This window comes from Phascolarctos cinereus, unplaced genomic scaffold (assembly GCF_003287225.1).
Source record: "Phascolarctos cinereus isolate Bilbo 61053 unplaced genomic scaffold, phaCin_HiC Scaffold_5;HRSCAF=322, whole genome shotgun sequence".
In the NCBI taxonomy this organism is placed as follows: domain Eukaryota; kingdom Metazoa; phylum Chordata; class Mammalia; order Diprotodontia; family Phascolarctidae; genus Phascolarctos; species Phascolarctos cinereus.
In genome coordinates, this window is record NW_027555958.1 from 355075637 (window position 1) to 355219815 (window position 144179).

At 37.9% G+C, this 144179-nt stretch overlaps 1 protein-coding gene and 1 long non-coding RNA gene across 3 annotated transcripts; both read left to right on the top strand.

The window, feature by feature from the left end:
• Positions 1-13705: 13705 nt before the first annotated feature.
• Positions 13706-119142, top strand: NVL (nuclear VCP like). 2 transcript variants are annotated; one of them, XM_078156295.1, is made up of 23 exons: positions 13706-13815; positions 19523-19596; positions 29167-29219; positions 29302-29401; positions 31173-31230; positions 36321-36578; positions 42264-42390; positions 42665-42741; positions 43268-43402; positions 44244-44345; positions 50381-50498; positions 55964-56108; positions 65391-65655; positions 72103-72321; positions 73055-73159; positions 76942-77004; positions 81981-82100; positions 87847-87946; positions 95728-95834; positions 98146-98222; positions 100508-100596; positions 103644-103714; positions 117913-119142. In XM_078156295.1, the coding sequence occupies exons 1-23, from the start codon at positions 13759-13761 to the stop codon at positions 117916-117918; spliced, it is 2526 nt and encodes an 841-aa protein (XP_078012421.1). In that variant the 5' UTR covers positions 13706-13758; the 3' UTR covers positions 117919-119142. The 2 variants fall into 2 exon arrangements, with proteins under 2 accessions (XP_078012421.1, XP_020837839.1); XM_020982180.1 differs by lacking the exon at positions 117913-119142 and adding an exon at positions 110965-112219.
• Positions 119143-124790: 5648 nt separating this feature from the next.
• On the top strand, positions 124791-143272 carry LOC144457791 (uncharacterized). Its single transcript, XR_013487297.1, has 3 exons — positions 124791-125553; positions 139539-140009; positions 140193-143272. It is a non-coding gene; the product is annotated as an uncharacterized LOC144457791 (long non-coding RNA).
• Positions 143273-144179: the final 907 nt, after the last annotated feature.

A 144179-nucleotide genomic window follows, 5' to 3' on the forward strand; every position in this document is an offset into this window, starting at 1 on the left:
CCTCATCCTTCTTGACCTTTCTTCAGCATTGGACATTTAAAAGTACCCCTCTTCCTGGATACTCTCTTCTCTCTGGTTTTTGTGGCGTTGCTCTCTCTTGGTTCTCCTTATACTTGGATAAAATGCAGTTCTGACCAAGTCACTCCTCTTTCCAATAAATTCCAGTGGCTCCTTATTACCTCTAGCATCAAGTGTAAATTCCTCTGTTTTTTCATTTAAAATTCTTTACAACCTAGTCCTAGAGGTGAGTCATAACCTACTTTTGCTAGAACTCAACTAGTATTCTTGCTGGTTCTCACATAAGTCACTCCTTCTGCCATCATGTTTTTGCACTGGCCATCCCTGATGCTTGTTATCTCTTAAAATCTTTTGTCTCTGTTCAAGGGCCATTTTCTACAGGAAACCTTTTCTGATGTCCCCCCCCCCCAGCTGCTAATGCCTTTCTCTCAAAGTCGTCTTGTATATATTTTGCATATACCTCTATATCGAAATGTTATCTTTATTAGTTACACTGTAATTCCTTCAGGGCAGGTACTGTTCCACTTTTGTCTTTCTATCATCAGATTCTGAGGATTCTAACACAGAGCCTAGATCCTTATAAGAGGCTAATAAATGATTGTTGATTGATTGAAATGCTTTTGGTGAGCATATCTCCCTGGCTTATGCCTTGCCCAATATTAATAACCAGCAGGTTGTTGGACAAGGTTCTCTCTGCCAGTATATCTTTCCAGAAATACTGAATATTTAGGACACCTGTAACCCCTAGAGGCCTGAAGTCAGGAACATCTTCCTGAGTTCAAATCTGGCCTCAGACACTTACTCGATGTGTGACCCAGGGCAAGTCACTTAACCCTGTCTGCCTCAGTTCCCCATCTGTAAATGAGCAAGAAAAGGAAATGGCAAACCATTCCAGTATCTTTGCCAAGAAAACCCCAAACGGGGTCACTAAGAGTTGGGCACAACTGAAATGACTGAATAACAATAGCAGCCAATATAGACTTTGAGGGTCTTTATTCCAAATTCCACTTGTATTAGAGAATTGGTTCCCCAAAGCAAGCCTGAGTATAGTTCCCTTAGGGGCACCTCTCAAAGGTCAAGGGGGTATCATTCAAATATTAATAGCTTGAAGGGGCAGCTAGGTGGGGCAGTGGATAGAGCACCAGCCCTGAAGTCAGGAGGACCTGAGTTCAAATCCGGCCTCAGACCAAACATTGACACTTACTAGCTGTGTGACCCTGGGTAAGTCACTTAACCCCAATTGCCATATATATACATATATATATTAATAGCTCAAGCTTTCAATCCTGTGTACTGTCCTTAATATCTATGCCAGTTACAACTAGTAACTTCCTTATGTCACTGACCTAGTGATTGGTACCCACTTTCATTAAATCAATTAGCTTTGACAAAATGATAGATTTACTGAGAAGATATTGAACAAGAATTGAAGTGTCAAACACAATGTATTAACTTAGGGCCACACTTTCCCCCACACCATCTTGGTCCCTGAGGACAGTAGGCCAAAACTTAAAGTAGTTGCTACAAAACATTTGCCCGACCAAACTAATTTCTAAATGCTGTATGGCTGATAGACAAACTCACTCCCTTGACTGCAGAAACCAGGGTCTTCACCATGGGTTAAGTGGATAATAAACAATCAGAGAATACTTGTGCATGTTCTAAAGTCCATGTAGGGGCCTCACAATTCACTTCTCATGTTCATAATGACTTAGCTCTCATTGACCTTGTTAGAGAAGAGCCTTAATTTTAAGGTGGGCTTTTGTTCTGCCAAATCACATCAACCAGTAAGCATTTATTAAAAAATAATAAAAGCTAACTTTTTTTGTCACTTTAAGGTTTGCAAAGTGAAATATATATATATATATATATATATATATATATATATGATAGAGACACATCATATTAAGTGTGTATACATACATATAAATACATATCTACAGATACCATAGTATGTGAATATACATACATACATACACGTGTGTACATATATGTGTATGTGTATGTGTGTGTGTATGATCTCATTTGATTCTTAAAACACTCCTGTGAAGTAGGTGCTATTATGTACTGCTACTAAGTGCCACACACCTCGATAGGCACTAGAGATACAAAGACAAAAGTGAAAAACTTCCTGCCTTCAAGGAGCTTACATTCTACCAGGGGAAACAACATGCTCATATACTAGCATATATACAAAATAGATACAAGATGATGGTGGTGTTTACTAGGAGCTATGGGGATTAGTAAAGGCTTAATTTCGAAGGTAGAGTTTGGGCTGAGTCTTGAAGGAAACTGGTGGTTCCAGAAGTTGAAGGTGGAGGTGGGGCGGGGGACTTGTGTCCCAGGCTTGAGGCATGCGGGATGGTCAGTGAAAAGCAACAGAGATGGGAGATGAAATGGTGTATATGAGGAACAGTAAGAAGGTCAGAATGACCTAATTGGAGATTGCATGAAGGAGAACAGTATGAAATAAGACAGGAAAGATAGGTTTAGGTTTTGCTGTAAAGGGCTTTAAATGTCAGAGAAGTTGCCCTATGTCAAAGAAGCCCCTAGAGTAAGTAAACAAACAAATAAAATATATACTGGTATTTTGTATTTTCTTTTTATTTTTTTTAATTCTAAACTTAAATTCCATATAGACAATTCCATATATATAACAGAATAGAAAATGACAACAGAACTAATCCTCTCTTTCATTTCCCATTTTCCAAGATTAACAACTGGTTAAAACAGGTCACATTGGGATTGTTTTCACTGCATACCTTATCTCTTTCTCATTTTTAACTTTTTTCTGGATTTGTATTAATTTTTATCTAGTTAGTCAATAGTCTGACCATACACATGAATTCCTAGAGGTAGCTGGGTGGCTCAGTGGATGGAATGCTGTGCCTGGAATCAAGAAGACTTGAGTTCAAATGTGGCCTCAGATAGTTAGCTGTATGACCCTAGGCAAGTCACTTAACCTCTGTTTGCTTTAATCCACTGAAGAAGGAAATTATAAATCACTCCAGTATTTTTGCCAAGAAAACCTCATGGACAGTATAGTCCACAAAGAGTTGGACATGATTGAATCAACTGAACAGCAACAAACAACACATGGATTCAAGAATTCAGATGATTCAGAAATGATACATCAATAACAAATCATTTCCTTTCTGTTAAAAATAGATTCAATTTCATTCTTTGTGGTATTATTTCATATTAGCCATATCCAGTCATTCCCAAGCCTTTTCTCAAAGAAAGTATTCACTATGTAGGGGCCTGAGGTTTCTGTGTGTTCTGCAAGTCTTTGGCTCCTCTCCTTCCTTATTCCTAATCCATATTTTCCAAGATACTTCTTGCCATCCTCACTTATTATCATTTTTCCTCTTAAGTCACTGAGTATTAGAGTGTATGTTTATTTAGTTTGGAATGTGTTCTCAAGGTTGTCATAGAATTTCCCTATGTCTCTGTAACAGATATTGACACATAAGCTTCAATTACTTCCATAGTGGTCTTTTGCAAACATTCATCATCAACACTTCATTGGTGTGTTCGAATGTCCTTCACTTCTTGCAAATTCATCAGCAAATAGAGAAATCAAAAAGCAGTGGCCTGTTGAGCCCAAGTGGAATGCTACCAATCCCCATAATTTTTCCAAATGATCTGTCCCTATCCTTGCTATGACTTTGTAGCAATGCTTACTCCTTATCAGAATTGGCAATACTTGCTAAACTTGAAGGTAGATTTCTATACTTATATTTATAAATAGCTACCTCCGGAATAGCTCTTCTCCTTGAGTCCATGAAAAAAGGAATGAAGGTGAAATTTAATTACTTCATTGACAGACTAACTAGCCCAAACAGTCAATGCCAAGAATCTGACAAGGCAATTGGAAAAACAAAATAGCTACTTAGAGATAAGAGCCCCTTTTTTCCTTCTTCCATCACCTATCATCTATCATAAAAGAGGAAATATTCACTAAAAAACTGTAGTGCAGAATCCCCATTATAATATATATATAACACATATCATTCATGTATTTTCTTTAATGTCATTCCATTAATAAAACCATTTTGATTTTTGATGTTGACTCATTTGATAGGTGCACGACTTTGGTGGCAAGAACTTTACTTCCAGGAGGTGGGGGCTATAGCACCTGCAGAGGGAATTGACAAATTATGTCTCCAAAAAAGATTATATGGCATCTGGGGTCAGGTTAAAAGCTTGGATTTGGGAGTGGTATGCTGCCATTCTTTGTCTTTCTTTTTTTAAAATTATATATATATTTAAATTTTCCCCAGTGCTGCTGTTCTAAGGACTCTTGGGCTTGCCTGCCCATCCATGGCAGTCTGTTGGCAGTTGGTATTGACAGTGGTAGAGATGGTAGGTTTGTTTTCATGAGGACTCATCCCTTGAATGACAGCTGCCTAGGCTAGGTTAGAAGCAGAGCCAGTGATCTAGCAGATACTGCTATTTTTGAGGCTCTAAGTTTTATCATCTCATTGGCAACAATTGGCCAGTAGGTGATTGGTATAAGTGGATACAAGCCCCCCTTTCCACAGGGGTTGCTTCTTTTAATGATGGCTTTGGGGTGCAAGCTGGAAGGAAGGCTAGTGGTGTGGGAGGCATTGCATAGCATAGTCTGAACAACAGATATTCTTCAACCATTTGATTTTTCCTTTGTGAATAGTTGGGCAAAATGCTTTTGAGAATTATGGATTTCATCCAAGAAGTACTTCAGTGTTCTAGGTCATGATGCTACCAGCACAATGTACTTTTCTTTTTCTTTTCTTTGCTAGGCAATGGGTTAAGTGACTTGCCCAGGGTCACACAGCTAATAAGTGTTATGTGTCTGAGGCCAGATTTGAACTGAGGTCCTCCTGAATCCAGAGCTGGTGCCCTATCCACTGTGCCACCTAGCTGCCCCGCCCCCACCCATAAAGCTTAAAGGTAATTGCTTGCTTGCTCCTCTAATTTTGTTTTTGATGCCATTTTTTATGTCTAAGTCATGTATCCGTTTGTTGTGAGGTATTGGTCTCTTCCCATGAAGGGAAAGTTTTGTGAGGTAGCAGAGCTGAAGAATGGAAGCTAAAATATGCCACTGCCACTAGATGGAGGTGTTCACTTGAAGACTGATGGAGGTCTCTGAAATTACTGGAAATTAAACATTACTCTAGTTTAGTTTCAGTTTTGCCTGCATTCTGGCAACTGCTTTGTCACTGGTCTCCTTGCCTCCATTTTTCCACCTCCAATCCATCTTTCTCACTGCTGGTAGGTTAACATTTTAAGACATAAGTGTCATTTCCTTGGTCAGATACCCAAAATAACTTCCCATCATCTACCAAAGTCCATGTTTCTTCTTGGTAATCACAGCTTTCTTTGCTATTTTCTCAATCTACCTGTTGAGCCTTATTATCCACACTCTCCTTACAGTTTCCCTTACCTTCAGAATAATCTGAATTCACTGGTCTTCACACATGCTCAATGCTCTCCTTCCTCTGCACGTGCTTTTTCACATGCCTATAATATCTCTCCAGTTGCCCCAAATCAAACCACTCTTCAAAGCACATTTGAAGTATCAGCTCCTTTATGAAATCCTATCTAATGTCTCTCCTTTGAACCCTCAGTGTATATCTCCTGTGTCAATTATATCTTATTTTACAATGTAATCATTAATCACAATACTAACATCTTCTTCCCAGCAAGACTGTGACTTCTTGTAAGTCAAGGAACATATGTCATGCTTACCTCTTCTACTTCCCAAAACATGCTGAACTAGTCAGTCAGATAGCTATATGTCTAAGTTTCTTAGATAGATATCATAGATAAGCTCAATCCCTGGACTGGCTTGCCAGAGACATGGACTTTCATGGAAATGTTTAGACAGTGCAGAGCCAAAATGAAGTTGAAGGTACCAATTCAGCACTCCCATAAAATGCCTAATATTTTTACTGTTAAAGTATCAATCTCTAGGGAGAACATATTAATTATAAATTACTGCTTTATGGTTAATTTTTTTGTTAATTATAAATTACTTTTTCATTTTTTTGTCAGTTTGTGTTTGTGAGTCTTTTATGTGTTAAATATTTCTTTTGAATGATGGAAATAAATAGCTGTCCTATATCTGATTTGCAATGTATGTTGAGTAGTCTTCTCCCCTCTTTTGAGGCAGACTGTAGACATTAGCCGAATCTAAGCTATAAGTGATTTTTCCTGGAGCAGTAGTATAAAAAAAAACAGAGTGTGAGGGGAAAAAAGAAACTGATTTCTTTCTTTAGGGGACAAGCTTTCTAGGACTGAACCCAGACTGCATGTATAGGTTCAGGGTTCAGAGGATGTCCTTGGTGGAGAGTAATTGTAAGTGCCTCTATCCCTTGCTTGGTTAAGAATACATCTGCTTATAGCTATGAAGACATGTAAACCATTTCTCTTCTAACTTGTTTATGTTGTAATCTTTAGTAATCAAATCTCGTAAGAGATAGCTATCTTTTTGTATCTCTTTACCTATGTTTATCCTTGGTATGTCTGCTTCTGTTTCCAGGCACAAACTCTTCTTTCTTTGGTGCATATCTGTTTGCTCTTGGTGTGTCTCTCTGCTTTTTAGGCAAATGCCTCATCTCCTACTGATCCTGTCTCTCCAGTGACATGACATGGGTGTGTGTGTGTGTGTGTGTGTGTGTGTGTGTGTGTGTGTGTGTGTGTGTGTGTGTGTGAGAGAGAGAGAGAGAGAGAGAGAGAGAGAGAGAGAGAGAAAGAGAGAGAGAGAATTCCTCTCCCACACCAACCCCCCTAGTTCCCTCTGAACCTGGGATCCCTCAAAGCTACTTTGGTCTGCTACTTGATTAGTTAACTGCTAGAATTTCTCTATTTAGTCTTCAGAGTTATGATTAGGTTGTTTAGTTAGCCAATCATTTTGTTAACTTTTTTGCCCAATTAAAGAGGCAGTCATGTCTCCTCTTTAAAAGGAGTTCATAGGGTATAGAAATCTTATTTGTACATCTCAAAAACCTAATCACATCTGCTGATTGAAACAGGGGTGTAGAACTCCCTAACTTATAACAGCATGAGAGCTTTTATTAAATACTTTGTTAAAATCTAAGCCAACTATATTTACAACATTCCCCTGATCTAGTAACCCTATCAAAAAAATTTTTTTAATGAGATTAGTATGACATAATCTGTTCTTGACGAAGCCACACTGGCTCTTTGTGAGTACCACTTCTTTAACTAACCATTTATTTAAAATGTGCTTTAGAATTTTGCCAGGAATAGAAAATCAATTTAACTGTCCTATAGTTTACATATTCTCTTCTCTTCTCTTTTTAAATACTTGGAACAATCTTTACCCTTCTACCTTTCTGTAGTACTTCTCTTGTTCTCCCAAATCCTTCAAAGATAGGGGCTCAGCAATCACATCTGCTAAATTAATGTCCCAGGAGGTAGTTAATCTAGATCTGATGAATTCCTATCAGCAAGAGCAGCTATGTAGTCTCCATATCTCCTTACTAGGACAGCAATATTAATTATCTAGGATAATAAATTCCTTATTAGTAATTTTTGTTCTGAACTTTCAAATCCAAATATCATCTTGCTTGACAGAGAAAACAACAGCAAAATAAGAAATGAACAGCTCTACCTACTTTCTCTATCATTTGTTATCATAGTCCCATTTCACCACCTCCCCTCGCCTACCAGCATCAACTATTCTTTATTTGATCCTCCTCTTTCTCTCCCACCACCCATCTGTTTTTGTCATCCTTAACTTTTCTTACTAGCCTCAGTTCCTTTTGAGCTTTAATACAATTGACTATTCTTATAGAACTGTGCCACGCTTTTGGATTCCTCTTATTGGTCCTTAGTTCTATCTTCTGTACATATCTTATAAAATTCTAATTTGGTACTGAGCTCCCTGAACGTCCCTTTAGACAACTCCCCCTTTTCCATCTTATATCTCTTTTTCTTCAGATTGCCTTCCTGAGAGGTTCCCATCTCTCTGGACTGCCTTTTCCCTTTAGAATTTTAGTACATGTGATCCCCCTGAATGCTACGAAACCTGCCCTTCTAAAAGTTAGGGTATAGAAAATTACCAGTTTTCCTTTCCTCCATCCCAAATTCCAAGATGGAATAGTATTTTCACCTTAAGGTTTCTATAACTTCTACCCCAGAAACGAATTCCTCCCTGTTGATGAGAATCAGAACTAATATAGAACTTTTCCTTGTTGGCTCTGCAAAACCTTTTGAAGAATGAAATTATCATTAAGGTAACCTGAGACATTATTAGCTGCTCTACTTGAGGTAGTAAAAGTGAACTATAGCAAGCATACTTAATCAGGTTCTTATTAGCCATTTTTGTTGTTCCTATTCAATCAGAAGGTAATAGTCCTTGTCTGACAAAAACCAACAGCCTACTCCAGTCCTTTTCATAGGCTGATGAAAGGAGCTAGAGGAAGTCACACAGTTAAGATGACTAGGTTCACTATAAATTTTTTATCTAATCTCAGAAAGGCATTACAGCATTTATTCTTCTCTAATTGACTCCCTAATCTATTCCCTACAGAGGTTATTCCAAACCTTTTCTTCTCTCCTCAAATATCTCTGTCTCTGTCTCTTTTTCTGTCTCAGCTCTGTCTTTCTCTCCGTCTCTGTCACACACATAGATGCGCGCGCGCACACACACACACACACACACACACACACACACACACACACACACACATACATACATCCTTCCTACCTCTAAACTCAAGGCCTCGAATCTTAACTAATCTAGAATACAGGCCAAAAGCAATTTCTGCTGGGACTCAAGGTACCTAGCCCTTCCTACTCTAAACACAGCCATGCATTTATGTACTGGGTTCATTGCTCTGCGGTTGCCTGACTTCTCAATAGGAGATATAGACCAAGATCAGGGGTGGGGAACCTGGGGCCTCAAGGTCATGTGTGGCCCTTTAGGTCTTCAAGTACGGCCCTTTGACTGAATCCAAACTTCACACAACAAGTCCCCTTAATAAAAAGATTTGTTCTGTAAAACTTGGACTCAATTAAAAGGCCGCACTGAAGGACCTAGAAGACCAAATGTGGCCTTGAAGCTGCAGGTTCCCCATCCCTGGACCACGTAGTTTATTCCCGCAGAGAGTTTATTGCCTTTCTCCACTTTCCACCTGCAGCTCTGCTTGCTTTTAACTCCACTGAACAGCTGGTACCCCCTGCATGTTCTCTCCTCTCTCCCCACCCCTCCCATTGCTTTCCAGCTTCCTTTTGGGTCTTGTCTTCCCCCATTTGATTGTTAGCTCTTTCAGAGCAAGGACTGTCTTTCTGCATAGTGCCTGGCACTTAGTAAGCACTTAATAAATGTTTATTGAATTGAATTGAAAAGAGAAAGACAAACAATAAAGCAATCAATATTCATAGACTAATTAGGGCAAAATCCAGTAATATCACTTAATCCAATCAGTTGGGAGGCTAATACTTAAGCCTTATTGGAACACCGGGTTTGCAAGGCTGCTAATTAGCCATTCTACATTTCCCTCCCTGACACTTTCTACTCTCTGGTTGTTTATATCACTGTTGGGTTCTCCTCCCACCTGAATGACTGCCCCTTTTGAGTATTCTTTGCTAGATCATTTTCTATATCAAACCCTCTAACTGTGGTTGCATCCCTAAGACTGTCCCAGGACATCCTTTCTTCTTTCTCTACAGTCTCTCACTTGGTAACTTCATCATTTCCCAATTAATTATCATCTCTACGTAGATAACATTCATATATTTATATCCAGTCCCAGTATCTCTCCTAAGATCCAGTGCCACAAAACCAAATGTCTATTGAATATTTCAAACTGAATGTCTTGTACAATCATCTCAAGCTCAACATATTCAAAATAGAATTCATTATCTTTTCCCTGAAACCCTCCCCTTGTCCAACCTATCCTATTTCTTTAGAAGGAACCATCATTCTTTCAATTTCCAAGGTTTGTAAATTCGGCATCATTTTTTAACTCCTTACTTTCCCTTATCCCAGCCCCCTATGCAATCAGTTGCCAAATCTTACTGTTTCTACCCCTACAACACCTCTCATATCCATTCCCTTCCCTCTGTTCACACAACCACCACCTTAGCTCAGGCCTCTCATCACCTTTTTGCATAGTACAGAGCCTGGCATATAGTGGGCAATTGCGTGGAGGACAGACTTCAAATCATAAAGACCCGAGTTCAAATCCTTCCTGAGACACACACTAATTGTGTGACCTTAGACAAGTCATTTAATTTCTCTCAGCCTTAGTTCCCTCATTCATAAAATGGGAGAATATATAGCACCTATTTCACTAGGTTATGAGAATCAAATAAAAAGATACATGGAAGGTGCTTTGCAAACTTTAAAGCAATATGTGAATGTTGGCTGTTATTATAAAGGCAGGGAGACCAATTAAAAAGTAACTCAAGTCCATAGGAGTGTAGTTCAGTGAGAAATTACAAGATCACTGTACTGGATACTTTCCTTAAATGAAGACTTTGAGAGGAACTCTTCACTCCATTCTCCAATCAGAGGGGCAGAGAATCCTGAGAATTTCATCATCTCAGTGATGAAACATTGAGAAGCAAGGCTGGTAGTCTTGCAGGATAATAAGATTCCTGTGTGTGTGTGTGTGTCTGTGTGTGTGTGTGTGTGTGCGCGCGCACTTTAGATTGCTTCTTAGACAATTCATAGAATGGATGAACAAATTATGATTTATTAATGTAGTGGAATATTATTGGTAGCCTAAAAGAGAAATCCAAAGGAGTGAAGCCAGGTTGGGTTTATGAATATAGTAGAATATTACTGAACTATAATAAATGAAGAGGTTATAGATGATATGAGAAAATCCTGGGTAGTATGAACTGTTGCAGAACAAAATGAGTAGAACTAGAACAATTTATACAAGAAAAATAACATTGTAAAGAAAACAACTTTGAAAAAATTAAGAACTCTGATCAATGTAATGAGCAACTTTATGTCTCCAGAGGTGCTATGATGAAGCATGTTACTCACCTCCTGACACAGAGGAGATAGATAGAAAGATAAGAAGGAAATATACATTTTAGGACCTGACTAGTGACTATGCTTATTTGTTATAAGGGTTCCCCCCTCCCCATCTTGGTTTTTTAATGGACTGGAGGGAGAGGGAGAATTAGCAATAGTGATTTTTTTAAAAGGGCCTTTTAAATACTTTTTAAATACAGAGGACAGAAAGAAGTCCAGAAGGAACAAAGAACATGAGAATTTTGGAAGTAAATGTGAATTCATTTTATTGAATCGGTCAAAAAACATTTAATCACTGTTGTTCTTCATTCTCAAAGAAGACCAAAATGACATCACTTTAAGAGTCAAGTTACAGTGTGCCTGACTGTGGCTGATCAGACCAATACAAGCTGGGCATGTTCTACCACAGGTGAGGCACAAATAGTCAATGTGAACATTTGGGGTGAATCCTGTAAATTTGTACATCTCAAGTTTCATTTGAGCTACTTCAGTTCTTCTTTGCTTATAGAGCACAGCACCTTCTCTGATGAGGGTATGCCATGATGGGCAGTCCTGTGCCAGTGTCTCCCATGTCACAAAATCAATTCCAAAGTTCTAAAGAGAGACCTTGAGAGTGTCCTTGTACCACTCCTTCTGACCTCTGTGTGAGTGATCATCTAGTGAGTTCTCCATAAAATAGTCTTCTAGGCAAACATGAGTTTGGCATTCAGGCCACGTGGCTAGGCCATTGGAATTGTGCTCTCTGCAGTAGCGTTTGAATAAGTGACAGCTTAGCTCAAGAAAGGATGTCAGTGTCTGGTATCTTATCCTGTCAAGTGATATTCAGAATTTTCCTAAGACAATTCAAATGGAAACAATTCAGTTTCCTGGCATGATGCTGGTATACTGTCCAGGTTTCACAGTCATATAACAACAAGGGCATATTATATGCCTGACACCATTCTAAACATTGAGCATACGAAGAAAGTGAAAACAGGGTCCCTTCCCAGGAGTTCACACTCTGAATGGGGAGACAACATGTAAACTACTATATATAACACAATATATACAATGTAAAAAGAAGATAATTTCAGAGGACAGCACTGTGTGTGGAGTGGAATTGGGCGGGGGGGGGGCGCGGGGTAGAGATCAGAAAATGCCTCAGAAAAGGTGGGATTTGAGCTAAATTCTGAAAGCCAAAGGGAAGCCAGGAGGTGAAAAGTACATAATAACATTCCAGACATGGAGGGCAGCCAGTGAAAAGAAAGAACTAAGAAATAGACAGTGATATAGAATACTCTTTCGTGATCTGTTGTATATGTGGGAATACTCCTTTGTTTTGGCATTTAAGTTCACAACAAAAAAAAAATTTAAACAATATGCCAGTGGAGACCACATGCCCAGCAGCTTTTGTAGGACTACAAAGGACCTATGGAGTAAATGCCACAGCCAGATAAGCATAGGCCTAGTGAGAAAAGTATGATAGCATTTTTAGAAGCTATTAGTAGCTTTGCCACATTAAATTTGTCCCTTCATGTGTTTCCCATATGTGTCCTTTATTTGTATTCTCTATGTGTTCTTACTGTGCCTCCTAACAGAATGTATATTGATGGAAGGCTATGCCATAGATTTGTGAGGGAATGTTCTGTCAATTTTATTACTATCCTATTTCATTTAAAACTTTTCTTTCGGTCTAATTGTGTTCTCTGGATGACTAAAGAAAAAGTAAATATAGGGTGAAGCACCTGAGTTGTTAGTGGATGGAAATTTCCTGAGTACCCTGAACCTGGTATAGCTGTTCTGGAGTGGAAGAGTGCATTATATTAATTAAGTGATATATTAATACCACCAAGTTAGTATTCTGTGCTAGGGGACAAGGACCTGACTCAGGATTTCTTTGGTAAAAGGAACTCTCAAGTAAGGAAACTCCCTCAAACAATTTAGCTCTGCATCTAAAAAACTGCTTAGGGTGGCTAAATTACTTCCTTAGGGTCACAAAGTCAGTATTGTGCCAGGTGACATGAACTCAGATCTTCCTCATTTCCAGACCAGTTCTTTATGCAGTAGGCTCCAGCTACTCACTTAACAAAAAGAAACAAAGAATTGGATGTTCTCAATAAATCTCCTTTTTTTCCCCAAGCTAATAAATGGAGGGGAAGAGGAAAGAGGAGAAAAATCACCCTTGTGGTCTCAACAATCTAAATAATAAAGGAAAAAAGCAAGGGTTTTTTTTGTTTGATTATCTGATTAAATTGCCTTAAATCTGTATCTTGTTTGCGAAATGTCCGTGATTGAAGTACGGCTATAAATAACGAAAACGTAAAATACAAACTAACATCAACGCACCACTCAGAAAAGCAAAGTCAGGCTACAGGTAACCAAACAAAGTATGCGAAGAATCTCAGGTCCCCACGTTTCTTTCAGAACAGTAAACTTCCGGTTTTGCTACCAATTTTTCAACCAATAGGCTTAAGCCGTTCCCAAGGGTCCTTAGGTTCGGGGTGTTCTGGCAAAAGCCTTACGGGAAAAAAATTAGAAACTATGACTATACGGTGTTATATTTACTCTCCTTCCTTGAGAATTTCATTTTTATTCTTCTCATTATAAAAACACATTATGAAGAAGACTGTCACAGGTAAGTGGGGTCCATCATGTCTAGCAGCCCGACAAGTGGATCAGGCTTTCTCTAGGGCAGTTCCAGCGGCGAGGTCCCCAACTTCCTGTTGGAGACCTCGGCGTCTCAGTCTGGAGATTATTCGGACATGAAACCTCGAGTCGTGACTTACGTGGACCGAAAGCTGAAAAGGCGCATCGAACAGGTATGACCCGTCGGCCTTCGCTTCCGAGCAGCCCCGCGCTTCTCCCTTCCTCCTGCGACCCTTCTGTTCAGGCACCTTGGGCCCCCTGGTCTCTCCGCACACCCCCCGTCCTCTCTCTCCTGAGGAAAGCCCTCGCTTTCTTCTTTTTTTTTTTCCTACTAGACTTATCCCCGTGTGGCGGGGTGAGAAGGAGAAGCAAGACCATGTGGGGAGGGTCTATAAGGCAGCACCCCACCCCACACGGGGTTAGTGTACGGACAGGGACGGAACCGGACCCAGAAATGGGAGCAGCCGGGCTTGTGCGCGCTCAAGTCGGGTAGTGCCCCAACGTACTTAGGGTCATGCTGGGGTGAGGAGGAAGAGCAATAGATTAGGGGTCAGGAAACCGGGGTCTGAGTCCCCGTGCCATCACGGACCACAGGCAAGTCAGTGAACCCTTCTGACACCTCGTATCATCCAATGTAGAAGGGGGGACGTCCAGAACTTAACACGTTAGTTTTTCTTTTCTAAGATATATTTCTGTCCTTGAGAATACCTCCTGCAGGAGATGAGCTCCAGTTCCTTTACTCTCCTTTTTTAAACTCTGATGTCTGGCTCCGCCTCGTTTTTCCAACTGAAACTGCTCTTTTTTCAGTCTTGATCCTTTTTGACCTTTCTCCAAATTTTAACACTGTTTACTTTCTTCTTGATACCCCTCTTCTCTAGGCTTTTCGTGCCACCGATCTCTTCTTCCTGATTCTCTTCTGTTCTTTGTCCATATCCTTTGTTAGATTTTCAGGGTGAGGCCTGCTCTCTGTGGGTGTCTCCCAGGGGTCTGTCCTGAGCCCTCTTCTCCCTCCACATCTGTGACCTCCCTTGGTGGTTTCATGAGCTCCTGTGGGTTCAGTTATCATCTGCATGCTAATGATTCTTTGCCATCTCTAACTGCCTGTTGGTCATCTTGGACTAGGTATCCCATAGATATCTTAATCTTAACTTGTCCAAAACTGAACTCATTTTTTCCCCCAGACTCTCCTCTCTTTCTAATTTCTCTGTTACCGTACTATTAGCACCACCATTTTCCCCAGTCACCCCGGCTCATAACTTAGGTGTCATCCTCAGTCCTTAACGTCTTCCACCCACGCCCCATATCCCATCTGTTTCCAAGGCCCGTGGATTTCACCTTTTCTACATCTCTTGAATAAGCCACCTTGTTTCCGATACTGCCACTGCTTTGGTTTAGGCCTCTCCTTTGAGTGTCACCTTGTCTGTATTTATAGTTTAATTCAGACACTGTCCTCAAAACATCTTCCTTTCTTCCTCAGTGAGTTCTGTGGGCACAGACTCGCATAGTCTTTTTCTCTGTTGCAGCTTTTGTCCTTATTCTAAGCAACGTCAGCAGGCAACATCAGCATGTGTATTGATACTTCCTTGTTAATTTTTCAGTCTTATCAATTTCAATTAATTGTTTCATATCTCACCAAAAAAATTGACTGTTTTCCAGAAGTTCCCTCTACTGTTCTTCTTATCCTCTCAAATTACTCCCAACATCTCCCACTATTTCTTTCTGGACCTTTGTCTGGTGAAGAAGTGTCTTTTCTCTTGACGAGGTAAACCTCTCTGAATACACCCTTCATCCCATCCCCTCCTGACCTCTCTGGCATATTATCCCCATTCATTCTCCAATCTTCAATCTCTCTCTGTGTCAGTTCCTTCCCTGTTGCCTATAGATAATCCCATGCCTGCTCCCGCCTTTAAAAAAAAAAACAACTCGTAGTCCTACAGTCTTGCTTTGTCTTAGTCTTCTCTTCCACTTCTCAGCTGAACTTTAGAAAGCCATGCAGCAGTAGGTGCCTCTACTTCCTTTTCTCTCACTGACTTTTTAAAAAAAAATTTTTTTAGGCAGTTGGGGTTAAGCCCAGGGTCACACAGCTAGTACGTGTCAAGTGTTTGGTCTGAGGCCAGATTTGAACTCAGGTCCTCCTGATTTCAGGGCCAGTGCTCTATCTACTGTGCCACCCAGCTGCCCCCTCTCACCGATTTCTAAACCCTCTGATGTCTGACTCTCAACCTCATCAAATGAAACTGCCTTCTCCAGAGTTAGCAAGTACTGAATCCAAGTCTTATCCTTTTTGCCCTCTTTTTATAGCCTTTGACAAAGTATCATCATATCCTTCTGGATATTCTCTTCTTTAAAGGTTTTCATGACATTGCTGTCTCCTGGTTCCTGGACCCTTCCTACCTATTTGACTTCTCCATGTCAGTCTTCTTTCAGGTTATACCTGTTATCTGTGGATGTTTCCCAAGGCTCTGACCTGAGCCAACTACTCTTCTCCCTTTATGCTATTTTGCTTGGTGATCTCATAGATTCAACTGTTATCTCTATGCAGATAATTCCAGACTTATATATTCAGCCCTAATCTCTCTCCTGAGCTCTAATCCCATATCACCAACTGTCTTTTGTACATTTCGTATTGGATCTCAAACCCAATAAATTAAAATCAAAATTAATTATCTTCCCTTCATTCTTACTCCGCCTCTAAACTTCCCTTTTATTTGTGTTAGTATTCTCCTTGTCACCCACGCTAGTAACCTCTGTATTACCAGTAACTTATCACATGCATTCAGTGGGTATAGGCATTCTATTGTCAAATCTTGTCATTTCTACCTTTATGACTTTTGTATGCCTCCCCTTCTCTCCACTCACATAGTACCTATCCTAGTTATAATAGTAACTACTCCAGTAGCCTTCTTGTTGTCTCCCTTACCTCATCTCTCTCCTTTCCAATTTATCTTCCATTCAGCTGCCAAAATGGTTTTCCCAAAGTATAGATCTGATGATGTTTTTCTCGTACTCAGTAAACCCCAGTAGCTCCCTATTACATCTCTAGGATTGAATATAAATCTGTTTGGCACTTAAAGCCTTTTGCAATCGGGGTCCTTCACACCTTTTCAGTTCTCATGTGTTTTAGTCCTCTTCATTTACTCTTTAATCTAACCACGGTGACCTGTTCAGTCTCACACATGACACAGCAATCTCCTCATGCCTTGTCTTCTGAATTCCTTTTTCATATTCAATGCCTGGGAAATCCTCCACTTTTCTACTTCCTGACTTCCTGTTGTAAGACTCAGCTGAAATCTTACCTTCTCTAGGGGCTCTTTTCTGCCCTACCCCCACTAGTGTCTTCCTTTTGAGATTCTTTTTACATAGTGTATATTTTGTGTGTGTGTGTGTGTGTGTGTGTGTGTGTGTGTGTATAGTTATTTGCATATTGTCTCTCCAGTTAGAATGTGAGCTCCTTGAGGTTAAGAACCATGTTTTTGCCTTTCTTTGTATCCCCAGTACTTCTTACAGTATCTGGCACATAGTGCTAAATAAATGCCTTTTGACCTGCAAAAGTAAACAGCTGATTGGATAAAGGATTGAGTTACTGTTGTGAACTTGTGCAACTGGAAGAGTGTAATTGCCTTGACAGAAATGGGGAAATTCAGATGTGTGTTTAGAGTAGGACAGGTAACATCTGAAAAAAAAGAATTAATTTCAAGAGACAGAAATGAGAAGAGTGTATTCCAGGAATATGACCAGTCTGAATGCATGATGAGTGGAGGGCAGGATTACAGAATCTCATAGTTGGAAAGTACCTTAGGAGTGACCTGAATAAGAATTCCTCCTACAGCATATTCATTGTGGTCATCCAATCTTTGTTGAAAACCTAGAGAGGTTATGTAGAGAGAACTGAGGAACTCTGAGTTCAGATTTTTTTTTCACTTTATTTTTACATAGAACCTACAGCTTCCAGAGGCTCTATTTTCATTAGTTTTGATTACCTAATTTTAAGCCTGCTAAACCTTTGCCTTTGCTACTTCTATATTTTGCTACTTGTTCTGTTTTATGGCATAAAGTAGAATAAGTTTAATCTCTCTTTGACTTGACAGCCCTTCAAGTACTTGATGACGGATGTCAGGGCTCTTTTAAGTCTTCTCTGGTCTCTAAACATCTAACTCCTTTAATTCATTACATGAGATAAAACCAGTTGTTCTTTCTGGTGAAATATAAAGTATATTAAATGAAGTTGTAAAGGCAGATTGGAGCTGGATTGTTGATATCCTTAAATGCCTCACTAGGGAGTAGAATGTAAGCTTGAGGACAGAGACTATCCCTATTTTGAGTTTGTATCTCTATATTTGGTGCAGTGCCAGGCTTGGCATAGAGGAGGTGATTAGTAAATGCTTGTTATTTATCTCCTCCTTGATTCCCTCAACTGAAAAAGATTTTTCCCTCCTCAAACACCATCTCTTTTGGTGAGGGAAGTATCATGAGAACCTGTGGAAGAGATAGTATCTAGAAGGTAAAAGTTTCATTATTTGCAGAGAGGTTAGAAAAGAGAGGATAAAAAAAAGCCATTGAATTTAACAGTACATAAAAGGCCATTCATGATCTTTGGTGAGAGCCATTTCAGTTGAGTGGTGGGGAAGTAAGCCAGATTACAAGGGGTGAAAAATGCATTTGAGATGGGAATGGGGAGACAAGGAGTATAGGCAACCTTTTCTTTGTATTTTGTTGTGAAGGAGGGACAACAAATAGGACAGTTGCTTGAGGAGATAGCAGAGACAAGTGAAAGTTTTTTAATGGTTGGGAGAAATATGGATATATTTGTAGGGAAAGATAAGGAGAGCTTGAAAATTATTAATAATAATAATAATACCTAAAATTTGTATAGTGTTTATATGTGACAAGCACTGTGCTAAGCACTTTACAATTATCATCTCATTTGATCCTGACAACAATCCTGGGAGGGTAGGTGCTATTAGTATGCCCATTTTACTGATGAGGAAACTGAGGCAAGCAGGTTAAGTGACTTGCCCAAATACACACAGCTACTAAGTATCTGAGGCTGAATTTGAACTCAAGTCTTTCTGATTCTAGGTCTGGCATTTTCATTGCAGAGGTCATGCACCATGGCACTGTGGGTATGGAATATGGTGTATATTATCAGAAACTTCTAATATGTTAGTTTTGCTTTTTAAGGAAAAGTCTTTGCTAAAAGGAATCATTGGGTAAAGGAATGGGAAGGGATATGTTGGGAAATGAATGTGTTGTAAAAACAAAAAGTATTAGTAAGAAAAAAGACAAGACAATTCAGTGAGAGAAATGATCAAAGGAGCAAGCTGCTAGAGGAGACAGGATGAGATTCCAAGGAGAGGGTTTGCTATTGGCAAGGAGAAAGACCAGAGAATAGAAGGAGAGAATTAGTTATTAAAGTTGTTTAGAGAGAGAGCTCTTGAGTTTGTATTGAAGCTTTTTTTTTTTCCACTTTATTTTACTCGCTTGTTTTGGCAACGTGGTTATTGTGGAGCTATGTTTTGAATGACTTCGCATGTATAATGGGTGTCATATTGCTTGCCCTCTCAGTGGGTAGAGAAGGGGCTAGAGGGAGAGAATATTGAACAGATTATATGTATATCTTTAGTTGAAAGGGGCCTTAAAAGTTAGGTAGTGTAAGCTATGAATTTTACAAATGAAGAAAGTGTTACCCAGGAAAATTAAGGGGAAAAAAGAAAAATTGGCCTAACCAAGTCACACCAATAGGTGAGTCTTTCAATTCCAGATAAGATACTCTTTATACTATGCCATATTGTGATCATGATCCCATATAACCAGTTTGTGAATTTTAATCATTGAAGAAGGAAGATCACATGTTTATATTTTTCAAATTTTATGTTTTAGTACCTGAGCAGTAATGAATGTGGAAAATACATGGACATTGGCACCTTAGCATCCGATTTGCAAGACATGTATAGGTAAGCAATAAGCAGCTTAGCATGGGAAGGAGGGAGTAAGCATTTATATAGCACCTACTGTGTGCCAGACACTGCTGGGTAATAATACTCATTTGATCTTCACAACAGTCTTGTGAGGGAGATGCTATTATTAGCCCCCATTTTACCATTGAGGAAACTGAGACGAGCAGAGGTTAAGTGACTTTCCCAAGGTCTCATTAAACTGGTAAGTGTCTCAGGCTGGATTTGAACTCAGGTCTTCCTGATTCCAGGTCCAGTCCACTATCCATTGCACCACCTAGCTGCCTTAGTTATCATTCCATCTGCTCTCCATCTTTCCAACAAAATTATAGTTGGTAGCAGCACTCACTGTCCTTAGCAGCCTCTCTATCTTAGAAACTCAGTCATTCTTTTTTTCTTGAGTAATTTTATCCTGTCTGAACTTGACAAACACCAGCAAACTGACCATTTTAATATACAAAGAACAATAAAAAAGATTAGATGTGAAATTGAAATATTTTTGTGAAATTCTTAGCACAGCTCTTGGCATATAGTATGAACTATATACATGTTAGTTGTTGTTACCATCATCATTATTACATATAGCTTTGAAGTATGTAATAAATTCAGTTAGTTTCAAAGCTGCCATGCTTGTTGGTCTTGCTGGACCGTCTTCTGTTCTCATTTATGCATTAGAAAATGCTTCTATGACCCTTCTTTCTTTCTTTTCTTTTTTTGGTATCATTATTGGTAGTCTCTCTTTCTCTCTGAAATTTCTCCCACCCTTTTAATTAAACAAACAAATAACACTTATAACAAATAAAATAAGCAAGCAAAACAAATTGACACTTAGGCTATGTCTGAATTTTTTTTTTTTTGGTGAGGCAGTTGGGGTTAAGTGACTTGCCCAAAGTCACACAGCTAGCAAGTGTTATGTGTCTGAGGCTGGATTTGAACTTAGATCTTCCTAACTCCAGGGCTGGTGCTCTATCCACTGAGCCACCTAGCTGCCCCTATGTCTGAAAATATTATCAAGGCCATCACCTCTCTGTCAACTCCAGGGTCATTGAATAGCTGTGTAACTTGGGACAAGTCAAATTTAACCTATCTTACTCAGTTTTCCTAGTCTGTAAAGTCAGGATAATAATAACACCTACTTCCTAGATTTATTGTGAAAATAATATGAGATAATATTTATAAAATGTTTTCTAAATCTTAAAATTAAAGGTCACGATATTCATCAGAGTTCTTCATTCATTCTTGAGTTTTTTGTGGTCTTAATCCCTACGTCTTATTCATGCTGCTGCTTTTTTTAAGAGCCCTGAATCTAGTTATATCTTTTTCCACAATCACAGCCAAAGACTGTGCCTTAGTCATCTTCTACTTGAACAAATACAGGTATAAGATGATTCCTTCCCAAATTCACTGTCTCCAACCTTTTGTCTTACCAACTTAACCTTTTTAGTTAAAGTAAAAATTCTAGCCTGTGATACACTTCTTCCTTTTATCTATATTTCAGATCTTTTCATCCTTCAAAACTTTGGTGCCAACTTCCTTGATCCCCCAAGATAAAAATCTCTTCAAACCTTTCTAGAATAGCACTTTGGATTTTTCCTTTGTCCTCAACCTCCTTGTGTCATATTTACTCATGTACATGTCATATCTGTCTCTTCCTCTACACCTGACAACACTCTCATAAACACCTTGAAGACAGCCATCAGAACACACACACACACACACACACACACAAACTCAACTTTGTAACGTTTGTGCCTTAATACCTCACATAGTTGGCATTTAATATATGTTAAATTGAATTGAATAGTGTTAGCAAGCCTTTTTTTCGTAAGTTTTTATTGATGTTTTCTATTTTTTATATCATCATAGTTATCCCCAGTATTCCTCCCCTCCAACAGAGCTATCCCATGTTACAAGTAGCATTTTTTCAAAGAGGAAAGAAAAAAATTGGTATATTCAATTGATACATTGAAAAAGTCCTAAAACATACATAGTATGTAACACCTGTTGACCTTTCATCTCCACCAAGCAATAGAGTCTTTTCATTCATATCGTGCTTGATCTCTTTCTGTTACATTTACTTTTGGTTTTTTGTGTATGCAGTTCTTTCCATTTGCATTGTTATAGTTTTTGTGTTTATCTGCTTCACTCTGCGTCAGTTCATGTAGATCTTTCCATGCTTCTCTGTATCACACATCATTTTTTACAACACAGTTATATTCTATTACATTCATGTACTACAATTTATTTAGCCATTCCCCAATTGCCAGGGCATGTACCAGTGGGCTTCCAAATCTTTGCAATCACAAAAAATACTGCTGTAAATATTTTGTTGTTTTGGGGACTTTCCTCTTATCCATGACTTCTTTGGTATATAAGCCCAGTGATGGAATCTCTAGGTCAAAAGGTAAGGATGTTTTAGTCACTTTTTTTTGCATAATTCCAAATAACTTTCCAAAATGCACATACTATTTCACAGTTTCATCAACAATGTATTAATGTGCCTATCATCCCACAGCCCTTCAGATATTTACTGTTGTCATTTTTTGTCATCTTTGCCAATTTGCAGGGTGTGAAGTGAAAATTTAGAGTTGTTTTGATTTGCATTTCTCTTATCAATAGTGATTTGGAGCATTCTTTCATGTGGTTGTGAATACTTTACAGTTCTTTTGAGAACTTTTTATTCATATCCTTTGACTACTTATCAGTTGGGGAATAGGTATGAGTCTAAATATATGTTAATTATTTATATGTCTTGGTACCAAGTTAAATCTTTAAAGAACAAATCTCTTTACATTATCAATGAAATAGTAGTATTAGAAATCCAGCAGTTATTGGGTATTAGGACTTCGAGTGTATATGCTCACTTAATAATGGATGTCGTAGTGGTCAGATTTTACAGAGTGCTCTCTATACATTATTTCATTTGATCTTCACAACAGCCTTGTGAGGTAGGTGCTGTTATTCTTATTTTACCAATGAGTAAATTGATGTTCAGAGAGTTTAAGTCACAGGCCTGTTGCTGCACAGTTTTTAAGTGTAGAGGTAGGATTTGAATTCTGAACTCAGTAATTCCCAGTCCGGCACTACTAATTTTCCCTTCCTAGTACCATTCTTGTATGGAGATAAGGTGCTACTTAAACAATAGCATATTTCCTCGTACCTTCAAGAACTATATTTTTAAAATGAAATTTGACCACTGGTCTTCAAACAATGCAGCTGCTCTTATTGCTCTCTGATGTAGAATTATAGGATCTTAGGGTCAGGAGGAACCTTTGAAATTATGGAGTCCAATCCACTGCTTCTCTACATTACTGACAGATATTTATCCAGCCAGTGCCAATAGATTTCCAGTAACAATTTTGCTCAATAAGCAAGAGTACCTTCTGTTTTTGGGGGGCTTTTTATAGGGTCTTGATTTTTAGAGAAGTATCTCTACTTAGAGAAGTGGTTTGCTAAGTCAATACATCATCTTGAGAACTCATATCTAACACCTAGGAAGTAGAGATTGTTATGGCTATGGATCCTGGGAAGAAAACTCTAAGAAAGGATAACAAAAAATCCACTTTACACACACTGAAATTCACCTTCCTTACAGTAATTAAGTCACACTGTTGATTAATATGTATTTTTTTATTTTTATTTTTTATTTATTTTTTGGTTTTTTTGTGTTGTTTTTTTTTTTAGGCAATTGGGGTTTAAGTGACTTGCCCAGGGTCACATAGCTAGTCAGTGTCAAGTGTTTGGTCTGAGGCTGGATTTGAACTCAGGTCCTCCTGACTTCAGGGCTGTTGCTCTATCCATTGCGCCACCTAGGTACCCTTATGTTGATTAATATTTAGCTTACAGTCAACTGGTCTTTTTGACCCAGACTGTTCTCATTTCACCCCTAATCTTGGGCTTCTGTTTACTTTTTTTTTTTTTGGCCTAACTTAGAACTTCACATCTTTTTCTGTTTGGACAGATTGAAAAGAAGAGACTTAAAAGGTTTTCCCACTGTCAAGCCAAGAAGAAGAAATATGTAATGGTTTCATAAACCTATCATATCTTGCCATGAACGTGTGATTTTGTTATGATAATTATCAAATTATTATCAGAACACCTTTTGGAAGTCTTCTATGCTGAAGGCAGAGAGTAAATGAAAAGTTCTTATAGGATTTAGCCCTGGAAGAGATCTTAGAGCTCATGTAGTCCTATACTGTCAAACTCAAATGAAAACAGACCATAGCTTTAGAGCTGAAAGGGACTCAACCCCCCCCCCCAGCTAGTTCATCTGGTCATCTCATTTAATAGATAAAAATATTGAAGCTAAAGCCCTGAATGGTTAAGTGACTTTGCCAAGTTCAGAAAGGGAGTAAGGGAAAAAATTTAGACCCGAACACAGGTCTTTTGACCTTTGCAGTTGAATTATTTTTACTCCAAATTTAGCTCTCTTTCTGTAGTACCAGAATGCTACTTAGGAAAATGATATTTCAGATTTTGAGCCTGAGTGACTAAGGTAATAGTGCTGCCATCAACAGAAATAGAAAGTTTGGAAGTGGGGAAGGTAGTTCAGTTTTAGAGAGGTTGCATTGTGAGCTGGTGATGTCTGTGTCTGATTCCCAACATGCAGTTGGAAATGCAAGGGGAAGTGTGGACCTTAGAAGTAACCCAGTTGAGGATCACTCAGATGATAATTGAGATCCTTAGAGTGGATGAGTTCACTAGTTGGGAGAACAGAAAGAGAGGAGGGAAAAGGACCAAGGACAAATTCAGGGAAGGCAGAATGAAGAGAAACCGCCAAGGAAGACAGAGAAGGAACTCTTGGAAATACAGAAAGAAGACTAGAAGAAATATCTTCCTAGCAAAATGAGAGAATAAAGGGAAATACACAATTAATATTTAAAACTGGATGTGAATGATAGGTACTCATAAAATGGAAGAGGATAGAATGAACTGGAAAGCAAACTCTGATAACATTATTTACAAGAAACACTTGAAACACAAAGATTCACAAAGTTAAAATGAAGGACTGGAGCCAAATCTATTACCTTTTGGCAGTACTTAAATAAGGAGGCATAACCTGCTTAAATGATGCATCAACATCATTACTTCTCTCTCTCTCTCTCTCTCTCTCTCTCTCTCTCTCTCTCTCTCTCTCTCACTCTCACACACACACACACACACACACACACACATACTCTAATAACAAAGCATATAAATACTTGAAAATTTGATTGAATTGTAGGGAGAAATAGATAGCAAAACTTTAATAGTAAAGGTCCTTAATGTACTCCCTTTTATCTTTACACAAATGTAACTAAAAGATAAACAAGAAATAAGCAAGCAACGTGAATTGAACTTCAGAAAAGTTAGAGATGGTAGGTCCCTGAGAATTACTGAATGGAAATAGAAAGAAATTTATATTCTCCTAAGCTATTTGGAAACTTTGCAGAAATTGACCATATTATAGGGACTTAAAGACCTCCCACCAAAAGATGTTGAGAAGCAAAAATACTAAACATATTTACTGATCACAAAGAAAGAAAATTTAATGAATTTTAAAATAGTTGGAGGTTAACATAATTCTAAAAACTGCAGATCAAAGAACAAATTATAAAAACAATTTAAAAATTACATAAAAGAACATGGCAATAAGAAGACAATGTACCAAGATTTAAGTATTACAGCCAAAGCAGTTCTAAGGGAAAATTTTTAATTTTGCATTACTTTCATCAACCAAGTAAAGAGCAAATCAGTGAATTGGGCATTCAATTTAAAAAAAAAATCTGAACAACACATAAAAATTCTCCAATTAAGTAACAAAGTAGAAATTCTGAAGATTAAGGAAGAGATTAATGAAATTGAAAGTAAAACACCATTAAGTTGATATATAAAATTAGGTGGTTCTTGTTTTTTGAACAAATAGCCTATCTGATTTAGAAAGAGAGGCAAACTAATTTTTCTCACATCAACAATGAAAAAAACAAGCAAGGAAATATGAGACTAAGATTAAAAGATATGAATAGGCAGTTTTGCAAAAAAGAAATCCAAACTGTCAACAACCATATGGAAACAGCGTTCCAAATCACTAATAGAGAAATGCAAATTAAAGCATCTTGGAAGTTCTACTCATCACACTGTACGATGATTTAAAAAAAAAAGAAAATGACAAGTGATGGAGGGGCAGTGGGAAAATAGGTATGGTAGTGTACTTTTAGTTGTGCTGTTAATTGGTTTAGTCCGTAGTTCCCAAAGTGGACAATAACGTCCCCTGGGGTGCTGAAACTGTTGGGGGTGGGGGGAGACTAGTAGCCTTGGATGCTGTTGAGGGGCCTTGAATGAAAATAAGGGTTAACCTAACCTAATCCCAGGGGGGCACTGAGTAATTTTTTTTTTTGAAAAGGGGCTATAGGCCAAATGAGTTTGGGAACCTCTGGTTTAGTTATTCTAGAAAACAAATTAGAATTATTCCGCTGAAGTTACTAAACTGTGTATATGTACCCTGTGACCCATCTGTTCCACTATAATAGGTCTATACCCCAAAAAAAAACCAAAGGGAAAAGGCACGTATAAAAATATTTATAGCAGCTCTTTTTTTGTGGTAGCCAAACATTGGAAACTCAGGGAGTGTCCTCCAGTTGGGAATGGCTAAGCAAACTGCGGTGTATAAGTGTAAAGGAATATTATTACTCCACAAGAAATGATGAAACGTACAGTTTTTGAGGAAACTGTGAAGTCCTATAATATGCTATGGAGTGAATTATGCAGAGTTAAGAGAACAATTTGCGCAACAATAATATAGAGAAAAAGAACTTTGAAAGATTTTAGATCTTTCAAATCTGTGCGATGAGATGCCACAAGTCCAAAGGACTGATGATGAAACATGCCACTTTTAGAGAACTGAAATTGCAGAGACAGGCACACTTTTTTGGACAGTCAATTTGCTTTATTGGGCCATGCGGTTAGGTGTTCAGGGCGTTTTCTTCAGCTCTCCTTTTTGTTTTCCTGAGGGTAGGGAGAGTGGTTAGTGTAAAACAAAGTAAAACAATAAAATAAAAGAATAAACCTGAATAAGCAACAATAACAAAAAAAGAAAATCTGGAAGGATTATCAAGAAATAGAAGTTTCATGTTAATTTCTGAAGAACAGGTGAAATGGATAATCTTTGAACCTAGGCCAGTAGATTTGGGAATTAGGAGGCTGTTGATTACCTGATCTCCCCTAAGATGTTAGTCCTTTCCTCTTTCCAGTTACCTTGTATTTATTTTGAATGTACAATGCCTGGTTCACGGCATGGGACATAGTAGGTGCCTGATAAATGATTACTTCATCGATATTACTGAAGTCTAGCATTCTGAAGTACTTTTTGAATCATAAGACACTGAAATTCAGTGCGTCTTATTCAGTATAATATAGTGGAAAGTGCTGGATTTGGAGTTAGGTGTTATGGTTTCTGTTGTCTATGCAACCTTGGGCAAAAGGCTTATTTTCTTTGGGCTTCAGTTTCCTCATCTATAAGACGAGAGGTTTAGACTCTGAGGTCCCTCCCAGATCTAAATCTGTGATCTTACTTAGGGTTGAGCAAATTCTTCCTGAACATACTGAAATTTACTGTTTTTATTTTAGGTTGCACTACCTTTGTCCTTAGATTTTAAGCTTGTTGGGGCTGGTCTCTGATTTCAGTGCTTTCCTTAGCGCTTTTGCTACTTGATCCTGAAATAATAGAGTTGGAAGAGATCTTAGAAGTTATTTAATCCAACTATCATAGTATTATGTGATTTGTGTGTGCGTAGCGTTTCATGAACAAACAGTACACTGGGCTAAAAAGATAGTGATCTTTTTATTTATCGTAGTGTGATTTTATACTTAAAAGTTAGCAAAACGGATTGTTCCTACTATAAACTTTGTTCCAAACCCTGACTTTGCCTGAGGCAAGAAAAGACTAGATTATCCAAGTCACCTTTTAATAATGGCCAAGTCAGATTGTTGAATTGGTCAGGGAAGTTAACTTTGGACTCCTTCTCTAGCCCTTGAAAGTTAAACCTAACAACTGTTGAATAGTGTAGACATGACCTGTTTCAACTTCGGAATGATATGCAGGAGAAGTAGCTGATTTCTGTTGTGCTCAGGATCTAACCAGGAATCTTAATTTCCACAGCAAGATTTGGATCTAGTAGCTAAAACAAATCTGAGAATGGAATTCTTTGTTTTTTGTTTGTGTTTTTTTTGTTGTTGTCATTTTAGGCAATTGGAGTTAAGTGACTTACTTGCCCAGGGTCACACAGCTAGTGTCAAGTGTTTGGTCTGAGGTCGGATTTGAGCTCAGCTCCTCCTGACTTCAGAGCCGGTGGTCTATTCGCTGCGCCACCTAGCTGCCCCTCAAGAATGGAGTTCTATAAAGCTGCAGCTAAGGCCTGCATGAAACTCTTTAGAGATTTGTTTTTGATTTTTGCATTGTATTAAATGAATTGAGTAAAAAAGTAACAGGGCTAACCTAATGTGATTTTAGTTAGTTTAGGCGCTATTTCACCCAAAGCACTGAGAGGACCTTTAACTGGTAAATTGAGCCACTGAACTTTATCAGTTAAAGTTGAGCTAGACATTTGAAAGATTTAACTTCAGTCGTTTTTGCTGCTACCATTTGCTGAAGAAACTATTACAGTAATCATTTAGATTCCTTGGCTTAGTTTTCAAGCAGGGTCAGATTTTTTGGTGGGAAGGAAATAAGCTTCTCTTCAGTTTGTTTCTAGTGAATGGGCTTTGGGCGTTGCAGAATACAAACCGTGGTGGAACAAAACCCTTGCCTGGAACTTCTTATTCTTTAAGATGTACTCTGTCCTAACTAAGGATTATAGTTATTGGTGTAGCTTATTGCCCTCATAGATTGTAAGCATAGCCAGTCCAGAATGACCTTCTTTATGTAAATTTTGAACCTCTTCAATACCCTGTAAGATGAAAGCTTCTTAAAGGCACTTGTTTGTATATCATAGCATAATATCTAGCATGTATTAGGTGCTTAGTAAATGTTTTAATTTTAATTAATAAATGTGGAATTGAGTTATCACTCTAAAATCCCTTTGGTCAGTCTCTTGGATATGGTCTTGATATTTGGAAAGAGGCTTCATTCCTCTACAGGTTGCACTACTGAGTCATTTCCCCAGAACTTTGTTTATCTTGTCAGCGAAGACCCGGAAGCTCATTTCACCTCTGGACTACTTCTTGTGTTAGAAGTCCCTCTACCCCTGCAGCTTCTCCCTTTGATTGACTGGTTCATGTCAGAACTTCCATTTTAAGGAGGCCCAGACCATACATGTCTTCATTCCTCTTCAGGCTGTAGTCCTGACTCTTCTGTACCATACCTTTCTGATGAGTACTTTAATCCCTACCACCTCAACCTTCCCAGTTTTTCAGCTACTTGTTTTTATGTATGGTCTTACTTCTTTAGATTGGCAGGCTCTTGGAAGCAGAGACTGACTGTCTTTCTGCTTATATCTGTATTCCTAGCACTTAGCACATAGTAATCCTGGCACATATTAAGAATTTAAAAATGCTTGTTGACTGACTGCTAAACTTATTTGTATTGTCTTTCAGTGTCGATTATGGCCGGAGGAAGAGAAATGCTTTTAGAATTCAGGTAGAAAAAGGTGAGTTTCCTGATATGTGTTGAACTACTAACAACAGTTGTAGAAGACATTTCTTATTTAATGGAAACTTGTTTTGTTCTAGTTTTTAGCATAATCAAGAGAGAGAAAGAACTTGAAGACTTAACTGAATTAGAAGATGAACCCCTGGCAAAAAGAGCAAGAAAAAGTCAAGAGTTTAATGAGTGAGTGTTAGAAGAGAGGTGGTTTTATTTATTAATTTTTTATTTTTAATTTAGAGATCATTTTCACGTTCACAGCAGAACAGAAAAAGTTGATTATATTTTTAAAAAATTAATCTTTTCATAATACTTGCCTTTTTAAAAAAAAATGCGTAGGCTTTATTTTAAGTGTCCTTGAAAAAATAAAGTCCCTAATATTGAAGTCAGGGGAGCCCAGACTGTTTGCCCTTTCCATAAAGCCTCCTGAGTTGACCCGTGAATAGAAAAATAGCATTACTTCTACATTTTAAATTAGTTCCCAGTCCCCAGATTATCTCCAGTGGAATATTTAGAACTCTTCACTTAGTTGAGACACAGTGCAAAGATTGGAAAGAAGATAATATAGACTGGCTTTTTCTTAACACTTAGAAGCCTGGGCAGGTTCCTTTGTCTTTGCCTTGGCGAGGAAGACAATAGCTGTGGTTTGCCCTTGAGTTATTTGCACTATTTCCAACTCTGACAAAATGATTTTTGAGGTGAAAGGTTCACCACCAGGACCAAGGCTAGATTATAGAAGCAAGATGGTGAAGCAGATCAGCATACAAGATAGCTTACAAGCCAACAATCTCGCTCAGCCTGAGCTGACTTGCTTACACAGTTTCTGCTTATGGACTCATTAGCTACTGCTCTAGGTTGAGGCAGGAAACAAGTTCTATGTAGAACCAGTTTTTGGAAATAAAAGCCCTCATGACTCTTCCTTTTACGCTAATTATCCGATTTCACTGTCCATTGGTGTGCTTGCCTCTTTAAAAAAGTATATAATAATTTTACATTGTTTCAAAAACTGTTCTGCTTACACGTGCTTTCTTCTAAACTTCCTGCTGTTTCCCTTTGTGCATTTTTTAAAAAATGTTTTGATAGTCCTCTTCTATTTGTACCACAATTGGTAACCCAAACTGCTTCTCCCTCCTCAATTAAAAACTGAGGGGAAAAAACCTGGTAACACATAAAGCAGTGTCAGTCAAAGTTAATCATATAAGTGTCTTGTCCAGATTCAGTGTTTCTTTCTGCACCTTGTGTCCATTAGCTCTGTGGTCTATTGGCAAGTAATGTTATTTATAGTGATGTACGTTTATGCTTATCCTTCAGTGGTCTTGTAAAGGTTTGGTTGGTCATTGCATTGATCAGAGTTAGGCTTTTTAGAGTTGTTTTTTTCTTTACAGTGTTGTTGTATTTGTATAAATTGTTCTCCTGGTTATGCTGATTTCATTTTTCATCAGTTTATAATACCCAAGATTCTTGGAAGTGAGGATGATGATGATAGCTAACATTTAAATAGCACCTACTGTGTGCCAAGCACTGTGCTGAGTGCTTTTGCAAATATTATCTCACTTGAACCTCATAGTAATTGTGGGAGGTAGATGCTGTTATTATCCCCATTTGTAAAATGGGGATTTGTTTTAAAACAGAGGCACAGAGAAGTTAGGTGATTTGCCAGTCACATAGCTAGTAAAATATCTGAGGTCATATTTGAACTCAGTTCTTCCTGGCTCCACTGTACCACCTAACAACCCCAGAAAAAGTCTTCTTTTGTTATTTCTTGCTTTATTGTTCCCTTTTTTGGTTAATTTGGAATACAGTACTCATAAAAAAGATATAGCTGATGACTCTTGGTCTGCCTATTTCATTTCATATATTAATTTTATTACTTATATAGATATTTTTTCAAGAATGTTATCCTAGCTCTCAATAATTTGTGTTAAAAATAATCTGACTTTTACTATCTTTTCTTAAGATACATAGCAAACAAAACAGATGATGATTCAGATGTGGAAGATTTCCCAGATCAACAGGTGAGTCACATGTTTTACCTACCACATTTAAAAAAAAAATCACTGAACTTGGCAAGCATTGTTATCGACAGATGTTGCTTGCAGGATGCTGTCTTCTTACACTTGTCAGATTATTTAGGAAAATATTCATGGCTGACTTTTAAAAAACAAGTCAACCTTTTGAACTTGGTGGTATGGAAAAGATACCATTTAAATTTAAACACTTTAGTTTTGTATTTAAATGGTAATATTTGTTCTAGGAGCTACACAGCTACCACCCTAGTTCAGGTTCTTATCACCTCTTGCCTAGGCTATTGCAGTAAAGTTCCCTAATTGTACTCTTGGGCTCAAGTCTGTCCCCTATATCATCTGTCTGCCAAAGTGATATTCTGAAAGAATGGGTCTGATGCTGAGTAAACTGCAGTGGCTCCCTGTTGTCCCCAGGATCAAATACAAACTCCTCTACTTGGAATATAAAACCACTTACAACATGAACCCACCCTACCTCTCCAACCATATTTTATACATAACTACACTTGGAAGACCAGGACAAAACTTGATTGCCCAAAGAACTTCATTAGTATTGTATACCAGTTCTATATTGGCGTGCTTGCATGGGTTCTGAATAATGGGTGATGCTCTAGTACTTTCCCTGTCACCAGTGTAACGAAGCAGGGCTTTGTGCTTGCTCCCGTGCTTTTTAGCATGATGCTCTCAGCATTGTTGTCAGATGCCTTCAATAAGAAGGAAAATGGTATCAAGGTCGGCTACTGCGCTGATGATAAATTATTAAACTTCAAAAGGCTAAAGCCAAGACTAGAGTGGAAGGAGAGTTGGTGTGTGACTTTTTGATGATTTTGATGATCATACACTCAATGCAGCCTCTGAGGCTGAGGTGCAGGAATTGATTCTCTGCTGCTTGTGCTAATTTTGGTCTTAAAAGTAATACCAAGAAAACAGATTCTCTACCAGCCAGCACTGTACAACCCACATGTGGAATCATCAGTTACAGCAAATGGAGAAAATTTGAATGCTGTGGATAAGTTCAGTTACCTTGGCAGTATACTTTCCAGGTTTGTCCACATAGATGATGAGGTTGATGCATGCGTTGCCAGAGTTTACTTCAGCATTTGGGAGGCTCCAAAGGAAATTGTGGGAGAATAGAGGTATTAAGCTGCCTATTATACTGAAAGTCTACAGAGTTGTTGTGCTGACTCCATTGTTGTATGCCTGTGTAACCTGGACAGTCTACCAGCGTCATGCTAGGAAACTGAATCGTTTCCATTTGAATTGTCTTAGGAAGATTCTGAAGATCACCTGGCAAGATAAGGTGCTGGACGTTGAGGTCCTTTGTTGCGCTGAACTGCCAGGCATTCAAACTCTACTTCAGAGAGTACAATTCTGATGGGCTAGCCATGTTGTTCAAATTCCAAGCGTATGTTTGCCTAAAAGACTTTTATGGAGAAGTCACACAAGGCAAGTGTGCACATGGAAGTCAGAAGAAGAGATACGAGGACACTCTCGAGGTCTCTCTGAAGAATTTTGGAATCAATTGTAAGACAGGGGAGACATTGGCATAGGACTGTCCAGCAGGGTGTGCCTGCATCAAAGAAGGCACTGTGAGCAAAGCAGAGTTGCAGTAACTCAAAAGAAATGTGAGATGCACAAATTTAGAGACATTTCCACTCCAAATGTTCATACGGATTGCTTTTTCCCCAATCGGTGGTCTGCTATAGCCTTCTGAACTTTTATTGGTCTGATCGGCTATAGTCAGACACATTCTACCTTGGCCCTGACCTAGTGAGGTCATTTTGGTCCTCTATGAACACAAAGAACAACAACCAGCCACAGAACTACCCCTCGTACACTATGGTCCAGCCAATCTGACCTTTTTTCCCTCTCATTGCTGTACCTTTGTGATGTCTGTCTTATATCCCTGGAATGTACTCTCTCTTTATTTCTGCCTGTTAGAATCCCTAGTTTCCTTCAAAGCTTGAGGGACATACCACCACCTATATAAGAGCTTTCCTGATCCTTCCAGTTGCTCTTCCCCTCGCCCCCTCCCCTTACCTTTTAGTTCATATATATTTTGTATCAATATGTGTGTATGTAGGTTTTTTCCCCCTGAAAGAATGGATGCTCATTTATGTCAGGGACTGTTTGATTTATGTCTTTATATCCCTAGCGCCTGACATAGTGTAAATTTGCAATAATAACTACTTAGTAAATGATTTCATTTTATTTTGATTTTTTGTGTGTGTGAGGCAATTGGGGTTAAGTGACTTACCTAGGGTCACACAGCTAGTAAGTATCGTGTCTGAGGCCAGTTTTGAACTCAGGTCCTCCTGACTCCAGGGCCGGAGCTTTATCCACTGCACCACCTAGCTGCCCCAGGAATTTTTATTTTATTTTATTTTATTTTGATTTTTTAATAAATGGACTAGACATAAAGAGCTTTTGTGTATGGCATACTCACTTTAACATATCTAGGTATTACAAAAGACACTAGAGAAATCCATTGGTTTGAACCTTTGAATAATATGGATATTTATTATTTTCCTAGAATTTGAACTGGGTTGGTTCCATTAAAGGACTAGAAATTGTCATTTTCCTTTGCAAATTTTAACCGATAATCAGTTCATAGTTGCTGGCAGCAGTATTTGAGTATTCCCTATTTGTATTAGAATCCTGGAATTTTTTTTATTATCCCAGGATCTAGTATTATAATTTGCATATTGTGGTCACTTAATGAATTGTTGCTGGGTCAATCAATCAAAAAGATTTATTAAGCCTTTATTGTATGTCAAGCACTGTGCTAAGCACTGGAGTTACAAAGGAAGGTAAAAACATGATCTCTGCCCTTGAGGAACTCATTCTAGAGGGGGAAACCACATGCAAATAATAGTGTATGTGCCAAATGTATATGGAGTAGATTGGAAGTAATTTCAGAGAGAATCTCCTAGTGTGGGGAGGGATTGTCATCCTTCAAAAGGTGGGGTTTAAGCTGAGTTTTTTTTTGTTTGTTTTTTGTTTTTTTGGTTAGGCAGTGGGGTTAAGTGACTTGCCCAAGGTCACACAGCTAGTAAGTGTTTTGTGTTTGAGGCCAGGTTTGAACTCAGGTTCCTGAATCCAGAGCCGGTGCTCTATCCACTGCGCCACCTAGCTGCCCCAGTGTAAGCTGAGTCTTGAAGAAAGCCAGAGAAGCTAGGAGTTAGAGATGAGAAGAGAGAACATCCTAGACATGAGAAACATCCAGAGAAAAGGCACAGAATTGGGAGATAGAAGGTTGTGTTCAAGGAACAGGAAGTAGGTCAGTGTAACTAGATTGGAGTTCATGAAGAAGAGTAAAATTTTAGAAAGGGGATTTGGGAGTGGTAGGGTGGTGGTGGAGGGAGTGAGACAGGGAATCAATTAGATATAAAAGAGCTGATTTGCTTCTAGTGAGGAAGGACCCACTTGAGATTATGTGATATATATTTTAGTGGACCAATCAGCATGGTTTAGTTATTTTCTCCAGATTTTTTCAGCAGCATGTTAATAGGAATGAAGGAGTATGATGGCAGGAGCAATTCCAAGTTTGAGATTTAGCAAGATGTGATGGACGATAGAAAAAGTGGACAAAGGATTTCTGTTTAGAATAGAGTTGAACTATTAGGGAAGGGAGAAGAATAAAGCCAGTTGCAGGGATAATGGCTTAGGGAAAGGTCTGAATTGGAGGATTTTAGATGATGGAGGAAGAACAGCTTTAGGGATCATAAGTCAAGGCAGCAAACATTTATTAAGTGATTTAAAATGGAGCTGCTAGGGGTATAGGGATCTTTTAAGTGACAAGGTTGATGTGACATAGTGGCTAAAGAAGAGAGAGTCAGAAGTGGGCCCTAGAAAGGAATAAAGGAATGGTAAAAGATTATGATCAAAAAAAGGGAATTTCAGGTTCATGAATATGGAAATCAAGATCTTGTGAGTAATGACAACATTAGGAGCATAGTTGTATATAGCAGAGTTGTTGTGGAGGAATAGATCTTGGGAAATGAGTAGATTAAACTAGTGGGGAGTTAAGGTATTTGAGGGAACATCAGTATGTATTTTGAAGTCCCCTAGTCAGTGATAAGAGATTATGATCAGATAAAGGAATTTTGGAGTTTATGACCGTTGAAATGCATCACTTTTGTATGATGCTGAGATCAAGGGTCTGACTTACCTGTGTATAGCAGAGGTGAAGTAGAGGAGTAGGTCAATGAATGGGACATGAATAAGTTGAGTGGCTTCAAAGTAGGGTCTTTAATGGAATGTAAATATATATATATATATATATATATATATATATATATATATATATATATGAAGTCCCCAAGTTATAGGACTACTCTGCATTAGATCTAGCCAAAGGATCATCCATTTACAGCTGGGGGGGACCTTAGAAGTTATTTAGTCCATTTCACCAGTGAAAGAACTGAAGCCCTGAAAGATTCAAGACATTTGCCTAAGATCCTGCATATGTATAGTAGTAAATGACATAGGAAAGGACTTTATATCTTAGAGTGACTGGGTTATTAGTAATAATATGTAATATTAATATTGTTTTTCAAAAACGTTGATGAAGTGTTTTCACTACCATCCTTTACTTGAACTTAAGCTACTGTTTTCAGAGATCCTTGTTATATCAGGTCTTTTTTTCTGCTTTTCTTTATAAGACTACATGGCTCTTTGTCAATTCCGCAAAATATATCAAAGCTTTGATTTTATGCTACTTTTCTGATAAAAAAACCCGACAACAATTTTCTCACTTCAGTTAGAGTAGCTTAAGTTGTTTAAGTATGTTCTTAAAAAATGATGCTTCTTACTAATTCAGTTATGAGAACACAATTTACTTTATAGCTGATGTGAAGTTAGAGCTTTATTGTGGTTCCTAAAGTTGAAAAGCTTTAGTTTGGACTGATACTAAGTGATGAGTAAGGGAATTTTTATTGTAAACTACTTGTTTGTGAAATCATTTTATTTTAATGTTTGAATGTAAATGGAAGTGTCATGCCAATATAAGACCTTTGTTCATATAGTCAGTATTTTCCTACATGTTTGTGGATTCATTTACGTACTCTTATTTTTTGCAGTCTGCAAATCACATGAACAACTCTCTGCTGTCATTGTACCGGAAAGGAAATCCTGACATTTTACGAGAAAGTCCTGCAGTTGAACAAAGCAAAAATAGTCTCTCTATGCCAAAGAATGTCTCGACAACACCTGCTTTTACCAGGATTTCTGAAGGTGGATGGTTTATTGACAAAACCCCAAGTGGAAAGAAAGAGAATGCTTTTTTAGACCTTTTAGATGAGCAGGGCAACCATAAGAAGCCAGTTTCTGAGTTACAGGTATTTGTATTTTAATAGTTCAGCCTTATTTTCCAGGAGCTTATTGTAGCCTTCTGACTCATTGTCCTTAAGTGGATACTTTTTTGAGTAGACATTTCTCCTGTGTGAAATAAATAGGACTTTGCTATATTCCCTTTAACCTGTTAAGATTTAGTGGGTATCTGGAGGTCAGGTTCCAATGGTATGATTTTCTTTTACTTGGTTGATGATTAGTCATGAAAAGAGCTGTGAAAATATGCTTTGTAGAATAGTAATTTTTAATTCCAGATGTCCCCATATGAATGGGTGTATTGAGAAAATAGCCAGAATGAATAGGTATCACTGTTATCTGATTCTTTATAATGCTGTCATAGAGAAGGATGTTAAAGACTAACCTTTATTGAGTGAAGTATGCCTTTTTTCTTTGGCTTTGTGATCAGTAAGTTTGAATATTTTTTGTATATCATGTGATTTGCTTAACATCAGATCCGGTCAAGCATCTCTTCAAAGATTCTTGTTCATTGGCTACTTTTATGTAGAATAATAATATCATAATATTGTTTGACCCATTTTTGGTCTGTTGGGAACCTGTATCCCAGATTGTCCAAGGAAATCCTAGTGAGAGACACAGCAGTTTCCCTTGACCTGACTCATATAGATTCCTTTGGTTCCTGCTTGAGAGTATGAGACAATAGAACTGAATGGCTCAGTTCTAAATGACTCCAGAAATATTGGTTCTAAGTTGGGATTGTAAATAAATTTTGGTCAAGATTATCTGTGCCCATTATGAACTTATGAAACCTAAGCTTCAGAGCTTTTTGGGCTTAGATCTGATTCCCCAAGACTTTTGGGTTCCAGATCTGTACCATTTATTCTAATTTGGAAATTAACTCACCTTAAGAAAGTGGGACCTTTAGCCTTATGAATTTTCTTTTCTTCTCATGTCTCACCTGATCTATTTCATGATAGTATTTCAGGATATTATCTCAGATAGAAATTGCTAGAATCCAAGGCATCATCTTAAGCAACTCTCTAATAGCATTGATTGTTTATCTGTTTAGCCCAAATTTCTCACTTCTAAATTCAAATCCCCCTCCACTGAAGTATTTGGAAAATTTTGTCATTTGTTTGAAAATTTTGAAAAACGTGAGACAACATAATTAACATTTCTGAAACCAAATAGTTTTATGATTTGGAATTCCTGGCATCCAGCTTAATTACAGAGTAAAGAATGTTAGAGCTTATTTAAGATCACTACTGATTATCATTTTAAAGAAAGCTCTGTTTATTACTGTGCTTTCTAGTGTTTTTAATGTGAATGAGTATTGTCTTTTGTCAAAAGCTTTTTCTGGGGGCAGCGAGGTGGCACAGTAAATAGAGCACCATCCCTGAAGTCAGGTGGACCTGAGTTCAAATCCTGCCTCAGACCAAACACTTGACACTTTATTAGCTGTGTGACCCTGGGCAAGTCACTTAACCCCAGTTGCCTAAAAGCCAAAAAAAAAAAGCTTTTTCTATATCTGTCAATGTGATCATATGATTTTGTTGTTAATATAGTCAATAACATGGTCAAATATTGCATTACTTGTATAAATTGCATTATTGCTATAAATCCAGCTTGGTTAAATTGTATGATCTTTGAGATATACTCTCTTTCTGATATGATACTCTTCTTGCTAGGATTATGTTTAAATTTTTTGAATCAGTTTTCGTTAGAAAAAAATGACCAATAGTTTTTTTTTTCTACTTAGATTCTCCCTAGGTTAGGTATCAAGACCATATTTGTGATAGGATTTTGGTAGGGTTTCTTCTTTATCCAAACAGTTTCTATGGTATTGGAATTAATTGCTCTTTTGATAGAATTCACTTGCAAAACCATTTGGTCCTAGGGAGTTTCTTAGGCAGTTCATTTCTGGCTTCTTCATTTTCTATTTCTAAGATAGGCTTATTTAAGTGTTCTATTTCCTATTCTGTCAAGCTGGGCAGTTTATATTTTTGTAACTATTCATCTATTACATTTAGATTGTCAGGTTTATTGGCATATAATTGGGCAAAATAGCTCTGAATAATTGCTTTTATTTCATTGGTTATAAATTTACTTTTTTCATTTCTGGTAGTGATAATTTGGTTTTCTTTTTAATCAAATTTACCAGTGGTATATTTTATTTTGTTTTCTGTTTTTCAAAAAACTAGCTTCTGGTTTTATTAGCTTAATAAAGTTTTGTTGATTTTTTAAAAAATTTTCTGTTTTGTTAACTTCTCCTTTGATTTTTTAGGATTTCTATTTTGTTGCTTAATTGGAGTTTTAAAATTTGTTGTTTTTCTAATTTTTATTTTTTAGTTGCACAATCAATTTGTTGATCTGTTCTTTCTTTTATTGACGTAAGCATTTAGTGATATAAATTTTCCCCTAAGTACTTCTTTGGCTGCATCCCACAAATTTTGGTATTTTGTTTCATTGTTGTCTTTATCTTTAATGAAATTATTGATTGTTTCTGTGATTTGTTCTTTGAATCACTCGCTCTTTAAGATTAAGTTGTTTGGTTTGAAATTACTTTTTAATATCTGATTCAAAGGTTCTTTATTGAATGTAATTTTTATTGTATTATGGTCAGAAAAAAAGATATTTTTAATTTTTCTGCACTTGTTTGTGAGATTTTTATGCACTTACTCCTGGTGGGTTCACCATAGCTGAGAAATAGGTATGCTCCTTTGTATTCCCATTCAATATTTTCTAAAATTCTCTTCATCTCTTTAAACAGTTTCACCAATAGTGCATTAGTGCCTCCATTTTCTCACATCATTCCAACATTTGTCTTTTTTTTTTTGTCATGCTGGCTAATTTGATAAATGTGGGCTCATAGTTGTTTTAATTTGCATTTCTTTAATCAAGTGTGATTTAGACATTTTTTCATACAGTTATAGATAGTTTTGATTACTTTGTCTGAAAACTACCTGTTCATGTTCTTTGATCATTTATCGACTGAGGAATGACTCTTATTATTGTAAACTTGACTCAGTTCTCCTTATATTTGAGAATTGATGTCTTTATCAGAGAAACCTGATGTAAAAATTTTTTCAGTTAGGATTACAAACTGTATATTTCTCTCCATCCTGTTTTCCTCCCTTTTCATCCTATTTTCTCTCTCCTTTTATCCTATCCAACCTCAAAAGTGTTTTGCTTCTGTCTTTTACCTATCTCAATCAGCCCTGCTTTCTATTCCCTCTCTCTCCTCCCTTCCCTTTTCTTTATCCTCTTCCCCTCCTACTTTCCTGTAGGGTAAGATAGATTTCTATACCCAACTGAGTGTGTTTATTGTTCCCTCTTTGAGCCAATTCCAACGAGATTAAGGTTCACTTGCTCCCCTTCACTTCCTCTATCTTCCCCTACACTGTAAAAGCTCTTTCATGCCTCTTTTATGTGATAGAATTTACCCCATTCTGCTGCTCCCTTTTCCTTTTTTCCAGTGCATTCCTCTTTCTCACCCATTAATGTCATTTTTTTTTAGATAATCATTCCATCATATTCATCCACTCACACCCATGCCCTCTGTCTGTGTATACTCCTTCTGATTGCCCGAATAATGAGAAAGTTTTTAGGAATTATAAGAATCATTTCTTTTTGTAGGGATGTAAACAATTTAAATTTATTGAAACCCTTATGATTTCTCTTTCTTATTTACCTTTCTGTGCTTTTCTTGAGTCTTGTATTTGAAAGTCAGAATTTCTGTTCAATTTGGGTCTTTTTATCAGGAATGCTTTGGGGGGCAGCTAGGTGGCGCAGTGGATAGAGCACTGGCCCTGGATTCAGGTGGACCTGAGTTCAAATCCAGTCTCAGACACATAACACTTACTAGCTGTGTGACCCTGGGCAAGTCACTTAACCCCATTGCCTAACCAAAAAGAAAAAAGAAAAGAAAAGGAATGCTTCAAAGTCTTCTATTTCATTGAATAGCCATTTCCCCCCTAAAGAATTATACTCAGTTTTACTGGGTAAGTGATTCTTGGTTGTAATCCTAGCTCTTTTGCCCTCCAGAGTATCATATTTAAAGACCTTTTATCCTTTAATATAGAAGCTGCTGAATCTTGTATTATTCTGACTGTGGCTGTACAATATTTGAATTGTTTCTGGCTGCTTGCAATATTTTCTTCTTGACCTGAGAACTCTGGAATTTGGCTATAATATTGGAAGTTTTCATTTTAGGATCTCTTTTAGGAAGCGCTTGGTAAATGCTTTCAATTTCTATTTTGCCTTCTGGGTTCTAGAATATCAGGGCAATTTTCCTTGATAATTTCCTGAAAGATGGTCTCTCTTTCCTGAATCATCCTTTCTCATAGATTTTTCTTATCTTTACCTTTTTTTGGCCTTTGTATTGAAGTCATCAAGTATTACAGTGTATACTGATTTAATTTGGAAGGACATAACAAGTTCTTTGTAGAGTCCTTTTCATCTTTGGCTAAGCAACTGATGTTTATATATAAGCTTCAGTTATTTTTATGGTGTTATTTTTGCAAATACATCTCATTGGACCAGCTATCCATCCCATGAAATCATGTTCCATGTGGCTTTTTGGACATGATAAAACTTATTCTGCTGTTTGTTTTCTTTACTTCTCAAAACAGCACACGTGCCATTCTTTCGTTTAACTGCAACGTCCTTTCTTCTTCTGGATTCATTTGTAGAAGAATGTCAGGATTGATAGGATTCAGTTCCTCTAGCAAGATGTCCTTTTGCTGGTGACCAAACAAGGATTTCACTTTTAAGGGTACCAAGCACCTAAATTCTTAAATTCCCCAAACTGCAGGATTCCTCATTCTTGCTGCCCCTGTCACTTGAATTTTAAGGAAGCCACAGAAGATTTAGGGCCATTTTGCAATTTTCTTAGTTTCATAGGTAGTTATGGCCCAAAAAATGGATTATTCAGGTGGCTAGGTGCTGATGATCTGCCTCTCCCATTGCAAGATTGGTCTTCTTTAAATAGACCGTGTCTCTTGCTGAGGATAGTCAGTTTCCAGCATGGTAGAAGTATCCAAAGCTTATCCTCTGCTATGATAGAACCAAGGATCACCTCCTTGCCATGATTAGGCATTGGAGTAGGACACTATGGAGGTTCTACAATGTTATAATATATCTAAAAATCTATTTTAAAACCTTTCTCAGTAGAAACATGTGAATTTTATGATACTTGTCAAGTGAAGCATAGATAGCAAAGCAGCATATAACTAGGATGAGGAAAGGTATGGCAAGACCCAGAAGGTAATGGGGTTAGAGTATGTCAGGCCAGACTGTGTAGCATATATTATAGGAATCTGTTCAGACTGAAATTGATTTAGTTTGGTGAACCAAGAACCAAAAGGAGCTTTGGTGAGGAACAAGGAGGTCAGCAAAGGGTGGAAAGTGTACCTATGTTAGGAACATCTGGAAGGTAAGCTCTTTTGAGGTTTAATAGAGCTGAAGTAATTTGGATGCTTGAATTTTAGTTGGCTTTTTTCTCTTCTTTTCTACTTGAATATAGCCAAGAACTCTTGATGTCTGAGATAAAAAATGTGAGAGGCAAGAACAAGTGAAATTCTTGGCAGTACCCTTTTCTAAAGATGTTAAGGCTTTTTCTATTGTATCTTCAAAGGTGGCTTAAGTAAATATTTTTAAAACTGCATGTAACTGATTACTCGTACAAGGTATTATTTCATTTGGTGTCTCTCTAGGATCCAAAAGATGATTCTCTTCTGGAAAGTGAAAAAAAAAGAAAAAACAGGCTTAAAAGAACCAAGAGGAAAACTGAGGATCTTCAGAAAGTAGATGGAGAAATAGAAAATGTTTTGCAAAGAAAAGGTTAGATTAATGAGTAGTTTACATTTATGTGGGTGGTTAAGTGGTAGTAATGTATCATTATTTCATATTTAGCTTTAAATTTCAGGAAACTACTTTGGGAGAGGGAGATGCAGGGTCCTGTGATTTTAGATTTATACGGTGGGGGTGGGAGTATAAGGAAGCATATACTAGAAAATATTTCCTTATCTGTAGTAGTTTACTTAGTAGAGGTTATTAAGTAGATTGCTGTTGACTTGCTCTGAATTCTTCATGCCCCTTCTTTTCTGCTTGACAGCCAGATCTCAAACACTAGAGCTACAGATCCCAGCTGTGAAGTTTGAAGATGTAGGGGGCAATGATATGACACTGAAGGTTAGTTGTACTGTAGAATATGATTTCATCTTGCTATGCTGCTAGTGACAGAAGGAAACATACCACAATGTTTTTGCCTTTGTCAAATGTGTGTCCATAGTGAATAAAAACTTGAGGTAGACCAGCCTGCCTTTTGCCTTTTGACTTTATTGAGGGACAAAAGAAATAATTGATATAAAGCACAGCATCCTTGACTTAAGGTCATTTGAGTTGTACTTTGACAAAGTTGCTTGTTTTAAAAATTAGACATTTAATTCAGCTTAAATGTATTTCTCCCTTTGGCCATCTTAGCATAAGCTGTGACATATTAGAAAGGCTGTTGAACTTAAAGTCAAGTGAAGTTGGAGTTAGAATCTCACCTCTGATCCCTTATTTGTTGTATTACCATGGGCAAGTCACTTAACCTACTGCATTTGAAAAATTTTATACCTGTAGAGCATACCTCACAAGATTGTTGTGCTGATCAAATTAGATAATATACGTAAAATGCTTTGCAAACCAGTATTATTTCCTTCTCTCTTGACAGGAAGTGTGCAAGATGCTTATCCATATGCGTCATCCTGAAGTATACCACTACCTTGGTGTAGTACCACCTAGAGGATTTCTTTTACATGGACCTCCAGGTTGTGGAAAAACATTACTTGCGCAAGCAATTGCTGGGGTAAGTGAATGTTGATGCCTGCTGTTTCTCTCTTTGAACTTCCTTAATTTATTTTGTGTTGGTGTCAGGAAGAGTGCAGTTGTCATTTAGAAAAGTTTCTCTTTTTCTTAATTTAAAATTGATTGAATTTGTGCTAATTTATAAGGGTGGCAAATGAAATGGGCATTCCAGTTTAGTTTTCAGGATTTCTATTCACTTAATTCCTAAACTGATAATGACCAAAATTGTTATCTGACTGCTTTTTGCTCTGGATGACATTTTGGGTAGAATAGGACTATATTTCCTTTTCTAATAGAGCAGTAGTTGGTAAAGGTAAACCACCTCTAAGATGATCATAATTGCCCTATTTATTGCCATTGGTACAGCTGGCTTCAAATATAGCATCTTTCCAGTGATGAGGCTTCTCTCCTCTCACCTCTCTCCATTGTTTCGTCAGTTAAAAGTGGGAAAAAAGTTTTTGGTATGTGTCAGATCACCTGTAGTTTCTGTTCCCTAGGCAGAGGACATTTCAAAATATGTTGGCCCAATCTAGAGTTGGGAAAGATTATAACTTCTTTGGTTGCATACCAGCTTTTCAGGGGGAAGAAAATAATCTTCAAGCTTTCCTCTGCCAGTGGTAGAATTAAAAACCCTCAGGCACTGTGTCCAAAAAAGCTAATATTAAAACAGAATCTTGATTAAAATATGTTTCTTTTTCATTGGGCCAGTATATAAAGCTAACAATTCCTTGGAAATTGGGGCTTAAAAAAAAATTAGTTTGTTTCTGTTGGCTGGGTCAGAAGGAAATAATTTAGTTTGAAACTTGGCAGTTTGCATCATTCTTTTGTGTGTTTATATTCAGGAGCTTGAGCTGCCAATTCTTAAAGTTGCTGCTACTGAGATTGTGTCTGGATTGTCAGGGGAGTCTGAACAGCAGCTGAGAGCACTCTTTGAACAGGCAGTGGTAAGTGAAGGTGTCTGCTAGCTACACAAGAGGCCATTTCATTAGGAAGTTCTGTTCAGTTTAGTCTTTTCTCCCGTTTCTGCAGCATCACCACCATTTGCTCATTTCACGGAGTTCATTGACACTGATTGCCATACCTGCTGGTGCAGGAAAGAGTTGGGGAGGACTTCTAAGACATCAGAGTAGTACCTTGTACCCAGCAGCCTCATGACAAAAACTTGATTGGATAGAGACAACCTGCAGATGACTTTTAGAGACCATTTGAATGTCCAGGAGAATACTACATATCTTATATTGACTTTCACAGCAAAAGAAAGCCAATTGTAAACTTGAATGTAAACTGTCTTGTGGCTAGTAGAATTTAAGGTCTTATCCCTGGTGAGGAGGAAATTCAGTTATGTTTTACTAAAAGGATTCTGGATTATTTCTGCATTATTTAAAGCTTAAGTTATTAAAGGTTTAAAAAACTAAAACAACCCAAGAATATTGCAGAGACATATATAATAATGTGATATTTATATTCAGTTAAAGTTTGTTCCCACACTTGGTTATTTACTAGTCATTACAGTGATTAATTCTTTAATGAAAACTAGGGACAAGTAAATTTTCTATATTATTTGAAACACAGTTTGTTACGTCTAATGAATATGTCCAACTTAACTAGAAGTACTAAATTATGCATGGAAATGAGAAATTCTGCTGCAGCAGTAGCTAAAGGAACATATGGGAAACAAAACAAGGCGGGTAGGTGATTTATTAGGTTTGATAAGAGATTCACACTAAATAGGGAGGAGACAGTACAAGGTAGGAACTAGAAGAAGATACAGTTAAAATTCTTGTCTTGTTTTGGCCCTTCATTTTATTTATATATATATATACATATATATATATATATATAGTGGAGAGAATGCTGTGGTGAATTATATTTGTGACGTGACTTTTCTTTATAACATTTTAATTTAAGGTGGAATTGGAATCTTTATATTTAAAGAGACAAATGTGGCTCCAGGTTACTAGTCTTGTTTAAAAATTAGGTTAGTGGACTTGGAATGAAGAAGACCTAAATTTGAATTCTGCCTGTGATTTTACTAGCTCTCTTACCACGGACACCTAACCTCATTGAGGTTTCCATCAGTGTGTGTGTTTTCCCCACAAACATTTGTAATTTGGAAGAGAGCTAGAAAGTGAATATAGCCAGGCTTTTATTTTAAATAAGATGTGTTCTGTTCACGATTTTGCATAATATTAGCCTTTTTGTTAGTCACCAAGCATTTATTAAGCACTACTATGTGCCAGACACTATGCTAACATCTTTACCCACCAAACCTCTTCTGTCCTTAACCCATTGTATCTACCCTCCCCCCCATAGTCCTAGTTTTGAAGGAATAAATATTGGCTTCAACAGTAAGTTTAAGTTCTAGATACTCTTATTCTCTAAAACAGCATTGTAAAGAGGTCCCTGAACATCACTCTTCCCCATGTGTTCTGTGATCCAGTGATACTTATCTCCTTGCTGTTCCTCACATATCATCCAGGTAGTCAATCATTAAGCATTTATTAAGTGCCTAATGTGCCAGGCATTGTGATAAGTGCTAGGGATACAAAAAAAGGCAAAAGACAGTTCTAGCACTCATAATCCAGTGGAGGAGATAGCAGGCAAACAGTTATATATAAGATAAATAGAAAATAATTAAAAGAGAAAAGGCACTAGAATTAAGAGAGATTGGAAAAGGTTTCCTGTAAAAGGTGGGATTTTACTTGGTGCTTCAAGGAAGTTAGAAGGCAGAGATGAGGAGGGAGAGCATTCCAGGCATGGGGACAGCTAGTAAAAATGGCTAGAGCCTAGAGATGAAGTGTTTTGTTTTTGTAATAGCAAGGAGGCCAATGTCAATGAATTGAAGAGTATACGTTGGGGGGGAGGAGAGTGCTTGTAAGGTGTAAGAAGACTGGAATGTAGGGGTGGACTAGGTTATAAAAGGCTTTGAAAGCCAAACAAAAGATTTTATATTTGCTCTTGGGAGGTGATAAGCCACTAGAGTTTATTGAATGGGGAGGCGTAACATGGTCATACCTGTGCTTTAAGAAAATCAGTTTGTCAGCTGAATGGGAGATGGACTGGAGTGGGGGTAGACTGGAGGCTGGCCAACCTACTAGAGGGCTATTGCAGTAGTTCAGGTTTGAGGTGATAAAGGCCTGCACTGGAGTGGGGACAATGTCAGATGTGAGAAAGAACTGTAGTCAAGAGATGTTACAAAAATCCACAGGCCTTGGCAACAGATTGGATGAAGGGGAGTTGAGATACTGAGGAATTGGAAATGACACCTAGGTTGTAAGCCTGGGTGTCTGGGAGGATGATGATACTTTCAACATCAGGTTGGAAATTTGGAAGGGGAGAAGGTTTAGTGGGAAAGATAATTAGTTCAGTTTTGGACATGTTGATTTTAAGGTGTTTACTGGACATCTAGTTTGAGATGTCTGAAAGGCTGTTGGAGATGGTTAGGGCTGAAAAGGTAGATTTGAGAGTCATTACTGTAGGGATAATAATTAAATCCATGGGAGCTGTTGAGATCACCCAGTAAAGTAGTATAGATAGAGAAGAGAAGAGGAACCAGGACCAAGCACTATGGGACACCCAAGGTAAATGGGCATGACCTGAATGAGTTTGCAGCAAAAGGAAATAAGAAGGAGCAGTCATAGTTAGGAAGATAATCAAGAGAGAGTAGTATTCCAAAAACCTGGAGACAAGATGGTATCAAGGAGAAGAAAGTATCTTCAGCAGAGAGTTCAAGAAGAATGAGTTTTGAGACATGACGCTTCATCTCCTGACGCAAGCATTTTCACTGACCATCCCCTGTTAGTGGAATTCTCTACCTCCTTATCTCTGCTTCTTGTTGTCCCAGGCTTCATGTCTCAACTGAAGTTCTACCTTCCGCAAGAAGGATTTCCCAGTCCTCCTTTAACCCCAATTTATCCCGTATATATCTTTTTTGTATGTGGTTGTTTGTGTGTTGTCTCCCCCATTAGAATATCAACTCCTTGAGAACAGGGACTGTTTTTTATCTTTCTTTGTATCCCCAGCACTTAGGACAGTGCCAGGCAAATAGTAGGTGCTTAATAAATGCATGTTGACTAACATCTTTATTTTTACCAACCTCTGAAATTTGGCATTTTTTTTCATTTCTTTAAAAAAAATTATCCTGAAAAGTGGTCCATAAGTTTTACCAGACTGCGAAAAGAGTCCATGGCCCAATAAAAAAGTTAAGAACTTCTGCTCTAAAGTGCATATCTTTATTTTTAACTCATATACACCGTGTCAGAATCCATTTCTAAAAAAAGAACAAGGGTAAACTGTTTATATTCTATACCTTAGGGTTTGCCATCTTCCTTTTGTAACAACATGCCTCAAAATGAGCCTCTCTCTTGATATTTATATTAAACTACATTTCATAGAAGTACATAGACAACCAAGTTGAGTATTAGGACTGAAAGTTAGTGTCTATGTCATTTGCAGTGATTCTAGGCTTTCCATTAGTTGTGTCTTATCATAAAGCTTGGACTTAGAAAATAATATTAATAACAAGTAATATGTTGGTATTTGTAGTTCAGAAAATTCTTTACATCTATTATTTCATTCAGTCTTTAACATAACCCTGTGAGGTAGTTAGTATGTTCATTATTGCATTCACTTCTTTCCAGTAACCCTGTGAGATAGCTAGTATGTAGGTGTAATGCCAATGAGGAAACAGGCACACAGAGGTGAAATCACTTGCTCAAGGTCACACAGGTAGTAAAGTGATGAGCAAAAATGGAGTCTAAGCTTCTCTTTTTCTGTCAAGGATACCACTATATTCTTCTAGTTACTCAGGTTTAAAACCTTGGCAGTGTCTTTGACTTGTATTTCAGCCCATATAACCACTCAGTTACCAGATCTTGTCATTTCCACATCACATCCTTATTTTATGCCTTTAACATCTGTAGTCTGGATTCACATCTTAATTGATCTCTTTGCCTTCAGTCTCTTGCTACATCTTGCGAAACTCATCAATCCTAAAGTGCAGATCTGACCTTGTCACTGTGAGTAAATTGCCCTGGTTCTCCAGGATCAGATTGTTTCACCTTTATTTGGCATTTAAAGCTCTTCTGGACTAGACCTACCCATAAGCTACCTTTTCAACCTTATTGACTGGCCATGTTACTGATGTGAGTCTCAGATTTCAAGAAGGTAGAAGTACAAAAGTACTACTCTGATCCATGGACTATGGAACTCTGTAGCTATGCAAACCTTTCCAGCAGGACAGACTCTTAGTGTGCCTATGGCCATAGAAAGAATTTAGTTTAGATGTGTTTTGGGATAGAATGATTGAAAAAAATACCAACCTACTTCACATTGTGTTAGGCTGAAATAACTGAAAAATAAGCAGAACATTATTATTTGTCTTTATCATGATGAAATAACTTGACATTATTTGCTGAGGAATTGGAGAGGGGGGAAAAACTACCTTAAGGACAGTAGGGAACAAGAAGACAGTGAGTTACGGTTTGAAAATGAAAGCCTGTCACTGAAATGGTATTTATCCAATTAGTTTATTGTTCTTTACTGATCTTACATCAGATTGAAATTTTCTTGGAGCATCACAGCTTTTTAAAGAGTTTTCTAGCAAGAGATTTTCTACACCCTTCATCTAAAAATGTGATTGAAGTTTCTTTTATGTCTTATATGAAAGAAGAGAATACTTCAAGCATAAAAATCGAGTAATCAGTGATATGGAAAAAAAAATTATAACTCTGGATGGGATTATAAAATGACATTTGATCAGTTTGGGACCATTCATCTTAAGTCTCATGGAATATTCTCTAGATCTGTCTGTTAGAATATATTGTTAATTTGCCCATATGCACTCTAACCACATAAAGCCTTCCCTTATGACAAAGAAAAATTGAAGGAAAATTGATTGACACAGCAATAGTACGTAATAGTATATGCCCTAATAAGACATTCCACAGCAGAATCTCTTCCTTTAGCATGTCAGACAGCATCTAGGCTGTTATGGCTATGGGGATAAGTGACCAAGGGAACCCAGGCTGCTTGCTCAGCTCCAAACCAACTCTTGGGTTTTCTGATAGCGCTCAAGCAAAAGCTGGTAGAATCAGTCCAGGCTATGGGAAACCACTTCAGTGAGTGGAATCATCAACTGAAATTACTTTTTCATGAGGGTCACCTTAATCTAGGACACTATGCTTTGCCATTCACCCTGGAGCTGCACCTTCTTGAGTACTGGGCTTTGTCTTCCATCTTGCAGCTACATTGTTCTTATATGTTTTCTCCCCCTGTTGGAATCTAAGTTCTTTGAGGATAATAATTGTTTTCCTTTTGTATGTCTATTCCCATCACAGTGCTTGGCACGTTATGAGACCTTATTACCATGCTTCTTCATTCATACATTCGAACTCTACAGTGCAGCCAAACTGGCCTTGTTACTGTCCTCACATGGGACACTCCATTGATTGTGTCTTTATACTGGCTGTCCCTCTCACTTAGAATTCCTCCTTGCCTCTGCCTCTTAGAATCCCTCATTTGCTTAAAAACTCGAATCACACCACTTTCTCCATGATCTTCTCATTTTCATCATCTTCTCACGGGCTGATGCTCTTCTTTTCCCCCAAATGTCTTTGTGTTTATTTTGTACCTATATATGTATATATTGTCTTCTCCTTTAGGTCAAGTACTTTTTCATTGTTGTCTTTTTATCCTTAGCACAGTGTCTACAACATAGTAGGTGCTTGCTAAAGATTTATTTTATTGAAATCTAGTGGATTTCTTTTTTTTTTCCAACTATTTCTGCTTGTATTCCTTTATATGTCTCTTCAGAACCATCTAGGTTCCCTTTGGGTAAAAGACATTGGTATTAATGTGTGATCTTAAAACTTTCAAGTTTTTTAATGATGTGAGTGCTTCAATAATTTGTTTCGGTATTATTCACCTTTGGATTGTTGATATCTTCACAAATCACTTACCATGGCATTCTTATTTTTAGTCAAATGCACCTTGCATCCTTTTTATTGATGAAATTGATGCTATCACCCCTAAAAGAGAAGTTGCTTCAAAAGACATGGAACGGAGAATTGTGGCCCAGCTCCTAGTCTGCATGGATGGTTAGTTTAAAATAAGTACTTGTTTGAAAAATATTCTTTTTTAAAGATATAATTTTTATTAAGGGGGCTGACAGCCCACTGTACTCTTAAGACTAGATAATCCCCATTGAGAATGTTGCTTGCTTTGTGCACCTATTTAAATCTGAAGTAGAAATGTGCTTGCTGGTATTGGCATTTGTGTAAGTTTTTGTGATTTTAAAGTCGATCTGCTCATTTTTCAGTTACCTGTGTCCTGTGTTCTTTTGGCTTTTAAGCCTTGATACATCTTCCTGATGGTAGTTTGCTCTTTAAGATCCTGTTCTAGGGATCATTAAGATTATAGTTCATGTTTATAGTGCTGTACAGTTATAAAATAGATTACATGCATTATCTTAGCTGATGCTCAATAACTCAAGTTGCTTGTGTAACTAATATATCTGCATTTTTACCTATCACAAAATTGAAAACTAGAGAAATGAAGTGACTTGCCCAAAGTCATGCCATAGAAAAGGAACTTAAACCCAGTTTTTATGACTTCAAGTCCAGTAATCTTTTCCCTAGATGTGAGAACATGAGGCATGTTATTTAAGAAGTCTAGCATCTCTGAATGTGGATAAACTTTCAAAGGAATATAAGACTTGGAAGGATTACCCTTTAATCCAGAACATAAAATTCCACAACTTAAAATAGTTGTACTCCAAACAGTGGCATTTTCACTGGTGCTTTGTTTTACGCATTTTTAAGGTTTATTTTTTTTTTAAATAGTTTATTTTGATTCCATTCAGTTGGAATTTCTGCTGATTCAGACATGAATTTTTACTAAGTAAATTCATAGTGTGAACAAGATCATGAGAAAAATTCATTCAACAAAATTTCTTATGTGCCTAATGTATCAAGGACTGCTGGGAATTCTCTGATGCTTCACTGGGTTTTATCACACTCTTAATCATATTTGTCCCGAAAGCCTCCCCAGGGAGTTCAGCAGTGTGTTGGAGCTTTCCTCTAAACCTCTTGTCATTGAAATAACACATGCCAGCCAAATTAAACTATCATATATTCTCTGAACTTGGCAAGTTCTGCTGTTTAACTCTGGTTGCTTTTCAAGACCCAGAGATAGGGACACATACTCAGTTGTTGCAATTACAAGATTTATCCAATAAGGACTGTCTTGTCAGCTATTCCTTGTTTTCACAGTATGACTAGCCTATCTCCTTTTCTGCTTATACATCCATATCATTCCAGTGTTATTGCTTCTTCAGTGCAATATGTCCCCTTTCATCTCTCAATTGCCATTTGAATGATCTTCAACTTTAATCCTTTGTCGTGGTATTCTATAACCCAAAGCCATATAGTATCACCTTAATAATATTGATATTAAAAAAGCTGGTCCTTTAGGAAAAGTTCTGGGTCATTAAAAACAATCCAATCTGTTCTTTTCCTCCTGTTCAAGAATTTTTCCAGGTCATCATGCATCCAGAATAAATGAATTGTTGTCTATCCATTGGTATTCCATAGCCTAGAAAATAGGTGTTATTTGTTCACTTCTTCCCCCCCGGGGGAGTATGGAGTACCAAGGAGAAAAAAGCAAATTTGGCAGGTCTGAGATGACTGGTAACTTTGGAGAGAGTAGTTTTAGTTGAGTGATGAGATTGGAAGCCAGGTTGCAGAGGATTAAGGAGTAAGAGGAGAGGAAGTAAAGACAAATTTAAAGAGCTTTTTCAGGGAATTAGGCTCAAACAGAAGAGATACAGGATGCTGTCTTGAGGGGATGATGGAATTTAGTGAAGGTTTTTTAAGGATAGGAAAACTGAGAAAGTTTGAGGGCAATAAAGAAGAAACCAGATGATTGAGGATGCACTAGATTGATTTATTTTGTATCATTAAAACCTATAGTTGGAAAATTTGCTTGTATGACTCTGTCTCTACACCTTGAAATCCCAGCCCTGACTAAAAGAACCTAATTAATTTGTGGAATAACTAGTAGCCAACTTTGGCTGGAAAGTAGAATGTTTGAGTGTAATGAGTAATAGGAAGTTAGGTAGGAAAGATAGGTCTGAGCCAGATTATGGAGTTTCATTGTTACCAGGCTTAGGAGTTTGTATTTAATCCCATAGAGACTTGTACCTTAGGAAGATTAATCTGGAATCTGCAAAAAAGGTGGTTTGAAGAGAGGGAATGACAAGAAACCAGAAGACTTTATAATTGGTCTGAACTAGGATGGTGATTGTAAATGGAGTAGAGGGAACAGATTTGAGAGGTGTTGTCAAGCTTCAGCAAGATTTGGCAGCTACTTGGTTGTGAGGATTAAAGGGTGGGGAAGAGTTAAAATCAAGTTCAAGGTTTTGAACTTGGGTCTCTTGGGAGATAGTGATGCCACTAACAAAATAGAAAAGTTTGAGGAGGGACAGATGGGGTTTGGGAGAGAGAATAGTTTTAGTTTGGAACTCCTTAAGTTTAAGTTGCAAGCAGCATATCCAAGTGGAGACTTGTCTGGTAGTTTTGCAATGCAAGACTTTATATACAGTTCAGGGGAAAAAAATTAGGGATCTGTGTATTGATTTGAATGTTCCTTTTGTAGAGCTGATAAGTGAACTCCATTCCAGATCAGATCACCAAAGGAAAGCAGAGAAAGAAAAAAAGACCCTAGGACAGTACCTTGGTTAGCTTCCCCATTCTTCTTTTTCCAGGGGGAGGAGGAGGGAGAATGGTAACATGCCATATTTCTGGTTCCCCTATTATTCCCCCACCCAAGCCAAGTTACTCTATAGTTTTTTGTGGTTATTTAATGTCATCCTTCTTCACCACATGTATAAATGTTGAAATTTTCTGGGCCTCATGTGGAGGATACACTGACAAATATTTGTGGGGAAAGGATGAGAGTGTGATAAGTAATAGGTTGGTGAATAGAATGAGGCAGTGTAAGAAACAAAATCTTAAGTTTGACAACAGTAAGAAATGAATATGATTAGACTGTCAGGGAGATTTAGGAGACTGTGCCTCAGTTGTGCTTTAATATGGATTTTGATTCAGTTGGATGAGTCAACCTTTCTGAGTTCTAAGTAACTTTCCTCTCCCCTCTCCCCCCTCCCATTCCCCAAATAATCAACCATGAGCTCTTCGTGCATTGTAATCTTTGGTAAAACCTGGGCGGGATGCCGCTGTATTCCTTATCATGGGGGACCTGAGTCATGATTATAGGAATGTTATCCAAATGGGCACTTGTGGGGGAAGAATGAGGGGGAATGGTAACATGCCATATTCCTGGTACCTGAAGGAACTTGATTTTGGTGCCCTGGTCCTTCAGTGGCCTAAACCATAGTTTCATTTCTGTTCCTAAGCCCTTTCCTTTCTGTACCCTTATGATCTTTTGGAACCTGCTGTGGTATTATCAGAAAGTTGTATTTTGGCACAGTAACATTTTAGTGGGAATATTCAGATAATTTGAGTTGTTAAAATTAGTTGAATTTTTGTTTTACTTTTCTATGCATATTATAGATATATTCTCTAAAGTAAATCATAAACTTCCTGAGGGCAAGGACTGTACTGTTCTATTTTTTCTTTTGAGTCCTCATTACCTAGTAATGTCTTCACACAGTAATGAATGTTGGTTGAATTGGATTGTGGAGAGACAGCCATACTGGTAGAAGGAGAACCAGAAGTATGTCAGAATGACCAGGAGAGGAGGTAGCATTCAATGGTGGCAAATGTTACAGAAAGGTCAAGGAGAAAGAAGAAAGTGGAAAGACCCAGGTACCTTTGGTGGTACTTGTAGTGAAGAATATTTAAATACTTGAGACAGTTATTCTTAATTGTTTTTGTATACTCAGAATATACTTTTACTTATGCTAATTACAAATTGGATTTTTTTATTCATTAAAACTTCTTCTAAGAATCTCTATCAAGCTTTATTAACTAACTTCAGTACTCTTGTTTCAGAAAGCAGTAAAGCTACATTTTGTTTAAAATATTTTATAATTAGGACTATACTTAATTTGAAATGAATTCTGAGAAAAATATAAAATTGAAATTTCCTCTAGAAATGTTTAGTGGTCAGAACAAGATCCCAGCTTTGGCACGTTTTCTACGCCTAATTTTATTTCATTTTAAAAGAAAGGAGTGCCTTTATTTCTTTTTTATCTTATCTTTATTGATATCTTGTTTTTACATTGCCTTTGTGTACGCATCTATCCCTCTACTCACCCAGGGAGCCAAACCCTTGTAACAAAGATTAAAAAAGAAAGATGGGGGCAGGGGAAAAGTAGTTCAGTAAAACTAACCCACCTGTTATTTTTGTCCAAAAGCAAATGTAGTATTCTATACCAGGAGTGTAGTATTCTGTACTAACTCTTCTCCTCAGGAAGTCTTGGTGGAACAGTCTTTTTTATGCTAATGATTGAATAAATTGTTAATCTTCCTGATTAGTTAATTGATCAAATCATTATAGAACATAGCACTAGTAATAAGGGGTACAAATAAAGTGGAACATATAAATCTTATCTTTGTGCTTATTGTCTAATCTTACAACCTAATTAGGTAGAGATAAATATGCAATTTTGTAAGCGTAATGTAAAAACAATATATAAGTTATATGGTATGGATTTATATATAAATGCTAAGGAACCTTAACGTAAGGAGAAGACCTTAAATAAATTTAAAGTAGCAGGATGCCTTGTGGCATGAGAGTTGGGGTTATTAGGGTTTTTTGTTGTGATTTCCTTAATGGCTTCCAAGTGGATAATTTTTTTTTTTACTTTTTTACTTGCAATTTACTTAACCACTTAAATTGGAATTCAGAAATCATCTTTCTCCTTCAGGATTGGATGGCATAAGTAACTCAAATAATTTTTTTTCTCTTTAAAAAAATGTGTGTGTGTATTTAGCACTTTCCTTTTAAACTTTTGGGTTCCAAATTCCCTCCTTCCCCCACCCCCACTGAGAAAGCAAGCAATATAATATCAATTATATATGTGTGAAATCATATAAAACATATTTCCATATTAGCCATTTTTTTAAAAAGCAAGATAAAGAAGTGAGAAAATTATACTTCAGTTTGCACTCAAACAGTTCTCTCTCTTGAGGTATATAGCATTTTTTCATCAGGAATCCTTTGGAATTGTCCCACTCAACTCAAGCAGTAAAAATATCAGATTCGTGTATGTGAAAATGCCCACTGTTTGGAAGGAAAGCTCACTGTTGGACTTAGGACTATATCATTTAACTTCTCTGCCTTAGGTTATCTAAAAATGGGAGCCATAACTGCACATTTCTACTCAAATATTGTGAAGATGGATGAAGTAATGTAGTTAGAAGATGGTCTATGTAGAAAAATCAAGGTTAATGAAAAACAGAAATATTATTATTTCCTGGAATCAGATGTATGCAATGGACTATTTCTAGACCACTATCAGTTTATTGTGAAACAAAATCTTTGAAATACTAAAGGGTTAATATTTTCACCAGTTGCTTGATTAATTCTTTTCTTTTAGATCTGAATAATCTGGCTGCTACGGCACAGGTCTTAGTAATTGGAGCTACCAACAGACCAGACTCGCTGGACCCAGCATTAAGACGTGCAGGAAGGTTTGACAGAGAAATCTGCTTGGGTATTCCAGATGAAGCATCCAGAGAAAGGTAAATTCTTTGTTTTTTAAAATTTTTATTTATTTTTAACATTGATTTTTTAAAAATTCTGAGTTCTGTGTTCTCTCCCCACACATTGTGAAGGCAAGAAATGTGATACCAGTTACATATATGAAATCATGCTAAACATTTCCTTGTTGGCCATATTAAAAGAAAAAAAGCAAGAAAAATAAAAGTGAAAAAATTATGCTTTAATCTGCACTCAATTCTTTCTCTGGAGGTGAATAGCATTTTTCATCTTGGGTCCTTTGGGATTGTCTTGGATCGTTTTATTTATCAGAATAGCCAAGTCATTTGCAGTTGATCATCTTTGTGATATTGCTGTTGCTGTGTACGATGTTCTCCTGCTTCTGCTCACTGTCACTTTGTATCATTTCATTTAAGTCTTCCCAGGTTTTTCTGAAACCAATCCTACTCATCATTTCTTATAATATAATAGTGTTCTTTCACAGTCATATACTACAACTTGTTCAGCCGTTCCCCAGTTGATGGGCATCCCCTCAATTTCCAGTTCTTTGCCACCATAAGAAGATCTGCTGTAAATGTTTTTGTGCATATAGGACTTTTTCCTTTTTCTTTGATCTCTTTAGGATACAGACCTAGCAGTGGTATTGCTGGGTCAAAGGGTATGCACAGTTTTATAGCCCTTTGGGCATAGTTCCAAATTGTTCTCCAGATTGGTTGGATCAGTTTATAACTCTACCAACAGTGCATTAGTGTCTCGATTTTTCCGCTTCCCCTCCAATATTTGTCATTTTCCTTTCCTGTCATATTAATCAATCTGATAGGTGTGAGGTGGTACCTCAGAGTTGTTTTAATTTGCATTTCAGTAGTGATTTAGAGCATTTTTTTTCATATGACTTTAGATAGCTTTGAATTCTGAAAACTATCTGTTCATACCCTTTGACTGTTTATCAGTTCGGGACCAACTCTTTTCTTATAAATTTGACTCAGTTCTCTATGTATTTGAGAAATGAGGCCTTTATCAGAGAAACTTGCTGTAAAATTTTTTCTCCCAGTTTCCTGCTTTCCTTCTAATCTTGGCTGCATTGATTTTGTGCAAAAAGTTTTTAATTTAATGTAATCAGAATTATCCATTTTACATCCTGTGTTCTCTCTGTCTCATTTGGTCATAAATTCTTCCCTTATTCATAGATCTTTTTTTTTTTTTTGGTGAAGCGATCAAGGTTAAGTGACTTGCCCAGGGTCACACAGCTAGTAAATGTTAAATGTCTGAGGCTGGATTTGAACTCAGGTTCTCCTGACTCCAAGGCCAGAACTCTTTCTTCCCTGTGCCACCTAGCTGCCCCTGTCCATAGATCATAAGGTAAATTTTTCGAAGATGACTTTTGTACTTGTAATCTAGAATTAAAAATACAGTTTTTAATTCCTGGGCTGCCAGGTAACTTTGAAAAGAATCACAGAATCTTAGAATGGGAAAGGATTTTTGAGGTCATCAACTCCAAAATCACAAGTTACTTATTATGTAAAACATTGGAACTAATTGTCAAAAGTTTGTGTTTTGGGGTTTTTTTGGACAAATATCCAAAGATCATGTATAGCAGTTGTGTAAGTCAAATAGAAACAGATCCCTGCAGGCTGCATACTGCAAACTACAAATTATTATTATCTATATTTTATTGTATTTTTATTTATTTTGTTTAACATTTCCCAAATACATTTTAATCTGGGTCAGACAACACCACTGTTGTCTAGCAGTAAAAAGAATGTTAAAGATGACATTTCTGACAGACGACTAGTAGAGTAAATGCTTCTGGTTATTTTTTCTGATGATAAATTTCCATCTATGTAATGTCTACCCTTATGGCAAATACCTTACACTTATTAAATGTGTACTAATCAGGTTAGGGATAATCAGAGTATGAGAAAGAACCAAACACCCTACATGTAGCTTAAATCTTGGCATCATGAGTATCATTTATGTGGTCATTCAATAAACATTTATTAAGCCACTTTTGTGTATGGTGCCCCGTGTACCCAGAATGTTTTTTTCCCCAACTAATATCATGCAGCAGTATGTTGTTAATATCTCCCTAGTGTATATTTGAGGAATATGCACAGACTAATAAGACATTGTCCTTGGACTAATAAGACAAGACCTTTGTAGTATAGAAGCTCACTTACAGTCTAACAACTGTATTGTGAACAGTTGAACTGACTACGTCTTAGCTCCTCTAGCCAGTGGTGTTATCAGTCAGTCAGTAAATATTTATGAAGCACCTACTATATGCCAAATGCTCTGTTAAGCCCTGAGGATACAAAGAAAAGCAAAAGACTGTTCCTGCCTCAGGGAAACTCATAATCTAGTGGGGAGCAGGAGGGAAGTTATCAGGAGTAGATGACTGGTAGATGGATGGATCCTTGAATAGAACTCAAGGCCAGGAGTCTGAAAGACCTGAGTTCAGATGCGACCTCAGACACTAATGGGTGTGACCCTGGGCAAGTCACTTAACCTTTGTTTGCCTCAGTTTCCTTATTTACAAAATGAGGATAATAATACCACCTACCTCCCAGGGTTGTTGTGAGGATGAAATGAGATAGTAATTGTAAAGTGCTTAGCACAGTGCCTGACGCATAGTAAGTACTATACAAATGTCAGTGATGACAATGATGATGATGTTGATGAAGAAGAAAACCTGTGGCTAGGTGGGAAATGATGAGATGGCTGCCCTGAATCACCTCCTTAAATGGAGGATTTGGTGGGGAGCTCCCCAGTGTCTACCCTTCGCCTTCTCCAATCAGAGGTATGAGTTTCAGAGTTGATGTAGTGTTGGCAAGAAGGTGAATTAGTGGAGACAGTGATGTAGTCCAGGGGATAGAGATTACAGTACCAGTGATTTTCCCTCCTTGGCATTAAGACTAGTTATGGCAAGGGGAGTGATGGTCTATGTAACAAAGATGTACCTGCCAGAAACACCTCTGTGGATGGTCTGAAAAATAGGGAGCGCAAGCTTAAAAAATAAAAAGGATTCAGTTGTTAGAACAGCAGAGATTGTGTACCTCCCCCATCCATAACACAGTGCTTGGCCACAATAGGCTCTTAAATGTTTTGTGAATTAATGTATCTGACATGTTAAGTTCCCATCAAATAATATAATTGTAATGAGAGAGCAGGCATGGAAGTAAAAAGAGATAGAGTTCTGGAAGAAGCGGGGGAAAGCGTATGGGAAGGAAAAGTAGGGACGATTAACAAAGCACAGAAGTAGAGAGGAGAGTACAAAAAGAAATCTGAGAACATGCCTTTCTTTTTTCTAGCTCTTCCTTCCTTTTACTGGGGTAGGTGTTAGGGACTATGCTAGTTCCTTTCTGCTCTAGCTCCTGTGATCCTAGTTATTATTTGTTCTTTGTGCTCAGAGAACCGATGACTTTCACGATGTAGCAGTCAAGGTACAGTGTGTTCGGCTGTGGCTGATCAGTCCAATATGAGTTTGGAAGGTTGTCCCATAACTAAGGCACAGATAGTCTGTTAAAATATTTAGGATGAAGATGGCTCTGGATTTGCTTATTTCATGTTTCTTTGTGCTGTTGCAATTCTGCTTTGCTCATAAAGCACAGCACCTTCTTTGATTTGGGCACACCATGCCAGGTGGTCCTGTGCCAACATCTCCCTTGTCTCACAGTTGATACTGAAGTTCTTCAGAGAGGCCTTGAGAGTGTCTTCTTCAGACCTCTATGTGAACCCTTGCCTTGTCTGAGTTCTCCATAAAATAACCTTTTAAGTAACCACGTTTGGCATTTCAGGCTGCATGGCCAGTCCATCAGGGTTGTGCTCTTTGCAGTAGAGTTTGAATGTTTGGCAATTCATCTCAAGAGAGGACCTCACTGTTGAGTACCTTATCTGATCAGGTAATCTTTAGAATCTTTCTAAGACAATTCAAATGGAAACTGTTTAATTTTCTGGCATAGCACTGGTATACTGCCAGGTTTCATAGGCATACAACAATGATGTCAACAGAGCAGCTCTGTAGATCTTCAGTTTGTTAGGTGGCCTAACACCTGTTTTCTCCCACACTTTCCTTCAGAGTCTCTCAAACACTGACACAGGGGTGGGGAGCCTGCGGCCTCAAGTCACATGTGGCCCTGTAGGTCCTCAAGTGCAGCCCTTTGACTGAATCCAAGCTTCACAGAACAAATCCTCTTAATAAAAGGATTTGTTTGGTAAAACTTGGACTCAGTCAAAAGGCTGCACCCAAGAACCTAGAGGACCACATGTGACCTCAAGGCCACAGGTTCCCTACCCCTGCACTGGAACCATTGGTTTCAGCAAATGGAGAAATTCTGGATTCTGTGGATAAGTTCACTTACTTATGACAGGGATGCCCACATAACTGATGAGGTTGATACACACATGATTCTAGTTAAAGTATGTATAAATATACATCTGACTGTGTGACTACAGCATAGTGGTGGGATTTTTGGTTTTGTTTTATTGGAAAGACAACATGTTATAATAGAAGGACCTGGGTTCAAATCCCACCTCCATGTATACTGGATGTCATCCTGAGCTAGTAATCTCTCTTTACCACAGGCAGCTCTCTGCAGTGCTTTGCAAGTCTTATACATGCTATCTCTTGCTATTAGTGTTGTTGTTTTAAATTGCAGAACAGTTGCTCATCTGTAATGGTAGAAGAAACTCAATGCCCAGGGTCACACAGCTAGTAAGGGTCTGAGGCTAGATTTGAACTCGGGCCTTCCTGACTCCAGGTCCCATGCTCTATTCACTGTGCCACCAGCTGCTTCTTAATAATTATTGAATGCACACTCTAGGTATAGTACTGTACCAGACCATATGGGAAATAGGAATGAAGCATAAGACAATTTCTGCTTTGAAAAAATTTATAAAGCAGTCATAAGTAGAAGAGTTCACATGAAATATTTAAATAACAACGCAAAGACACTTCATAAATAAACTAAAAAGATAAACAGACTTAGGAAATTAGGAATTGCCAAAAATCTTCACACCTGTGGTGTATCTTGCCTAATATTCTGGGGTTGTTGTTTTTTTTTTGTTGTTGTTGTTTTAGGCAATTGGGGTTAAGTGACTTGCCCAGGGTCACACAGATAGTAAGTGTCAGGTGTTTGGTCAGAGGCCGGATTTGAACTCAGTTCCTCCTGACTTCAGGGCCAGTACTCTATCCACTGTGCCACCTAGCTGCCCCCTAATATTCTGTGTTTAACAGTTTGTGGTTGGGCATGACTGAATGTCCTAAATCCAGTTCTCACTAGAAGCTGGTTGTTGAGGTAGAAATAGGAAGTGACCACTACCTCCTAAAGATATGACACAGGAGAGAAAACCTAGGCATTGTCTGATATGTACCCTAGGCTTTAGGAAAGCCTACTTCACAGGGTGCAGAAGAAAGATAGGATTTTATTGAGTAAAATGCTTCAGGGAAGTCAGTCCAAAGCAATGGGAGATACTCAAGAATATTATGAAGACATAAAAAGAAACAATTCCTGTGGAGGAAAAAGAAAATTGGGACTTGTCTGAAAAGATCAATATAGGATGCACAAGGAACTCCAATCAGTTTACATTTTAAAAAGAGATGTAAAGAAGGTGGGTGCCAGGCCAAGTAATACAGGATAAATTTCAGAGTGTGGCATGGTCCTGTAAAAATATTTATCAGGAGAGCCAAAGCTTAGAATAGCCTTAGCTGCTATGGGGAGCTAAAGATAACAAAAAGGGATTTTAGTATTGGGAGAAAAGGGAGAATCAAATGGATAGGATCTCTGCTGGGCATGGATGGGATGATAACTGACAACAGAGACAAGGCAAAAATGCTCAATTTTTATTTTTGTCTGTTTTCTCTGCAAAGGAGAATAACCTATACACTGGAAATGACAGCAGAAATGATGAGACAGGGAGTTGGTACCCCAGATGAGGAGATAAGAAAATTTAATAAGTTTCCTTGATGAATTCAGATGACCTGGAGTGGAGTAGAAACCAGAAATATTGTAAAGTAGCATCCACAGGACTTGGCAATAGTTTGGTTATTGGGAATGAGAGAGTAAGGGAGTTGAATGACAGCTAGGTTATGAGTTTGGGTAACTAGACCAGGAGGATGGTGATGCCCTCAAAAGTAATAGAGAAGTTAGGAGGAAGGGAAGGTTTGGAGGAAAAAGATAGCAAATTCAGTTTTGGACACATTCAGTTTAAGTTGTCTGCAGGATATCCAGTTAAGGAGCTGTCTAAAAGACAGTTTTAGGTGTGAGACTCGAGGTTAGGAGTCAGGTTAGGGTGAGATAAATAGTTCTGACAATCATCTGCAAAAAGATGATGATTGAAACCATAGTAGCTGATGAGATCACTAAGGGAATAACATAGAGGGAGAAGAGAAGAGGGCCCAAGTTTGTTGTTGTTGTTTGTGCTTCATTCTCAAAGAGTATCATGATATCAGTAAGCGGATGCCATGACTTGCAAGTGAAAAGTGAGGGAGGGCTTTGCAAAGTCACCAGCCTTACTTTCTCCTCTGGAGCCATCTGGGCCAGTGGCCAGATATAGATTAGGACAACTGGAAAGGGCCCAACATAGTGCATTGGGGGATACTCAGAGCTGATGTGTATGATATGGATGGAAGATCCAGCAAAGGAGCCTGAGAAAGAGTGATTAGACAAGTAGGGGAAAACCTAGTCTTGAAAACTAGAAAGAAGTGGAGAAAGAAAGTAATTGACAGTGACAAAGTGTGCAGAGAAGTCAAAAGCGAATGAGAAAAGGCCCTTAGATTTGGCACTAAGAGATTACTGGTGACTTTGGGTAGAACCAGTTTCAGTTTAATGATGAAATCTCTACTTTTTGGTGTTTACTTATTAACCTTAAGCTTTAACTTTAAGTTAAAACTTAAGGCAGTTACTATCTCTTAATAACTTGCTAATACTACTCAACTTATTTTCTTTAGTCTTAGCTACAGTTCCACAGCCACATCCACCTCCCCTTAAGCCTTAAACCAACTTTTTATCTCTTTCACTAATTTCCCCCACTTTGTAACTTGTTCTGTTAATCTTCTTTTCCTTTTGTAGTCTTCCTCTTTGGGTTCTTTTCATTAATTATCTTTAGTCCTCAGTACTCTTGAGGGGCAGCTAGGTGGTTCAGTGGCTAGAGTGCTGGGCCTGGAGTCAGGAAGACTCATTTTCATGAGATCAGCTTTGGGCCTCAAATACTTAACTAGCTGTGTGACCTTGGGCAAGTCACTTGGGCAAGCCTCAGTTCCTCATCAGTAAAATGGGCTGGAAAAGGAAATGGCAAACTGTTCCAGTATCTTTGCCAAGAAAACCCCAAATGGGGTCTACAAAGAGTTGGACACAACTGAATAAGAACAAATCCTCTTTAGTCTGTTTTTATGCTATTTAATTTGCCTTTAATCCAGTATTTGGACCTGGGGATTATTTTTCAGATTTTCCTTAATTTCTCCCAAAATTTTCCTCCCTAAATTCAATTTCTGACCAATTTCAGTAGCTTTTCATCAGTTTAAGCCCTTTACTCATCTTTTGCTCCTTGTCCCACAGTCTTTTTCCTTGGAATCCAGAAATAGTTTAGCAGCTCTAATCTGAATTTAATTCCTCTTATCACTGTGCCAGATGTTTTCAGAAAACCTGCTGAATCTTCTTGGTGCAGAACTCGGAAACCAGTCATTAGGCCGTGGATTATTTATTGGAATTTAAATATATATATATTCATAGAACTTTTTTAAATGGGAGTATAGGCTAGAGAAATGAGATAAGATTGCATTCCTAGCAATGAAGTTGATCTCATCATTAACCTTGGAAGTTACTTAGTGCTCATCAACTCTGTTTCTTTTGTTTATATGTGATATTTTTTATTTTGCAATGCAAACAATTGTGTTTGCAACCTATATTGGCAAATATCTTATTTTAGACAATTACCTTATACATGATTGTATTTTCAGTTGACATCTGAAGAAGTGAGGTACAGAAGGAATAAGTGACTTGCCCAAAGTCAGTAGGAAATTACTCATAATCCCAGCTGTTTTTAAAAATAAAGACCCTGACATGCTTCCAACACCTAGAAAAAATATAGTGAATCCAGTCATAATTTCCTTTAGTTTATATAATTGGGTGATGTAAACAATATAATGAAATAATTTTGTTTACATAACACCTTTTAACTAACCTCTCAAAAATACTGTACTTCAGAGTAATGGCAAGTAATATTAATTCTCATTGTAAGATTAAAATACCCTATGACATATGAGAAAAATAAAATGAAGTATAATAAAATTGGTATTGTAGTAAATGGAACACTGTATTCAGATACAGTCTCAGACACTAGCTGTATGACCATGGGCAAGTCACTTAAACTCTGTGTGCCTCAATTTTCTCCACTGTAAAATGGGGATAATAGTAGCACCTGTTTTCCAGGATTGTTGTGATGATCAAATGAAATCATATTTGTAAAAGCTTTGCAAACCTTTAAAGTACTATATAAATGGTATTGTTTTTGTTGTTGTCATTATAAAGTTATTCTCCTATAGGTCAAACATAAATTTATGCTTGAGAGGGGTGGGGTAGATGATAATGATGATGTCAGTTATGTCATCACAAGGAGATGAGATTCAGTGACAAGATTAGCTATCAGGCACTTATTCTGTGGAATCTTTTGTTTGTCAGCAGTATTGTTTACTCATATTTATGTAACTAGGAGGGTTATAAGGAGCTTATACCTGGGGTTATAAAGCGAGCTGTAGCCCTGATAGTGAAGGGTAACAGCAATAATGTGACAGGTTTGATTCATAGTAGGGCTTCATGACCACAAACAGTTCTGAGATTTTGCTGTGGCTGAGATCATCCAGAGGATGAGTGCAAAGGATTGTTGTTATGCCGAGTTCAGGGCACAGCCTGCTTGCTGAGCCTTAGCTCTGGAAAATGGGGTGTCCCCTAGTATCTTGACAATAGCTAGTATGTGTGAGAGGCAGGACTTGAACCCTGATCTTCCTGGCTTTGTGGCTTGATCCCTATCTTCTATGCCATTTTGGCTCTTGTGTAAAAAATAAATAAATACAAAACAGGGATGGTCACACTAGAAGTTGGGGGTATTTGAAAAAGTTTCCTCCTTTTGTCATCTTACCGTAGTACTTTGGAATTGTAAATGGTCATTAAACATTTGGATTGGATTGAGGTGTGATGAATTTGAGTTTTTGACCTTCTAGCATCTTGAGAGTTAATTTTAATTTAACAGATAATTTTATATATTTCAAATGGATACCTGAATTTTTACCTCCTGCTTCTCCCCTATAACAGAATTCTTCGGACCTTATGTAGAAAGATGAAGCTCCCTGAGGCTTTTGATTTTCATCACTTAGCCCACCTTACACCAGGCTATGTTGGTGCTGATCTAATGGCACTGCGTCAAGAAGCAGTCAGCTGTGCGGTTGACAGGGTCCTGTTAAAGCTGAACATGTTGGAGCAGAAAGATGGCCAGTCTGGAGGTGTGACAACTGAGGGAAGCCAGGTAGAGCTGATGGAAACAGAAAATGGTTCAAAACCACAGGACCCTCCTGTAAAGGTATTGTAAATAGCTACATACTTTCTTACTTTTGCCCTTTAATTTTAATTAAGTCAAGCCAGTTTATGTTTATGAGGCTCCCTATGCATTGGCATAGTTGCATGAAGCAGTTGTTTACTTAAAAATTGTAGGGAAGTCTGTTACTCAAAAAAAATTACCATTCTTTCTCTTTTTTGGGGGGGGCGGTTTTTTGCTAGGCAAGGGGATTAAGTGACTTGCCCAGGATCACACAGCTAGTAAGTGTCAAGTGTCTGAGGCTGGATTTGAACTCAGGTCTTCCTGACTCTAGAGCCGGTGCTCTATCCACTGCGCCACCTAGCTGCCCCCTACAATTCTTTCTCTGTGATTTATTTTGAATAGATCGGATCTACAGCAACCTATACAGCAGAGCTTTTAAGCAATTTAGGCTTGTTTTTCAGTGGACTTTTATGGTTGGTTTAAGGTAACATTCCCTCCTGTCATAGCCACGGTACCTGTTTCAAGTCAAATACATTCCTGGAAATCAGTCATAATAATCTCAGAAGAATATCTATCAAGCAGAAACCTTTTAAAGGATTAGTACTTTATGAAAATTTTGAAAACAGTTATAGGATCTAGATTTAGATGAGTTGGGTGCTTAGAGATTATGAAGCCTTTATTTTATAACCAGAGAAAGCCCCCGTAAGTTAAATAATAAAGCAGCAGAGTTCGGATTTGACCCCAGGTCTTCTGACTCCAAATGTAGTCTGTACCATTCTGTGTTTAATCAGCTCTTATTGGAAACTACAAGGAAACTCTGTTTTAAATAATTCCATTCAACAATCATTCATTATGCAGTTGATTATTTATTGGAAATATGATCCATACACAGATTCATCCAGTACAGAATTGGTCCAGTGGGGGTAAAGGAGAGAGCAGATCAGATTTGAGGAGAAGAAAATTTGGAAATCTAGGCAAATTTTAGAGAGAAAATACTTTCATTGAGGGGAATTAGGGAAAATGGCATAGAAGAAGTGGTGCCTGAGTTGAAGCTTAAAGGAAAATAAACTAATCCTAAAAAATGATTGGGTCAAACAACAAATCATAGAAACCATCAATAATTTCATTCAAGAGAATGACAATAATGAGACAACATACCAAAACTTATGGGATGCAGCAAAAGCAGTTCTTAGGGGAAATTTTATATCTCTAAAGGCTTACGTAAATAAAATAGAAAAAGAGGAGATTAATGAATTGGGCATACAACTAAAAAAACTAGAAAAAGAACAACTTAAAAATCTTCAACTAAAACTAAGTTAGAAATATTGAAAACTAAGGAAAAATTAATAAAATTGAACTTAAGAAAGCTATTGAACTAATAAATAAAACTAAGAGCTGGTTTTATGAAAAAACCAATAAAATAGATAAACCTTTGGTTAATTTAATTAAAAAAAAGAAGAAGAAAACCAAATTACTAACATGAAGAATGAAAAGGGTGAAGCTACCACCAAGGAAGAGGAAATTAAAACAATAATTAGGAATTATTTTGCCCAACTATATGCCAACAAATTTGACAATCTTAGTGAAATGGATACATATTTATAAAAATACAAATTGCCCAGATTAACCGAAGAGGACGTAAAATACTTAACCCCATCTCAGAAAAAGAAATTGAACAAGCCATTGATGAACTCCCTAGGAAAAAACCTCCAGGGCCAGATGGATTTACATGCGAATTCTATCAAACATTTAAAGAACAATTAATTCCAATACTATATAGACTATTTGGAAAAATAGGTGAAGAAGGAGTTTTACCAAATTCTTTTTATGATACAAATATGGTGTTGATACCTAAACCAGGAAGAGTCAAAATAGAGAAAGAAAATTATAGACCAATTTCTCTAATGAATATAGGTGCAAAAATTTTAAACAAAATACTAGCAAATAGACTGCAGCAAAGACCAGGTAGGATTTATGCCAGGAATGCAGGGTTGGTTCAATATTAAGAAAACTATCAGCATCATTGAGCATATCAACAACAAAACCAACAGAAACCACATGATCATCTCAATAGATGCAGAAAAAGCTTTTGATAAAATACAACACCCATTTCTATTAAAAACACTAGAAAGCATAGGTATAAATGGAGTCTTCCTTAAAATAATAAATAGCATATATCTAAAACCTTCAGCAAGCATTATATGTAATGGGGACAGGCTAGAAGCATTTCCAATAAGATCGGGGGTGAAACAAGGATGTCCATTATCACCACTGTTATTCAATATTGTACTGGAAACATTAGCTTTAGCAGTCAGAGAAGAAAAAGAAATTGAAGGCATTAGAATAGGCAAAGAAGAAACAAAGCTGTCACTCTTTGCAGATGACATGATGATATACTTAGAGAATCCTAGAGAATCAAGTAAAAAACAACTTGAAATAATAACTTTAGCAAAGTTGCAGGCTGTAAAATAAACCCACATAAATCATCAGCATTTCTATGTATTACCAACAAAGCCCAACAGCAAGAGATAGAGAAATCCCATTTAAACTTACTGTAGACATTATAAAATATTTAGGAGTCTACCTCCCGAAACAAACCCAGGAACTCTAGGAACACAATTACAAAACACTTTTCACACAAATAAAATCAGATGTAAATAATTGGAAGAACATCAGGTGCTCATGGGTAGGCCGAGCTAATATAATAAAAATGACAATCCTACCTAAGCTAATTTACTTATTAAGTGCCATACCAATCAAACTACCAAAAAATTATTTTATAGAGTTAGAAAAAATAATAACAAATTCATTTGGAAAAACAAAAGGTCCAGAATATCAAAGGAACTAATGAAAAGAAATGCAGGGGAAGGTGGCCTAGCAATTCCAGATCTTAAATTGTATTATAAAGCAGCAATCATCAAAACTGCTTGGTACTGGCTAAGAAATAGGGAGGTGGATCAGTGGAATAGGTTAAATATGCAAGACACAGTAGTCAATGACTATAGTAATCTATTATTTGATAAACCCAAAGACCCCAGCTTCTGGGATAAGAACCCACTCTTTGAAAAAAACTGCTGGAAAACTGGAAAAGAGTATGGCAGAAACTAGGCATAGACCCAAATCTCACACCATATACCAAAATAAAGTCAAAATGGGTTCATGACTTAGATATAAAGGCTGATACCATAAGTAAACTGGGAGAACAAGGAATAGTTTACCTATCAGATCTATGGAGAACAGAAGAATTCATGACCAAACAGGAGATAGAGAACATTATGAAAAGCAAAATGGATAATTTTGATTACATTAAATTGAAAAGTTTTTGCACAAAGCCAATGCAACTAAGATTAGAAGGAAGGTAGAAAATTGGGAAAGAATTTTTACAACCAGTCTCTCTGATAAAGGCCTCATTTCTAAAATATATAGAGAATTAAGACAAATTTATAAGAATACAAGCCATTCCCCAATTGATAAATGGTCAAAGGATATGAACAGACAGTTCTCAGATGAAGAAATTAAAGCCATCTATAGTCATATGAAAAAATGCTCTAAATTATTATTGATTAGAGAAATGCAAATCAAAACAACTCTGAGGTACCACATCACACCTATCAGATTGGCCAACATGACAAAACAGGAAAATGATAAATGTTGGAGAAGATGTGGGAAAATTGGAACACTAATACATTGTTGGTGGAGTTGTGAAATGATCCAACCATTTTGGGGAACAATTTGGAACTATGCCCAAAGAGCTACAAAAATGTGCATACCCTTTGATCCAGCAATAGCACTTCTAGGGCTATATCCCAAAGAGATCAAACAAATGGGAAAGGGACCCACATGTACAAAAATATTCATAGCAGCTCTTTTTGTGGTGGCAAGAAATTGGAAATTGAGAGGATGCCCATCAACTGGGGAATAGCTGAGCAAGTTGTGGTATATGAATGTAATGGAATACTATTGTGCTATTAGAAATGATGAACAGGCTGACTTCAGAAAAACCTGGAAAGACTTGTATGGTCTGATGCTGAGTGAAGTGAGCAGAACCAAGAGGACTTTGTACACAATAACAGCCCCGTTATGCGATGACTAATATTGTTAAATTGAACCCTTCTCAGCATTACAAGGATCTAAGACATCTCCAAAGGCCTTGTGATGGAAAATGCTGTCCACATCCAAAGAAAGAACTATGGAAGTCGAATCACTATCACTTATTTTTACCTTCTGTTGAGTTTTGTTTCATCTTTCTGATGGTTCCTCCTATTGGTTTTACTTTTACTTACAACTTCACTGATGTGAAAATATGTTTATTAGGAATGTAAATGTAGAGCCTATATCAGATTGTGCACTGTCTTGGGGAGGGGGAGGAAGGGGGAGAAAAATTTTCAACTCAAAAGCATATGGAAGTGATTGTTGATAAATCAAAATAAATTAATAAAATTTAAAAAAAAAAAAGGAAAATAAACTTTCAGAATTCTTACCAAGCAAAGATTAGGTGACCAGTTAGTTGTTGGGGATGTTAAAGAAGGTACATTTTAGGTACAAATTAGACTGGATGAATTCTGAGGTCCCTTCTAATTCTTCAAATATGCAAAAGTTAATTGTTAATGAAATTCTTATAAATGTAATCACCTACCAGGAGACAATTGTTTTAAGGAAGCCCATGGTATATTCTTTCATAAAGCATAAGATCCTTTCTAAAATTAATATATGGCCCATTTAATAATTCTGTAATCCTTTACTTGGCCTTCTGTTTGTAATATGCACATTTCTTTTTTGTTTGTTTATTTTTGGCAAGGCAGTTGGGGTTAAGTGACTTGCCCAGGGTCACACAGCTAGTCAGTGTCAAGTGTCTGGTCTGAGTCTGGATTTGAACTCAGGTCCTCCTGACTCCAGGGCCTGTGCTTTATCTACTGTGCCACCTAGCTGCCCCAATATGCACATTTCTTAAAGCTTCTCTACTATTTGAAAGCACAGAATTTTTAAAACTAGTGCTCACCAAATAGAAATTCCCACTTTAAGGAAACTTGACATTTCAAAATGTAAGCTTAACAAACAGAGAAATGAAAGGATAATCACTGACATTTCCATTGTACCCTATACTCTGCCCTGTGCTTAGACAGGCTGGTCTCAGTGTCCAATAAGCTTTCCTGCCTTCATTCACATTCTTCTGTCTTTCCCTTTCCTCTTCACCCATCCAAATCCTATGTATTCATTTACTTTCTCCACTAGACTCTCACCCTTATAGCTTGTAGGCAGTACATACTGAAGGTAGTGCATGCCAGAGCCTATCAGGCCTTTGTGTGAAAGGTTGCCTCAGATGTCATTTAATTGTAGAGAGGAAAGAAACCTAAAGTCATTTGATCTGGTCTTTGGTCTGTGTCTTGGTTAATATTTAAACCATCAAAGACTGATAGTTTTAAAAGCTATTCTGGGGGGCAGGTAGGTGGCACAGTGGATAGAGCACCAGCTCTAGAGTCAGGAGGACTTGAGTTCAAATCCAGCTCAGACACATAACAATTACTAGCTGTGTGACCCTGGGCAAGTCACTTAACCCCATTGCCTAGCCCCCCCCCCAAAAAAAGAAAAGCTATTCTGGGATTGTATTATAAAGCTCTTCTAAGCTAATGTAATACATACTTTTTGGTTGATTAATGGTGATTCCAGAGGTTTTTATAAGAAAACCTTTTCTCTTTAAAATAGTTGCAAAGAAATCATGTATTTTATATGCTTTTTCCTTTTACAAATATAAATTTGCTGCAATTTTCTTTTTTCCACATGATTTCCCCTCTTAGATACATATTCTTTTAAACTACATAATTAACTACGTGTCTCACTTTTCTGTACATTTCTTAGTTCCTGCTATGCTATATTTCCAGGATTGGAGATTTCATTCCTTGTCATGATAGCCCATTTTACTTGACCCTTGCAGCTAGATAGTCTGTTTCTGCTTGACTGCTCAATACTGTTATGTTAAGTGTATTTCCTTTAGTATATTTTGTCCTCTGTGAAGTTGAAGAATAATGAAACAGCTTCGGAATAACTCTCCATATATTTGGAGACAATCATATTTCTTTTACTATTGGGGAGCAATTAAGTTATTATTGAAATATTTTCCTGAGGGCTGTACATTTGTTGGCATGTTGCTTTTGTTTTATTTATTGTACTTATATCCCCCTAGCAGCTAGTACGCTGCCTGGCATTGTATATGTAATAGGCATTTAATAAATGTATGATTGATTGATTATATAAAAATTAGTGGAGGACCACTTCATTGCAGTGGCACCAGGTCAGATTTATGATGATGTTAATTTAGGAGAACCATTACTTTGTAAAGAAGCTTATTTTAGCTTCCAGAGAAGCAACAGTCTTAGGGGGGCTGGAGGGTGTTACATGAGTATAAAAACATAGATGTGATCTTTTCAGTGAACTCTAAATGATCGCTGATTCTCTCTTTTCTCTGCCTCCCCCATACCTTCTATATCCAAGAATGAATTGCTGAGACTACTAGAGTTGCTAAAGGACCAAAACTCCATCCCAGAAGAGCAGCTGCAAATGCTGTGCATAGAAATGAATGATTTCATTGTTGCTTTGTCCAAAGTACAGCCTTCTGCTAAGAGAGAAGGCTTTGTCACTGTTCCTAATGTGACATGGTCAGATATTGGAGCCCTGGAAGATATTCGAGAAGAGCTCACCATGGCAATATTGGTAGGTGTGTCTGATAATAAATTGTGTGAAGCAATCAGAGGCAAAGATTAACACCAATGTATTCTGTTGTGTACATAGCTATCTTGGCTCTTTATTTTTATTTTAGGGGTCCTAGCAAACTAAATTAACACCCCTACTGCAGGAGTGGTATGTGCTTTTGAAACTTTCCTTGGATTTTTCTTTATTTTTAGTTTGTGATTATATGTGTCTGTGACTTAACCAAAGACACATGAAATTTCATTCTGAGACCAAATTCTTAAGTCAGTGTTTCTGAAATGGAATACATTTAAAAGTAAAAATTAATTTTAAATGAACTCCAACTTTTAATTTTTGTATTAAATTTCTATTTCTACTCTTATTAATCAGCTTTAATAATAATTGAAATCAAATCTATTGTTAAAATATTCTAAAAAGAAGGATAAGAAATGAATATCGGTTTAAATTGCCATGGATATAGGTTTAAATTGCTGAGAGAGTATATCAGGCAGACCTCTGCTACTCTGATTTGTATAAAATTTACATTTTCCAGAAACCTAAATGATTTCTTAGATGTCTGTGACAAACATTTTTATAAATAGCTCCTTATGGGCATATATGGTACATTTGAGCCCATTTAACAACCATATCTTTTGTCCTTTTGATAGGAACATCAAGACTGCAAATCATTAGCTCCATTTGGGGGCCATGTTGGAAAATGATTAATAATTAAAATATATTGGGATTTTTTTTCTAGGCCCCATTGCGTTATCAAGATGAGGTTAAAACTCTTGGATTAATGACTCCAGCTGGTATCCTTCTTGCAGGTCCACCTGGCTGTGGCAAGACCCTCCTGGCAAAGGTGGGTATTCAGCTGCATATTTTTGTGTTTTTGTACCACACAGTACGATAAATTCAAGTGTACCAATGTGGTAAACAGAAACATGGGTTTCTCAGATGTTACATCTGGGTGAAAGAAATGAAACTGACCCTAACTTAATAGCACTTTTACTATGTACCATGATGCTTATGAGCCATTGTCTTATTTTAGCTATTCCACTTTGAAGAGCAGGACTCTTTTTCTGGTATTACAAGTAAAGCTTTTGAGAACTTAGAAGTGATGGAGGAAAGCTGTTTGGGACTAAAATTATGTAGCAGTAAATCTGTAGATCTTATATTTCTCTGGTCATAATTGCACTCAGAACTTTTAAACAAGTGTATCATAATGACATGGTTGCTTTATTTTTTGTCTTTACTAAGTTGTTTCAGTCATGTCCAACTCTTTGTGACTCCATTTGGAGTTTTCATGGCAAAGATGCTAGAGTGTTTTGTCATTTCCTTTTCAAGTTAATTTTATATGTGAATTAACTGAGGCAAGCATGGTTAAATGACTTGATCACTAGTAAGTCTCTGAAGCTGGACCTGAACTCATTTCTTCTTGACTGTAGGCCTGGCCCTCTATCCACTGTACCACCTAGCTGCCCTGCTTTGTTTTACATGTTGCTAAATTCTGTGTAATGCTTTTGTAATCCATAATTTAAAAAAAAATTTTAATTAATCTATTTTGAATTATCAGTAATCACTTCCATAAGCTTTTGAGTTTTAATTTTTCTCCCCCCCCCTTCCTACCCCCTTTCCCAAGACAGTGCACAGTCTGATATAGGCTGTACATATACATTGGTAATCTATAATTTTAAAAACTTCATTTTAACCCATAGCTTCTAATTCTCTTTTTGTTACCACACCATTGCTTATTCAAGTAACAAAATAATGATGTACTCCTTATACAGCCATCAGATTTCCAGCATCTCAGTTTGAAGCTTAGAAATAAGTCAGAAGGCATTGATTAAGACTCGGTGCGCCCAGGCACTATGCTCAGCATTACATAACAAAAGGAAAAAAAAAATCCTATATCTCAAGGAGCTCACATTCTAATGGAAAAAGCCTCAAGTGACATAGTAAAATAATCTTCATGAAGCCCACGTTCTTTGCTCCATGGAAAGGCGTGGAGCCACCTACTCACTTTGAATTCTCTGTTAAAGCTTTCCAACTTAAAGTTGATTGGTGTGGTTTGTCTCAGAATTCTTCAGTTTTTCTTAGTTGAGAGTAAACAGCCTAAGAGAAGCAACTGAAGGAATGTGAGATAGTACCTGATGACATAAATGACAGCTAGTAGGGAAAAGGTAGTAAAGGCAACAAAAGCAATTTTTAAAAATTTATTGATGTTTTCCATTTTTTACATCACCATAGTCTCTCACGTATCTTTCCTCCTCCTCTTCTCTCCATCCCACATGACAAACAGTATTTGTTTTGGAGAGGAAGCAAAAGTTAGAACACTTGATTGATACATTGAGAAAGTCCGAAAACGTGTAGTCTGTAACACCTATGGAAGGGGGTCAGTTGGAGGTATCTTCTCATTTATCTTCATTTGAGTTCCATTTGATCTTTACAGTTTTGTTACATTAAGATCACATATCCATTGAAACTATTGTGGAGTGTGGTGTAAGATGTTGGTTTAAGCCTAATTTCTGCTGAATTGTATCTCCCTTGTCTTCTCTGTTCTGTTGATCTTTCTCTTTCTTCTTTAACCAGTACCAGATCAAAACTGATGACTGGTGCTTTAAAATATAGTTTGAGGTCTGAAAGTGCTATTTCCCTTTCATCCTTACTTCTTTTCATCATTTCTCTTGATTTTCCAGATCTTGTGTTTTTCAAGGTGAATTTTGTTATTATTTTATCAAGCTCTGTGAAGGTCCTCTTGATAATTTGATTGATAACAGCATTAGAAGTATAAGTTAATTTTGTTAGTATTATCATTTATATTATATTGGCACCATGAGCACTGAGTATTCCTCCAGTTCTTCAGGTTGCTCTTTCTTTAATTCTTTAAGGAGTCCTTTGTAATTGAATCTTTGCAAGTCTTGCATGCTCTGGGAGGCTGATCCTCCAGGGTTTTTTTTATGCATATTGAAGTTACTGGAAATGGAACAAAAGCAGTGATTAAAACATTTTCTGCGTACTTGGATGAGTGAAAAACAGCTGTGCAAATTCAGTGACTCTTCAGAGTATTGTTATACCTAAGTTAATGTTTGTAAGGATAATTATGATGGACAAGTCACTTGACTTGTACCCCAGGCAATTGTAAAAGACTGTTAATTTCAGATGACATGCTAATCTTTGTCACTGGAGGCAGGTAGGGTACAGTAATAATCTCATGTTTTGACACCTCCCCCCCTCCTTTAGTATATATATAATTTAAGAGAGTACAGGAATATTTTTTTAAATTATTTTGGAAAGATTTCAGAAACAGGCATAATAAAAAAGTTCAAGAATGTAAGGATTAAACTTAGTTGCCTACAGAATTCACTTGTATATAGCATGCCACATTCCTAATTGCAAGTTTAAGGAGGTATTATTTTAATATTTCAAGAGACCTATGTTTTTATTATTGTTTATGTTCTGTTCCCCTATGCAGATCACAGCCCTTGGTAAATGATTTTAATGAGGCCCAGGAAAATTCATTGTTTGTTCCTAACCCTTCTAGTGATAAAACTTTCCATAAACTCTTAAGTTTGGAGGCTTGCCCTCAAACACACATGGTCCATCGTCCAGCACAGGAGGTAGTGATTCCTTTCCAAACCGATTGGACTTGTCAGAGCTTGTGCTGCAATGGCTTTAAAGACTCTACTATCACCCCATCCCACCCCAGTGAAGATATGAGACTTAGAACTAGAATGAAATCTTTGAATTTCACTTCTCCTTCCAAGCCTGGTTAGTTGAAAAAGCCAAAATGCAGCAAGAAATATGTAATCATAGATTTTTAGATATGGAAAGGACCTTGGACATTATCTAATCCAACCACTTCATTGTATAAATAAGGAAACTGAAGCCCAGAGTGGTTACATAACTTGCTCATTAAGATCTCTTTCACTTGGTTGCTTTACACAATTATCCAATTGCCTTGTATTGTTTGGAAGTATAACTGTAAGAATGGGATAGATTTGAAGGAAATTATTGTGCCAAAGTTCTGATTCACTCTATTTAACAAGGTTCATTTCTGTGTTTGTATTCTGGTTCCCGGCTTGTTCTGTTCTCAATAGCCATGTGTTATCCTTCAACTCTGTCTTGTATAACTTTTCTTTAAACCTATGTTAAAATTTTGTTTTAACATATGCTGTCATTTGTGTAGTTTTCAAGCTCCATTTTTTCCCCAAAGAAATGTAGGCATTTTAAATGCAAAACTACTACCTTAAAAAGAAAACCTTTTGAGAAGGAAGTGTTTATTATCCCTTGAATAAACATTAATACAATAGACTTCACTAGAATTTTCGCAAAGGGCCACATCCAAACTTGTGAAATGAAACCAGGAATATATTTGTTGTTTTGCTTATAATTTGTGTTATTTGCATATATTATTTTAATATAGTTCATAGGCTGTTTAGGTTGACATTTTATTACTGCCTTCCTTTAATTTGCTTCTACCCCATTTTTTCATGTTCACTCACTGTAATTTACTGAGATCCCTGAAGAAGGGGGAGATAAATGCAACCATAAGAATGTTTGGGAAAAATAATAAGGGCAGCAAAAAAATTTGCCATGCAGTAAGTAATATTCAGCTTATTTATTTCGCTGTCATTTTTACAGGCTGTTGCAAATGAATGTGGACTGAATTTCATTTCTGTGAAGGGCCCTGAATTGTTAAATATGGTGAGTAATATTAATGGTATCAGCCAGTGATTGAGATCTCTTTAATTACTGCCTTAGGAAAAGTAAAAGTAATTCTAATTACAGTATAAAGTATCTAAATGTCTCAAACACAGAATTCTTCATATTTTTTTTTATTTCTTGTTACATCATAATCCATTATGTTCATCTGCCTTTTTTAAAAAAAAAAGCTTTTCTCAATCAATGAACAACTACTTTAAGGTGTGCTCCATCATTCGTTCATTCAGTTGTTACCTCTGTAAGTGCTTTTATGAATATTTTGTCACATACTGGACCTTTGTTTCTGTCTTTAACTTTTCGTTTGTTATTTGCCCAGTAACAAAATTTCTGCTACCAAGATTATGGACATTTTAGTCATTTTGCTTACATATTTCCAGATTGATATCCTGACTAGTCTGACTACTTGACAGTTCTGTCATCATTGCATCAAGGTTCTTCTCTTCCTAGTGCCCCTCCAACACTGATTGTTCTATCATTTATCATCTTTGGCCATTTTCATGAAACCTCAGTTTATTAATTTGTGTTTCTCTTACTCTTAATAATTTAGAGCTTGTTTTCATGTCATCATTTATATTTTGTAATTCTTTTGAAAACTTCATATTCTTTTACCACTTACCTATTGAAGAATAGATGAAATTTTAAACTTAAGAATTTTAGAAGTGGTAGGGTTCTTTAAGATATGAAATCTAACTCAGATTTAACCATGTTTGTATGTGGCTAAATAAGGGTAAATTTTATGAGGTTGAGGAATTGTGTGGTCAGTGGTAGAAGTATTAATGTGATTAGGATTGTGACAAAAGATGTGATGGAGAGAAAGATTGTGTGAGTCAAGTTTTAATGCCATTGAGAAATTTGGTAGAATTATCTGTAGATAGTGTATGTGAAAGCTTTGAAGGAAAAAACTAAAAAACAAAACAATTCACTGTCATGTTTAGATCTTGCTTTAACAAGTTGGCTTGCTTAGAAATGCCATTACTACTACACTTATGATCTTGAGTGCATTTCAAATGCTTTTTTAATTAATTCAGTGTGTGTGTGAATCATGATTTAGCAATTCAGATTCATAATGTGGAAAGCTAACTATAATTTAGCTTTTATTTTGTAGACTTTAAAGTTTCTTTGAAAGGGATTTATTGATTTAATTGATATCTTTTGTTTTTATCTTACCTTCATTTCCAAATTTATACTTTCCTCTCCTTTACCTAGTGCACCATCCCTTGTAATAAAAATTTGAATGAGGAAAACAACACCTTAGTAAAATAACCACTACATTAACTAAGTCATTTAATAGGTTTATAGTTTTGACACCTGTTTTCTCTGGGGATCATAATTATATAGAATTTTCCCTTTGTTGTTCTTTGTACTAACATTAATTTAATTTTGTGTATTATTTGCCTGTCTTCACTCTGTACATGCCCATATTGTTTTTTTATGCTTCTCTGAATACTTTATATTCATAATTTTTTGCATTTTTGTGCCACATTTTGTCTAGCTGTTCAGTCTGTTGACATCTGCTTTGTTTCCAATTCTTTGCTACCATAAAGGTTGCTGCTATGAATATTTTAACATATATTATAAGTTTTGTCTTTCTGTATTTTTTACTTCCTTTGGGAGGTAACATAGGCTCTCTGGGTCAAGTGGAGTGTGGACATTTTAGTCATTTTGTTGTTGTTTTAACATCATGCCAGATTGCTTTCCAGAATCCTTAAACTAGTACATAGTTCCATCAGCAGTGTTTTATGCCTGTTTTTCCATAGCCCTTCCAACACTGCCTGTTTGCATCTTTTGCCATCTTTGTCAATTTGCTAGGTCAGAGCTGAGATCTCAGAGGTGGTTTTTATTTGCATTTTTTTTTTAGAGATTTGAAGAGGTATTTCATAGAGTTACTAGCTTTCAGGTTTTTTTTAGAACTGTTGTTTCATATTCAGTAGAATTTATTAGAAAGTACTAGGTTGTTACTCATTTATAATTTTAAGAATATTGATAAAGGGTAGGAAATAATTTTCTTCTTACTCAACTCATTTATCAGGTGAACTGAGAGCATGAATAGTTGATAACACCAGATATAGATAGGACCATTGAATCCATTGCTTCTAGACAAGTCAACATTTATTTCACCCCTGAAGAATTTGAACTCAAGTTCTCCTGACTCCAAGGGCGGTGCTCTATCCACAGTGCCATCTAGCTGCCCCTTAAAATTATTTCTAACAGAATGTCTTAACTAGACAGGAAGCAGTTAATCAATATTTATTATTTGAAATAGTGATCTCCTTTGCCTCCTCAGTAAGTTATTTCAGTCTTATAATGCAAATGTTCTTGCTGGATTTTAAATCCATTTCTGTTCTGTCCTTAGTAGAAATAGATTCTACAGTAAACCTGCATACCACAATGGTATGACCTGGAATGACCTCTATATAATTTTCTTGGGCGAGCCTCAGATGAAACTGTGTAGGGGAAGAGTACTAGATGAATTTTGTTTTCTTCCATAAAATCTCCATGAAGTAATTTTCCACTGGACTGCCCTCCTTTGGATTTCACTTATGCCCACAGGGATCTTATCATCCAGCAAGACTCACACCTCATCAGTATCTTCTGTCCCTGGGACCTCTTTGGAGAGTGGAGTAGAGAACTCCTCACAAACTCTTGGTTTAAAGAGAGTAACGAGGCCAGCCATCTCTGCATTTCCTGTCTAGCCGCATTCTTTTGGACTTCTCCATCATGCCTTTCCCTTTCTTGGTATCCTCAGAGCTTAGCATGGTTCCTAGCACGTAGAAGATGCTTAATAAATATATATATTGAATGATCTATTCAGATTTTTTTTCCTGTTGTATTTGTACCTAAGTAATAATTCTGTTTTATGGTTAGGCTACATAAATAGGGTGTTGAATGTATGTGCCGTAGGTTGCCTTTTAATACCAATAATAATAATAATAATAGCGATAACATCAATGATTAAGCATTTATTAATCACCTATGTCCCAGGTTCCGTGCTAAGCACTTCATAATTATTATCTCATTTTATCCTAAGAAGTAGTTACTACTATTCACGCCCATTTTACAGATAAGGAACCTGAGGCAAATAGAGGTTAATTGACTTGCCCAGAGTCTTATAGCTAATGAGTGTCTGAGGTTGTATTTGAACTCAGATTTGACCTATTGGCCAACCTTTTAGCAGTAACAAGGCTATACTTGAAAACTTTCTAGTCTGGTACAACCTGCTAGAGCTTTCAGTCCTGGTGCAGACTTTGAGATCCCAGGGTCACTGTCATACCAGCATGCATCCCTCAAGTAGAATTTTATTGGGGAGAAAATAACTATAATACAAGGCAATATTATAAAACAAAATTTAATAATATAATAAAGAAATTTGTAGGTATGTACTGAGTAAGAACAAGATAAAAATAGGTACATTGGAGTAGGTGCTATAACATTACTATATAGCAGGACTATGTATTTTATAGTATAAAGTGTGTCAGATTGATAGTTATGGACATTAAGCATATTAAGTGTTGTAGGATTTAAGAGGAGGAAAAGATTGCTTCTGGCTTACCTTCTGACACACTCTTGTTCTCTAATAATACATTGATCTCAACTATTAAGTTTTTCAACTCTATGACATGGACTTCATTTGGGCTAAGAAAACTACTCAGAGCAGTTGGAGGCTCTCATTTCCTTTCTTATTATGAAAAAAAATTGCCTCTTAACCGCATTGTTCTATCCTTTCTAGCTTAGTGGATTCTCTCCACTCCCCCCCTTTTTTTAATGGAATCAGAGTAGAAATTGAATAGTTTGAGTTCTCTGTGCCTTATATTAAAATTTTACCAAGTCTCCCAAATAGTGAAATATACCCAAAAAGATTCTTTTGTTGTCCTTTGCATTTTTCAAGCTTTTAATACATTCTGGGCTTCTGCCTTTTTGGTGCCATTCTTGAAGGTCTGTGCCACTCTAGTATCTGTCCCTGGGTACATCTTCCTTCTTCATTTTTGTACATGCCCTTTTAGAAGCCTCATCAGAAGGCTCCCTGGGCTGTTATCTTATCTCCTTTATATATTTCCCCCTTTGCTTTCTCATCAATAACATTCATGATTATATTGTCAGATTTTTTCTAGAGAACTTCTTTTTCTTGCTGCGCTGATGGAATTATGCTTATAATCTTATAAAGTCAGAGTTACAACTATATCCTCCTTGGCTATCATGAATTCTAAGATGTCAGTAATTTTTTCTCAGGTTTTTCTTGCTAGGCAGAATAGCAGTTTCCCTTATCTCTTTGTTGTCCTTCTGAAGAATGAAATAACCAGTAGGGTAGTTAGCCACAACGTAGGTTCTTGTGGTGACCTTAACCTTCCAGAGTTCACTCGTCCCTATATTTTTGTGGTTCAAAGTGCTGTATCTTCAGGACCATTTCTAGTGTCTCAGGTCAGAGAGATAGGGACCTCAGAGGACCCAGGCCTTGGATGTTATGATCTGAATACTTGGGCACCATACTAGCTCTGTAGCCACTCTCCTGGAGCTTTCAAACTCCCCACCCTGGGCTTTTCGGACTATCATGGGATTTTCTCAGAGGAACGTTGTCCTCTTTCTTCTTCTAGACACAGAGCCTTGCTCTGACATATGGCTACATATGTCAGATCTGTCATCATGTTGGCGTTGGCTGGGGGGAGGGGGGTAGAGTGGGGTTTGAGAAAGGGGAGGAGATTTTTTTTTTCCTGTGGGCTTTTAGTTGACTTTTTTCTTCCACTTCTGGGGTAGACAAACTATTTAGTCTGATTTTTCTTTAGATTTCTTATTCCTTATTTGGTCTAGTACATGTTTCAGAGTTTTATTGGAATTGATGTAGGGGAATTAGGCAGCTGTCTCCGAATTCAGGTGGCCATCTTGGCAGGATATTGGTATTATTGTTTTAAAAAAAACCACTCAACTTGAGCTATCTCCTTTTCTTTCTTAACATATATATTTAGTACGTTGGGCAGAGTGAGTCAGCTGTGCGACAGGTTTTCCAGCGTGCCAGAAATTCAGCGCCATGTGTCATCTTTTTTGATGAAATAGATGGATTGTGCCCTCAGAGAGCAAAAGTGGAGGTAAGTTTCACAGATGATAAACTCTTTTATTTGTATCTGTTTGTATCTCTTTTACAAAGTGTAAGTTTGCAATATTCTGTTATTATTTTAGAAAATGAGTTTGTGAATTATTATCAGCTTTTAGTTTTTCTGGTGTGCATTACACAGACCCAGATTCTTTTCCCCTCGTTTTACCTTACTTGTATTTCAGCTACTCCATTACATTGATACCGTCTTCTTCACATGATAACAAAGGGGTGGAAGTTAAGTTTTGACTTCTTGCAACCTACAACTTAGAACCTTACCATCTTGGGGGTTCTAGAGAAAGAAGACTTCCAGGGACAGCTAGGTGGCACAGTAGATAGAGCACCAGCCTTGGATTCAGGAGGAACTGAGTTCAAATCTGGCCTCAGACTCATAACATTTACTAGCTGTGTGACGGTGGGCAAGTCACTTAACCCCATTGCCTAGCCAAAAAAAAAAGAGAGAGAGAAAGAAGACTTCCAGGCTCCCTGACTCCAGAGGCCCAGAGGAGGACATTTTTTTTTAATGCAACCAAACAAATATCCCATAGTTCTAGGTTTCTAAATAAGGCTTCAAGACATTCACTTAAAAGTGGGATTAGTAGTTCAGAGTTCTGTGTTGGGCCACGTGTGTTTGTTTTTCTAACTGAACTATCAGACTGAATTTTGGCTTTAGTTTTCCCCTGAGCTAAACCCATTCTGGAGAGACCTACAGAAAACTTTGTAGGTCTACCTACAAAGTTTTCTGATAATTTATTCTTCAGCCAGTTGAATAGAAACTGCTTCCTTTTCCGTTCCTTTCACTTTTAGCATGAAAGGGCATGACATTTACATGCTGAATCTGTGATACCTCTTTAAAAAAATCTTTACGTCTTAAGGATTTACTTAAAAACCAGCAGAGAGGGGCAGCCAGGTGGCGCAATGGATAGAGCACCAGCCCTGGATTCAGGAGGACCTGAGTTCAAATCTGGCCTCAGACTAAACACTTGACACTTAACTAGCTATGTGACCCTAGGCAAGTCAATTAACACCAATTGCCTAAAAAACAAAACAAAAAAAAATTTTTTTTGAGTACAAATCCTGCCTCATTTACCCTGAATCTATCCAAATCCTGACCTTCACCCTGAGCATACATTTAACCTGTTTGAGCATTAGCTCCCTAGGTCTGCATACTAAAGTGTCAACTTCGTTTGCAGTTTGCACTAGTGCATGGGTTTCCCTGTGTTCATGCTTGAGTATCACATCCCTCAGAGCCATACTGTGTCATGGACCCAAAGCCCTTCTCAGAAGAAGCTTTTTAAATGCCTGAAGTAAAATACATATGATTACAAAGGATATTGAATATATTAATATTTTGATATACTGATATATTGAAATACAGTTGTCAAATTATTTTTAAAAACTAGTTCATGAACTTCAGGTTAAGAACTTCTGCCATGAGTAGAAAGCAGCCAGCCATATTACGTGTTTTTAAAAGGAAGTTCATTGGATGGTGTTTGAAGGCATAATATTTCAAATGGCCTAGTACACTGCACATTGATTATCCAAACTTTCTTACAAATGGAGAAGACAACATGAGTCAAGTGTAAGAATATCAATTACTTGATACAGAATGGGATTCCAGATTTTGTGTATTAGAAAAATAATGCTTCATACTGAGGTGTGTTGGTTATCTATTGTATCTATATAGCTTATGATCTAACACACAGCGAATTCAGTGCAGAGTGCCCCAAAGTATTTTTTTTTTACCACAGCCAATACAATAGACCTGGCTTTAAATCCTGACTTTGTACTTAGCTACCTAGATGACTTTGATCAGGTTCCTTAACCTGATTTGGCTTCAGTTTCCTCATTTATAAAAATGAATAGGCTTGACTAGATCTCTGAGATCTTTTTTCAAGCCTAAAACCTAAGATTATGAATAGTATGCAACCTATTCTCTGTTACCATTAAGACAGTGGCTATTAAATGCTCACTCTATGGGGGGAAGAGGACTCCATAACCATGACCTAAATTATGCATTACTATATCTATCGTACTTTATTATTACATTTTATTATTGCCTTCCTTGGTTTTAGGCCCATCTATTCCTTATTATAAGCTGCATTCCTGGACCCCTTCCTGAATTTTCTTGGGTCTATTTAGCACCGGATCAGTATTTTTCTCTGAAATACTAATATTTCTTAGGAATTAAATTCTGTAGTTTTTACAGCCATTATCCAGTTGATGGGTAACTACTTTTTTTCTTTCCAATTATTACTATGAAAAAGTGTTGCTACAAATATTTGAAAAATAAATTTTATTTTTGTGTGTCTGTGAATTTCCTTGGCTGAATGCCCGGGGATGAGATTACCAAGGCAAAGTCTTGCATAATTGCAGATTAATATCCAGAATGGTTAGATCAGTTCACACTTTTACCACTGGTATAGCATGTAGTTGTTTTCCTATTACCCTCCCATCATTGATTGTTCTTGTTTTTGCTCATGTTTGCCAATTTGCAAGGTGTGAGGTTAAATCTAAGAGTTGTTTCAGATTGCATTTCTTTATTAATGATTTGACTAAAAGAAGGAAACCCCAGAGAAGCAAGCTAACTTTGAAAGTTATGTGTTAAATTTATAATAAAATTAAAAAATAAAAAAGGCTACATAATAGATCTATTCTGTTCTTTGTTTATGGAAATTCTCATTTTATTTGGAGTTTGCTAATTCCAGAATTTTAAAAAAAAAACCTAAAAAATTATTAGTGATTTGGAGGGTGTTTTCATATCTCCACTTAAGGTTTGCATTTCTTTTTTTAACTTCTTTGTTCATATCTTTTTATAACTTTTTTCTTGGTAAACAGTAGTTGGCACTTATACGTATCAATAGTTCCTTATGTATTAAACTTTTATCAGTGATCTTTGATGTAAAGGTCTATCTGCATTGACTTTGTTAGTGCAAAAACTTGAAAATTTTCTATAATCCAAATTCTCTGCATTGTCTTTTATGATTTTTTTCTCTTATTTAATAATTTCCCCTTGACAGTAATTGTGATCCTCCTATTCTCCTCAAAGCTCTTAGAATGTGATTTATATATTAAATGTCCATAAATATTCACATACCCATTTGGAACATGTCATGGTATGCGTGGTTTAACATCATTAGTTTGTGCAAATACATTCATTAATGCATGCACAAAGAATTTAAGAGTTTTTTAATTTATTTTTCAAAGTGTTCACTCTATTGAATCAATCATAAGGGATGTTGTTACTATTCCTCAAACTAGAATTAACAGCTAAACTTTAAAAGATATTTAGCCTTTGCAGAAAGTTCTTTTAAACAAACCTTTCCCTTACTCAAAATATAGCACAACCTTTCAACTATATCTTCTTTACTTAAAAAACATCTTTTCCAATGGACTCTTCTCTCCTAGCCCTATAATTTGCCATGAAAGCTGGGTGGTTGAATTCATGGACTGGTAACCATAGGTGAATTCTTTTAAAAAAAATTTTTGCGCATACCAGCCAGAACCCAGCAGCCACATACAATGAACTGCTGCAGCAAGGAAAACAGTGTCATGAGGTAAAACCGTGTAGATGATTTTTCTTTGACTTGATTAAAGCTAATTGGGTAGAAAGGAAGAGGCACTAAACCCCCAAATTTGAGCTTTATCAAGATGAAGCTTCACCAGTGTTAATGGTATAGAAAAAGGCTGTTGAAAAGCATTAGACATTGGAGCAACCAAATCACTAGAGTCTCCTTTTTCTTCCTCCTGCCCCAGAGACTTGTGGAAACAGCAAAGGAAAGTAGCAGCAGCAGAGATTACTGCAACTGGGTGCTTCTAGACCCTGGCAAAATTGACTTATGGTCTGCTGACACAGTCAGGTGTGTCTGGGCACACCTACCCTAATCTGTATGCAAGCCTGTGGCCAAGATTCTGGTGTAAATATAATTTCTCTCAGTTTTTTCACTTGTTAATGTTGTATTTAATCTCTTTATCAGTAATATGAAATGCTAAGACGTGCAATTTAAAGCGGCCCTGTAGGCATTTGAATCCTCAGGAGTATAGAGGGACAGTTAAAGTTAGCTTTTCCAATGTTAGCTTTTGTAAAATGGGACTCCTGGCTCATGAAGTGTACCAGGCTACAGTTCTCATCCTCTCCATCACCAAATTCACATCACAGAGCACTATTACCATTGTGCAGGGAGATGTTACAAGTACCAGAATTGTACCCCAGCCTGAAAAGTGATGCTGAGATACAATCATTTCCAGAATTTCCTCCCAGGGAATGTGTCAACAACATTATGAAAGCAGCACCCTAACTGCTATCTGAACAGAGCCTCATGTGAAAAGGTATTGACTAGACCTTTGTGAAGGAGGTGTTTCTTTTTACATAGTTTTTGCTAAAGGAGATGGTACAGCAAGGTACTAATTAGGACATTTGACTTCTTAAACTGACTTTTGTTAGAGCAGTCCAAGAAAATTTAGTCGATCAGTTGAGCTTTTACCCACCACTACGATCACTCCCTTCTCCCTCTTGCCATATCCTGACAAAGACTACATCCAAATAGTGGTTTTTATTTGCTGGGAAATCTAAATCTGCATGGTCATGTTAAAGGCATAGAACTCACAGATGCAAACCCCAGAAAGATGCTTTTGGTTTCTGTATTTTCACTACACATTATTGCTTGGAGTCTGCATCTAGATGGGAGTTAACCTTTTTGCTTTTTTTGTGTTAATTACTTTTCCCTAACCACACAAAGCTATGTATTTCTGCCCCCTCCTCCAGATGAAAAAAAAATTTTTCCCCAAAATGTAGCATGGTGGTTCTGTCCACCTTTCATCTTCATGGAGACTTTGACTTCCAGTGATGGTCTGGGACACAAGGATGGTAGGGTTGTAGTCAGATACGGCTAAAGTGTTTGAAGAAAAAGGAGTTTTAGGCTAATGACCACTGTTTTATGGAGAGAACATTTATGTAGAAGTGACACTGAATTACAAAAATAAGTTTTGTAAACTGTCTCTCTACTGTCTCCCATATTGTGTTCTTTTATTCTTGTATGGGGAATAGGTAAAAGGGGGAAAGGAGTAAGTGTTTATATAGCACCTACTGTATGCCAGACACTCTGCTAAGCACTTTACAAAGATCTCTTTTTATCCTCACAGCAACCCTACAAGGTAGATACTATTATTACCCCCATTTTATAGTTGAGGAAACTTAGGCAAACAGAGTTAAGTGATTTGTCCAGGTTCACAGATCGAGGAAACGTCTGAGGTTGGATTTGAATTGAGGTCTTCCTCACTCTGGGCCCAGTACGCTATCCACTTCACCACCTGGATTCCTTTATCTGTATTTCTGTCTATGTATCGTATCTTTCTGTTTCTGTATCTATAGCTATATCTAGCTGCTTTGCATTTTATCTTACTACCTCTTAGACATTGCGGTAGAACAGCCAACACTCTTACCTAAAGAACATTAAGAAAAAGAAGATCATGTATAAGTTTTTGTTGAAAAACTTTAAGGTTTTAATATAAATTTGAGAATTCTAGATCATCCAGGGTTTTTCATCATTTGGGAGGCTAAACCTCCCAAAAAAGATCTTTGTGGATGACACACATCCCTTTGGTGTGTCTGGACTAGATTTTCTACACAAAAGTAGCTAATTTTAATTTAACAAACATACTGTTTTATGATGGATTTTTCCACATTGGTTTAATAAAGTGATTGGTTGTGTTTATTTCATGGAAGTCCATTTCTTTTTCAGTCTGCTGTCAGTGACCGGGTGGTGAGTCAACTTCTTACAGAAATGGATGGTGTAGAATCACGGCAGCAGGTTTACATTCTGGCAGCCACCAACAGGCCAGGTGAGAAACTGGGTTCTAAAATGAGATGAAAGAGCTTTCAGGACTTAGAATAAGTGTAATTTGCTTAATTTATGGTAAACACAGAAAACTTTGGGTAGCAGATGCTCAGTTCATCTCTTCAACTATTTATTGAGTGCCTGCTAAATGATACGGGGGAGGGGGGACGACAGTTCCTGCCCTCTAGGAATTTGAAAATTGAACTTCAAGGTGCTGCAGGAAAAAGAAATAACTCATTCAAGAGTATGATATTTTTTTCTGTCTACTCATCAGTCTTACTGGAAGTTGGTACTGTTATTATTATATACCTTGATCCCATATCATGTTTCCAAGGAAGGATTCTAAGAGCAGAATGTCTTATATTTTTTCCTCAAGAATATAGAAACATAAATCTGAAAAACTCTTCCTATTTTAATCAGTGGTAGCAAGATTGTATCCTAGGACATGACTACTTTTGAGTGTATTATTATTCATACTTGTCCTACTTAAGCTAAGCATAGCCATTCCATGGTTTAAGAAATAGTTGTTGCTGGAGCTAGGCAGGTGGAGGGGGCAGCAGAATGTAGTGCTTTAAGAGAACGGAAATGTAGCTTTTAAAAAATCTACATGGACTGAACCCTTTTCAAATGTGCCATCCACTTACCTCTGTCTACCATTGTTCTGTGTCTACTACAAACTGTAACATTTATGGTAACTACATGTTGATTTTTTTTGTTGTGAATCTCAGAATTGACCAAAGGTAAGACCTGGCAGTAAGAACAACTAAGAAACACCTTGTAGTGCTCTGGAGTTTGTCCCCCTTATGCATTTCAGTTTTGTGCTTTTTCCCCTTACATATGACTCAGTAAGCATTTATTAAGCACATAGTGTGTGTCAGGCACTATGCTAGGTGCTAAGGGTACCAAAATAGAGCAATAGAAACAATCCCTCCTTTCTGGGAACTTATATTCTAACCAGCAGGTAAGTACATGTATGAGTATATTCAGAATTAGAATAGCAGAATGATTACAGAATAACTGGAAGGAAGGGGTCAGCATTTAAGGGAGGATCAGAAAAGCCTTATGTAGAAGGTGGTGCTTAAGCTGTCTTGAAGGAAGAGAAGCATTCTTGGATGTGGAAGTGAGAAGGAAATGAATTCCATGCATGGGGGACAGGTGTTGCAGAAACATGGAGTTGGGAGTGTAAAGGACAGACAGGCCATTTTGGTTGGATCACAAGAGGGAAAGTAATGTACAACGAGACTGGAAATTTAGGTTGGCACTAGGTGGCAAAGGTCTTTAAAAGACCTTTTTAAAAAGCTAAATAGCAGAGTTTATATTTTATCCTAAAAACAATAGGGAGCGCCTGGAGTTTACTCTTAAGAGTTTAGAGGAGTGACTAGGTCACAAAAAGAAAATCACTGCACACCTGTTTTAGAGGATGGGTGGGGAGATTCCTGAAGCAAGAATACCAATTAGGAGGCCATTGCAATAGTCTAGGTGAAAGATTGGGAGGGCCTAGACCAAGGCAGTGGTTGTATTTTCATTGTAGAGGGAAGGAGTCAGATGGAAGAGATGTTGTGTGGCAGTAGAAACTGCAAGATTTGGCAACTGATATGGAGTCAGGGAGAGTGAGGATAATGCTGAGGTTGCAAACGAGAGATACTAAAAGAATGGTGGTGGTACTTTATGCAGAAATAGGTAAATTTGGGAAATAGGTTGATTTGGGGGAGGGTGAGAAATAACGCATTGTGCTTTAGACATGTGGATTTTGAGATGTGTCTGGGACATCCAGTTTGAAATGCCCAATAGGCAGTTCTGACATGAAATGAAGCTCAAAGGAGAGATTTGAGCTGGACGCTTAAAGTTGTGAGTCAGTTACATAAAAATGATGATTAAATTCTCAGGAGCTGATGAAGTGAGCAATAGCAAGAATGGGGAGAGAGAGAAGGGTACCCAGACAGAGCTTTGGGTGACGAGCCAGTAAAGAACACTGAAGAGGAACAGTAAGATAGGAGAAGCAGGAAAGAGTGATGACATCAAAAGAAGACATCATTCAGGAGGAGAGAAGGGGCAATGGTGTCAGATGCGGCAGAGAAGTCAGAAAGGAGAAAGAAGATGATTTGGTAAATAAGAGATTATTGAGGGGGCGGAGCCAAAATGTCATAGAGAAGCTAGAATTTTTTCTGAATTCTCCCAACCACCTCTCAAAACAGCTTTAATTTTTATTTATTTATTTTTAGTTTTCAACATTCACTTTTATAAGAGTTTGAGTTCTAAATTTTTCTCCCTTCCCCTTCTCCTCCCCTTCCCAAGATGGCATGTAATCTGTTGTAGGCTATACCTGTACAATCATATTAAATGTATTTCCACATTACTTGGGTTGTAAAGAAGAATCAGAACCAAAGGGAAAAACCAGAAGAAACGGGGAGAGAGAGAATAGTATAGCTTCAATCTGCATCCAGACTTCATAGTTCTTTCTCTTAATGTGGATAGCATTTTCCATCTCTAGTCTTTTGGAATCGTCTTAGATGTTGCATTGCTGAGAACAAAACAGTTTTAAAAAGCACATTTAGAGAGTAGGATAACCCAACAAAAAGTCACAGTGAGTCGTTTTTCCAGCCCATGACAGCTTAGGAGGACAGAAAAAGAGATCTGTGGAGGCAGTGGTGGCAGCAGCAGCACTGGTAGTTCTCAGGGACAGTAAACTGTGTTAGGAACACCTAATCAGAAAGAGATTCCAGGGAATGCCTGTGCTAGCCATGGGTGCAGGATCAGGCACCATTTGGCAGCTATTACCCAGTTGTGGGTTGCAGTTCTAGGGCAGAGAGGAATGATTGCAGTTGTAAGGGAGCTGGTGCCTCACCTGGGTAAGGACAAGAGCAAAGACCAGAAGAGCAGTGACCAGAACTCTGTCTAGATCATACCACCAATGGAAGCACTGAAAAGTTAGAGGCCCGAGCCCTTGCTGTGAAAGCAGCAGGACCTCAGCCTGCGATGATGAGGCTAAACAACGCAGAAGTGAGCAGAGCCCAGCTGTAGGCTGATCTGGACCCCTGCACCAAAACGTTTTGTGCTTATGTTTAGCTTCTTTTTCCATTCTCCTCTTTTATTTAATCTTCAAACTTTTGTTGGCTTCAAAGAAGAAAAACCTTTGTAGAAAATACGGAACAAAACTTGACGGGACATGCTTTTATAATTAATTTTTCTCAAAGCCTTTTTCAAATATTTAAATTAGCTCATATATGTGAAGTAAATTATAGATGCATAGTAACATCTTCATTTTCCTAAAGAAGCTGAAGTGTGTGTGATTTTTAAAACTGTAGTCATAGACCAAGTATTGGACTAAAAAAAAAAAAATCAGACTGCCCGCCTGACTTCCTTTATCGTGTTCTGTCAAGTAAATCATACTTCTGCATCACGATTTGTCCTGTGATTTAGACAAATGGCCCTTTGCCCTCCCCCTGCATTCCTCGCCTCCCTCCACCCCCACCCCCACCCCAATACCTTGAATTCTCAAGGAAGATCATAGCAAATTGAATTAACATAGTGGACAATAATTTATGATGGCTATGTATATACTTCAGAAAAGTTACTTGGCAGGCACAACAGGTGCAGGAGTGGAGTTTTTCCCTTTATCCAACTTCACTCTTACTGTAATGGAGCTCTGAATCCATAACACTCCATAAAATATACCTTGTATTGGCCAAGAGCAGGTCAAACATTGGAAATGTTCTTTCGTAAATAGTTCTTTTAGGAATTACATTAGATTTGCTGAACAGTGCCAGAGTGAGATGTTCAATCATTTACATAACTGTAATGAAGATAATTTTTTGCCTTAAAAGCTGATCAAGATGAAGTGCTTAACATCCTTTTTTTTTTGCTGCTATGATCTGTCTTTATAAAGCCCTTCATAAAGTTCAACTTAAAATATTACACATCTCATAAAATACTAGCCACACTTAATAATTCTCAGTATTCCTGTGAAGTGAATTCATGACAAACCATTATTTCTCAAGTTACAGAGGAAGAATTGATGCAAGTGATTTGTCAAGAGTCACACAGATAGTTATGTTTGATTTGAATTACCTTTGGCCTGTACTCTTCAAGCTAGTGGTCAAGACCTTCAGGATGTCTAATGGGGGAATTCTCCTGAAGTTCTGGGGATTGGAAATAATAGTTCCAGTCACTGGTAAATAACAGCCTCCAGACTGTTTACAAGAGGATAACTTCTTATTAAGGCAATTTCCATTAACTGGGACCTAATTATAAAGCGCTGAATTTATTGTGTACCTTAAAGAAAAAAAAAAGGCAACTTGTATGTGATGGAGATTCAGTTTTATGTGCCATACTTTTTGTTCTGTTCTTTTATGTGGAAACACTTGTGTTTGCTGGTTCTTGTCAAGTTTAGAATATTAAAAAGAAAAAGAAAAAAACAAGTATGAGGGTAGGAAAGTTCAATGAGATTATGTGTAGGAGATTGTTTCAGATTGTTCCAGCTGCTGGGAAGTGGCCATTAAACTTCTGTAGTCCACAGAAAGGTTTTCTCTGAGTTTCAGAGGAGAGTAGGAGGCAGTTGAATGGATATTCTCTGACAACCTGGTTACAGTATATGGGGCCCTGGCTTGTTCTTCTTTACATTTGTGTGCCCTGCTGATCGTTTGCCCTACCAGAATGGTTGCCATGTATATATCTCCGGTGTTTTTTTGTGTATGACCATGTTGTTAAGTACGTAGGGCATGTTTTTACCAAGGGAATACAGATTGGTTGTAATGGAAAACAGTGAGTCAGTGGGAACCATGTTATGGAAAATATTCTGAGCTACTCCTTTTCTAGGGGCACATGGGGAGACAAAAGCCAAACAAAGCATTAATAATTATAGGCTGTTTATTACTGTCATACAAGTCACAGGGGGGGATTTGGTTGGCCAGTATTTTAACCAATAGCCAACCAATAGTTAATATCATTTCTAGTGAATTATCATATTTAGAGCATAACCCCAGAAGAAACATAAAAAACTTACAGTGTTGAGTCTGAATGAAGGTTATCATTGCTAAACACAAAACAGCTAATTATTTTTGACTCTCAATATCTCTTGTCAGTAGTATCCTCCATGTTTGAAATGTTGGTATTATCTTTGGCTCTTCATTTCAGTTACCAGGTCCTATGGATCATATCTTCCATATTTTTTACCATCCATCTCTTCTCTGTTTCCCCTTTCATAAATCAGTTAAAGTTCACTTCTGCTCCCTTTTACTGCCTCCAAAAAATTATACAGTTGTATATTTAGACCTGAAATAATCCTTTCCATACTTCTCATTGTATAGATGAGGATGTTGAGGCGTAGAGAAATAAATAGAACATAGTAGTCAGGCTGCAGCCATACTTTTCTTTTTATTCGGGTCAACAAACTTTTATTAATATCCTACTCTATTCAAAGTACTGGGATAATTGTTCTTCCTTTATTAAACTAGACAATCAAAACCCTATTAGTGGAATAAAATTCAGACTCCTTTGCCTAGCATTTAGGGCTCTCTGCAATCTTAAACAATCCTACTTTCTTGTCCTAAAAATCTTACTTCTCCTGTGTATGTGCTCTGTACTCTTGCCAAACTCAGCTTATTACTTGTACATGCTTTATGTTTTACAGTTTCCATACCTCTGTCCATGATGGTCCTTGTACCTTGAATGCCATCCTTCACACAATCCCCACCCTCGTCGCTACTAGCTTTTAAAATATTTATCCATCCTTTAAACCCCAGTACAAATGCCACCTCTTGTAGGAAGCCTGCCCCAATCTTCACCTACCCCTCTTGTATCAGCAATGATATTCTCCTCCCTCAAGCTTCACATAAGGCTATACTTGGACTTCTCTGAAACAGTATAGTACAGTGGATACTGCCTGTTATGAACTGATTTGAAGTCAGTGAACCTGTGTTAGAACTTAGTAGTTATCTGACCAAGTGAGTATTCTGGGCCTTAATTTCCTCATATGTGAAATTAAATAGGATTAGATGAGATGACCTCTGAGGTCTTTGAACATTAAAGCTATGATTCTGTAGCATATTTTTATATTTTTAAATGCTTTTAATATTCTTTATGTATTTGACCTACCCCCATTAGACAATAAACTCCCTAGGGGCAGAAACCTTGTCTTATTCAAATTTTGTATCTCTTTACACTGCGGGTATTTAATAAATAAATAAATGAATTTGGTTAATGATGTGCTGAAGTTCATTGTTACTAAGCGAAGCAAAGGATTAAACTCACCACCTAAATTTTTCATCCTCTCCTTCTATTTATCTCTTCCTTTCTCTTCCTCTCCTTTCAAATGGCAAGTAGCTTTAAACATTAAAGCAATTTTTAAAGAAGGTTCTGTTAATACCTTTTGTTTCTCACACAAGACATGTTTCCCACTATCTGCTGTTAAAGCTTTTTCACATACGTAATTTCATCTGATTTTTACAACTCTGTGAGGTAAGCATAACAAGTACAGTACTTGGTATGCCCCCACTTTATAGATTGACTTAGGAAACCTTATATGTTTATGGGTTTTTTTTAATTAACTGTTGCTGTTCAGTCATTTCAGTTGTGTCTGACTCTTTGTAACTCTGTTTGGGGTTTTCTCAACAAAGATACTGGAGTGATTTACCATTTCCTTCTCTAGTTCATTTTACAGATGAGGAAATTGAGGCAAACAGGGTTAAGTGACTTGGGGTCACACATCTATTAAGTGTCTGAGGCCCCATTTAAACTAGGTCTTCCTGATTCCATACCTAGCACTCTATCCACTGTGCCACACTTAGCTGCCCATTTTTCTACGTATGGGTCCTTTTTCTTTTTCTTTGATCTCTTTGGGGTATAGACTCAGCAGCCGAGTCATTGGACAAAAAGTATGCACATTTAATGGCTTTTTGGCATAGTTCCAAATTGCTTTCCAAAATAGCTGGACCAGTTAACAGTTCCATCAACAGTACATTATTAATTTATCTGTTTTCCCACAGCCACGTCAATATTTGTCATTTTCCTTTTTTGTCAATATAACCAATCTGATGGGTGTGCAGTGGTACCTCAGAGTTGTTTTAATTTGCTTTTCTGTAGTTATTAGTGATTTAGAACATTTTTTCATATTGCTGTTGATAACTTAGATTTCTTCTTTGAAAAATGACTATTCATATCCTTTGACTAGTTATCATATGGAGAATGGCTCTTATTTTCAATTAAACTCAGTTCCTGTATATCTTTGAAATGAGACCTTAATCAGAGACACTTGTTGCAAAGATTTTTTTTCCCAGTTTCTTGCTTCTCTTCTAATTTTAGCTAAACTGATTTGGATTGTGTAAAAACTTTAATTTTATGTAATCAGAATTACCCCCTTTACCTCCTGTAAAGCTATCTAGCTTATTTTGGTCATGAACTCTGCCATTATCTATAAATCGGTCTAATAGGTAATTTCTTCCTTTATCCTTTGTTACCCTTTATATCTAAATTATGAACTCATTTTGAGCTATAGAGTGGTGTTTATTGCTTAGAAAGTAGTATCTCAATTGTATCTGCCACTCATTCCTATCCCTCATGGCTAACAAATTCCCACATGTATAAGAAACCAATTTTTTTTTGCAAATTTTATTTCCATACTGTGATTTAAAAAGCATAAGAAACTAATAGCCACAGCCACTTACAGTGAATAAAAGGCCTCATGTTTGGCAGATATTTCTATGAAACCTAAAATCCAAAAATGAGACAGAGTAGTTCTTTTACCTTTCATGGAAACTGTTTTTATTAGTATTTGCATTTTCTTACTAGATTCTATTGACCGGGCCATCCTTCGTCCCGGCCGGCTGGATAAAACCCTTTTTGTGGGTTTGCCATCCCCTGCTGATCGTTTTGCCATCTTGAAAACTATCACAAAGGTGAGTAAAGGAAATCATGTTTACTGTTTGTAAAAAGCCTCTGTTTTGGGTAGATCATCATAATTTAGGCAGTAATCTATGTAATTTTAAAAATAGTAGTGGAAAGCAACATCCAAGCTTTTTCTTTCTATAACTGTCTAGCTTGGAGCTTGAAGTATTTTTCAGAATTGAGAAAGTTTGAATTTCCATTTTCCCAGGCTCAAAATCAGTTAATCAAAATTAGGATGAATTAGCTAGCTTATTGTTTAGATTTTAATGTTTGATAATGGTACCTAAACAGACTAAAAGAACTTCATTAGATAGTGTTTCCTTGAGAAGTCTAAATGTAATATTACATGTGTCTGAACATAATGGAAATTAGTGAGAATTTTACCAAAGGAGTAGCAGAACTAGGCTCCTCATACATGTCTGGAGTCTTAAACCACTGAATTGAATTTTGTACGCTGTTATTTAATGCTGCCTTTCAATATCAGGATTAAAAACCTGGTTTTGTAACATTTTTCTGTGTAGTAGCATTCTTTTTTTTAATTGATGCCTTTCACATCCCAAATTCAGTGATAAAATGAATGGATTCATATGTACCAAAATATTTATAATAGCAAGAAACTGAAAGCAAATTAAGAGATCCATTCATTGCAGAATGATCAAACAAGTAGTGGTACATTATTGTAAAGGAACATAACTTATTATAAAATACTGCATATGGATACAAAGAAGCAGGAAAAGATTTCTATTAACTGTTGCAGAGTAAAGTAATCACAGCCAGGAAGAAAATGTGTGCAGTGAGTGCAGAAACATAAATGGAAAGAATAATATAATATCAGAATTTTTTGATGGCTTACTGGATTGTTTTTTCTCATAATACTTTGTTATAGGGGACCATTCTCTGGATGGGTTTTAGAGGGGAGTTACATTGGGAAATGTAGGTGATATAAAAGCATCTCAATAAAATTTTACTTTAAAAAATATCAAAAAAGTGAAGCATCATATTCCTTTCTGAATCTGTCCTTTCCCATCTTTCCCCTCCCACCAAGTCTTCCATTGTAATGAAGATTTAAAAAGAAAGAGGAAATAAAAAGTAGTTTGACAAAACCATCCAACCCATTGACCACATCTGACAGGCTGTGTAATATTCCACTCCTGGACAGTGAAGGATGAGGACGTATTCTTTAATGTTCTCTGGAGCTAGGCTTGCTTATTACAGTTACACAATATTCAGTACAACGTTCAGTATGTTGTTTTCCTGGTTATGCCTACTTACTCTGTCAGTTCACTTCCATCTCATCTTGGGATTGTTTGTTTTTTGTCATTAAGTTATTTCCAATTCTTTGATACCACAAAAAGTGCTACTGTCAATATTTTGGTATTCTGGGACTTTTCTTTCTGGCTTTGAGCTCATTGAGGTATGTATCTAGTAGTGGGATTTTTGTGTCTAAGGATGTGAACATGTAGTCATTTTTGTTTTAGCATAATTCCAAACTGGTTCCAGAATGGTTAGACCAGTTCACAGTTTCACTAACTGTGTATTAGTTTGTCTGTCTTCCTGTAGCCCTCCCAACATTAACTATTTAAGTGATTTGTTCTTTTGGGGACAAAAAAAAATCTTGGATTTTAAATTGTGAGCTTCTCAAGGGCAGGGACTATCTTTTGCTTTTCTCTGTATCACCAGCACTTGGCACATAATAGGTACTTTGTTTATCCATTTCCTAATAGATGGGCACCCACTTAGTTTCCTGTTGATGCCTCTTCAGCTTGTAAAATTAAATGAGAATTTACATTAACATATCTATCACTTTAAGATTTTCAGAGTGTCTTTACATTTATTCTTTGGTGTTCACAACAACCCTATGAATTATATACAGAAGGTAGAGATTTTATAGATTTGAGAAACACCCCTAGGGAAATTAAATGCCTTCTCTTGCTCATACAGCTAGTATAAGTGATAGAGATGGGGCATAAACCCAAGTTTTCCTAAGTCCCAGTCTAGTATTCTTGTCATTATGCCATGTTAGTAATACCAAAGTTAGCCATATAGAGAAAATGCATACCTGTTTTCACTTGTGGTTAGAATTGGTTTTTTTTCCTTGAATAGCGTCAAAATTCTTTAATATTCATGAGTATGGATTATTTTCCCTTAGATTGTATAGAGCTCATCACCCATTTCTGAACCTTGTGTCTTTGTAAATAAAGCATTTAAAATATTTTGGTACCATCCGTTGTCGGTTACCATTATACAATGAATACACTCTGTCAAAAGGGCATTCCTTCAGAACCCCACTGAAAAGTGTCCATTTCTCTCTTTTCCATTTAGAATGGAACCATACCTCCCCTGGATATTTCTGTCAGCCTAGAGGCTATTGCTTACGACCCTCGATGTGACTACTTCTCGTAAGTGTTTATTGTTTTCCTCCAGTTTAAAAAAAAGGAATGTTCTTGGTGAGATACTGAAATGTGTATTACTGTGAATGTGCAATTTCATCTTCTGACCTTTAATTCCTAAACTACCTTTTCTTTGTTTCCACTCTGCACAAGTTCTGTCTGTCCTGTTTATCCTTTCTGCTAACGTATAAAAGAAGATATAGATGACTGCCAAATTGTTCAAGTGAATAGGAATACTGAAATTTTTCACAGACAGCAGCCTACTGGACTACTGTTGGTTGAATTATTCACCAAATAGGCTTTCCTATTTTTATTATTAGCCTTTTTTTGGCTTTAATTTATGGATATAAGAAATGAAGTGTGAATAAATTAGGACTGTAACACGTCAAGGATAAGATTTACAGAATTTACTCAGATTTCCATACTTCTCACACCTATTAAAATGTTTGACTTTTAACACTGTTGCCAGTGTATTTTGTAATAGTTATTTTATCTTCACAGTTCTACTTAACAGAAGAATACTGATAAATTTTTTAAATCAAATATTATACTCCTTAACATGCAGTAAAAATACCAGAAATTATGTTGTGTGATTAGAAAATGTTATGTAAACTAATATTCAGACAGTCTACCTTTGCTTTTAAAATATATTTATGTTAATTATTTCTAGATGCAGGAGCACAAAAAGACATGTTAATTTCAGTCAACACTGAAATTTACAGCTATTCTTTATGATTTAGAAACATTGCTCAGAAGTTTATATCTCAAAGTATCTCCAGTGAAAAAGGAGAGTTGGTGTGATGAATTCTTAGCCCTAGATTAGTTAATGGCTTTATTTCTCATGGATTTGGAAATTTTATAAGCAATGTAAATATCTCTTTTGCATATGAAAATGAAATGGGGAAATGAGTGCTACACAGACAGAACATAGCTGTTTTCTAGTATTGGGGCTGAGCTTCACTAATCTTTCTAAGCACTTATATCCTTTCCCCTACTTGACTTCACTTGGCAAATCTGAGCAAGATTTTGGTGCCGTAATAAAATCTTGTTTCTTTTCTAATAAGTAGCTAAGGTAGTCTTGATGACAGATAATAACAACTGCCATATATGGGGAAAGTTGGTGGGAGGGATTAAAAAAACAGTATATTATTAGCATAAAATTCCTTAATTGCACTCCCCCAAATTAATATTTCTTAAGTATTTTTTGAGGGTTTTTTAGCTTTGTGTATTTAATAAGCAGGCCTTCAACCTTATATAGTAAATAAGTTTTGTGGCTAAAATGAAGTTCTTTTTCATCTAGGGATCATTGCGTGACAAAGAAGAACTGGGGTCTTTCAGTAACTAAGCTCTTTGTCAAAGCAATCATTTCTTCTTAAGTTTTACAAATTTTTTAAAGCCTTTAATACAGGCAAAACAGTATTTGCTGTTTCTGTTGGCCAGGAGTAGAACAATTTAATTGAGTATAACAAGTTAATCTTGTACCAGAATGTTTTTTTAAAATTAATAAAATGGGCAAAGTCTTGTCAGCTTTCTATGTCTTGCTTAAATAGTTAATGTCTGCTTGAGCTTGTAAATTTGAGATTCACTTTGCCTGAACAGAGCACATCAGAGGCTTCTCAGTATTTGTATTCTCTCCACTTCAAACATTTGATATGTATGTCATTTTCCACATTTGGTAGGTATGCCAGTCATGGATTGTATGGATGCAAAAGAGATATTTACATTGCTTATAAAATTTCCAAATCCATGAGAAATAAAGCCATTAACTAATCTAGGGCTAAGAATTCATCACACCAACTCTGCTTTTTCACTGCAGATACTTTGAGATATAAACTTCTGAGCAATGTTTCTAAATCATAAAGAATAGCTGTAAATTTTAGTGTTGACTGAATTAACATGTCTTTTTGTGCTTCTGCATCTAGAACTTAAAAGTTGGTTGTTTAGTTCTTGTCTTTTCAGAATATAAATAGCATTTGAATATCAAATGTAGATATAAATAATATAAGTTCTGTAATTAGATAGGATGATTGATTCATTTTCTAACTTTAAGAAGAGTTGGAAAAGGATTCTAAAAAAAGCTCAATTACCTTCCTTCCACTCTTAGCCAGTTCATTCTGTTCTCTTTGGTCAATTCCTTCCGTGACTATTTAGTTTGAAGTGTTTTTGATCAACATGTGATTTTTTTGCCTCTGTCAGAAATATTCTCCATTTTGCAATTTCCAGTGTATGTGATAATTTCAGGCAATAAGATGAATAAAGACAATCACCTAAGCACCTATTTCTCTGTGCTGCAGTGGTGCCGATCTTTATCTTCTGATACGAGAAGCTTCCATCTGTGTTTTGAGACAGGAAATGGCAAGTCACAAGAGTGGTAATAAAAAAGGTAAGCATATGAATGTAATGGAATACTGTTGTGCTATAAGAAATGATGAACAGGCTGACTTCAGAAAAACCTGGAAAGACTTATATGGTCTGATGCTGAGTGAAGTGAGCAGAACCAAGAGGACTTTGTACACAATAACAGCCACATTATGCCATGACTAAGATTCTTAAACTGAACCCTTCTCAGCATTACGAGGATCTAAGACATCTCCAGAGGCCTCAGAATGGAAAATGCTGTCCACATCCAAAGAAAGAACTATGGAAGTCGAATTGCTATCACTTATTTTTACCTTGTGTTGAGTTTTGTTTCATCTTTCTGATGGTTCCTCCTATTGATTTTAATTTTTACTTACAACTTCACTAATGTGAAAATATGTTTAATGGGTATGTAAATGTAAAGCCTATATCAGATTGTGTGCCGTCTTGGGGTGGGTAGAGGGGAGGAAGGGGGAGAAGAATTTTCAACTCAAAAGTATATGGAAGTGATTGTTGATAAATGAAATTAATTAATAAAATTTTTTTTTAAAAGGTAAGCATATCTTTAGGCCTCTCAGTTCCATCTTAATTTTTATTGTTAGGAAATCTCTTCAGAGGAAGAATTCCTATTGGTATGAAAATCTGGTTGTATTAGCTCTATAACTATGACATTAAAACTGACATTTTTATGATGATATTATTTAAAACTGATCTAGAAAGCAGTCTTATTTTAGTGACTGATAAACCAGTTCTGGAGAGAACCACAGTTTTCTGATCATTCATTCTTCAGCCAGTTGAGTAAAACTGCTTCCTTTTTAGTTCCTTTCACTTTTAGCGTGAAAGGGCATGACATTTACATACTGAATCTATGATACCTTTTAAAAAAAAATCTTTTAAGTCTTCTTAAGGATTTACTTAACCAGTGGAGGGAAAATCCTAATTGTATTTTCACTGCTCATTTCCTTTAGAAAAACAATCTGAATGTCCTATAACTACAGTTTATAAAGATTGAGATCTACTTTGGTGGAAGATATTCCTCTAGTTTTATTTATTTTATTTTATTTGGTTAGGCAGTGGGGTTAAGTGACTTGCCCAGAATCACACAGCTAGTGAGCCTTAAGTGTCTGAGGCCGAATTTGAATTCAGGTCCTCCTGACTCCATGGCTGGTGCTCTATCTATCCGCTGCACCACATAACTTTCCCCATTCCTTTAGCTTTAAAGTAACTTTTTAAATAGTCCAAGAAACAATTTGATAGCAATCTTACTAAAACTTAACTTTCCCAGGTCATCTTATTTCAATACTAATCTTCTAGGCATAAATGAATGTCCTTTTCTACATCCTGTTACTTTTATCTTAGGCTTTGTAGTTTATTTTTTACTTGACTATACATAATTCAGTTTAGAGACTCATTCCAATGACTGTTCTCATTTGGAAACTTCTTCTGACATAATGTCCCTAATTTCATCTTTCATCTCTCTTGGGAGGCTAAAACTTTAAGAGAAAGTCACACAAAGCCTCTCCACAGACAAGAAGTATAAAAACTTCTGGTATGAGGATCTTGCTCAAGAGAAACTTTCCATTTTATTCTTTTTAGAAATGAGTTAAAAGTTTCCCTTCTCTATCAGGGTCTGAGTTAGTTTACATACAATACTTGCTTTATTTTGCTATCATCAGCTGCTTCAAATATAAACCATATTACTTAAGAGAATTCTTTAGAAACTCTTCTGAGTCTCTGTACCTTACTTGAGAAGCAGGTTGGTCTGTCTTTTGAATGAGAAAGGTCTAGATTAAAGTCTGACCTCAGACATATACTAGCTGTGTGACCTTGGATAAATCTCTAGGCCTTTCAGTTCCTCAGGTACCTCTGAGACTACAAATTACAAACAGTGGTGAATCTGCATCAGTGGAGAAGGTTTCCACAACAGGAGTTCTACAAGGATGAAGTCACTGGTCTAAACCAAAAAGAATAAAACAAAATATCTGATGTAGAGTAGGCGGCCATGGTAAATGTTTTAACATATACTGAAATTTGCTTCATAAAATAGAAAATATTTATAACAGAAGAAAGTCATCTTGAATAGAGTGTTTACATATCTGCAAGGAAATGGGATTGATCATTTTACAAGCCTTTTTCCACTGATTGTTGCAGATTTTCCATTGTGCAAACTCACAGTGGAATGTAGAGGTCACAGGTATCTGATACTCTGGCTTACTGTACTGAGCCTGAAGGCTAAAGCAACTGAGGACAAACAGGACTAATAGCACCTATCCTTATAAGATTGTGAGGAAAAAATGAAACAAGACATGAATGTTTTTGTGACACAGAAACTGGAAGTTCATAGTGAATGGGAATCTTAACATATAGATTATAATTTTGATAAATGAATACTGTATTATGAGAAACTAAAGCAGTGTAGCTCTTGTGAAACTTAGAGGAGATTAATAAATTAGTGAAGGGAAGTTCAGTCTCTCTAAATCTGTATAAATGAAAGAAAATATGTAAGAGAGACTTGGCTGTCTTTGACTTAATCAGAGGGTACCTGGCTTTCTTAATTTTCATTCCACTTTCCTCTGTTACAACTACAGTATTGATCCTTCTCCATCCATAAACTGAAAACTTGTTAGCCTAATGGCCAGGCTTTCATGTCAGTTGTCATAGGAGATCTACAAGTAAAAAGTCTTATTCTACATAGAATGTTACTTTCTTTTTAAGAAAAAGGGTGCGTGATGCATAAAAAATATATGAAAGGGTGCCCCTTTTAGGGTGATTATGCTCTTTTGTTTGGTAGTGTGATATTCTCTTTGAGTTAATCTGCCCTTGAGAATTAGATTATTAAATCATGTTCAGTAAAAGAGGCAGCATGGCACAGTGGAAAGAGCAGTAATGTGGCAGTTCAGCAAATCTGGATTCCAGTCCTAGCTAATGAAATGACTTCTTCTTCAGAGGCCTGTTTCCTTATCTATAAAATCAGGGCATTGGACTCAATGAACTCTAAGCTCTAACATTCTGTTATTCTAAGCCAGCAGATCAAATAATGAATTAGGCTGTGTATGTATGTTTTCTCCATAGGAGAAGTCAAAGTTAGACAGGAGCACTTTGAAGAAGCGTTTAAGAAAGTGAAACCTTCTACATCAAAAGAGGTAAGAAATGCCCTCTTTGTAAAAAAGGGAACAGAATTGGAGCCATTTCAGGCCTATCTTCAACATGCCATCCCTTTTCCTAGAGAATACCAAACTGCTACATGAAAGTAAAAAATCCAGTAATACTACTTCTAGAGTCAGGAGACTTCAGGCTTTGGATAAGTTAGGATAGAAACTGAAGCAGACATTCCTGTGGCAAAATAAAGTTGTCAAGTTATCAGTGGAATTGGGAACAAACTGAAGAAAAATATTCTCCTGTTTTATCATCCATGAAATTATTTTTCATGTCTTTTCCAGTGCTGACATTCAATAGTTGAATACAAAATTAAAAAAAAATTAACCAAACAACTTGCAAGAACTTAAATAAGTTTCCATTCAAGCATCTGTTGGACCCCATACTTCTTACCCTAATGGATTCTTATCACAGCCAGGTTTTATTAAAGTTAAGCTGTGCATTGGTTAGAAAACTTTAGTTACTTACATGTTCGTTTGAATGAAGTAGAAATAATATCTTCACCTTTTGACGAGAATGAGGTTAAGAAATTACTATGATGCTTTTTTTTCCCTTCCTCATATCAGATGTCAGGTTTTGAATGTTCACTTCTGATTCTTGGTGTGTTCTATTTGTAATAAATGAAATAGAAAGACTTGTTATAAAATGAAACCAGTTCTTGCAAAGATTACAAAGGGGATGATATCCTTATACAAAGATGGATCTGAATTGGATTCTTTTAGGGAATCCATGTTCACTAGAGCATCTTATTGTTTCCAGTCTTCTTGGATAGAATTCACAAATTATAATGTTTCTTGGCCAAGATAACATGTTTTTAAATCATTAACTGTTTATCACTTCTAGCTTCAAATTTTCCCTCACTCTGATAACTGATTGAAAAGTCTTATTTTGGGGCAGCTAGGTGGTACAGTGGATAGAGCACCGGCCCTGGAGTCAGGGGCACCTGAGTTCAAATCCAGCCTCAGACATATAACACTCACTAGCTGTGTGACTCTGGGCAAGTCACTTAACCCCAATTGCCCTCACCAAGGAAAAAAAAAAGGCTTATTTCAAAATCCATAACAATTACATAGAATAGATTGCTTATGGTCTGCTCCATACTTCAGCAGGAGCAGATACTGTATGGCTAGGTAGTCATTCGAGGCCTTGTACAACCTGGTAACAAGTTAGCTGTCCTTTTCTCAATATTCTAGTCAGCTGAGATATTTATTATCCCCAATACACACCCTACAGTTTCTTAACTCCTCCTGTGCTTGTTCATGCTGGAATCTCCTCCTTTCCTATTCCTGGAATTTCCTTCTCACCGTCTGTGGTCATTCAGTCGTTTCAGTCATGTCTGAATCTTTGTGACCCAATTTGGAGTTTTCTCCAGCTCATTTTACATAGGGGAAATCTGAGACAAACGGGGTTAAATGACTTGCCCAGGGTCACACAACTAATAAGAGTCTGAGGCCAGATTTGAACTCAGGAAGATGGGTCTTCCAGACTCCAGGCCAGGAAATTTCTTCCTTCTCATTTAAGAGATTGCACTAAGATGCAACCATTTTTAAGCATCTGTGTTCCAGGCACCGTGAGGCAAAAATAAACAGTCCCTACCTCAAGAAATTTACATTCTTTTGGGGTGGGGAGGAGAACAAGATTTGGAAAATTGAAAATAGAAGATCACAAAGAAAATGTGGGAGGGAAGTCACTAGCAAGTAGTGGATCACAACAGGCTTCCTGTAGGTCCTCACATAAACTGGGAAGGAAGCTAGAAATTCTTTGAGCCAGACTTGAGGAGATGGAAACCATTCCAGCCAAGGGGACTACCTGTACAAAGCCACACAGACGAGAGATGTCATGTGGAGGCCCTCTCACTGCTCCCTCTCTCCACATGCCTTTTTGTAAAATTTTTCAAAAAAACTTTTTCAATTAACAGATACTTGTTTTTTTCTCATTCCCTTCCCCTCTAGAGGAAAAAAAAAGAAAAACAAAACCTAAACCCTTGTAGTATATACACACATAGTCAAAACAAATTCCCACATTGTCCACATCCAGGAATGTATCTCATTCTCCATATTGAATGTATCATCTTAGTCAGGAGGTAGGTAATATTCTTCATCATTAGTACTGTAAAATCATAAGTGGTTTTTGTGTTGATCAGAGATCTCAGAGTTTGTCTGTTTTTACAATGTTGTCATTTGTAAATTGTTCTGGATCTGCTAGTTTCACTGTGTATCAGTCCATACTAGTCTTTCCAGAATTCCCTGAAACCATCCCTTTTATCATTTCTTATGGCATAATAATATTCTATCACATTCATTTACCGTCATTTGTTCAGCCATTTCTTTATTGGTTGGCATCTCCTTAGTTTTCAAAAAAAAAAAGCTGCTATGCATATGGGATTTTACTTGACTTCATATGAGTCATTTTCCCTTTTTATTTGATTTGAGGGAAAGGCCTAATGCTTTTTTTATCTGTAGAAATTGAGTAATATTGTACACTTCCTCTGTCCCTAAAAACCAACTAAAGAAAAAGGCTTGATGTCCTATTACAGAGTCTATTGAGCAGTACTGGCCCCCACACTGTTGTGAACTGGGTAAAGTGCCCCTTTCTCTAGGTAACTTTCAGCCTCAACTAATTCTTTCTCTCCCATGGTAAAAGTTTCCTTCTATAGCCCTATGTCATCTTATGGCATCTGTGTAACTGTGAACAGTAATGGCATTTACCTCTATAACCAGCACAGCCTGTTGCTGTTTTGAGACAGATCTCACATGCAGAGAGTTGTCATTTTACTCATCAGATCCTTCCTGACATTGCCATTTGTTTAATTTAGACGATAAATACCATAAGGCAAAGATTTTCTTCCTCTTAGCTCCTTCCTGTGTATCTTATTGATTCCCTGTAGATACTAATCTGTGGGACTCAGGCTCTTCCAGTTTTGGGACCTTGACCAGCTGACTACTTATGATTTAAGTAATTTTAGAAGACATATATGATACGTGTTTTCATATTTGTTTGATTTCAGAGATTATACCATGCCATCTTTTTTCTAAGCTTCCAACTAGACTAGATCTTGATGGTTTAACATGTAGGATTTTGTTGGACAGATAAATTCTAGCATGTTTTGTCACCCTTGTTTCTTCCCTATCCTGTCACATCTTCACTACAGCAGGCTGGTCTGGCACTAAATGTTTGGTATATGACTTTATCATTAATCTGTAATGAAACCCACAATGAGTTTTTATCCCTAACACATTAATTATTTATAGGAGGTTGGGCACACAACCTACTCGCCATACACGTTCCCCCTAAAGGAGCTATCTATGCCTAGCAATTCTGTAACATAGCTATTACTGGGAGAAAAAACAGCCAGATCAAAGTCATCATTTTTCTCCTGTCTACTCCCACCCTCAGTTCCTTTATAATAAGTTGTTTATGGTTGGAGAAATCCATGATCCCAATAATCTAGATATTGACTGTAAATATCACTGGGAGATGATTTGGGGGACATACAGCTTTTGCCTGGAAAGTTTAACAATGAAGTAAAGTGACTAATTTATTTACTAAACATATCAGAGCTTAGATGGCTAAGCTAACTATACATTTATTCCAGTGGTGTTTCTTTTTTCAGAACATTTTTAGAATTCTTCTTTGTGGCTTATCTTTGAAATCTCTAACTCTTCTTTGGGGACATTAACTTTTTCCAATAGTGGCAAAAAGAAAAAAAATTCACTTTACTTTGAGGATAGATGTATACTTTAGTAAATTTATCAAATATCCAAAATCAGTTTCAGTCAAGTCTTACACAGTAGCAAAAAGTAGAGCCCTTTATTTATGAGAAGACAATGTCTGTGATCTAGTTGTGCCCACCAGGGAATGTTAGCCATCACATGTACATACTCAGAGAGCTTTGCATTGGTTAGATTGTTACGGGTAAGTTAATATATAAAGAGAATGAATACCTTTATTAACCATATGAGGACAAAGGAAGGAGGTTAAATGGAACTTAGCTTTTGAAACTAGGTGGAAATACAAAACAAACTAAATATCTGCTGAATTTCTTGTCTTTGAAGTGCTGGGTCCCTGGTCTTTTGAGTTGGTAACACTGTCCTAGAGAGGGAGGCTCTCCAGTCCCCTTCCATAATCAATTCAACATACTCCTGATCTTCTTCCTCTCCATCTCTCCCATCTGACCCCTTCTCTCTGATCACACAACAGCCAACTTAATTCAGGCCCTCACCTCCTCTCCCTGAGATTATTACAGTGCCTTCCTGATTCGTCTCCGTCTAAAGTTTCTCCCCATACGAGTCACTTCTCCACAAAGCTGCCAAAATAATTTTTCTCTAATTCAGATCTGACCATGTCACTCCATTACTCAGTGAACTCAGGTGGCTCCTAGTGCCTCGAGGTTCAAAAATAAAGCCCTCACTTGGCTAGCTTTTAAAAACCCTTCGTAACCTTGCACCTCCTATTTCTGTGCCTTTTCATTGGCTACCCCTGCCTGGAATATGCTCCCTCAACTCTGCCTCATAAAATCCCTCTAGTCTGTTAAGACACAGCTCAAGGTCCGTCTTCCCTGATTTCTCACAACTGCTAGGGCTCTTTAGCTATTCTGTATTTATTTAGTTTGTATTTGTATATTACTTGTCATAGGTGAGGGTTACTTTCTCTCTTCTTTCCCTCCCCCCAACATCCACACTGTTGCCAAGGCCTATCACGTTCACCTTGGCAGCGTCTCTCCATTATGCCTCCTTCTGACATTGGCACCAGTCTAGTGCAGGCCTTCATCATCTCACATCTTGATTATTGCAGTGGACTACTAATGGATCTGCCTGTCTCTCCCCACTCCAATCCATCTTCCATTCAGCCACTAAAGTAATTTTCCTAAAATTAACAAGTCTGATTGTGTCTCATACACACACTCCCCAACCCCCCCACCCCCATTCAGTTAATACCAACAGCTTCCTATGCCTCCAGAAGCAAATACAAAGTGCCGTTTGTCATTCAAAGCCCTTCATAACTTTGCCCGCTCTTACCTTTCCAGTCTTCTTACTCCTGGACCTGTACTCTTCAGTTCAGTGACACTAGCCTCCTGGCTATTCCACAAACAAGACATTTCATCTCTCAGGTCCAGGCATTCTCTCTGTCTTCTATGCCTGGAATTCTTTCCCTCCTCTTTCCTGGTTAAGTACCAACTAAAATCCCATCTTCTATAGGAAGCCTTACTCAACCCTTCTTAATTCCAGTGCCTTCTCTCTGTTAATTATTTCCTTTTTATCCTGTCTGTAGCTTGTTTTATGTATATTTGGGTGCATGTTGTCTCCTCCATTAGATTGTAAGCTCCTTGAAGGTAGGAATTATTATATGTCTCTTTTTTCATCCCCAGCACTTAAGGCAGTGCCTGGCACATAGTAGACGCTTAATAAATATTGATTGATTGGTGTAAATTGTTGCAAGGTTTTATCTAGAATGCTAATGTTAAGACCTAGAGTATTCACCTAGAGGGTGGAGCTCCCTCAGTTGATCAGAATAAGGGATGGAAGGAAAGAGAGGAAAGACCCATATGTGCAAAAATATTTATGCCAGCTCTTTTCATAATAGCAAAAACCTGGAAACTAAGAGAGTACCCACCTAGAGAATGGTTAAACAAATTATTCCATGTGAACATAATAGAATAATGTTCCACAAGAACATTATGAAATGACAATAAATGAGCCAAGAACTGATGCAAAGTGAGGTGATTTGTACAGTGACAACAATATTATGAAGAAAAATAATTTTGAAAGACTCCAGAGCTCTTATCAATGCAAGACAAACCAGAATGCTAGAGATGAAGCAGATTCCACACCTCCTAACAGAGAGGAGATGGACTCCAAATCAGAATGAGATCTACATTTTTGGATGTGACCAGTGAGGGAATTTGCCTCTCTTGACTATGCATGCTTGTTATGAGTATTTTCTTGTTCTTTTCTTACTTTTTTTTTAATGGGAGGTGGAAAGGGTCAGGTGGGGAATGGTGTGGGAGAGAGAGAAAAGAAATGATTGTTAATTGTTTTTTTTTTTTTTTGTGAATAAGAGAATGGGAGAATCTGTGGAATTGGCCACTGGGGAAAGTGATATGTGGGGGTAGTTTTGATTTGAAAAGTCTAAAATTCTACACAAATGAGAATTGATGTAATATTTATTATTTGTTATTTATTCCAGAAATTTGACTTACAATTTGTAGACTAATTCATCGCCTACTTTTCCCCCACTTCACACCCCACAAGCTTTACCGCATATTTTTATGAAAATCAGGACAGCTGCTTTTTATAGCTTTGCCAAGTCTAGTAGGAAAATGTAATTGACAGTTTAGCCCTCTGCACCCTTGAGATTGCTTAAAATTGATTGCTTTCATAGTTACACTCTTCATCTGGATAATTTTATTACAGACACAATTACTTAGCCACATCCATATTCAAGAACAGGAAAGTGAACTAGTGCTTCCATTAGCTCTGGAGTACTTTGTTCCCAAATAATCTCTAGTAGTTACTACATCATAAGGAACTGGTGTACTTACTGCACATGAATTGCACTTAGTGGTTCTAGCTTCTGAGAATTGTGTCTGCCCAAAGGGCAATGTGGTATTGAAGTGTAAATGAGCATATGGGAGTTGTCTCCGACCTCCTTGTGGGGGGTTATAATTTAGCACTTCTTGCCCTGAGCAATCTCTTTTTTTTTTGCTTTAGGGCTGTAGTTTAGGCACACTACACCATGCAGGCAAAATCTCAGAACACTAGGCAGAGTCTCCAGGCAACTACTGCTGCTTACCCTCTCTGAAGCTAGTTTGTTACATATTCATTTTTGCCCTCCTGGGGTAGTTGAACTCTGGTGGAAAATTAGCATCAGAGTGCTAGTAGAAAACAAAATCAGATTGGATACAGCAGAAGGAGAAAGCATCAGAGATTCAACTCAGTGCCAGGGACACACCATTTTGGTTTGGCTATTAATATGTGGCCGCAGTCACCATTTCTGCTACTTTCCCTCAGTCCTTACTCAGTATAGTTTGTAATTTTACTTTCTCCAAAAAACTTTATTAACTAGATCAAAAGAGAACTTTCTACCACCATGTTTTACACAAACAACTCTAAAGGTCACTTGGGATCCCTGTGGAAAGGTACTTGTATGAGGTTAGAGAATAGAACAGGTAGTGTCAGTGTTCCACAACAGTAACCTAATGTTCTTTCTTATTTTGCTCTCTGTGTGGCATCTTTAGGATCAAATGATGTATGAAAAACTTCGGCAATCCCTCAGCTGATGGTGTCACACTCTGTATTTCGGTCTGTGGAAGAATGTGTTGGTCATATATGTCTGTATGGCAGAGAAGAGCTTGACATTTTCAGTTGATAGTTTGCCCTTTCAAGATGGCCCAGATACGGCTATGGTTTCAGATGTGAGCTGCTTAATACCAAATGGTAAACATAAACGACTGCTGAAGATCCCCTTACTTCTTTGAAACTTTGTGCAGCAACAGTCAATCATTTTACCTTTTTGGAAAGTAAAAGAATCAAAATGGAATAGATTATATGTTTATGCTTTTTTCTTCAATTGAATTTATTTTACTCTTATTAACTGTGGGTGAGGTACCTTCCAACGGAGGAGCCTCTTAGTTTTGGAACAGTTTTTTTTAGAAAAAGTTCTGTTTTAAGATAGTGGTCTGAGGTCTGGCCCTCACCCTATTTGTTAAGACTTTGGATAGTTACTCAAAACTTCTCCGTGTCTCAATTTGCTTATCACTGTAACCTGGAACTATTATCTGCCCTGCCTTCCTCACATGGCTAAAATAGATCAAATGAAATTTATCTATGAGTGCTTTATAAATTGTAAATTTTGAGGCAATCCCACATTTGGAGGGGGCTTGGATTTCCAAATTTGGAAGCTGAAACTGATCTTTGGTAAGGAGCTACTTCAGGGTTAGCATACTGTCTAAAGAAAACTGCTACCCCAACTGGAAAGCATCTGGGGAAAACCGGGGCGGGGGGGGGGGAGGAAAGAGGTCCTAAATGAAATGGTCAGGTAGAGAAAAAAGAAACTTGATTATGGATTGGGTAAAAGGAAAAGTTTTCAACCTTGAAGGATTTTGCAGCCATCAAGTTTTGACATTTTTCTCTAAATAATTTAAAGTAGAGGTAAACAGGGACACTACCTGCCCTCTCCTTTTTTTTGTTCTTTGTGAGTATTGTTTAAGCCTAAAGTTTATCTATTCTGTGAATTGAGTTTGTATTGTTTGCATTACTGTAATGATCATTGAGTCATAGTATTATATTGGCCACACATTTTCCCCAGCTCTAGTTTGTATGAAATTTAGATACATTTTATAATCTCACTGAATGGTTGTAAAGATGACACATTGTTGGGAAGATTAAAAGAAAATGATAAAGACAAACAGAATAGTGAATAAAACATCTTTGAATGGAAAGAAATGTAAACAAAAAAAATCTTAGTAAATTTATTTCTGTGTAATAATTTCATATGATTTGTCAATGTAAAGAGATATGTGTGTGTGTATGTATGTATATATATATGTATATATATATATATATCTTTATTTCCTTTCAAAGAGATTTCATCATAGGAGAGGAGCCTGTACAATATAGTGTATGTTTTTATATAAGTAATCAACTTATACTACTTTCCTTCCAAGAGGCAAGGAAAACACTTCCATTAAGATAAGGAGTAAACTTTGTTCTCTTTAATTTGAAACCTTTCTGCATATGGGTCTGTTGGCTTTCAGCCATGACATCTTCAGATTTTGTCAATGATTAAGAACAAGATTTAAGGTGTGGAAGATGGGAATTATAATATGGATGAAAGTGAAAGCTTTTTAAAATCAGTTCGTCTTTTGTAGATTTAATTAGGCTATGACCAGTGCAGTTGTAAGGTGGGGACCTACTGGTCAGAGTTGGATGCAGGACTGAGCTTCAGCATGGCATAATGGAAAAGAGCCCTGAATTTGCAATCAGAAGTCTTGAGAACCTATGTAACCTTGACCAAGTCACTTCCTTCTTTAGGCTTGCAGTTTCTTCATCTGTGAAATGGGGCTGGAGAGGATTGTACTAGACTTTCCTCTAAAGTTACTTCCAAGCTCAAAATTCTATGAACTTGTGACCATCGGCTTCAAATTAGATTGCTTCGAACAGCTTTGTTTTTAACATGTGTTGCATGTTTAATCTTTCCATCTCTGGAATTAGTGTTTGGGTTGTGACATATATGGTTCATTTGATAACTATGTAACCACTAGGGTCTGTCTTGTCTCTTCACAGACATCTGTACAGAGTAAATATATGCCCTAGAGAAAAAGGTAGAAAGCCAGAGTTACATAGGATCTAAGGAAATGTTCTTTTATCTTTCTTTCTGTGCCCAAATTAAACCTCTGGGGTAGAAGTACAATTACATCTACTCCTTCTAAACAAACATTTCTTGGGATTTTATTGAAACCCAATCAAACAAACTTGCATCCCTCGGCCCTTTGAAGAGAATGATAAAACAGTGTGGAAATATGGCCTGTGCTATTATTAGACCAGGGCTGAAGCATGTCTGCCATTTCTGTCCCCAGTTTGAATAACCCCCAGAAAAGCGATGTTCAGTGTTCTGTTTTCTTCAGTGCAGTCCAACCACTCAAGGAATTGTTTCCAAAGCAGGACTGTTTTAAGAAGGAGCCTTGACACATCTTTTACTACAACTTGACTGAAAGTCTCCTCCAACTTTTTTTTTTAATAGGCAGGTTAACTGGTCCTTCTGTTCCAGCTAATTGAGTTTAATGTGTCACACAATGAGTCTTCACTTTTTGTGTTCCAGAAAGCTCAAAGAACTTCATGAGGGAACTGAGAACAGAATCAGAAAATGGGGTGGGTGACTTAACAGAAGTCAAGAAAGTAAAAATAACACTTGAATTTTTCTTCAAAGTTCATGCTACACATTAATTGTATATCTTGTAATTGTTTTGATCCCTTTTTACAGATGAGGAAACAAGTTCAGAAAAGTTAAGTGATTTAACCAGCTGAGTAAGTGCTGGATCAGTGACTAGAATCCAGGTCATTTGGTCCTAGGTTCAGCACCCTTTCAACTGTTCCAGGAACATAATTATTTTTTTAGACCTGGGATTTCATTGGTGTAGCAAAGCCCTATCCTTCTACCAATGCAGATTCAATCAAGAAGTTTGTTAATGTTTCTATTAGCAAAATAAGAGCACTAAAGGGAAGAATTGGAAAAGAGATGAGAGCCATGGAACAAAGAATTGGGAATAGAATTAGTAACTTGACACAGGAGGTACAAAACCCAGCCCAAGAAAAGTCTCTAAAAGTTGGGCTAGACTTTGGTCCAGAAGCCACTGACTCCATGAGAAAAGAACTATTAAAGACAAAACACTGAAAAGATAGGAGAAAATTTAAGTTATCTCACAGCAAAATCAGTTGACCTGGAAAACAAAAAAAGTTTTAAGAACCATTGGATTACCTGAAATCCATGACCAAAAAAAGATCATCTTTCAAGAAATTGTAAAATAAGCCAATCTCTTAGAATCAGAGGGCCAAGTAAAAAATAGAACAATAAAATGAAAATAGAATCTACCAGTCACCTCCTGGGGACTCCCAATGGAAAACTCCAGGCACATTATAACCAAAATCCAGAGCTTCCGAGGTCAAACAGAAAAATAGTATAAGCAGTCAGAAAAAAAATCAAGTATCAAAGAGCCAGAGTCAGGATCACACAAGATTTAGCAGCCATCACCATTCATAGTGGAGAGTTTGAAAATACACTATTTCAGAAAGCAAAACAAAGTCTTCTAACAAGAATAGCCTACCTGGCAAAGCAGTATTATCCTAGGTGGGGGTGGGGGTGGAAATGGTGTTTTAGTGAGAGTACTTCCAAGCATTCCTGATGAAAAGACAAAGCTGCATTAAAACTTTGAAATACAAACATAAGAGTCAACAGAAGCATAAAAAGATAAAAACATAAATGAGCAGTCATAAGGGACAAAACAAGGATAGATTATTTACTTTCTGATACAAGGAAATGATACACATATCCCTTAGAACTCTATTATGGTTGGGGTCATAGAGGGAGTTTTTAAGATAGGGCCTGGAATTGGTTCTGTTTTAATGATTGTAAAGGAATATACTAGGCAGGGAAAGGAAGGTTGAAGAAAATTCTCTGTCATATTGGCATGTACTAAATAGAGGGCTATACAAACAAGGAGGGGATGAGGGAAGTGGCTGACCCTTTAACCTCACACATCTGAACTGGTCAAAGGTGGAAAGACGACCCACACACACATAGCTGGGTACAGGAATACATTGTGCTTACTAGAGAAAAAAGCACAAGAGAAGGGGCAGAGATTACATGAAAGGAGGGATTAGTCCTAAGCAAAACAAACTAGGGAGGGTGGATCTTGAAGGAGTTAAAAGGAAAAGATAACGTGTGATTGACTTCTGAGTGAAGGAAAGAAGATCTTGGGCAGGGGAGCAGAAGCAGACTACCAAACTTAGAACACACTCCTCTCTCACCATCTTCTTTCTAAAGAGAGGATGAGAACCAAAGAGAAGGAAAGTATAAGATGGAGGAAAATACACAATGATCTTAAATCTGTGAATGGGATGAAATTCGTAAAATGAGGACTGCAGAATGAATGAGAAAGAAGAAATCAATATATTGTTTACAAGAAACACTTGAAATATAAAGATTCACGTAGTCAAGGACTGAAACAAAATCTATCATTCATCAACTGAAATAAAGACTTAGGAGCTCTGATCAACCAGTGACTAGTCACAATTCCAGAGGTCTGACAATGAAGCATGCCACCTGTCATCTGACGTATGATAAACTCAGGGTGCAGAGTGAGAAACATTTGTGGACACAGCCAGTGAAGTTCCCAGATCACTCATTTGTAACCATGGAGTCCTGCTAAATGGCATCTTCCTTAAATACCATTTTAATTATACATGCAGGCAGCATAATGGATGAAATGCTGGGATTAGAGTGAGGAAGGCTGGGTTCAAAACCTTAGGATTTGTCTACTAAGTCATAGGGTTGCTTATATATTTTAATGAATTAAGGATTTGCTTTTTTGTTATGCTGTAAATCTGGAGATCCAAGTATTTAGCAAGCAAAAGATTAATGTCACTTTATTTTGCCATATTTTTAGCTGGTGGAAAGGGGTCAGCAGCCCTCACACCACAGGTAGTAGTCTTCCCTGAACACACCCCACACAATGCCACCTCTGAAGCTGAGATGCCACAAAATATGGATCAATTCGCCACTGCTTATGCTAAATTTGGCCTAACAACACCAAGAAAACAGGCGTTCCACCAGCCAGCCCCACATCACCCATATGTGGAACTATCCCTTACAGCAAATGGAGAGGTTTTGAATGCTGTGGATAAGTTCACTTATCTTGGCAGTAACATTCCAGGGATGTACACATTGATAATGAGGGTGACACGTGCATTACCAGAGTTAGCTCAGTTGTTTGGAGGACTTCAAAGAAAAGTATGGGAGAGAAGAGGTGTTAGATTACCAAAGTGAAGGTCTACAGAGCCGTTGTGCTGACCTCATTGTTGTATGCCTGGGAAACCTGGACAGTGCCATGCCAACTGAGTCACTTCCATTTGAATTGACCTAGGAAGACTGAAGATCACCTGGCAGGATAAGATACCAGACACTGAGGTCCTATCTTGAACTAAACTGCCAAGCATTCAAACTCTACTGAAGAGAGAGCAACTCCAACGGCCTGGCCATGTTGTTTGAATGCCAAACTTATGCTTGTCTAAAAGACTTTTTCATGGAGTACTCACACAAGACAAGTGCTCACATGATGGTCAGAAGAAGCAATATAAGGAAATTCTCGAGATCTCTCTGAAGTACTTTGGAATTGATTTTGTGACATGGGAGACACTGCTCAGTATGTTGTGCCCACGCCACAGAAGGGACTGTGCTCTGTGAGCAAAGCAGAATTAAAGTAGCTTAAAAGAAGTGTGAGATGTGCCAATTTAGAGAATCCACCCCAAATGTTCTCATGGACTATTTGTGCCTGACCAATGGTAGAGCATTTCAAACTTGTATTGGTTTGGTCAGCCACAGTCAGGCACACTGTAACTTGACCGTAACATAGTGATGTCCTTTGGTCCTCTTTCAGAATGAAGGACAACCAACCAAAAAAAAAAAAAATGACAGCTCTCTCCATCTTCCTCCCCCTTACCAGTGCCTTCCCTCAAAGATTACCTTCCGTTCATACTATGGCTATCTTGTGTATACATAGCTATTTGAATGTTGTCTCCCTCATTGAAATGTGATCTCCTTAAGGGCAGGGACAGTGTTTTTTGCCTTTCTTTTTTTCTTTTATATTTTGAGAACATATAAGCAACCCTATGACTTAGTAGACAAATTCTAGGGTTTTGAACCCAGCCTTCCTGACTCCAATCCTAGCATTTTATCCATTATGCTGCCTGCATGTATTAGAATAGCTAAAATGGTATTTAAGGAAGATTCCATTTAGCAAGACTGTGATTATAAATGAATGAGTTGAAAACCTTTAAACATTCGATGTAACTCTTACTTTGCTTTTTGTCGGTTGATAATGTGGGTTCTGACCACACATTTGTCCCAGCACTTAACATAGTGCCTGGCATCCCCACTTAATAAATACTTGTTGACTGACATACCTGAAAGATACTCAACATGTAGAATGGCTCCTAGATCCAGCTGCTATGCTGATACCATTTCATCTAAGGCTCACACTGCACCATTTGGGACTGGCAGACTCCCAGTCTGCAACCCACCCCCTCCTTGCCCAAGTTTTGAAGTCTCTTTTGCTTCGATTGCTCAAATTCCTGAGATTGCTGTCAGATCATTTCATCCCAAACACTACCCAAAATGTGTAACCTTTCCTTAAGCACCCACAGTAGTGTCTCCTTGGGGCCTGCCATATCAAGTCTACAATTCTTTCTAGCTTTCAGTTTTCTTCATAATCTGGCTCCACTTTCCCTAATGAGCTGTATTTCCTGTAGTTCATCTCTTATGGCCAAACCCTCTGCTTCAGCCAGACCAGCCTCATCATTATTCCCAGAACAGTTGGTGCCAACTCTCTCCCTTCAGGGTCATTTCTTATGTTGTTCCCTCTGCCTTTTCCCTTTACTTGCATCATTCTAAATCTTAGCCTTTCTTCCAGGACTAACAGAAGTCTAAAATCCTTCATGCCACTGTGATGGTGCTGGACACAGGTTGGGAAGATGGAATGAGACTAGTAGAGTCAAAACAACATTGGGAGATCGAAGTACAGAGGGCCTTGGAAGTGACCTGAAACTCAAAATCTGCAATACAGGCAAGGATCTCATGTGATCGCAAAGTTAGAATTAGAAGAGGTCTGAGAGCCTATCTAGTCTAACCCCCTCATTCTGCAGATGAGGAAACTGACTTGTCCAGCTGCTTCAGTAGTGAATAGTCAGAATCGGAAGCTAGGTCCTCTCTAAATTCAGCAGTTTTCCCCCCTGTACTGATACTTGGTTGTCATAGTCAAGGTAACTCTCCAGAGTTGAGGTCATAATACCAAGGTCACAGTAGGCAGTGATGGGTCATACAGGGTGAAAAAACAAGAAGTGTACATGTTGTAAAGGGCAAGATGAAGTAGTAGGTCAAAGGTCAGTTGTAGATTTAGACTAACTAATGACATCTTCCTTCTGAAGGAAGACATTAGCTTGTGTATAGGAAACTCACTCCTCACCTTAATATTTTAATTTTAATATTAATAATTTTGGGGGGTTTTTTTCTCTTAAAGACCAGCCTTAACCCCCAACACTCTGGTCCCAGACCAAGCCCTACTTGGTCACTGTTTGGACCCCCATTGGCTCAGAATGAACATAAATTACAATTGTTTCTGTTTTGGCCAGAAACCCTGAGGGTCTTCACCTCTCAGATCTTTTTTTTTTTAAGATGCCATTCTTTGCCTCTTTTTTTAAAGCCTTAATCTGAATGGGTGTTGCCTCAGTTAACTGAGACCTGTTAAAGACCTTAGCTTGCAAAGGCCGAGGTGCCCCACTGCATCCTGGGCCATCTCCAGTTGTACTGATCGATATCTGACCACTGGACCTAGATGGCTGTGGAGGAGACAGTGAGGCTGGTGACTTTGCACAGCCCTCCCTCACTTAAATCCAGTTCCCTTGCATGTCATGGCATCACCTCCCTGATGTCGTGGTCCTCTTCGAGAACGAAGGACAAACAGCAGCAGCCCCACATTAATATGTGGTGGACCTGGTTGTATCTTTGTTTATAAGAAATGTAGAGCAGAGGTGTCAAAACATAGCTGCGTATGACCCAAAACACTCCCAAGTTGGCCCAGCCAAACCAGATTAAAATGTAATTGGGAAACATTTAACAATAAATAAAAATAAAATAAAACATAGATGATATGTGGTTTTCTAAGTCAGTATGCGGCTACAGGGATCCTTATGTACAGTCTATTGACCTCTGTCAAACTCAATTTGACACTATTACTGAAGGGAATGGCATTAAAGTAACTGGCTGAGTAAGATGGATGTAGTTTTGTGGTCTGAGAGCAGGGCCTGAATTAAGCAAGAAGAAAAAAAAGGAACAACCAGTAGTTCTTGGCTCTAGCTCCTTTAACTGTGGTTATGAGAACTGCCTGGTGCAGATTAAAAGGTGCTTTTTGGCATAAAACTCCCTGCCATCGTGTTATCTCCTCCCTCCTCCCTCTTCCTCTTTCCCATAAACTGAAACCTAATTAGCTGGCTCTGTAGTAAATTTCCACATTATAATTAAAAGTTGCTCCACTAGGCTCCAAAAGGTCCCTCAATTAGACAATTGAGATAAAATTTGGCTGACAAACCTGCAAAAAGCAGCATGTGATAGAGCTGGGAAGGAGCCACAACGTTTACCAGAGACTTTACTGTCCATTCCCCCTTCTGGGATGCAATTAGCAACAGGCAAGCGTTCAGATTTAACTTGATAAGTGAGTCAATTTGTTTTTAACTGGAAATTCCAGCAGTAGGAAGTAGGGTGTAATCACAGAGTAACATAGCTTCTCAGTCATTCCAGGTGATTCTAATTTTTTTTGCCCTTTTTTTATAGTATTTTATTTTTTTCCCCCAGTTACGTGTCAAGAAAAATTTTAGCATTCTTTTTACAAGATTTTGAATTCCAGATTTTTCTCTCCTCTTCTGAAAATGGTAGGCAGTTTGATATAGTTTATACATGTGCTATCATGTAAAAAATATTTACATATTAGTCACGGTTGTGAAAGAAGAAACAGATAAGAAGAGAAACATGAGAATAAGTGGGGGGAAAATGTTTCAATCTGCATTCAGAGTCCATCAGTTATTTATCTGGATATGGATAGCATTTTCCTTTCTGAGTCCTTTGTCCTTGTCTTAGATCATTGCATTGTTGGGAAGAGCTGAGTCATTCGGAGTTGATCATCACACCGTGTTATTGATACCATGTACAATGTTTTCCTCGTTCTGCTTATTTCGTTTTGCATCAGCAAATGAGAAGAGCAAGGAGTAGTCTGCTTGTCTGTCAGATTTATGGGGAGAGGAAGAATTCATGACCAAAGAGAGACAGAGAGCATCACAAAATGTAAAATAGATAATTTTGATTTTGTTGAATTAAAAAGCTTTTGTACAAACAAAACCAATGCAACCAAGATGAGAAGGAAAGCAGAAAGCTGAGAAATAGCCTTTACAGCCAGTGTCTCTGATAAAGGCCTCGTTTCTCAAATATACAGAGAACTGAGTCAAATTTGTAAGAGTACAAGACATTCCCCAGCTGATGAATGGCCAAAGGGTATGAGCAGGCAGTTTTCAGATGCAGATATCAAAGCTAGCTCTAGGCATGTGAAGAAGTGCTAAAGGGGTCAAGAGTGGAAGAAGTCTAAGAAGCCCTGCAAATCACTACTGACGAGAGAAAAGCACATTAAAACAGCTCTGAGGTGCCACCTCACACCTGTCAGACTGACTGACATGACAAAACAAGACAATGATCCATGCTGGAGAAGATGTGGGAAAACTGGTACACTGACGCATTGCTGGTGGACTTGTGAACTGATCCAACCATTCTGGAGAGCAGTGTGGAACTATGCCCAAAGGGCAAGAAAACTGTGCATGCCCTTTGATCCAGAAATGCCACTGTATTGATCTGTATCCCACAGAGATCATAAAAAGGGGGGAAAGACCTACACGTGCAAAAATATTTATAGCAGCCCTTTTCGTGGTGGCAAAATATTGGAAATTGAGGGGATGCCCATCAGTTGGGGAATAGCTGAAAAAGCTGTGGTATATGAATATATGGAATACTGTTGTGTTATAAGAAATGATGAGCAGGCAGATTTCAGAAAAACCTGGGAACACTTGTGCGATTCTAATGTTTTAATTATGACAAGCGAACAAATTAAGAAGGTAGGTCGCTATCTTTTTTGTGACACATTAGAACTGACAAAAATACAAGAAATTTTTCTTTCTTCAGGTTCAGTGAAGTTGTTGGGTCAAATATTGGATTGGCCATTCCTTATTAGTTACTGTTGGCTGCCTTGGACTTGCACAGTCCCTAAGGAATTCAGAGCAACCAATCAGTTCAGCAGTCCTTTGCTACTTTGAAAAATGTGCTGCTGTAAGTGTTGAGAGAACTCAACACTACAAGGAAGTAAATCTGCTTTAAAAAGAGTAGATAGGAGTACAAAAAAGTTTGAGAACCAGTTTTTTTTAGGGTAGAGACCTTCTGGGAGTAACCTTTTTAACTTTCCCATTTGCTTTGTAGGTTGGCAATTTTGCTTTGAATTGTCATATCTCTAACAAGGGGCAAGGCAACAAGGACTTTGTCTTACGGAGCGGAAATCTGGAGGTCAGTGTGGGCATCCCCCTGATGCTATCCAGTATGTCATCTGGTTTCCTATCAGCCTCATGCACTGTCCTTGAGAGTCAGCTACTGTGTGTCCACCCACTTCTAACACCGTGATCGCTGGCTATTGCATTTAGGAAGCCACATCATTCATTAGATTGTTTGGTGAGCATAAAATTAAAGAAGAGAGAAATGGGGGGGGAAATCCATAAATAAATAAGGGTTTTCATCAAGGCAGTTTTTGAGGTTAAAATGTTAATAACCATGCAATAGGTTGCTATTTTTTTTCTTTTTTTATTGCAGTCCCTCACATTAGCCGTAGAATCATTTAATCAGGAATCAAGAAACCAATACATTATTAAGTTATTATGTGGAAGTTATTAGTTATTATGTGAAAGGTGTTTGGACCTTATAAGTATTACAAAGGCAGCATAGTACACTCAAAAGATTGATGGAGACAGAGAACCTGGGTTCAAATCCTTGCTCTTCCACTTCCTGTGTGACCTTGGGGCAAGACACTTCACCTCTGAGCCTCAGACTTCCTAAAACTAGGATCCTATGAGCCTAATTTCCAAATCCACAAAAAGTAGAACTGATGTCATAGAACAGAGTTTGACAAACTACAGCCAGGCCAAATTTAGCCAGCCTGTTTTTGTAGGACCTATGAGCTAAGAATCGCTTTTACATTTTTAAATAAATTTGTTATTATATCTTAAAACGTAAAACCATTCTTAGCTCGAAGGCCCTACAGAGGCAGGCAGCTGACTACGTTTGGCCCTCATTCCTAATTTACTAACAGAGCAAAGAATGGCAAATAATAAAAATAGATATGAAGATCATAGCTTAATTTTTTAAGAGCTAAATAAAGACCCTTCACAGATCTGTAACCAGGAATTCTGGCACCATGGGAAAATTTAGTTGTTTGGAGAAGAATGGAATAGAGAGGATAGTCTGCCCCAGCTGGGTGAAATCACTCCAAGAGTGGGTACAGCCTATCCTCCAGACAGTCTGGTCTCAGACCTTATGAGCAGTGAAAGCCACGGTGTTAGAAGTGGGTGGACACACAGTAGCTGACTCTCAAGGACAGTGCATGAGGCTGATAGGAAACCAGATGACATACTGGATAGCATCAGGGGGATGCCCACACTGACCTCCAGATTTCAGCTCCGTAAGACAAAGTCCTTGTTGCCTTGCCCCTTGTTAGAGATATGACAATTCAAAGCAAAATTGCCAACCTACAAAGCAAATGGGAAAGTTAAAAATCTTATATAAGCGTATGCCAGAGGATATTACAGATGAAAAGAACCCGGGTTCTATATTTCAAGAAATCTCCCATAGGCTTCTCAAGAACAGTATTCTCTAAACAAAAAGGATACACAAAGTCCCAATAAGAAGACATCTAAATTTTAACTCTCCAAAGCACATTATTGTTGTAAGTAGCTCATGTAGTACATGGAGCATTGGCTTTGGAGTCAACAGGCCTAGATTCAGATTCCAGTTTTGGGCTTCAAAAATGTTGGAGGGCTTGTGCAAAGATAGGCACACCGACCGATACATTGTTGGTGGAACTGTGAAATGGTACAACCATTTTGGAAAGCAATTTAAAATTATGCAACTAAAATGATTAAAATGTCTATACCCTTTGACCCTGAGACTCCACTACTGAGTTTATACCCCAAGGAAGCCATCAATAAGAAAAAAATCCCCATATACTATTTATAGTAGCACTTTTTGTGATAGCTAAGAATTGAAAACAACGTAGTTGCCCATCCACTGAGAAAGGGCTAAACAAGCTGTGGTACGTGAAAGGAATGGAATATTAATTGTGAGAAATGTATGATAAAAGCACAGAAGGATATACATGAGCGGATACAAAGTAAAGTAAACAGGGCCAAGATAATATTCACAGCGACTACTACAATGTGAATAGGAAGAACAATGGCATACCAAAAAAAAAAATCAAAAGTAAATGGAGCAAAATTATAAAACTCAAGTGGGACTCAGCTGAAGAGATAAGAAAAGACACCCCCAACCTATCCTGCCATGGAGGTGAGAGCTCCACACGTTTTCAATGTATTGATCCGTTACTGTGCCCAAAGGGCTACAAAACCGTGCATGCCCTTTGGTTCAGCAACACCACCAGTAGGTCTGTATCCCAAAGAGATCATAGAAAAGGGAAAAGACCCACATGTACAAAAATATTCATAGCAGTTCTTTTTGTGGGGACAAAGAATTGGAAATCGAGGGGATGCCCATCAATTGGGGAGTGGCTGAGCAAGTTGTGGTATATGAATGTAACGGAATACTATTGTGCTCCAAGAAATGATGGGAGGCAGTGAGGTGGCGCAGTAGATAGAGCACCAGCCCTAGATTCAGGAAGACCTGAGTTCAGATCTCACCTCAGACGCTTGACACTTACTATCTGTGTGACCCTGAGCAAGTCACTTCACCCCATTGCCTCACACACAGAAATGAAAGGAAAAAAAAAAAAGGAAACGATGAACAGCGGATAGAAGACTGGCCCTGGATTCAGGAGGACCTGAATTCAAATCAGGGCTCAGACACATAACACTCACTAGCTGTGTGATTCTGGGCAAGTCACTTAACCCCAATTGTCTCACAAAAAAAAAAAAGATGAACAGGCAGATTTCAGAAAAAGATGGAAAGATTTGTATGATCTAATGCTGGATGAAGTGAACAGAACCAGGAAAACACTGTACCCAGTAATAGCCACCTTATGTGATGATCAACTATGAATAACTTTCAGCAATGCAGTGATCCAAGACAATTCCAAAGGACTTATGATGGAAAATGCTATCCACCCCCAGAGAAAGAACTGATGGAGTCTGAATGTAGGTCAAAGCATACTATTTTCACTCTTTTTCATGTTTTTTCCCTTTTATTCTATTTCTTCTTTCATAAGATGACTAATATAGACATATGTTTTACATGACTGCGCATATATAACCTATTTAAAATTTTTAGCTTTTTAGGGAGGGGAGGAAGGAGAAAATTTGGAACTCAAAACTTTTTTTAAAAAATAAATGTTAAAAATTGTCTTTACATGTAATTGGAAAAAAATAAAATACTATTTAAAAATATTTCAGTTAGTTGTGCTGACTCTTTTTTCCTCTCCAAAAAAATAAATAGTATTTGTCACATTGAATGCCTTGAGAAGTAGAGGGAGGGGGAAGGATAACATCCTCCAAAAAAAAAAATCAATAAAAATTATTTTTATTTATTTATTTATTATAGGCAATTGGGGTTAAGTGACTTGCCCAGGGTCACACAGCTATTTGCTCAGAGGTGGGATTTGAACTCAAGTCCTGACTTAAGGACCAGTGCTCTATTCACTGCACCACTTAGCTGCCCCTAAAATTATTTTTAAAAAAAGAAAATTTATGAGCTATAAACAAAATATGCTTAATATCAATTGCATAAAAATATGCCTTCACAGTGAAGAATAAAAGAAAATGTGTTAAAATCTAGTCAACCAATTGCTAAGTTGAGTTAAATAAGTGATTGCAGCTAGAGGATTATGTTGCATATTAAAAGTTGTTTTTTTAAGATGTAAAAAACAAACAGGGAATCACTAATCACTGCTTTGATTCTTCCCACTATCTTTACTCTATAGTCCTTCGCCTAACTCTATTGAAGACAAGCAGCTGGATTGTCCTCAGAGAATCCAGCTCTTTCATCTTCAAAAAGAGCTTGGGGTTTTTTTGGTTTTTGTCGTTAGCCGTAAGTGTAGAGCTGTCCTTTCTCTCCTCTTCTCTGTGTAACGCTCTTCCACTATCCAATTTTGCAGCATAAGCCCTTCACCTCGGATCACTTTTTTTCCTAGTGTCCCCAACAACTGAATGAGTGGACAGGTGTTCCTCAATTCCCATTATCTCCTCTAGGATGGAAATAATCCTGTACCGGAAGCACAAATGACAGTTGTGGTAGCAATCCATTCACTGTAAGTTACTACAAAACTTTTTTTTCTCCCTCCATACTGGTTGAGATTTGCAGCCTTGCTTATCCCCCCTCCAGGTTATTTGTAGGTCCTTATGCTTCTTTATTAATTAAAGCTTTATAGCCAATTATTACTATAAATTAAAACGGTATAGCCAGTTATCTCTATAAATAACCCCAATTCTAAAACTACACCCCACTTGTTTTCCCTGATATTGACAACCTTTGTTTCACCAACTTGTCCCACCCACCAATCTGTCTTTCAACTTGCTTTCTCAGCAATTTGCTTTTTCAGTTGTTTCACTTTCCTTTTCTTACCTTCCTTATTTTGTCTTCTCAATTATCTTTCCCTTTTCCTTCTTAAATCTTTCTCTTTGAGTCACTAATTCCATTTAATCTACTTTGAGCCTGCTTTTTTCTTCCTTTTCTTTTTATTAGAAGTAGAATCAGTCAATCAACATGAATTTAAGTGCCTACTATATACCAAGAAATCAATCAATAAACATTTATTAAGAACTTGCTCTACGCGAGATGCTGTGTTAAGTGCTGGAGATTCAAAGACAAAAGTCAAACAGTACCTGACCTTAAAGAGTTACATTCTAATAAGGTAGAGAACATGTATACATATACAAAACGTTTACAAGGTGGTTACAGAAGGAAGGGCACAATCAAGCAGGGGATCAGGAAAAGCTTCATGAAGAAGCTGCATCTTGAAAGAAATCAGGCTTTTGAAGAGCTGGAAGTGAAGAGGAAGATCACTGTTAGGCATACAGGACAGCCACTGCAAAGGCAGAGATGAGACATAGAGTGTCATCTATGAGGAACGGCAAGTAAACCTACGTGGGTGGATCCCAGAGTTTGAGGAAGAGAGTTATTTTGCAAGTTGCCTTGCCGTTGTCCTGTGCTAAGTGGTTGAGGATGGCTGGCCCTTTTCCACAAGAGTTGCTACTTTCTTTTTTTGTTGTTGTTATTTTTTTTTTTAGGCAATTGGGGTTAAGTGACTTGCCCAGGGTTACACAGCTAGTAAGTGTCAAGTGTTTGGTCTGAGGCCGGATTTGAACTCAGGTCCTCCTGACTTCAGGGCCGGTGCTCTATCCACTGCGCCATCTAGCTGCCCCCAAGAGTTGCTACTTTCAATGATGGCTATGGGGAACTGGGTGGGGGTGGTATGGAGTGCTCAGGGAGGACTAGCACCTCTGGTATGAGGGCTTGCCAAGTTCTTTTCAGGACTGCTCATCAGCCTTGGGTGTCCACCTGATTCACCCAACTCTCACCTTCCAAGACGAAATTTCATTTGTTGATCCCAAACCATATTTTTTTACATCTAATTTTTTTTTAAATTCTTAACAAATACCAGAAAAAAAGATAATTTCCATACACTGAGTAGAATCAAAAATCAAAAGAATCAAGAATCAAAAAGAAGTAAAACTGTAATCTCTATCACATACAGCTTACTTTATATAAAGTATTTAATAAATTTATATTACTTTCAAAGCTGTCCTGCTTATTCGTACTTTCTTCTGTTCTCTTCTGTATACAGTTTAAATGCTTCAATGACCCCATTTTCTTTTGGGGGGGGCAACATTATCACTAGTTCTACCCTCTCCTCAATCCCCACCCATTCCCCCACAAAGGAAAAAGAGAAAAGCACAATCTTTGTAACAAATAAGCATACTCAAGCTAAATAAATTCACACATTTGCCTTTTTTGAAATATATGTCTCATTCTGCATCTTGAGTTCATCACTTCTTTGTCAGGAGGTGAGTAGCCTGCTTCGTTATCAGTCCTCTAGAATCGTTGAATGGTCGTCAGAGTTCTTAAGTCTTTGAGAGTTGTTGGGGTTTTTTTTTACATTATTGTTATTGTATGAATTGTTCACCTGATTCTGCTCAATTCACTCTGGATTAGTTAATTTTAGTTTTCCCAGGATTCTCCAAAACCATTCCCTTATTACTTCTTACAGTGAAATGATATTCCATTATAGTAATATAATTTGTTCAGCTATTCCCTTTCGTTTCCAGTTCTTTGCTACAAAAGTGCTGCTGTAAATATTTTTGTACATTTAGGTACTTTAGCTCTTTCTTGGATCCCTTTGTGATATAGACCTATTAGTAGTATTGTTGGGTCAAAGTCATCCAATGATAACTCTTTTTTTAAATGATCAAACAATATTTTCCAACATATTTTTTCATCCTCTTCCCCATACCCACTTTTGCATTGAAGTCCTTGAATATTAAGGTATATAATGACCTAGTTTGGGGCACATCATCAAGGTCTTCACTGAATTTCTTTACTTCATCATTTGCAACTCATGTTGCCATAAGTCTTTATGATGATCCGTTTGTTTATATCATGAATACTGCAATGTAAAATCTCCAAGTCTCTGATGAAATGCTGGTTCTTGTTGCCATTCAGGGTATAAGAAAGCCCCACTCCTCTCTCAGGCATCTCAAAGGAAGATCAGCAATTGCCGGAGACCTGGCCCTACCTTTGGAGCGATATTCTCCCTTGGATGAGCTTTACTTTTCATTTACCACGCACTGTTACCCCCATTGCTAACAACTTCCCATCACTTCTTTCCTTCCCTATCCTTATATTAATCAACTACTGGCCGTAATTGAGAAAATTACCCCCAGCTCCAACTTATTATTTTCTCGTCCTCATCCTCATCCTACCCTGATGGCTCTTTCTCCTACCCCCTGGAATTCTCTTTCCATGGTGAACAAACTTCCTTTCATCTTGGACTTCTCCCTCATACTCTTTCCATCCAGCAGAATTCACTGAGATTTGGCTCCCTCTGACCAAACTAAATCCCTGGCCTTCATCTGCACCCGTGGCTGTATTGTCACCTGCACATGTCCATACCCACGCTGATCTTAAAGGGAAAATTTGAAATATTCCTTGCTTCCCACTGCTACTTCCAGACTCTTCTTTAACCATAATCACTCAATAACCTTTCCTCCTTTGAAACAAGATCACAGTATCAAAATGCTCTACTTCATCTAAGGTGGCTGTCGTGTACTGACCTGGTCATACTCCTTTTTTTTGTTTGTTTGTTTTCTTTTGGCTAGGCATTGGGGTTAAGTGACTTGCCCAGGGTCACACAGCTAGTGAGTGTTATGTGTCTGAGGTCAGATTTGAACTCTGGTCCTCCTGACTTCAGGGCCGGTGCTCTATCCACTGTGCCACCTAGCTGCCCCATCATCCTCCCTTTTCAAGGAGTTTATCACCCAGAATACCATCTTTCTTTCCTCACAGACTTCTTCCTTTATACAAGGTGACTTCCAACATCTATGTTGATGTTCTTCAAACTCCCTAACTTCCCAGTTCCTCAGTTTCCTTAAATCCCCTCTCCTACCCTTTCAGCTAAGGATTTCTCCTCTTACTTTCTTGAGGAATTTGAGGCTACTCCTCCTGAGATCCCTCTTTTTTTTAATCTGAAAAGTACTTGGCATTACCCTCCCAAGTCTCTCCTCTTCTCCTCAATGTCTCTGACAATGTTGTGACCCTTCAACTTGTCAAAGCCAATCTTTCTACAGATGTTTTGGGTCCCATCCATCCCAATCTTCTCCAGTAGATTTTTACTGCATCCATTCTTATACTTAATCTTCTGCCTCTATTTGTGGTTCTTTCCCTACTGCTTTCAAATATACCCGTCTCGCCCATCCTTAACTAATATTGACTTGACTCAACTATTCCCTTAAGCCATCACCCTATATTTCTCCTCCCTTTCTTAGCCAATCTCCTGGAACAAGATATCTGTCCTCACTGACTTCCCTGCCTCTCCTCCCCTTTACTCTTCAGCCATTTTCAGTTTCACAAAATGTTTCAAGTTTAAGTATTTGCTTGTGCGTGCTTATGTTTCTTTCATGGTTAAGAAAATAAAACACAGTCCTATACCTGATATCTACTTTGCACGTTGAATATTTTTTCTGGTATTTTTCATCAGAGCCTAGTGGTGAGACAAAAGTCAAGATGGCCAGCAATGGTTCTGGATGAAGCAGATGACCGTGGCATCTACAGTGTCTGACCAAGCTCTAGGCACTGCCCAGCACACGCTTCTGCTGCCTTCAGGCCCATTAAACAAAACATTCACATCTGCCTATTCTGCCAGGGGAAGTCTTCACATGCGTGGGGTAGACATCCCCCCTAAGTCACCAATGGGCTCGAGGCCTGTCAGCCTGGTTTAGCCCATCTGCCCAAACAGTTTTACTAGGGTGTGGCCCCTGTGCAAGTTACAACTTCTTGGGGCACAAGTGGGAGCTAAGTGGCAGGTGGACACTAAAGGCAGATGAGCAGCCCTCCTTCCAGAGGGGCTAGTCCTCCCTGAACACCCCATACACTCCAACAGGATACAAATACTCTTCAAAGAGTTTATAATCTAATGGTGGAAAACCACACAAAAGAGGCTGAAAAGTGGGAGAGGGGAGGAAGGTACCCAGCACAGGGGCATGATAAAACCCAAAGGAGTGCAGCAGAGAGCATGCTGGTAGGAAACTGACGAGGTGGCTGGTTTGGGCATTCACCTTAAATGGATGTTCTGGGAGGGGCCGGCCCATGGTCAGTCAGTATGGATACAGTATAAGTTCCAAGACTGCTATGATCTTGAAGTATGGAGAGGTTTCCTCAGGTGTGATGGAGAAGTGCAAAGGAGAACACCGAGACAGAGAATGAAAAACTGCAAACAATGAGGTGTGGCTATGACTAGGTGACATAACCCCTTGGTACCCTGAGCAAGACTGTAAGCTCTAGGCCAGCTGCCAGGAAGTCTTTCCACTAATGAAACCACAGGACCAGACCAACTCCAAATCAAAACAACATTTAAGGATATGTGATTTCATTCCTGTAGGTACTCCCGCCAGCTCTACCAAAAAAAAAAAAAACAACCACCTTCTTTAGCCTTATAGTAGACCAACTTCCTGAAAAGCTGTAAAATTCAGCACCTTACAGGCAACCTTGGCAAAGAAGCCTCTCCATATTTAACTAGGCTTGTTCTTGAATGGCAGATATACAAGTCCCTCTCCAGGCCAATACCTCCAGCCTTTCTGGCTTGGTAGGGTACACCAGAGCTTATGCACAATTCTATAGTGACATTAACATGATTTATGTCTTTGTAGTACCCGTTACCAGCCCACATCTCAGGCAGAACCCAGCCTCTCGTTAATATCCAAATGGTCTACACAGGGACAAAAAGCTGCAATCAGAGAGAATCTAGGAAAACAAATTAACCATTGAAGGCTTGGTATCTGAAGATTTTAAAACAGTCTCACCTCCCAAAACCCTGTCCTCCACCTATATATACCATACAGAAAAGGGAACGGTGAAATTTCTATGTAATTCAACTTCTCTCTGATTGCCCAAGTAAGTCACTTAGCCTTTATGCAAATATTTTCCTGCAATAAAATGGGAATGATGTAATATGTTGAAAACTAATGAAACCCACAAGTAAAATATACATGTAAGGATAATCCATAGGCATGGGATGGTCATAACTGATAGTTACCTGTGCTACCCCAGAAAACAATGGCCAAACCAGGTATCCATCCAGTCAATCCAATAAACATTTATTAGGTACCTGCTAATGTGCCTAGCACTGTGCTAAGCACTGGGGATACAATCAATAAAAAGAAGGCCTCTGTCCTCAAGGAGCTTTCAATCTAATGGGTATAGACAACAAAAAAAGGCAGGAAAACAAGGGGGGGGAGGGGGAAGGCCAAGGGTATCTGCTATCTTGTTCTGTGGAGTTGAAACCAGCGAGAATAGAAGATGCAGAGTGAGGGGCAGCTAGGTGGCACAGTGGATAGAGCACTGGCCCTGGATTCAGGAGGACCTGAGTTCAAATCCTGCCTCAGACACATAACATTTACTAGCTGTGTGACCCTGGGCAAGTCACTTAACCCCATTGCCTAACCAAAAAAAAAAGAAGAGATAGAGAGTGAGAGAGAGAGAGAGAGAGAGAGAGAGAGAGAGAGAGAGAGAGAGAGGACCCTGGTCTCTGAGCTGCCATTCTCTATTTCAATAGAAAGAGTTTGTTGTTCATGGCAGCATGGCTCACCTCTCATCTCGCCCATCAAGTTCTGGGAAATGGAGTAGAAATTAGCACCATAACACGCATCCCTTATATATGGCTGACACAAGTAAACTCAGGAGCCTCCTTCCCTCCCTCCACTATCAATAAAGTTCAATCCAAAAAAGTCAGTAAGCTATAACTATGCATAAAACACTTCACTGCTGGTGATACAGAAAAGGAAATGCAATAGCCCCCCTCCTTCAAGGTGTTTGTATTCTACATTGAACATGTAGATCAATAAGTATAATACAAAGATAAGGAGCAAAGTGGCCCAGGGAGAGATCAGAGGAAGGGCTGGAGCGCCAAAAGCTGGGAAGATCTGGGAAGGCTTCTTTGTGGGAAGTGATACCTGAGCCTGAGCCTTGAAGAAAGAAAAGGAAGCTGAAAAGTAGAGATGAGAAAGGAGTGAATTCTAGGCGTGGGAGAAAGCTTATTTAAATACAGGGCCATAGGGAATGGCATTGGGGTCAGGAAGTATCTAGAAAGTCTAGTTTTGCTGACATGTGGTGTTTTGCAAGAAGAGGAATTACGTCAGAGAAGACTAGAAAGGCAGGTGGGAGCTAGATTGGGAAAGGCCTAAAATGTCAGGCTGAAGAATTTGCTTTTTGTCATAAAGGAAACAGGGAACCACTTGAAGGCTTGTGAACAGAGGAACGAGTCCACGGGAAGTTGTGGGAAAGGGTAAATTTGAGAAGGGAAGAGACCAGAAGCATGGGGACCGATTAGGAAACTGTTATTACAATCTAGGCAAAGCGTTTGAGCTATGCCAGTGGCTATATGAATGGAGAATGAGACAGAGTGGAAGAGGTATTGTATTATGGAAATAGAATCAATAAGACTTCACAACTGACTGGATAGGAGGTTGAGGAAAAGGTAAGGGTCAAAGAATATTCCAGAGTTTTGAACCTGGGTGATTGGGAGGGTGATTAACCTCCTTAACTTCCAACGGGGAGGTGCCATGCATACATTTGCTCAGATTTTCTGGTGACGGGTAATAAACCAAAAGATTGAGAAATACACCCATTCCTGCCCCACCCCAGTGTACCTGACCGGGCCTTTTGTGTCAGGAGAGGTCCTTGGATACAAGGTTGAAATGAACTCACTTCTCTAAATATTAGCTGTATCCCCCTCCCCCCATCCCCACCAAAAAAAATCTGGCTTTTATGACACCTTCGTGTAGCCTATATTCAGTGTTATCTCTCTAAGATGTGCCTATACATGAACAAATATCCATATATACAGGGTGTCTCAAAGTCTCAGTGCATTCACGTGTATGATGGGTATCATATTGCTTGCCTTCTCAATGGGTGGGGGAAGGGACTGGAGGGAGGGAGAGAATTTGAAACTCAAAAAAAGAATGTTAAAAAATCAGTTCAGTTTTAAGGTTTAATAGCACATATTATTAGAGAGAATATTAGAAAGAGAGAGAGAGAGAGGATAATGAGGGGAAGGGGGGAGGGAGAGGAGGGAGAGAAAAAGAAAGTGAGGAAGGAAAGGATGGGAGGGGAAGACAGAGAAAGGGAGGGAGGGAGACAGAGAAGGAGGGAGGGAATGGGAGAGAGAGAGGAAGAAGGGAGGGAGGGGGAAGGGAGGGAGGGAGAAAGAGGTGAAGGGGGAAAAAGGGAGAGGGGGAAAAAGAGAGAGGGGGAGAGGGGAAGAGCTCTATATTCAGAACAATGTAGTTAAACCCTTTGAAATAGTCGGTACTATGACATTTCTTAAGAGATGCAATGGAGCACAGTGGATAGAAAATTGGCTTCAAGTCCCGCCTCAGACAGCTGCTGTGTCTCCCTGTGTGACCCTAAGTAAATCCCTTAACCTCTCACTGCTCTAGGCAACTCCCTAAGACTCTTAAGTGGCAGAGGAAGTACCAACCTGCATTGGTGGAGAGAGTTTCTTCATCTGGAAGTTCTCTATGTCAGTGAAATCACAGCTCCAGTATATATACTGATTGTTGTTGTTTTTTTAATTAAATCTATTTATAATAATATTAGTGAGGAAGAGCATGAGATAAAGACATGAAAATACTCCTAAAGTAAAGGCCCTTCATCCTCCATTCCACTTGATAAATAGAAGCAGTGAGGTGGCACAGTTATTGGAGTACTGGACCTCAAGTCAGGGAGACCTGAATTCAAATTTGATTTCAGACATTTACTAGCTGTGTGATTCTGGGCAAGTCATTTAAACTTCTGGTTGCCTCAGTTTCTTCATCTGTAAAATGGGGATAGTAACAGCACCTACCTCCCAGGGCTGTTGAGAGGATCAAATGAGATGATAATTGTAAAGCAAAAAGCACAGTGCCTGGCACACAGTAGGTGCTATAAAATGTTGGCTATTATTAGAAATGCCACTGGACACGCATCCATCACAAGCCTTGTCCAAGACTGTGCTATTCTGTCAGGTTTTATAAAGTGTGTCCATAGGGGCCTTCGAAGTTTGGACATGTTTCAGGAAACCGCACATTGCTAGCAATGGTATGAAAAAACAGTTAGTTGAATGTTTCCAAACCCAGCCACAGATGGGGCTAGGGTGCAATAGGTCAGAAAACCAATGACCAGGCAGTTCCTTCTTGAATCTGAATGTCCTTCTTTCTTCTCCTCACTGCCCCGTTCTCTTAGTAATAAAATGAAGCTGGAGTTCAATAAAGGAACTCGCTGGGGTTTTGACTTTAAGAGCAAAAAGACCTCAGGTAAGTGGTGAGCTAAGTGAGAGGTTAGTTAATCAGTGAGAAGTTTGAATTATGGAAATCTTTAAGAAGTAATATATAATTTTGCTGATTCAAAGCACAGCTAGAAATGGGCCTGGTTTAATGACTAGGTTAAAATCCACTTATCATTGGCAGCATCATTTGTATACAGTAGGCAAGCAGTCTTAAAAATAGCCTCTTCTACTTATGATGGAAAATGTTATCCACATCCAGAGACAGAACTACAGAGTCTGAATGCAGATAGAAGCATACTATTTTCTCTTTTTTGTTTGTTTTTTCTCATAGTTTTACCCTTTGGTTCTAATTCTTTACAACATGACTAATATGAAAATGCTTAATAGGATTGTACATGTATAGCCTATATCAAGATTGCATTCTGCTTGGGGTTGGGGGCAGGGGAGAGATGGGGAGAAAATTTAGAACTCAAAATCTTACAGAAGTGAATGTTGAAAACTAAAAATAAGTTGTTGGTTTTTTTTTTTTAAAGAAAATAGCCTCTTCTATTAACCTCTTGATTTACTGGGGGAAGGCCCTATGATCCCCTTTACATTATTCATTTTCTTAATGAATTACGAAACTTCAGGACAGTCAGCCCCAAAGATCCCCAAGTTCAGAGTGCCAGAGAGTATATTCATTGGTTTTATTGTTTCTCCATTCACTGTGAGGGCATGACAGAGACCCTGAGTTACAGATCCAGTTTCACAAACATTTCTGAAGGGCCCACTCAGTGCAAAGCATTGTCTTAGTTATTGATTAGGGATCAGAATGAAAAAGAGTTCCTTCAGTAACGTACATTCTCTCAGAGGGATTTAACCGGTAAACAGATGAGGAAATAAAAGAAAAAGACCAGCAGAGCCAACCAAGACTTCAAGTAGGAGATGATGCCTGAGCTGACAGCTGGGGACCTCACTCGCTGGAGATCCAAGATTTGTCGACTGATGATCCCAAAGCTGAGAACATGGCGGCGCCTTCAATGGAAAATGGGAAGTTTAGGAGAGAGGAGAGTTTGGGAGAAAATGAGTTCTGTTCTGGAGATGGTGAATCTGAGATGACTGTTGGACATTCAGACTGCGATTTCCAACTAGAAGCTGATTATGAAAGACTAGAGCTTATGAGAGATGATTTGATTAATTAAAGGATAGTTATTAAATGATTATGATAATGAATGATTTAATTAATTTAAAAGATTTAATAATAATAGCTAACATTTATATGGTGCTTACTATATGCCAGGCACTGTGCTAGGCACTTTACAGTTATCATCTCATGCAATCCATACAACAACCCCACAAGGTAGGTGCTATTATTATTATCCTTATTTTACAGATGAGGAAACTGAGGCAAACAAATGACTTGCCAAGGTCACATAGCCAGTAAGTATCTGAGGTCAGATTTGAATTCAGGTGTTCCTGACTCCAGGCCAGACTACATGGCTTACATTGGATCAAAGGAGGCCATGTGGGCATGTTTAAGTTAATGCAATAAATAAGTACAACGTAGTTAAATACAAAGGAAGGACTGAGGGCATTAGGGTGGGGGGAGATCAGGAAAATTTTTGTGCAGAAGGTGGCAACCGAGCTGAGTCTAGAAGTGAGGGGTTGGTTCTATGAGGAGGAAGTGAGGAAGATGGTACATTCCAATATAAAGGCACCCAGCTGGAACATGAAGTGTAACAGGTCAGGAAAAGAGAGAAAGTCAAGGAAAGGGAGAAAGGAGGGAGAGGGGAGAGGGGGAGAGGTGGGAGGATCTTAAATAGGACATGATGAATTTGAGATGTTTCTGGGATATGTGGGACTGGAACTCAGGACGTGTGTGTGTGTGTGTGTGTGTGTGTGTGTAAATATATGTGTGTGTATATAAACACACTTATAGACATAAACATATATGTGTATACACAGACACACACATACCTATCTCCAGAATATATAGATGTATGAGTCATCTACATAGAGATGATAATTAAGCCCAAAGGAGATGAAATCACTCAAAAGAGAGTCTAGAGAGAGAAGAGAATAATGCTAGGACAGAGGTAGCTAGGGGGCATGATGGATAGAACACTGCTCTTGGGGTCAGGAAGACATGAATTTAGACCCTTGTTAGCTGTGTGACTCTAAGCAAATCACTGCACCTCTGTCTGCCTCAGTTTCCTCATCTGTAAAATGGGGATAGTAATAGTACCTACCTCTTCGGATTGTTATGAGGATAGCGATGATGATGATGAGAGAACTTTGCGGCGCTGACAATATCAGAGGGTGGGCGATGGATGACCATCCAGGACCATCCAAGCAGTCAGTCAGACGGGTGGGAGGAGAAGTGTGAGAAAGTTGTGAAAGCTAACAGAGGAGGTGGCCGGTGGTGTCAAAAGCTAGGAAGTGTCCGTGGGCAGATTTGAACTCAGGTCCTTCTGACTCCAGCCTATAGTTCTATCCACTGTGCCACCCAGCTGCCCCTCTTTACCTCTTCTATAAACCCACGGGAAAAAAATAAAAGTTTTCAGAGGACAAAGCAGGTAGTACAGGTGACATCGTTTTTACTCAACAGACAGGTTTGGCCTTTGGACAGTAGCCAAGGCAACTTTTTCTGTCCTTGATCTCTGGATGGCTTCTGCCTGACCAGAAAAATAAATTGCTGAATTTACTTAAGAACCAGCCCGTGTTTGAGGTGGTAAAGGGTAAACTGTTAACACCAGAGGGCTTTTTCCAGCTTTTACCACCTGAGCTAATCAATACTGAAGGCCCGAACACTCCCCACACACGCACCCCAGGGACCCCAGGGTAGCCTCTTGAGGAATCCAAAGCAGGTTCCTTTCAAAAACCCTAGGATGCCACGTTAAACTACGAAAACAGAAGGAAACATGAAAATGAGCTTCATATATTCCATTTTTCCAGAGGGCTCCCAGGAGAAGAATGAAACATTCGGGAGCAAGAACTCAATCCTGAAAGATAAACGTGGCTATTTAATATTCCATTTATACAACCTGGGATTTAGCTGCCCACAGAGCAAGAAGATTCTATGTCTCCTTTATTAGATCATCACCTAAGATAGTGTACCCCAAGACTCCACCATCGTTCAGTCATGTCCTACTCTCCATGACCCCATTTGGGTTTTTTCTTGGCAGAGATGCTGGAATGGTTTGCCATTTCCTTCTCCAGCTCATTCTACAGATGAGAAAACTGAAGCCAACAGCATTAAGTGACTTGCTCAGGGTCATGCAGCTAGTAAGTGTCTGAGGCTGGATTTGAACTCAGGTCTTCCTGACTCCAGGCCTGGCGTTCTATCCACTGTGACACCTAGATGCTCTTTCCAACATACTTTCCCCCCATGAGATTATGAGCTCCTTGAGGACAGAGACTGTTAGTTGCTTTTCTTTTTGCATCCTCAGCGCTTAGCAGAGTACTAGGCACATAGTAGGTGCTTAACAAATGTTTATTGACTGCTTTTTAAAAATCTGTTAATCAATCACCAGCATTTATTAAATGTCAGGAACTGTGCTGCACACAAGGATGAAACAGTCCCAGCCCTCCAGGAACTTATACTCTTTGGGAGAGACAATAGAAACATATATGAAAATAAACAAAAAAAGTTTTTTCATCCAGACCTGAAATTTCTTAGGTGTGGGGACGTTTCAGATGAGAACATTCTCTCTGCCAATGTAGATCAGCAAAGTCTCCAGCTCATTTTACAGAGGAGGAAACTGAGGTAAACAGGATTAAGTGACTTGCCCAAGATCACACAGCTAGTATATGTCAGAGCTGAAACTTAAACCCATGTCTTCCTGACTCTGAGGTGAATTCTTTATTCAGTACTCCACACTGTCTAAATATGCAAACTCCATACAAAACAAACGTAGAGTAATTTTACGGGGGAAGGTACTAGTGGCTAGGAACTGAGAAATATAGAAGGTAGCATTCCTAAACATGTTGCCTTCCCCTAGTAGAATATAAAGGCCTGGAAGGCAGAGACATTTCATTTCTCTGGGGACAGGACGAGGTCAGGTACATAGCAGTCACTTAATACATGCTTGTTGATTTGATTGCAAATTTTCTAGATGCTACCAGTGAATTTGCAATGTTTTTAATAGAGATTAAATTCCTCTTTCCTAGAAGCACCTTTGGTCAGCCCTACTGGTGCTGTTATGTGTAAACTCCACTGACCATCTTGAAAAGCTGTTTTATTTTGAAGGAGTTTCTATTCATTTGCTTCTAGATTCAGGGAGGTAAGCTGCTGGCTTTGTGTACTCAAACTTATATAAAAGGAATATTTTTAAATGAAATTTTATGTATTTTTTTCAGTTACCAAAATCAGTCTTCTCTCCTTCTTACCCTTCCTCCAACCCACTGAAAAAGAAAGAGAAATAAAGCCCTCATTAAAACATTGATAGTCGCGGGGCAGCTAGGTGGCACACTGGATAGAGCACTGGCCCTGTATTCAGGAGGACCTTAGTTCAAATACGACCTTAGACACATAACACTTATTAGCTTAAGTGGCCCTAGGCAAGTCACTTAACCCCATTGCTTAGCCACAAAAAGAAAATTTTATAGTTGAGCAAATCAAATCTCTGCACTAGCCATTTAAAAAAAAAGTCTCATTCTGTACTCTGAGTCCTTTACCTTTCTATCAGGAGGTAGGTAGTATGTTTCATCATTAGTCATTATACTGATCAGAGTTCCTATGACTTTCAGAGTTGTCTATCTTCACCATATTTTGTCACTGTATAAATTGTTCTTCTGGTTCTGCTCACCTCATTCTGCATCAGCTCATGTAAGTCTTCCTAGGTTTCTCTGAAACTGTCCCCTTCATCATTTCTTACAGCACAACAATATTGCCATCACTTTTATAACTTCTTCTGCCATTCCCCAGTAGATAGGCACTACCTCAGGTTCCATCACCTCAAAAAGAGCTATGAATATTTTTGTATGTCCTTACATACAGTTTTGTTTTTCTTCGGACTAACCCCTCCTTTAATCTGTTCTACTAATTCCCCTTTCCCCTTTCTCTCCTTTCCCTCTTAATTTCCCTGTTAAGTGAAATGTATTTCTGTACCCAACTATGTGTATATATTCTTCCTTTCTTTGACCAGTTCATATGAGAGTGAGGTTCAAGTGTTGGTCATTCCCTCATCCCTTCCTCCTTGTTTGTATAGACTTCTACTTGTGCACCCCAATTAAATAAGCTAATTTTCTTTAACCTTCCTCTCCCTTTCCTCCCCTAGGGTTCTCCCTTTCCATTCTTCCTTTAAGATCAAGACATAACAGAAACAGTCCCGAGCCTTCTGCTTAATTAGAATCTCTCTACGACACCTACAAACTGTCTTGGCAGATGGGCTAAACCAAGTTAAGGTAACTGACGGGCTTCAAACCTGTCAGTGAGTTAGGGGATGTGAAGATGTTCTTCGTATGAATAGGCACATGACATCCATCTCATGAAAGCGACTGAAGCAGGTTCTGTGGAGTACTCAGAGCTTGGTCAGACATCAAAGATGCCAAGGTCATCCACCGCATCCCGGGCTATCACCTGTATTGACTTTTGTCTGGCTATTGGACTTCGATGACTCTGGAAGAATGAGCCTGACAATTTTGGGCAACCCTGACTCATTTAAATCCAATTCACTCGTGAGTTAAGACATCACCCTGCGATGTCACTGGTCCTCTTTGAAAACCAAAGACAAATGACGACCACAATGGTGAGAGAGTTCTAAGGGGACACTTGTATCATCTCTCTAGATTAGGATCTGAGCAGTTTATCCTTGTTTAGTCTCTCATGGGTTTGGGGGGTGTTTTGGCTTGATTGGTCGGTTGATTGGTTCATGTTTAGCTTTTTATGTTTCTCCTGACTCTTGTATTTGCACTTCAAATTTTCTGTGCAGCCTTGGCTCAGGAATGCCTAGAAGTCCTCTATCTCATTAAAGGCCCATTCCCTACCTCCCCACCTCCAGAGGACTACACTCAGTTTTGCTGGGTAAGTTATTTGTGGCTGAAGCCTATATCTTTTGCCTTCTGGAATATTGTATTTTAGGCTCTCTTCTCGTTTATAGTTGTGATGGCTAAATAATATGTGATCCTGATTGTGGTTCCTTGTTACCTGAATTCTTTCTGGATATTTCCAGTACTTTTTTGTTTGACCTGGCATCTCTGGACTTAGGCTATAGTGTTCTTGACAATTTTCATTTGGCTTTCTTTTTTTTTTCCTTTTCTTTTTCTTTTCTTTTTTTTTTTTCTTTAGGCAATTCGGGTTAAGTGAATTGCCCAGGGTAAGCGTCAAGTGTTTGGTTTGAGGCTGTATTTGAACTCGGGTCCTCCTGATTTCAGGGCCGGTGCTCTATCCGCTGTGCCATCTAGCTGCCCCATGGAGGTTTCTTTTTAACAGGTAACTGATGGATTCTTTCTATTTATCTGATTAGGGGTCTGAAAGGTAGTTGTAAGTATGTCTCTTTGTGAGCAGAGAGGTTAAGACTGGTTAGTAGATTTGAGAATAATCAGTCTAGAGATAATAATTAAATCCATGGGAGCTAATGAGATCAAGTGAAGTAGTAGTAAGAGAGAGGAGGCAGGGAGAGAGAGAGGAGAGAAGAGGAGAGGAGAGAAGAAAAGAGAAGAGTTCCCAGGACAGAGACCCATGGGACCCTCATGGTGAGTAGGCATTATCTGAATGAAGATCCAGTGAAGGAGATTGAGAGAGGGAGTGGAGAGATAGGCTGGATGAAACTCAGGAGAAAGTGGTGTCCCAAAAACCTAGAAAGAAGAAATTATCAGGGAGAAGAGAGTGATTTTCCGTGTCAAAAGCTGCAGAGAGATAAAGAAGGATGAAGACTGAAAATAGGCCATTGGATTTGGCAATTAAGAGATAATTTGTAACCTTGGGGAGAAAAGTTTCAGTTGAATGATGAGGTTCAAAGCCAGATTGTAGATCTGTCACATCTGTACACTTTGTAGAGAATGAAGAAGAGAGTGAGAGGAAAGAAAGTGGAAGCATTTATTGAAATAGTCTTCTCAAGGAGTTTAGCTACAAAGGGAAGGAGAGGCATAGAATGATAACTAAGAGAGAGGGATAGATCAAGTGAGGTTTATTTGGGGATGGAGGAGACATTGGCATGTTTGTAGCCAGGAGACAAGAAAAGATGAAAGATAATTAAGAGAGTGGGGATGATAGAAGGGCTGATCTGTTGGAGAAGATGGAATTTAATGGCATCACTTGTAGAAGTAGAGGGTGCCTATCAAGGTGAAGGGTCATGTGAGTCGGGGAGAAGGCAGAGATGGTAGTAGAAGGCATCACTGATAGGAGATAAGGAGGAAAGAAAAAGGAGTTCTAAGTCAATGGCCTTGGGTTGCATGGTTGGTTGGTTTTTCAGTAAAACATGAGGCGTGGTGTGAAGTCATTAGCTTCTATTTGATCTGTTCTAATTTTCAGAGAGCCGTTTGCTTGGACAAGGTTTTATAACTTTGGTGCTGTTAATTCCCTTTCCAATCCTTTCTTCTCTAACTCTCATTAATTTTCTAATTTTTCCCTTTAGCTCTCTCATTTCATTTACAAAAACACATTAATCATTTTTTAAACTCTTGTCTCATCTCTTCCTAAACATCTTTTATGAAAACATTTTAATCTTTTTTTTTTGTCTTGACTTTATATTAGGCCGGGCTCTACATACTTCTGGGATTAATGTTTGGGCTTTCTTGGAAAAGTGCTATGTTAAGCCAGGCTCTAAGGGATAGTTCAGGCTGGGGACCCCCATGCTCTCAATGCTCCCAAAGTGGTCTGAACCTTGGGTAGCATCTGATCTATGCCCCTCCTCCCCTGGTCAGAGCACTGTGAGTTCTTGATATGAGTTTGGGTCTAAACAACAGACCTTTGGGTTCATCTCATTGGGAGTTTGAGTAAAATACCATTAGACTTGCCACTATCAATCAGCTGGAAAGCTCTGCTGCTTCAGAGGGACAGAACCAAAGGATCTCCTTTGTTGAAGGATTCCTGCCCTGCTTTTGGCTCTGTAGGCTTCAGACTCCATAGGGAACTGAGAAAAGGCTTTGCTCTGAGGATCTGAGATGCATACACCTTCTGCTTACCTCTGAATGTGCTCCAGTCTTGGCATATCACCTGGAGCCAGCAACCCAACAACACTGGCCCTTGGCTCAGCTACTCTCCTCAATCTGTCTTGAATGTGTGACTCAGAACTGGGGAGAGAGGGCAAAGAAATGCCACTTGGTACCTCTTCCTGCCCAAGGCACAAGTCTGAGCCACTCTGTGCTGGGTCTAGCACCTCCTCTTTCCCTGGTACATAGCCATGCCCTGAACACATTCTCGGCCAGACTTCAACCCCACTATCTGCTGTGTTCTCTGTCTGTTTACCTATACTAACCCAGGCTGGAAAAATGATTGTGACTTTTTTTCTCCAGTTTCCAAATTAGGGTTTGGTCTGGTTCATTTTCTACATGGTTGGAGTTTAGTGGGGAGGAGTTCACTGCACCAATTCCTGCTACTCCACCATCTTGTCTCTGTTTCCTATAGGAGTATTTTCTTTCTTTTTTAAAAGTTCTACTGGTGCTTTTGCTTGTTTTTATACAGTCATTTCCAATTATCAGCCTCTCCCAACAGAATATATACCCTTGTAATAAAAAAAAAAAAGGTATAGTGAAGCAAAACACATTGCCTGTATCTGACAATATATGCCATGTTTCACACCCAGGGACTACTGCTTCTCTGCAGAAAGGAAGGAGGCATGTCTCATTGTCAGTGACTTGGACCAAAGATGGATGACTGCATTGGTCTGAGATTTTATGTCTTTTAGGACTGTTTCCTTTAAAATATGGTAATCACTGTCTATGTGTATATTTTTGATTCTTTTTTCTTTGCCCTGCATCAATTCATGCAACTTCTAAAATTTCTCTGAATTCCTCATATTCATTTTTTCTCTATGTGCAATAATAGTCCATTAAATTGGTATACATGCTTTTCCTTGGCTTTCTTTTTTTTCTTTGTATTTTGTATCATAATTACTTGTGTAACAACTATTATCTCCCTGTCAGATGGGAAGCTTCTTGTGGGGTCCTTATCAGTGTCTGGTTTCACCTTTGTATTCTTAGGAGCTGGCTCAGAGTTTTATATGCATGCATATTCAGAACTTTATATTTCATGGATTCATGATTCCATCCATGTGGGCACACCTACTACTATGGATCATAATCTCTACCCCTCACCCAGTGTATCTCATTGCATGCTTTAGTAGACTGACTGCTGTGGCCTTTCTGAAAATGAGTCATTCTGATAATTTCTGATAAGAGCTATGTACAGTTGGTCACTGGGCTGCACTCAAAGCATTTCGACCTTCCATCTGACATAGACTTTAATGACCCAGGGTCAGTCCCACAACATGTAGAATGACATGTTTGATTAGGACTTTAATAGAAGCCCTAAACTTAGTTGGCACTTAATCTGTGGTTATTGAATCTAAATGTTTACCGTTTTTGTACTGGCATAAAACTCTGAAAAAAAAAACTTGAGTGGTTTGGGTTGCTGGGAACCCCGAAATATCAGGGTACAGGGAGGCGTCTGCCTGGAATGAATTCATGCACTCAAACCTTCTTCCAGTCAAATGACAAGGTTTATTGTAATGCCAATAAGACGGGTGAGATTTTTAGGTAACCTGCAACTTAATATTGGTGACACTGATGCCTATATACAAAAAGGACAGTGAAAGGATCTGGATGGAATGAAGGAGTGGTAAGTAGTCTGGGGTGGGCCAGATGCAACAGTGAAAGGAATATCAAGTAAGCTAATTAGGTGATCTAGGTGGGCTGGGGTGGGAAAGACATGGTCTTTTCCTTTTAGGGGTACAGATCTCATCACCCCATTCATAAGT

Excerpts from the sequence above, each read along its gene's own strand:
- NVL (XM_020982180.1), top strand. The coding sequence starts at position 13,759 with ATGAAACCTCGAGTCGTGACTTACGTGGACCGAAAGCTGAAAAGGCGC. Across the intron at positions 65,656-72,102 it reads CACAGGACCCTCCTGTAAAG|AATGAATTGCTGAGACTACT; the intron begins GTATTGTAAATA and ends TCTATATCCAAG. Across the intron at positions 87,947-95,727 it reads GGCAGCCACCAACAGGCCAG|ATTCTATTGACCGGGCCATC; the intron begins GTGAGAAACTGG and ends TTTTCTTACTAG.